The sequence below is a fragment of the Tyto alba genome, unplaced genomic scaffold (genome assembly GCF_018691265.1).
Source record: "Tyto alba isolate M040663 unplaced genomic scaffold, T.alba_DEE_v4.0 Super-Scaffold_13, whole genome shotgun sequence".
In the NCBI taxonomy this organism is placed as follows: Eukaryota; Metazoa; Chordata; class Aves; order Strigiformes; family Tytonidae; genus Tyto; species Tyto alba.
The window spans coordinates 27,921,023-28,065,201 of NW_024881275.1; the positions used below are offsets into that span (position 1 = coordinate 27,921,023).

General features: G+C 40.7%; 4 protein-coding genes and 1 long non-coding RNA gene across 12 annotated transcripts in view; 2 read left to right on the top strand and 3 right to left on the bottom strand.

The window, feature by feature from the left end:
- Nucleotides 1-18,636: 18,636 nt before the first annotated feature.
- Nucleotides 18,637-35,106, top strand: NUDT12 (nudix hydrolase 12). 6 transcript variants are annotated; one of them, XM_042787742.1, is made up of 7 exons: nt 18,637-20,585; nt 21,628-21,846; nt 25,032-25,627; nt 26,546-26,713; nt 28,514-28,627; nt 30,159-30,358; nt 31,655-35,106. In XM_042787742.1, exons 2-7 carry the CDS (start codon nt 21,641-21,643, stop codon nt 31,763-31,765), a joined length of 1,395 nt encoding a protein of 464 aa, XP_042643676.1. In that variant the 5' UTR covers nt 18,637-20,585; nt 21,628-21,640; the 3' UTR covers nt 31,766-35,106. The 6 variants fall into 6 exon arrangements, with proteins under 6 accessions (XP_042643676.1, XP_042643673.1, XP_042643678.1 ...); XM_042787739.1 differs by lacking the exon at nt 18,637-20,585 and adding an exon at nt 20,811-20,902; XM_042787744.1 differs by lacking the exon at nt 18,637-20,585 and adding an exon at nt 20,811-20,902 and having other exon boundaries at nt 28,514-28,567.
- A 110-nt stretch (nt 35,107-35,216) lies between these two features.
- On the top strand, nt 35,217-75,046 carry LOC104364059. 3 transcript variants are annotated; one of them, XM_032987842.2, is made up of 13 exons: nt 35,217-35,538; nt 39,282-39,392; nt 40,414-42,885; nt 45,407-45,589; nt 48,918-49,085; nt 50,807-50,908; nt 54,441-54,551; nt 56,213-56,391; nt 67,606-67,763; nt 69,023-69,065; nt 71,811-71,997; nt 73,905-74,040; nt 74,778-75,046. In XM_032987842.2, coding segments are annotated over exons 1-13 (3,951 nt in total). In that variant the 5' UTR covers nt 35,217-35,537; the 3' UTR covers nt 74,878-75,046. The 3 variants fall into 3 exon arrangements, with proteins under 3 accessions (XP_032843733.1, XP_009968924.2, XP_032843734.1); XM_009970622.3 differs by having other exon boundaries at nt 39,301-39,392; XM_032987843.2 differs by lacking the exons at nt 69,023-69,065; nt 73,905-74,040; nt 74,778-75,046 and having other exon boundaries at nt 71,811-71,944.
- Nucleotides 70,147-77,091, bottom strand: LOC116960454. The gene is made up of 3 exons (XR_004406410.2): nt 75,153-77,091; nt 70,508-70,512; nt 70,147-70,157 (listed from the first exon to the last, which is right to left on the bottom strand). It is a non-coding gene; the product is annotated as an uncharacterized LOC116960454 (long non-coding RNA).
- Nucleotides 77,092-79,577: 2,486 nt separating this feature from the next.
- Nucleotides 79,578-87,729, bottom strand: LOC116964997 (sperm-associated antigen 4 protein-like). Its single transcript, XM_042787863.1, has 12 exons — nt 87,420-87,729; nt 86,837-86,916; nt 85,144-85,219; nt 84,726-84,793; nt 83,841-83,902; nt 83,598-83,638; nt 83,363-83,468; nt 82,849-82,936; nt 82,203-82,303; nt 81,802-81,969; nt 81,374-81,463; nt 79,578-80,502 (listed from the first exon to the last, which is right to left on the bottom strand). The coding sequence occupies exons 1-12, from the start codon at nt 87,503-87,505 to the stop codon at nt 80,353-80,355; spliced, it is 1,116 nt and encodes a 371-aa protein (XP_042643797.1). The 5' UTR covers nt 87,506-87,729; the 3' UTR covers nt 79,578-80,352.
- A 52,317-nt stretch (nt 87,730-140,046) lies between these two features.
- MACIR (macrophage immunometabolism regulator) overlaps nt 140,047-144,179 on the bottom strand; it is a 14,255-nt gene continuing 10,122 nt past the window's right edge. Inside the window, exon 2 of the mRNA XM_042788074.1 lies at nt 140,047-143,850. Within this exon, the coding sequence (XP_042644008.1) occupies nt 143,206-143,829 (624 nt within the window). The 5' untranslated portion in view covers nt 143,830-143,850 and the 3' untranslated portion in view covers nt 140,047-143,205. The remainder of the gene's footprint in view (nt 143,851-144,179) is intronic.

The window sequence follows — 144,179 nt, forward strand, 5'->3', positions numbered from 1 at the left end:
ATTATTTCCACTGATTCGTATACACTATTTGTTGCTGTGACTCCTTTGACACAAACGGTACTAATATGCAAATCATTTATGTATCCCAAACATCACTTCAATACATATTGCAACATGCATATAAGCATAGTAGTATCACACGTATTTTATCATTACATTACACCACCAGTTCTACACGAGCTAGTTCAAGTACTAGCGGTCTAACTGGAGCCATGCTTAAAACCAGCCAGTTTAATCTAGCTCTCAGCTGGGTTTTGCTGCTGCAATTAAGAGTTTACTAGTATAGCAATAGCTATTTTAAAAGCTCAGGAATACCGAGAAGGCAGTAAAGGCACACCCTTTTCCTGGTCAAATACACCACTAAAGAAATGGGTAAAAACCAAGCAACTTAGCAAAAAAAAAAAAACTTAGCATCCAAAAGCAACAGTATTTCTGTTAAAATCTTGAAATTCCTTAAATACAACATCAATTTTTTCAGCTATTTAGTTAAATCAACTGAAATAACATAAAACACAGCATATCACACTTTCTCACTTGCTATATTTCATTTAAGAGTATCTCAGTATCTTTTTTTTTAAGTAAAACATTTGTACATTTTTGCTTTAACTTACATTTCTGCCTTTTAAATTCAGTTTCAACTCAGTCAAGAAACTGATGCATATAGATTTAACTATACAGAAAAGATGCTTTAACTGCAGTGCAAATTCAATACCAAAAATCCAAAGAAAACAGCCCTGCTTGAAATGTGTACAAAGCAATTAATTATATTGATTTGAAAAGAGTTGTGCTTTAATTTAATACATAGATTATTATAGGCCAGAATTGATAAAGTCCTATACTTCACTGGGTAAATTTTACTGAAAAAATTATCATCTGTAAGACACTTACTCAACATCTCTTTTTTTCTTCTCTAAATGACACAACCATTAGGAGCACCTTAAACTCTTACTGCTATTAATCTGTCACCTACCAAAAACTTGTGAGACAATTTGAATTCAAAGCAGAATATTAAGGATCAGCTAACACCTTATGAAAACCTTGAAAGATTGCAATTTAGACACAATATTTTTATACTGCATCTTTTCTCTAGGTTTCTTCAACCTTCGTCCTTTTAATAGATAAGTCGGAGTCAAGACAGACTTGGTCTATACTGCTGATGACATTGGGAAGTGATATGATTAGGCAGACCAGAAACAACAGGACCTAACTCACTTCTTACAGTGAAACCACACTCATAAAAATTTATTTATTTACATACACTGACTCTGCACCTATGCCATAAGAGGGCCTGTAACTTCTGAACATAACACTCTAAACTCCATTTGTCTTACCTCTGAATTTTTTACAAATTTCAATAATTTTGTCTTTTAAGAAGCACAGTGGGAACACTTCACCAACAAACAGCAGGCTTCTACATAAACCTCAGAACAATACTCGAGAGGTGTGCCTGGGACATCACCAGCTATAACCAGTCTTGTGACCTCCACACCTGGAACCTGCCATTCCTACTGCTGGAATGATTTTTAGGCTAACCAACAAGAGAAACACAAGCACCCTGAGCCTCAACAATGTAATCTCAACCTGTGCAGCTCCTTGTGAGATGCTGACCATTGGCAAAAATTAAAGCCACCATAATTAGCAGTAAATTGCACCCAGGGTTAATTAAGTAAAAAGTTAATAAACAAGCTTAGCAATTTGTTCTGTAATTAAATGCATAAATGTAATTTAGCTCAACAATATGAGAAGCCAAAACATTGTCTTTAAGATAAACTCTCTCAGTAATGTTTTTTTAAATGCTCTTTAAAACATCAACAGATTCATGAGCTTTGACAAAGAGCATTCTGTTAGCAAAGATACAACAAATCTGTAATAATGGCATCAGAATTACCATAAACTATGATGTTGGCATATCTGAAATTTTATAAACGTATTCACTTTATCAATTTTTACTTTCACACATTTTCTCTATTTATACTTATATAAACTGTATACAATCATTCATAATTCCATCTAAAAGCAAACACAGAATAAGATTGCCATTTTATACAACAAAATACAATCCTGTGTATGAAAATAAGTTCGTAAAACCTTGTGTGTCACTTTTTCAGCTGGTGAAACCTCTTGAAACAAGGCTGTGACCAACAGCTCATTATTAATTACCCCAAGATTCCACTGATTTTGTAGTATTTAACTCACTTTTTGCTGAAGAGCTGACACTACAAATACTGGCTGACTACACATTATCAGAAACACCAATCTTGCTAGCACTGCCACCTGCCGTTGATGTTAATTTTGTTTTCTGCTCAGTAGTTTTAAAACATCAATTTTCCACAGCTAATTTCACCTACTCTATACAAAAGTGTCATGATTTAAATCAAGCTGGCAGCCAAACACCGTGAAGCATCTCACTCCCCCTCCCACTCTCAGGGGATGAAGAGAGAAATGAAGGGGTAAAGGGAGACTTTTAGGTTGAGATAAAAAGTTTAATAATTGAAATAGAATAAAACAACAGGAGAAAGTGCAAACGGCTAATGCACAATGATGCTGCTCATCACCTGCTGACTAGTACCCCACACACTCCTGTCAACAATCCTGAAAACTGCAATCCGAGAAGCAGAGAGTCTTCTCCTTCCTGGATGCCCCTTCATTATATACTGAGCATCACGGTTCATGATATGGAATATTTCATTGGACAATTTGGGTGGAGTGCTCTGGTCATGCTCCCTCCAAGCTTCTTGTGCACCTGCGCATGGACAGGACATGGGGAGTTGGAGTCCTTGATCTCTTAGCAACAGTTGGAAACATCACTGTGTTATCAGCATTCTTCTCATACCAAATATCATGCTGAATCCAAAGCACAACACTATTCTAGGTACTAAGAAGAAAAATTAAATTTATCCCAGCCCAAACCAGGCCAGTATCCACCCTTTATTCCATACAATTTACGTTATGTTTAGTTCCATGTTTCCCAATACATTCCAATTAATCACCATCCCTTTCCCTAGTCTTAGATGTATACACACAGATATCATTCCCTTAGTCTATGGGTGTCATGGTTTGAGCTCAGAAGGCAACTGAGCGCCACGCAGCTGCTCACTCCCCCTTCCTCCCCAGTGCTGGGAAGGAGAAAATGAAGTAAAAGTATCAGTAATCAGGATAAGGACAGGGAGGGGTGACTCACTCATTATGGTCATAGGCAAAAGACAAACTCATTAGGGGAGGAAAAAGAGAACATAAATTTAATACAGACACTAACAACAACAATTAACAGATAGAGTAGGACAGTGAGAAGCATTGCCACATGTTGAAAACACCTTCCCCACACCCCTCCCTTCTTCCTGGGCTCAGTGTTGCTCCCAATTTTTCTAGCTCCTCACCCTAGTAGTGCAGGGGGCAGGGAATAAGGGGTGCAGTCAGTGCTGCTGCTTCTTCCACCTCAGGGTGAGGGGAACTTCTGGCATTCTCCCCACTCTCTAGCATGGTTCCCCTCTCACAGTAGACAGTCCTTCACAAACTTTTTCCAACTGGAGTCCCTCCCAGGGGCTGCAGCCCTTCCTGAGCTGCTCCAGTGTGGGACACCCCTGTGTGTTGCAATCCTCCTAGTGCCAAATTACAACAGTGGAGGCTGATTCTTCCCACAGGATCCCAGACTTCATTGGGTGCAATCACCTGCTCTGATGTGGGCTCCTCTCCAGGCTGAGGTCAACATCTGCTCCACCACAGACCTCCATGGGTGGCAGGGGAGGCCAGCCCCTGCCATCTCTCTATGTGCTGCTGGGGTGGCTGTGCACCAGTCCACCTCCCCCTCTTTCCTCCTCTGTTCTTCCACTGACCTGAGTGTTCACGTAAATGTTGCAACTCCTCCTCATACCTCCAACTCCTCCTCCCAAGTCCTCTTCTTAAGTACATTATCACAGAGGTGCAGATAATTGGCTCAGCTTTGGTGCAGAGCTGAGACTGATTTGGAGCCGGGGAGCTTCAAGAAGCTTCTCACGGGGGCTGTCACTGTAGCCGCCTCCCCACTACCAAAAACCCCCACCATTCACACAAACCCAGCACAACAGGCCATCTCTTCAAAACGTATAGTGAGTTCATTTAGTCCATAACTTCAGGTTCCATCTGTCATGACAGTCTTTTAAAGCAGGAGGGATGATGCAGAGTTGGCTCAGTCAGTGGATCGGATAATGTTCAACATGACAGGAGGATGGCATTTAGTCTCTGCTACATTTGGAGCTCATAACTTATGTATCTGGAATGGTCCATGCTCACAGTCTGAAGGCTGAAGATGTCAATTGTGAGGAAGTTGCTGGGCACCAATTTCTGGAATCAGTCCTGACTTGATCAAAGTTCATTTTTTTTATTATTATTATTATTAATATGATGCCATTGGTAGCATATGTATCAGCCATAGTGATGATGATATGCAATAACAGTGTTATTTGGCAATTAACATCAAACAATTCAATTCATCAGCTATTTTCACCTAAAATCAAATCCCCTTGAGGCACACATCAGACTTCCTCATCCTTCTGCATTACCCACCAAGTGCATCCAGATCCTTGGGAAAAAGTAATCCCACACATGGGTTTACCTTTACCCAAAGCAGGAATAACCCAGACTATCTGCCCCAGCATATTTGTAATACGCACTACAGGCACCTTATCTCCATCTCCGGTATGTAAAATGTTTGACTGGGCAGGGCCAGCCTGGTTACCAGATTCTCTAGTATTGGCTAACCAGGTAGCTTTTGATAAATGCATGTCCCAATGTTTTGAAAGTTCCATCACCCATTTCTCTCAGCATAGTTTTTAGCAACCCATTGTACCACCCAATTTTCTCAGAGGCTGGCACATAATAGGGGACGTGATTTACCTACTCAATGCCATGTTCTTTGGCCCAAGTGTCATTTGTTACCATCCATGAGTTGGTGTAGAGATAGACCACTGGCCACCTTTATCACCCAGCAGTATCTAAAGCTGGATGGATTTCACCTCTGCAGACTGACTCAATTCACCTTCTCCCTCAGCAGCTTCTGAGACATGTCATGAGGTGCTCCACACAGCAGTTTTCCACCTTCATCATTTCCCTACAATGCAACAGGACTTGTCGGCAGAGCATACTGCTTCTCATTATCTGGTAGTTTAGTATATGGTGGGGCCTCTTCAGCACATATCACCTCTTCCTCTGGTGACCTTCTGAAATCTTTGCCTTATGAGCAATTTGTGGTCACTTCCAATATCCCTGAGAAGCTAGGGCTGCCTATCTGAGTCCACTATGTGATCAGTGTGACCCATTTACTCCACATGGCATGGTTGCATGGTGTTATAGAGGGGACCCTCCCTTTGAACATCCAGCCCAGCACTGGCAGCTGAGGTGCCAGGAGGAGCTGTGTTTTAGTACCAATCACTTCCAAAGCATCTCCAGTTCCTTCATATGCTGCCAATACCTCTTTTTCAATTGGAGTATAGTGGACTTCAGATCCTCTATATCCCCAGCTCCAAAGCCCCAACAGTCAACTCAGGGTCTCCCCTAGTCCTCTCTGACAGACACATGAGGTAGGGCCATTCTCCCTGGCTGCAGTGTAGAGCATATTTTTAATATCTTGTCCTGCTCAAACCAGCCCAAGGGCTACTACATGAACTATTTCCTATTTAATTTGTTTAAAGGCTTGTCATTGCTCAGGGGCCCATGAAAAATCATTCCTTTTCTGGGTCACTTGATAGAGAGGGCTTACAATCTGACTGTAATTTGGAATATGCATTCTTCAGAAACCCACAACAACTAAGAAAGCTTGTGTTTCCTTTTTGCTAGTCAGTGGGGACATAGCTGTTATTTTATTAATCACATGCATCAGAATCTCACAATGTTCATCCTGCCATCTTGTTCCTAAAAACTGAATCTCCTGTGCAGGGCCGCTGACCTTACCAGACTACAGCAAAACAAGCTCTCAGAAGGATTTTGACTATTTTCTCCCTTTTCTCAAAAACTTCTTTTGATGTATTACCCCATACAATGATGTCATCAATGTATTGCAGGTGTTCTGGGGCTTCACATTGTTCCAGTGCAGTCTGGATCAGTCCATGGCAAATGGTGTGGCTGTGTTTCCACCCCTGGGGCAATTTCAGGTGTACTGGACACCCCTCCAGGTGAAAGCAAACTGTGGCCTGCACTCTGCTGCCAAATGGATTAAGAAGAACGCTTTAGCAATATCAACTGTGGAACACCACTTGGCTGTCTGACTCCAGTTTGTATTGAAGCTCTATCATGTCCAAGCGTAGCAGCACTCAGCAGTGGTGTGACTTCATTCCGGCCATGATAGTCTACTGTCAATCTCCATTCTCCATTAGACTTTCACACTGGTCATATGGGACTGTTAAAGAGTGAGTGAGTCTTGCTGATCACTCCTTGACTCTCTAGTTGATGAATCAGTTTATGGACAGGAATTACAGAGTCTCGGTGCAATCTTGCCATCAGTGCACTGTCGTAGTAGTGATTAGCACCTCTTGTTCTTCAACCCCCAGCAACCCCACAACAGAAGGGTCCTTTGAGAGACCAGGCAAAGTAGACAGCTGTGTGATATCTTCTGTCTCCAAGGCAGCTACACTGAAAGCCCACCGGTACCCTTTTGGGTCCCTGAAATACCCTCTCCTGAGATAATCTATATCAAGAATACATGGAGCTTCTGGGCCAGTCACAATGTGGTGCTTTTGCCACTCATTCCCAAATAGGTTCACCTCCGTCTCCAACACAGTCAGCTGCTGAGAACCCCCTGTTGTTGGAGAATGGCTCAGAGACAAGGGTCCTGAGCCCACCAAGCAATTGTATGATCAGAGCCTGCTCTAGCTGCTGATGCTGGGCCTCACTAGGGTTTGCCTGCAGCTGCTCGCAGCTGCTGATACAGGAGGAATGTCAAGTGTTCTTCTTCTATGCAGGTCCCTGTTCGGGCGCCAACTTGCGGAGCCGCGGACGAACGACACGCCGAGACGGGTTCAACGTGGAAGATAGAGCATCAATCAACGTGTGTGTTTATTGGTCCATGGTACATATATTTATACAGACAATGATAATTATTATGCCTACTAGTCACTAGCTGATTGGCTTAAGCTCTAAAGGTCGTATTCGCACGGTCCACCTACTTGCAGTTAGCTTACAGCACAAGCTTCTCATAACACTAAGTTTCTCATGCTACTATTTCTGATTCCTCTTGACTTGTTTTCGATACACGACAGTACCATAACACAATGTTTCTCAGACCACCGTTACCATAACACTAGGTTTCTCAGACCACTATTCCTAATTCCCCTTAACCTGTTTTCGACACACCACGGTACACAGGGCTGAAGCGTCCTTGACATTCCTCCTGTATCAGCAGCTGTGAGCAGCTGCAGGCAAACCCTAGTGAGGCCCAGCATCAGCAGCTAGAGCAGGCTCTGATCATACAATTGCTCGGTGGGCTCAGGACCCTTGTCTCTGAGCCATTCTCCAACAATTCCCCCTTTTTCTTTTTGTATGAGCAGAGCCTGCGCTAACGTTCGTTCAAAGATTTTCTTAATACATGACAAGGCACAACTTAGGCATGCAGGCTTACAATCTATTGGCTAAAGGCACAGGACCCTTGTCTCTGAGCCATTCTCCAACACCCTGTCACTCTTGAAAAGCAAATGGTTCTACCCCTTTAAAATTTGATGGCATTAGGGTGCACTGAGCACCAGTGTCCACTAAAGCTTTATACTCCTGGGGGTCAGATGTGCCAGGCCATCAAATTCACACAGTCCAGAAAACTCAGTTGTCCCTGTCCTCCACCTGGCTGGAGGCAGGGTGCCCCTAGTGTTGGTCATAGTATTCATTATTGACAAAGGGGTTAGTGTGGTACACGCAGTTCTCAGTCTCATATCGTACTTACTTCTCATGAATACGAATCAGAAGTTCTTCTCATAGGATTGGGAGCAAAGCCAACACTTCTGCTCTGTTTGGTCAACTGATTACTGGAAACTGGAGCAACATTCCTCCCGAAAGAAGCCCTATCTGTAGTTGGTCTTCCTTCCAACTCATGTACCCGCTCTCCTAGGTGATAGGTAGGTTTTCAGTCCCATTTTCTCATGTCTTCTCCATGGTTACACAGGCAATACCACAGTTTCCCTCATGGTGTATACTGTTTCTGCATAAGGAAACACTTGCTCCTGATAGCTGAGATCCTAGCCCATGCAGGCGGGGAGCAGGACATATCCTCTTTGAATTGCTCAAATTCTCAATATAGTTTCTTGGCTAGTATGTCTGGCAACCATCTCCGCAGCTGTGATGAGGGAGAGAGAGACTTTCTCCATATTGTCACATTCAGCAAGCCATTTCATCCTCTGTTGATCCTTTTTGATCTTTCCAGTCCATTACTGCTCATACATTGGCATGTGACAGTGGTGTACTCCATATAAACTTCTGCCACATGGGCCAGGTGCATTAGACTTCATCTGTATCTGTGAGTATCTGCACATCATCTGGGTCATAATAAATCATCTTGCACACAGCTAATTCCCTCCAGTATTGAATACCTCTCTCCATGGTAGCCCACTTACTTGGATGATATATAACATCTTCCTTGAGGGGGTACCTTTCCTTCGGGCTTGACCGAAGTCTCTTCCAGGGGCTGAGAGTTTCTTTCTTCCAATTGTCTTATCAATGTCTCCTTTCCTAGACAGGGATCCCAGCTCCGTGGCTTCCCTACCCTCCAATTCCACACTACTGGCCCCGCTATCTGTCCTGGGTTTGAGTGAGTGGTGAGGTTTTTTGATAGTAGATGAGGGGCTACAGCGATGGCTCCTGTGAGAAGCTTCTCAAAGCTCCCCTGGCTCCAAGTCAGATCCACCTTTACATGAAGGCTGAGCCAATCGGCTGCACTTCTGCAGTAATGTATTTAAGAAGGGGACCTGGGAGGAGGAGTTGGTAGTTATGAGGAAGAGTTGCGACAACTATGTGAACACCAAGGTCAGTGGAAGAACAGAAGAGGAAAGGGGGCAAGGAGAGGTATGCTGGAGCAGAGACACCCCTATATCCTATGGTGAGATGGCCCCCCCAATGCCCATGGTGGTCTGCGGTGGAGCAGATTCTGACATACAGTCTGTAGGGGAGCCCCACGCTATTTAAGGTGACAGTGCCCAAAGGAGGTCAGGATTCTGTGGGAAGAAGCAGCCCCCACTTGTAATTTGGCACTAGGAGGATTGCAACATGCAGTGACATCCCATACCAAAGCAGATTGGGAAGGGCTGCAGCCCATGAGAGGGACTCCAGTTGGAGAAACTTGGTGTCCCATGCTGGAGCAGCTAGGAAAACACTGCAGACTGTGGGAGGGACTTAAGTTGGAGAGTAGCTGTGGAGGACTGTCTCCTGCGAGAAAGGTTAGAATTTCCAGAATTTACCCCCTGACAAGATGGAGGAAGCAAGAGCACTGACTACACCCCTTGTTCCCTGCTCCCTGCACTGCTGAGGGGAGGAGGTAGATAAACTGAAAGCAAAGCTGAGCCCCAGAAGAAGGGAGGGGTTGTGGGAAGGTGTTTTTAAGATGTAGCAATGCTTCTCACTGTCCTTCTCTGTCTGTTAAGTGTTGTTGTTGTTAGTGTCTGTATTAAATTTATGTTCTTTTTCCTCCCCTAATGAGTCTGTTTTTTGCCCATGACCATAATCACCCCTCCCTGTCCTTATCTGGATTCCTGATGCTTTTCCTTCATTTTCTCCTTCCCAGCCCTGGGGAGGAAGGAAGGAGCGAGCAGCTGTGTGGTGCTTAGTTGCCCTCTGAGCTGAAACCACGACATTATCCCAGCATCAGAGCAGCCAGTTAACAATGCTCACCTGGATGGCAGCTGAAATCCTTTCCCATGTCTCACAGCTCTCTTATTGTTACAGATTCTGTTGGCAGCAGCTGCATAATTATCTTCTTGTTGTGCTTTTTTAAGCACACAGAATAATCACAATAAAGAAGCAAGACCTTCTGTCTACTTTGGAGGTGTTTTAATAGGTTTTACCAGAATAAAAATTAAAGACTAAGTTAACTAACTACAAATGTATTAAAATAGTAAGTCATTTTTTTAAAACCCGACAAACCTAGCACAGAAATTCAAGACATGTTACAGAAATAGGTTATACCATTCTTTAGAAAGTAAACCTAATAAACGTGTTGTGGGATTTTATTATTTCTTAAATTAGGCCTTCAGCTTTACAGTATCAATAGAATGCTGAGAGTTTAATCTGAGAGGGACATTATCCAATGAAACAAAGACTATTACATGTTTCCTTTGCAACTGTCTTTGGAGCTGCCCTAAGTTTCTGTATAGACAAAAATGCAGAGAAATTAAAGAATAGTTTTATTTCTGAAATTCAGACTTGGCACATGTACATTCTGTAGTTTTATATATGCTTATATACGTGTATGTGATTTTTTTTCTATATCTATTTATATATTCATTTATATATTTGATGACTATACACATATTTAAACATATAATATGGTCCTAAATCTATTACTAAATTTCAGGGGTAGTAGTTTAGCCATGCTACCTCAACAGTTAGTTTGTACTGCTGCTCAGAATAATGAGCTGAAATGGAAATCTTGCTTGTCAAGCACCTGGTCTTGAAGGCTGAATTCCAAGAAAAAGTTCATCACTGAAATTGGTGAAAAGAAAAAAGCCAGACTGTGGGATAAAAAGCAACTGGCTATCTTTTGGGGCAGATTTGAGGAATCAGACTGAGGATTTGTTTCTACTCTTTATGGTAGTTCTTTCATCTGGTTACTATGCTGACTATAAAGAATCCTTTAGGTATACTACTTCCTTTATACAGACCAGGAATTGTAGCAAGACAGCAGAGAGGCTGGGCTGACAGAGCAAGAACATTGGCAGTGTTAAGACACTATAGGAATACAAAGAGCATTTGTTAAGAAAAGAGTAGAATAAGCAGTCAATACAGGGATGACAACATTTAGGTTCAACAATTTCTTACGGAGAATACAACAGAGATGTACTATGAGTGACATGAAGTAAGTAAATGAGAAACAACTGTTCACTGTCTTCCAATACAGAAAAAAAAAAAAAAAAAAAGTGAGTACAATGCAGCAGGTCCAAAGCAAAAACAACACAAAAAATAATGTTTTTTCCAAATAGTTTGCAGGTTAAGCTGTGGAGCTCCTTGCTATAGAATGCTGCAGATGCTAGGAGTTAATAATTTAGGAAAAAAAAAAAAAATTAAAGCTTTCTGTTAGAAAAAGTCATTGAGTGTTAATAACTACCAATGTCACCATTGGGGTATTCTGTAAGTTACTGAAAGCAGCTCTGACAAAGAGTTTTTGCATTCTTTAATATCCTGGCATATGTTTTCAATCACTACCAATGAAGTGACAGACATTTTGGACTAAACAAACTGAGCAAGCACCAGCCTGAACACAAGAAAAGCCAAACTATCTGAGAACAGTAATAGAAGAGGAAATTGCAACAGGTAAGAAGTAGGAATTTGGATAACTATGTTGAAGACTTAACTGTGATTGAGTGGGAAAAAATTATGGAAAGAAGCTGGGGTAAGATGAAGAATAGTGAGAAAGAGGAAATGAGTATAATAAGCAAGAAATCTATGGTAGGAATCAAGACTGCAGATGTATGTATATCCAGGAGATGGCCAAAGGGTTTAAGCTGGCAGGTACAAAATGAAGTTCCACGATGGCTACAGTAAGAGTATGTGAAAGGCAAGTGTCAGCTTGTTTAAGGGTATCTGGTCAAGGACCTTTTTCAGTGCAGCAGTTGAGAAAAGGAGGAAGCCATAAACAAGAACATACAGACACACAAACCTGACAGACAAGACAAGTGATAAGGGAAGCGGTGATGAGAAACAAACCTGGTCAGTCACACTGACTGATAAGGGCATGTGAGAGCATGGGAATGTTTATTCCAGCAAGGTCATCTTGATTGCAAACCAAGGAAACTAAGGGAAAAGGGGGAAGCCAGAAACCAAAATATACGAAGACACACCTGACAAAACAAACATGGAGACAATTACAAGAAACAAACCTTGCTGATCACACTAGCTGATGGGCTATCAAGAAACTACAGCTGCCACTTTGAGGAAGATCCAGCTGGGCTTTGCAACTGGTAAGTCTGCAAACCCAGGGGTCCTGGACTCCGAGGGGTGCAGGAATCGATAGAGCTGTACAGACCTATTGGAGGATTGTTCAGGGGAAGGTGGAGAGGGGAGGAACAAAGAGGGGGCAGACAGAAAGGGGTACAAAAGGACCCAATCACATATAAAACAGGGCCAGTCAGTACATTTGCGTGGCTGAGCCCTGTACCTGATTGCTGCGGTCTGTCTGTCCTATCTTCTTACATCTGATTATCAAAACCTTTAACTACTTGTCTGCGTGAATCTCACTGTCTGGTGCATTAGCATGCCGCAAGAACCAAGTGCCAGATACTCAGGAGATCCGTGTATGTGTGAGTGGAATTTGGTGCCAGCCACCAGAGTCAGACCAGGATTTGGATGTCCCTCACCTGTTGTGTCAAGAGACTGGAGTAGGGGGATCCCAGCATGAGCTACTGGAGCAGGAAAGGGTCTCTAACCTTTGGCTATGGGGCAGGAATAGTGTGTGTCCCAAAATGAGCTGCTGGGGGGCACCAGCATGAGAGGCTGAGTGCCAGTGGCTGGAGCAGAACAGCCTGTGTGCTTGGTGCTGGTTGCTGGGGGAAGGAAGGGTGTAATATCCTCCCTAAACCCGGTATGCATGGAGTGTTCATGTGCAATCTTCAGGCTAAGCCAGCCAGCGCACGGGAGACCCTGGGTCGAGGCAGGGGTCTCAGGCAGGCCGAGGGCCTGTCCTGGTGTGCCCAGGGGGACCCGCAAGTGTGGGGTGCTGTGAGGCAAGTGTGCGAGTACTGTGTGTTTGCAGCGAGCAACTGAGCTGGACCAGCTAGCAAGTCAGGCACCTTTGGGGCAGACAAGGGGCCCAAGATTGTGACAAGGGTGCTGGGCAGGCAGAGGGAGTGTCCCAGTACTCAGGGGATCCATGAATATACATGTGTGTGAAGCTGGAGAGTGTCCTGTGTGTGCTGCACTAGTGACCTAGTACCTCTGTCAGCCCAGGAGAAGAGGGGGCTGGGGTCCCTGCCTTTGTGGTTGTGTGAGTCCTCCACGGGGGTGCTGTTAGAGGCAGCACCTCCGCTGTGGCAGTGACCAGCTGTGTCAATGTCCTCCGCATGTGTGTTACTGTGTCTGTGTGTGTCACAGATACATGCTCAGCTTCACTTCTGGTGGAGCCTGCAAACAGGAAAACATGACCCTCAGCCTGGGCAGAGACCCTGGGTCCCCAGCCTGGGCTCCAGCAGCTGGGCAGAAGAGGGCCTGACCTGGAGATGGCAGCCACACTTCCTACATCACTTAACAGCTGTATCAGCTCTCCCAAAATTGTGTTAAATTTCCCTGTTTACAGGGAGTACTCAGTGACAAAATCCTGGTTCTTTTCTTTGATACCAGTCCATTCAGCGATGTCCTCCACCTACATCATTAGTTGAGTCAGCAAAAATCTTTCTGGTGGATCTTAAGATGCCAACACTACTGCTGAAAATACAAACAGTATTTTCTACTCCTCCAAAGAATGAGTAAGTTGAACTTCATGAGTTTCACATACAGATACAAAAACCCGAACAAAAAGAAACCGAAACCCTGTAAGAAGATTTTCAATATTGCAAAGTAAAACACTAAAATTAGCAAGTGTTATAATGCCACTTTAAGTCATCATATGGATGATGACAGAACTCCCACATGATCACATACTGTTTTTTTGTGGTAGTATCTTTTTTTACAGTGCATACACATTTTCTGTGTTCCAGGAACAAAATGAGGTTTTCTTTTGAAAAGAGAAAATAATTTGCATGCTACCTGCCTCACTTATTTTGGAATAGATTACAAATATGATCAAGGCAAAGAATCAAAGCAAAGAAAGAATAGTTTTATGAAAGCTGTTTTAGAGACCTCAAGTTCAATCTTTATCCCTGTATTGGCTCCACCATTTCCCATAGATACCTAGAAAGTCTGTTTTCCCCCAAAATAAAACTAGTTTCCTAGTTTTAAATCCTCTATAACTTAAAAAGAGTCATACTTTGAATTCAAAACATGCTTCGTGATAGTAATTATCATGGAAAAAATAAAATCTGTTTGCAGATATCAGTTAATTTCAGTTAAAAAAACTCCAAAAACTATTAGATTTTTTTAATACTAACTCTGGGACTCAGCTAGTAGTCTACCGAATGCAGAGAGTAACAGTTCTTTCAACTCAAAATTGCTGCAAATATTATTTCACTAACCATGTGGAAGCATTTGTAAAACAGACACTGACAGATTATTAAAACCACTCTTCTAAATCTACACTTATTAAACAATTCAAACACTAATTTAGACACCATGTAAGAAATTAAATTACCCTTCCTAGTACTCAGGAAGGCATGCTGCCACATTCATGAGCAATCAATTAAATACAAGTTCTCAAAAAACAGAATCAAATTAGAATCGGGAGAAAACTGTAAACACAAGATTAATTTGGAGAAAACTAAAAAATCTCCATCAGCCACAAAGCACACATAATAATCTTACCCATACCCTACCCCTCATCCCTGCCCTTGAGATATTACTTTTCTCTGTAACCTTACCACAGTCTATCAGGTTCTGATGAGTCCAGCAGATGATTATATGGTAAATGTTCTTGTTGCCTCTTTGCATTATGCTTTGGGTTGGATCTTTCAACAGATACATTTTTATTGCCTTCACCTTTCTCCCATGAATCAAGATTAAGCAAGTTAAGCAAGGTGCAGGAGAGAAAAATGGGGTAATGGTGAGCCATTTAATCTTATTGATGATGCACCTGGTACCTTTCAGAGCAGTGATCCCTTCGAAAAGCCACTTCCTGAAAAGCTAACACCTCCCCAGCTGACAGTCCTGATGATCATGATCCTGCCTTCCAGTCCTCCACATCATGCATACTATCCCTGCAAATGTAACTCACGCACATTTACTAAGTTTCTGCACTCATCACAATACCCCCCACAACCCACCATTCCATTAATCGTTTGGGGAAAATTTGCTTCACTAACCATCACATCACAAACCATCCACTTTTCAGGAACCCATTCAGAGCAGACCGGTACTGCTGCACTCCTTTTTCCTTGTCAGGCACAGCATATGTTGCAGTACATTCCATGGCTGAATGAAACTTCCTGTTAAGACAGTTTAGCCTACTGAATGCATTTTGTGTTGAAAGAAAGCTCTAACACTCCCCATTCTGTAGACTGCCAGCTGAGAGGCCCAGAGTTAGTATTAAGAACACCTGACAGTATTTGGGTTTTTTTTTAACTGAAATTAACCAATACCTGCAAAATGATTATTACTTTTTTTTTTTTTTTCCCCAGAATAATTGCCACCTTACAGCTCTGCTACAGCTCTTTCCTACAACTGAAAACTCCCATCAAACTGCTTCCATCTCTTCAGCACCAAGAGACTTATATTTATATCAATGGACCCTACATCAGGCTCTTAAGCATTTGCCCAATTGGTTCTCAGGAAGGACTGCTTGGAAATGAATCAGGGACATGCTTGGGGAAAAAAAAAAAATAGTTAGATTGTCCCAAAGTCCTGGTTGGAGACACCAAAGGAGACTATTATGGAATGCTGCAGTGCCAATTCAAGAAACCTTGTCGGGTAACTTCTACAAAGAAGTGCTAAAAGCTTGATCTATTATAATGCATTGTACATAAACTGTTTGGCAACACCTTCCTTCCACACCACATCTACTGTCTTGTTTCACTTCCAATGAACAACTTAAAAACCAGAGCTGCCTTCTGACTTTCACCTAGCACAGTGACTCTTGGAAAAACAGAGCCTTTGTAAATGTGTTGCAGTTAAGAAGTAAGAATGAAGTACAAGCCCAAGTGAAGAACTACCAAATCTTCTATGATATTGCTACTGCTTTACTGAGTCTGAAAGACACTAAATTATTCTTGTGTGTAATCTAGCCCAACCCTAAAACAGAATCAATACAGATTCTTGCTCTGAAGAGTCTAAAAATATAAACATGAGATTTTACATTATTTTTAAAAAATCTAAATAACTACGCTAGCAATTTTCCCTAGCCCAGAAAGAACTGATAGTTACTGGAGTCTTTTCTAGACACCCATATCAGCTCAGTTTACTAATTCAAACAAAAAGCCTTGAAAGGTAACTCTCACCAGAGCTAAAATGCCTGATAATATAGGCTTGAAAAACAGATACCTCATTTCTACATAATTTCCTTTATTCTAAAGTTAGTCCCAGAAAAAAAAAACAAACAAACAAACAAACAAAAACAAACAAACAAAAAACCAACCAAACAAACAAAAACCTTTTTCCCTCTCTAGAATTGCATTATTGGCCCCTTCCTTTATAGATGTTAGCTGCCCAGGCAGAGCTGATATTGGAGTAAGGCTTGTTACAAGGTCAGCAAGCCCAGAATGCATTAGGCTTGAAAAGGCAACCCCATCTACTGAAGTCACACCACAGGAGTAAGTCACACTCTCTTCACTTTTGCGTACTCTTGGTTTCCACACAGATTGTGGCTTCTACAGATGCAGTATCTTCATAATGCCATCTGCATGGAGGGAAGTAGTAAGTCTCTCAGATGGACAAGTCTCCAAAATGTCATTTAATAAAAGATATTTGGGGACAACACATTACACATCTCAGAACCATCTTTCCCTGGGACCATAATCCTGCAAGCATTACAGTGTCAGGCATCTAAATTCTAAGGGTTAACAGCCAAGCATTTAAATATCTGCATCTTACAGCAAGGTCTGATTGCACTCGCCCACCACAGAAAAATAGTTATTGCTTGTAGATGACGTGTGACAGTATTGCTACAATTTACAAATACCCTAATGAAATAGCTTGAATTTTAGAATATTATTTTAATTTTTGGTTATATGGGTGATATATAGTAGCTATGAGAACACAGGATATGTTAAGGTATTAGGAATGTGCAACTAGCACTGTGTTTGCCTTGATTACTATGGAAACAGTCATGAACTCTGAATCAAAACAATGGATACCAGAAGAAACTGACCTTGGTTTGGGAGATCAGCCAAAGGATTAAATGAGCATGCACAACGATGGAGTTCAACCAGTGGACACAGTGAGGAAGACTATCAACAACCACCAGAGGACCCCCGTCCAACATAACCACGCATGTGTTAGGGACATTAGCACATGATAATGGTTTCCAGGAAATAACATGAATGTGCTAATCACTACCCTCCCCTCTTTGATTTTAATATTAAGAATTACAATCAGTGAGGTTAACCAATGATTACTTAGAAGTATGGATAAGGTGAGGTAATTGATAGAGCCAATCATTATAAAGGTCAAATTAAGAAGCGAGCATTCTATGCATTTTTGAGCCTTATGTAACGATGACTGCTAAAAAAAGCGTATAAATATGTTTTGCTTTGTACCTGTTGGTGAACAAATCTTTGGTGAAGCTATCCCCCGTGTTCCCCAGTGCTGGAATAAAGTCCCTGCTTATCTACTTTGTGTAGATGTTTTCTTCGCAATTGTGATTGCTAACAGTATGAATGAATCCCCCAAAAATGTATTCCAAATTCAGTAGTCCATATTCCCATTTATTTTTCAGTTATCTTCTAACTACTAATTTGGGAGAGGCACACAGCCTTTAAGAGTCTCATACTGTAAAATCCCAGAGATGATGCTTCTAAGAATGTTCAGCGGGGGAGGGTCACTATTCATACATTCAGATGTTACTTTTATTTACATATACCACATCCACTTCAGAGGAAGTTCAGAGTATTCTCTTCAAGTTTCTTCCTTTTAAACTTTTTTTTTTTTTTTTTAAACTCTTTAGGCATTTGGAGTCCCTGAACAGCTACATGCTTTGGGAGAACCTAAACTTACGGTAGTTTCTGGCTCAGAGGTCTCCTTCTGCAACTTCTCCATAGTAATACTAAAAGCCTATTTTCACAAATGCTGTGTATTGCTAAGCTTTTGCAAGTAGGGTTATGAAAACACTAAGGATCAACACTTCTCTTCAGACTGCTTCTCTTCATTTGTACTATCATTTTGTCATCTTTTAGCCTAAAAGGCGTAGTGTTGTCTCACTTGCAGACACTCCAACTCTATTTTGCCTGCACACTACAATGCTCCCAATGGAACTTCAGTACTCTTTACAGTACATGTAATTTTTTTCTAGAGGCTGCAACACAAAATGAATAGGGTACCAGAGGATTCAGATATTATTTTTTGTTTGATGTCTGCAGTAATAACCAAGCATTTTGAAAAGATTATCATTAGTCACTATCAATACAGAGCCACTAGAATCTCTCTCACAATCAGAGTAAATTAGTGGCACAGCATCCATTTCCATTCTCACATGGACAACCTCACTCAAACTCTAGAAGCCTTACAAATACACCTTTAGAACAATGGCTCCCACTACTAAAGAGCTAAGAGAATCAGTTAAGTCAAAGCCCATACTGGCCAGTATTTATTTATTACAAAATTCAAGAAGGGACAGCCAAGTCTAGCACCACTTTGATCTTCTCAGTAAGCTTTACATAGATGTTGAATAGGAAGCAAAGGAAAAAACAGCTTCTAAAGCAAGCTACCACTGCTTATTTTAATTCTAAAGAATCATTAACTTGCTCTTAGAAAATTCAGCTCAGTGATTAAAGTATCCAGCACAATAACTAAAGCTGTTAGCAGAACTAAAACATTTTAAAACTCATGAGTTGATATGTTATGATCACTTTAAATTCCCATTCAGTTTTTTTATTATAGTTACCAGTATTTAAAACAAGGGGTACTGTTATTTTTCCAATGATGCACTGGGAGATGGCGTAAATTCCACTTAAGCCCTTACAATCATGCAAGTTGGAGACTGTTGACATGATGTCACGACACAGGTAACGTACACTGCGGTTGTCCTTCAAACAGGGTTTGTTACCTACTGTGCAAAAAAAACAATCTTACAGAGTCCAGATAACTGTTTATTCCATGTTTGTACAAAACCAGGTTCTAGGTGGTAATTCCACACAGCTAGCACATTACACAAATGAACTACACCCTGTTTATCTTGTTAAATGATTAGCAAAAACCTATCTAAGTTTACACTCATTGGTCTGTAATTACCATTGCATCTGCTCTCGGTTAGTTATATTTAAATTAGCCTTGCTTGCTGTGTAAATCAGCACACACATGATCCTTACGGGTGTTGGGGTAAAGTTTTTCAGTCTTGAATGGAGTCAGTTGTCACAATCCCCCCCTGCCGCTTTTACCTCTCTCACAGTTACCACAGGTTTTTGCTGACTTCATGGTTCTTGGGCAATCATCCAGTCCCTGGCACCTTCTGGGGCTGGATGTTCCCCTCTTATTAGTCTCTCAACTCCTCTTCAATGGTATAATCATTAGGAAGGCCTGCATCTGATCAGGCTTACACAAGAGTCAATGAGATTAGTGGTCCTTGTACTTGATAAGAAACATTTGTATGGCCTACACTCCCATCAGCAAGAAAAAACTGCATCCTTTAATCATTTATTTCTCAACATCCATGCTCAGCCTTCTGAAATACTGTGATTCAAAAATTACAGTGCCCTTGAGTAATAGGATAGTACATGCAAGCAGCACAGGTACAACATAGCACAATCCCTGTTATTTTAAATGTTGTCAATTGTGTGTTACACAAACTTGGAAAAGGCACAGGGTGGGGAGAGTGGCACACAAAAACTCTGAAATCTCAAGTATGATGTCGAAAAAAAAAAGCGTCTTTCAGAGCCTACACTTTAGAGAGTCACCAGCTATGGTCTGACCATACTAATAGTTTACGCAGAACACCCATTAAGGGCGATCTGGTGAGGAACCACCTGTCTGGTGTGGACTTCTGGGTGAACAGATGTTGAAATTACAAGCAAATCAAACGTAAAAAGACAAATTAATGTATATTAATATACCAGTACCGCCTTGATTTCCCAAAGCTTTTCTTAGACTAACAGCACACTTTTACTATCTTCTGGCCTGTGTAATTATTCCATCTTCCCTGCTAACTCATCTCCCTTGACATGACATCTCACTTTTCTCACAAGTACTCGCATCTCCTATTGCTACTTGGCCTTGCCTTCTACTAGATTGGTGAAGCAAAGCTAAAAAGGTTTGCTTTCTATACCTAGAAGCTTCCCGCCTGGAAGACAAAATGGCCGGTTGCCCTTTGACCTGTCCAGCCAGTTGGCACAACTGGCATCAGCACCCGGGCAACGGTGGCCGATTCCCACCAGCGGCAGCTCGCTGCTCCTCCCTCGCCGCGGCCCCGCCCGCCTCCGCCGTCCCCTCGGCCCCGGGAGGAGGACGGCACCGAAGGCCGAAGGCCGGCGGCCGCTGCAAAGCCCGGCCGCTGCAGTACTGCCGAGCGCCAGGGCGGATCTCCCGGCCGGCCGGCCGCGGCTCACCGCACGTCCCCCGCCACCACCCGCGCAGCCCCGGGACGCGCCCCCCGCAGCTGCGGAAGAGCAGCACCGCCCCAACCGCTCCCGGTAACGGTAGCCGCCTGCGGGTGCCGGGAGCGACGTCACCGCCCAAGCTCGCGGCCCGCGCGCGGCGTTCCTCAGCGCCCCCCCCCTCCCCCGCCATCGCTGCTCTCCGCACGCCGCAGCCAGGCCGCCCTCGCCGCGCCTCGCCTCGGTGTCAGGCGGCGGCAAACCCCCGCCCCTTGCAAAAACGGCGCAAAGAGGAGGGGGTAGGGCGGGGCGGTTGCGCCCGAGCGGCATCCGCCTTGGCGCACCGCGGTCGGGGGCGGAGCCAAGCGGTCAGGCGACCAGAAGGGCCGTGACAGAGGTCCTCGAGGTTTTAGGTCCGGTGCAGAAAATGGCGTGTGTCTGCGTGTGTCTTTGAGAGGTGGTCGTGGAGCGGGTCCTATGGAATATAAGCTTTTGTTGTTTTGCGAGGGTACCGGGTGCCAAAGGCGGCCCCGGCGGTCTTGCCCCGGGGGGGGAGGGGTGGGCGGCCACCGTAGGCGTAGCAGACGCTAAAGTAGTATGTTGCTGCTTTGAGGTGTCCCTCAGCCTGTAAACGGACTTTCCCTTTTGCATTATTTTTCATTGTTTCCAAAGCATCCGAGACTTATCTTGGACTGGGGGGGTGTGGGGGGGTGCGTGTGGGGGTGGGTGTGTGTGGGGGGGGTGTGTCTGTGTGGGGGTGTGTCTGTGTGTGTCTCTGTGTGTCTCTGTGTGTGTCTGTGTCAGTGTGTCTGTGTGTGTGTCTGTGTGTTTTCAATTAGGAAACCGGAACATGTTTTTCACATTCAAAGAAGCTTCATTTTCATAGCAAAATCTTTCTCTCCTTAATTCTTCTGAAAGCTAGTTTTGACTTTTAGGGTAAAATTTCACTGTATTTGGATATGTGTTTAACTAAAGTTTGGTTAGGAATAACAATGACATGCTAATTAGAAGAATTTGACTGTTTTGTCCATACTTTTGGTGGTAATGTTGGTTATCTGTCTAGTGTTAAAATTAGTTTACTTAAGTACTTTTACTAATGGTGGATATGTTTTCAGGCATTTTTGTTTTCTTTTTTTAGCTTAGTTGACAAAATGGCAGACTCTGAAAAGAACCTCCATAAGGACATCATTTCTCAGCTGCATAATTTTGCTGCTGTTGGAGATGCAGACAAGATAAAAGCATTGCTCAGTCATTCTCCATCACTTATCAATGCAGCTGCAGATAACGGCTGGACAGCCCTGATGTATGGTGCCAGAAATGGACACCTTGAGGTTGTCCAGATTCTTCTTGAAAAAGGGTAAGCTGTTTAGGAGATCCCATTTAGTAGCTCTGACCTGAATCCCTTTCTACCCATTTCAACTTGGTCTCAGAAAAGTGAATCTACCTTGATATGTAATGGCAGAATTTTCAGAGTTAAAATTCAGGAAAGTGGAAAGCAGTGACTAGTGGAATTCCTCAGGGATCAGTATTGGAACCAGTGATGTTTAACATTTTTGTTGGTAACATGGACAGTGGGGTTGAGTGCACCCTCAGCAAGTTTTCCAACAACACCAAGCTATGCAGTCAGCACGGTGGTGGGAACGGATGCCATGCAGAGGGACCGTGACAGGCTCCAGATGTGGCCTGTGCAGACCTCATGAAGTTCAACAAGGACAAGGCAATCCCAAGTACAAATACAGGCTGGGTGATGAGTCAATTGAGAGCAGCCCTTCAGAGAAGGACTTGGGGGTACTAGTGAATGGAAGATTGAATATGAGCCAGTAATGTGCATTGCAGCCCAGAAAGCCAATGATGTATTGGTCTGCATCAAAAGAAGCATGACCTGCAGGTCGAGGGAGGTGATTCTCCCCCTCCCTCTACTCTGCTGTCATGAGATCCTACCTGTAGTACAGTGTTCAGCTCTGAGGCCCCTAAGATAAGGACATGGACATGATGGAACAGGTCCAGAGGAAGGCTGAACACCTGCCTTATGAGGGGTTGTTCAGTCTAGAGAAGAGAAGGCTCCAGGGTGACCTTATAGCAGCCTTCCAGTGGTTAAAGGGGCCCTACAAGAAAGATGCGGAGGGAGTCTCTTTCAGGGAGTGTAGTGATAGGACGAGGGGTAATGGTTTTAAACTGAAAGGTGGTAGATTTAGATTAGCCATAAGGAAGAAGTTCTTTACTGGGAGAGTTCTGAGACACTGAACAGATTTCCCCCTCACTGGAAGTGTTCAGGGCCAGGTTGGATGAGGCTTTGACCAACCTGATCTAGTGGAAGGTGTCCCTGCCCGTGGCAGGGGAGGTTGGAACTTTAAGGTCCCTTCCAACCCAAACCATTATGTGAAAATATACTCTATGTCTGTTTATAACTGGACTCTACTAATGCATCATGCTTTCCATATTTGTTAAGCAACTCATTAAAAGTTACGATCATCTCTAAAATTACTCATTTACTCTTCAAGGGTATATTGTCATTCGTCCCAGAGACTAACAGTATAGAACAGAGTTTGTATCACATTCCAGCCACTGTACTGAGTATAAATTTGGTGTATTTGTTCCACTTAGACTTTTTCTCTAAACTTAATTTGTAATCGACTTGCACCTGCATTACAATGCAGAATGCTTACTGACATACTGGCTGCTATGTGGGACGTGACAGACACACCTTTACTAAAGTGACTGATTAATTTAATTTGTCTCATTTTTTAGACAATTTACTTCCTCCTTCTTTGAGTTGTCACGTTATTTTCTTTAGTCATTATGATGCCAAGCATGTTCATTCTGTGTCAAAAACTTGCTATCATATTTGTTGTCTATCTTCAAGTCAACTGTTGTAGTTCTAGTTTTTCAAGACAACCAGAAAAGCAAAAATGCTTCAATCTTCTCCTTGAGACCCCAAACAAGATTCTTCTGAAGCCTGAATAAAGTTGGGATCCAAATATTTCCAATGGAAAACATTTTGGAATGAAGGGTGAGAGTCAAGTGTTGCAGTTCAACTGAACTCTACATTAATACACAGATGATTGAAATCATCAGTATATTGAGGAATCTTTTGAGATTTTGGGGCGTTTACCAGTTTGGTAAATAGGGTAACAGTTTTTTAAGTTATGCTTACTGTAAAAAAAGAGCAAATACCTGCTTGTAAATGCACTTTTCAGGACTGTTCTCTTAGGGAATTTAATGTAGTTCCTGAAGTGATGCTGTGGCCTCATTGATCTCATTTTAGTTAATGCTTAGTCATAATAACCATTTGGAGAAATACAATCACTGGATATATAAACATGTATGTCTATGTAGGTAATATTAAATAACATTCCAGAGACTAATCCTGGAAAGCTAGTCACTTTTTAATGTTCATTCATGTTTGAGAAAAGCTACAGGAAATGTTTGTAGGCTGGAAAAAAAGATCTTAGTGACCTGAGCAGTTCAGGCCACTGTTGTGGACACTGAATAACAGCCTGATCATAGTCTGCACATACTTGAGCAGATAGAAGGGGGAGGACAAAATCAGAATAAAATTCAGTGGCTGAGAAATAAAAAATTAAGTAGAAAATTAGGCAAGATTTCACCTAAAGGAGGCTTACTCTTTAAAGATAAATGGGCAACAGTGGTTTCTTTAGCACCAAAATCTTGTCATTTACGTTTTGAATACTTTTCTACAGAGGTTAATATAAAACTCAGGTCAAAACAGTCTTGCCTGTGATACAGCTACCTGTGTACCAGCATCACGATTATGCTGGCATCTTTTGGGTCTAAAAAATGATGAAATGATGAGTGTGGCCCCACATCTATTGGATAATTTGTAATTAATAGTTACATTTCTGGTTTATTTATCCACATGAGTTAAAATTGACAAAAAAAAGTGCATTATTTTATATGTATCATGAGGCGATGTTTCCTCACCTATGTTATTTTGTAGACATTTTTGTGACAAAGAGATCCCTACAGGGACCTGCACCATGGTTATAAGCATGCTACTTCTCTCACTAAGCAGAGGCTCTATTCTTGATTCTTATTTAAGTGTAAATACCTTATCGTAAATGTTTTGATGCTGCTTTTGGTAGCTTCCAGAAAGTAATGCTAGTTAAACTGCTTTTTTTTATTACTGATTATTCAGAAGAAACCTGGAGCCTGGCTTTCAAAGTTCTATCTGTTAATCATCTTCAGCTTTTTTTTTTATTCTTTTGGCATAATACAATGTGTGGGATTTAATTCATTCGTTGCTGTTGTAGTACTGCATGAACTTTGGTAAGTGATCATCTGGAGTGGATCGACAAAAATGTGGAATCTGGCCTTGGCAAAAGAAAATGAAGTATGATTACTTTTCACTACCATAATGCTAAGTGCTTAGGCTAGAGAGTGCCCCAGTATAGACAAAGTGTCTAAAAGTTTTTGCACCTTAATAGTATCAGATGTATATGCTGTAAGTGAGAATAATACATCACCAAGACTCTTCCTAAACATATTTACTCTGGTAACCACTGTTCTTTTCTGTTTCTTTAGATGTGACAGGTCCATCATCAATAAATCAAGGCAGACAGCTCTGGACATCGCTAAATTTTGGGGGTACAAGCACATAGCTGATTTGTTGGCTAATGTGAAGGGTGGGCATATGCCTAATTTTCTGTCAAATGAAGTGAAAAAATATGAAAATTATTTTGGCTTGACACTTCTGGACAGAAGGAGTGATAAAAGAACAGATTCCAGGTGGCTAAGCAAAAAACAAAGCCATCCAACTACAGTATACATCCTCTTCTCAAATCTAAGTCCTTTGGTTACTTTGGATGGGCGAAAAGAGAGCTCCCAGGAGCCACAGGTAAAGCTTTGCAGGCTGTACCACAAGGATGTAGAGCAGTACATGAACCAAACTGAAGAAGGCACCTTGATTTTTCTTGGAATTGAACTTCAGTTCCAGATAGACTTGCTGGCTGCTTGCAATGGAAGAGTTCTGCAAGAAGATGAAGAGGATGAGTTAGTTGCTTGGTTTGCTCTTAGCATAGATTCTGCTTCTGCTGAGAAATTTAAACAGAAGCATGAGAACTGTTACTTTCTTCACCCACCAACACCAGCGCTACTGCAGCTACCAGAAAAAGAAGCTGGTAAGGTGCTTAAAATGCAGCAGTTATCAAACATCTAATCAGCAAAAAATGCTTTGGGCTTTACTGAGGTATGATGCATGGACAAACTACTGCAAAGGAATTGGGCGTTAGCAGTGGCTTTAAAAAGATTTTAATTTCAAAAGCCTGGCAGTGGTTTTATAAAGAATTTTGTATGTAAGAAAATGTGCAGTTGCAAAGGACTAACATCTGCAATGACAAGTATTAGACTGTAAAATCTATTGATTATCATGGTTTTATAAATGGTACTGTTTAAATATTAATGCATGAGCATTACTCTTCTAAGCCAAAGAAAAATACCTGTCATTACTGAGTTTTCATTACAATAAATTAAACTGTACTTAATAAGAGTGTGTTGGATACTCTTCCGAGAAGGAAGCAGTATGAGCAAGTGTTGGAAAGTCAGGATCCCAGAGTGAATGAATGACAGTATGGACATGTTAACAACTGCTGCTCTAACAATTTCACTTTTACAGAAGGATAAAGGGCAAGCTTGACTTGCACCTGAAGTTTGAATGGAACAATGCATTATTATGCTAGTAGCCCTAACATGGTCATGTGGAAAAGATGTGATATAGAATTATGGCACTTTGCCCAGACAAAGTAACTGTGGTGAGAAACAGTATATCGATCTCGATTAATCTGTTTCTGAATGCATAAATTGGTCTGTAGCTACACATACTGTGCTCTATTGCATGTGCTGTGCTACAAAGAAAAACATCTGAATAATTTAATATTGCTCAACTTCTCTTGTAGTACATTAAAAATAGGTTAGGTCTTACCTTAACATAGTCTTACCTTGATTTTCATGTTAAACTTTACTACTTGCTTTTTCTATACCATTAAAAGCTTACATGAATTAGTATTTATTTGGTGTATTTTCAATGTATTATTTTAAAGGAGTAGTAGCCCAGGCTAGATCTGTTCTAGCATGGCACAGCCGCTACCGTTTCTGCCCAACATGTGGGAGTGCAACCAAGATTGAAGAAGGGGGTTACAAGAAAACTTGCTTAAAAGAAGATTGTCCCAGTCTCCAAGGTGTTCACAATACATCGTATCCAAGAGTTGGTGAGAATATTGTAGGATAAACTTTGTCAAAAGTGGCATGTTTGTGTTATTACATACATGTAAATCAATTTCTTATTTCAACTGCTTGCTTCTGTCCCAGGTCTTACATACTTGTCTCTCCCCAGAGTAAGTGTGTCTCAGCTCTGTTTAGGATTAAGTAGTCCTGGCTTCTTTTTGTTGCAGTAGTCAGTGACAAAGAATTGCACTGGCAATGCCAATCTTCATTGCAATGCAATATCAATTAGAAGTTCCAACAACATAAATGAAGTATTATCAATACAGTCACATTTTACTTTTTTTTCCTGCTTATTACTTTCTCACCTTCTGTAAGGCATCTGAGCTTGAAATAGCTCTGTATCAAATTTGGCCCCTGTCAGATTTCTGATACAGTGCTCATTTTCCTGTAGTACCACTTTGACTGTATTAGTCATCTTCACTGGCTTTCACTATTCAGTCAGTCACAAACTGCCAGATCTATTTCTACCCAGGTTATAAGCTTGTGTAGACAGTCTTTTATAGCTCCTTTTGTTCATCTGTTGAAAAGGAGGTGTACTACGTTACTGATGGGGAAACAATGAACAAAAAAATACTTACCCCTTTTTTTCTTGGGTAATTTGGTGGCCCTTTGATCACCTTTCCTCCCCCTACCCTGTCCTCTCTTATGCAGTTGTACTTACGGATGTTTTATGTGTGTTTTACTTATGAATTTGATGTTCTCTTACATGCTCTAGATATATCTTTGTAGTAATCAAAGCAATTCTGCCATGTTATTTCATCTTATGAACTACATTGAAGCTTGCTAAAATACTGGTGGCTGTTTCTTTACAGTCTTTAGCACAAAAAACTTAGAGAAGGAATGGGATTATATAGGAAAGACTGATGAACCAGCATTTTCTACTGATGCCTTTCTCTGAAAAATGTTTACAGACAGTAACACTGCATATTCTACACTGTGCCATGGGGCAGATACCTTTGAGCAGGACAACAGTCTTTGAAATTATAGTTTATAGTGGTTGCCTTTTCATACAGAGAAAATACTAGTGTTCTGAACCAAAATAAAACCCATGAAGAACAACAGCAAGAGAAAAAAATATATAAAGGCAGAGGTAGATAGAAAAAAATTAAAACAAAACATTGGGATACTTAAGAGCTAGATAGCAATAAAAAGGGGAGAAAGATCATAGATGAACAGCATGCAGAAAGGCATGACAAAAAGAATGAAACCGATAGGAGAAAATATTAAGCAAAAGAGAAAATTATATATAAAATTACCAAAGCGCAACATCAGATGAGAGATTGATAGCAAACAGCAAAGTTAAAAGTGGAAAGCTTAGTCAGTATTTACATTGTAATTAGAGTATCTGGCCCTTCTTTGGTATTTTAGTCAAAAGTACATTCTTCAGACCTGTGTTTGTAGAGGAGGTGATGGTGAATTGGTGTTGCTGCAGAAGTTATTGCTGCCTGCTGGGTGCATGGCTAGGTTAATATTGCTGATACGTTTAACAGATTTTGTGCTTTGGCTGCAGGCAACTTATGTCCTGCATTTCAAGCCTTGGCTAGTAAACTGCTTCTGCTAAGCATGTATGTTGCAAAACAAAATAAACAGATATCTTGTATAGTTTAAAAAACCCAAAGTGAAATAAAATAACAACTTGCTCTGCACATCTTCACAATTCTAATTTCAGTCACTTAAAGCTATCTTACTTGTGTTCACGTGCACTGGTATCAAATAGGCTGAAATTTATCACTGCTTTTAAGTCCCTCAAATACTGAAATATATTCCTTTCATGTCCCTTACAGATCCTGTTGTGATAATGCAAGTCATCCATCCAGATGGGAACCACTGCCTTTTAGGTAGGCAGAAGAGGTTTCCCCCAGGAATGTTTACCTGTCTTGCTGGATTTGTAGAACCTGGTGTGTAATTTCATTTTCCCTTACCAAATGGTTTTTCTCACATACCAGTATTGTACATTGAAAATAATATAGAAGTATGTTTGATGTTATGTCAAGTAACTGGTTTTGCTTCTTGCTAGATAAACTGTTGTAATAAGTATACCTGTTCTGTACTTTATAGCAGCTGTTCTATTAAAAAAGGAAAAAGTGACTTGAGTAAGTATGATTTTAAAATAGTTTTCTCATCATGCACTCTTAAATCACATATTTAAGTGAAAAAATATTTTAAAACACATATAAGGTCCTTTCTTTGGTGATACTTAGCAAGGGATTTTAGCATAGGAAAAATAAGAGTTAAAGCATAACTAAAGTTAACATAAAGGTAAGCATATGCTTACATGCTTAGGGCCTATTTGGTTATATGGGAGAGAAGCAGAAATTATATAATTTCAAAATAAAAGTAAAGAGATATTTTGCTATCTGGGTTCAGCAATAGTAGTTGGAATTAGTTACAATATTTAGTATCTGCAGAACAATTTGTAAAACATTCTTATATCGGCAATACATCTTAATCACCAATGAAACTATAGTGTATGACTGTATTCAGTAACTGCAGGTGAAATAAGGTGAGAGAATGGATAAGTTTATTTAGGTATCATTTGAAAAAAGTAAAGATGTTTATTTCTTCACTTGTTTCTTTATTCTACTGGCCTTATTACTTTCTGATACTGAATTCAGGCATATAAACTGAAATTTAAGAGCAGCTGATCTTATCATCAGCTTCTAATCAGCTTAACATAGCTCAACTAAAAGTTCTATTTCTGATGCTTGGATTGTCTGCTTCAATTAACCTGTAATCAGTGGTTACAACACAGTACAGGTATGCATACGTAATTAAGCCTATGACCATCAACACTCCACATAGACATCTAGCAGTTTTCAGTGAATATGGAAGTAAAGCTTTTTATTGCAGTATAAGTTTGAAGAATTGTCTGTATGTGTTAAGGCAATGGAAAATGCATGAATAAATACAAGAATTCACAAAGTGAGTAATACAATGCAGAAATGTGTGCAAATCTTCTTAAGTCTCTATTTTCTATTTTAATTTTAAATACTGATTTTCAAGTTGCATTACATGCTGTTACAATCTTACTGAAAATCTAGCAGATTAACACAGTGCTATTTATAAATTAACATACTATCATTTGAAAAGTAATTAAAGGAGCAATGTATTGCCTACTCTCTTCTTGACATTTTAGGTGTGCTAATATTAGTTTACATGTATGATAAATTATCAGTTCAGGAAATAAATGTTTTGATGGAGAGATAATCATACTTCATTTTAAAAGTTCCATTTTGCTTTGGTAGCTAGTTTTGCCTTATTAGACTTCTGCATCTTGTGCTTACTGTCTGCACTCTGGTCTGTGAACTAGATCTCTATAGTTAATTGTCTTGGGCGGTTTCAAATCTTCTGAGTCAGTTCAAAGCACAGGATATAATCACTGCTTGGAGTATTTTCATCAGCTGCTTGTTCTTTTTCCTTTTTGATTAGGTGAAACAATAGAAGATGCTGTTAGAAGGGAAGTAGAAGAAGAGGCTGGAGTCAAAGTTGGCCATGTTCAGTATGTCTCTTGTCAGCCATGGCCAATGCCCTCCTCCCTAATGATTGGCTGCTTAGCTGTTGCAATGTCTACAGAAATTAAAGTTGACAAGAATGAAATAGAGGAAGCCCATTGGTTCAGTAGAGAAGAGGTAAAGTTCAATTTAATTTCCTTCTTGTATTGATTCGTCTGTGACTGTATTGGTTCTGGCATACGATAGATACTTTCTTTTTTCAGCAAGTTGGATGAGCATGTATAGTATCCATTTTATCGTACTACAGTAGCATTATATTGGAATTGTAGATTACACACAACCAGAGAAAGTCAGGTATTTGTGGTAATTTCTGAGTCACTTGCAAGCCTGTTTTATGATGTTTTTGCCAGTTAGCTTTTCACCTTTTCCTTTTGGGAGATAACCAAGTTATTGTTATGTTAACCCACTTTCTTAGCAAGCCTGTGCTTTTCCTTTTGGCAGAAGTAGTATTCAGTAGCATTCATCATGAGTTTCTCCAAAGAAGCATGCTACCAGATTTGCTGGGAGCAGGGAGTTTTAGGTAAAAAGTATAGGACTTCATTAGTTTGAACACGTTTTTCCATACAGTACTATTTTAATACTCTGGTACTGAATGGAGTTTACTATGGATTAATATGATATTCTACACTTTCCTGAATATTTAAAGTATAGTCAAATAAAAGAGGAAAAAATGACTTTCACAGAAAGAGAGATTTAAGTTTATGAGTGGAAAAGGGAAAGATTGCTTACACAACAGAGCCTTCACAGGTGTTTCCACACTCTATTTATGAGCTAAACTTTTAATAACATTGTATTTCTGCGTAGCAGTTGTGTTTTGACTCTGCAAGTCAACTTGAAGGCAGAGTTAGTCACCTACAATCTCAGTGTATTCCTGACAACCCTGAAAGCATTCTTCTAAATGAATATCAGCTCTAAATACATCTGGCCACATGCAGATTGCTCTAGAGTTGGAAATAAGTGTACTTCAGAAATGTGGTAAACTAAAAGTGTACTTCTCAGTTGCTTGCAACTGCTTGAGAAAGCCAACAAAACACATTTCCTCCTGCACTTTATGTGGATTTAATAAAAAAAGAATGATTTATGGAACAGTGTAGAGCACCATCTGGTGGTCCTTACTGTGAAGAAGCTTCACAAAAGCTTAGATACTATATTAACAGTCTCTACAGTTGTATTAGAAAGACAGTCTCCTTTGAGGCACTTTTATGCTCAAAAATGTCAGAATTCACAAAGAATCCTGTGTGGCTTTTTCTCTGCATCTTGTGGAGAGTCAGATAGTGGCTTTTTAATAGCTACAGTAATGATAGACTGGTGGATCATCATAGTAAGATAATTCCTGCATTAATACAATGTTAGATTCCATATAGTTTATAATACTACCTTCTAAAAAAAACCAAAAATCTGTCTTTATTACAGGTCGTGGAAGTTCTCATTAAAGGAAACCAGCATTCTTTCTTCTTACCACCAAGTCAAGCTATTGCGCACCAGTTGATAAAACATTGGATTGGAATGAACGCTAATCTTTAATTCAAATAATTGATTTCTTTAAGTTAAATTACTACTTACAGTGAATACTAAAGCGGGAATAAATTAGAAGGAGCTGTTCATTTAGTAAATATGCAACCGCATGAAGTTTTGAGTCTTTCCTTTGGTTTCTGAGCTAAACAATGCACACCTTTGTAAGTTTTTTCAGATCTAAGTTAGAACTGGACCGGTGATTATCCCAAGCAATCAAGCAGCAAATAGGTAAAATTGGTACCTTGTCATGCAAAGGCTGCTTTTGTATTTCAGAATCAAATTATTATGCTTTTTACTATTAAGCTTTTAATGTTTGATTTGATCTTTCCTGTCCCCTACTGGAAGGAGTCACAGCATTACAAAAGAGGCCTGACCTTGCCTACTGTTTGAACTCTGTTCATACTTCCTCCTATTTTATCTGAATTGTTTCTTTCTCATTTTTTCCTATCTCCAGTCTTTAAATTCTGCCTGGCACAGTGCTGAAAGTCCTATCACCAGTGGTTATTTTTAAGCTAATAGCATACTTAAATGGTGAATATGTAGTACTCTGTATCTTTTACATTAATACTCTAAGCAGAGTATTTACTCATCCAGTCTGATTTGGCCTGCACTTACCCAATTGTACATCAGCCTGAATTTAAAGGTATAACACCATAGTTTGCTTATGAAAAAGGTATTGGAGAACCATCACCCAGAACCTAAATATTAAATATTTTTGTGAGTTACTTCATTTTCCAATAGTTAGATATAGAACTGTAGAGTAATGGAGGAGAAAGGTAGATTAATTAAAGCAGACATAGTATCTCAAAATTTGTACCAAGTTCTTCTAAGAATTTTACATTAACCCCAGCTGTAAGACTTGAAAAGCAATACAGGAATTAAAATACTTACTTATGTATATTTAATGCTACAGTTTGGATTTGTGCCTTAATTTGTTGCATTATTGAAAAGAATGTTAACTTCGTATTCTTTCAAAATGGAAGGTTATAGAAGTATACTGTTTTTATAATTATTGTAATTATGTAATGGTTCAGTAGTCTGTGATTACGCAGTCATTGCAGTAATATAAAAAGGAATGCAGATGACCCAAAGGAAATACAATGATAGTTATAAATATTAACTTATTATCATATAGTGATTTGTTTATTCATAGTAATTTGAATATTTTGAATCAGTGAATGATGTTGGATTTATTTCAAAATTATCTGCAAACTGGAATTAGTAAAAATGCTTTACAAATCCTAATAGTTCTATTTTTTTTTTCCATCCAGTATCATACTATGCTCAACAGCTTATTTTTTTTTAAGGCAGTGCATATCAAAATTGAAAGCAAGAAACAATTCTGACAGACATGGAACTGCTGACAAATCATTACATTGCTTCATTTTCTCCCTTGTTTCAGCTATACCTACAAATGAAGACAATCAGGTTATCTACTGAGCCATCTGTAAATGAGAAAGAAGCAATACACTTCCTTAAAAATTGCTTTTACAGAGAAGGGGAAATATGAAAATCTGTCATGAACTACAGTTACCAGCAGGACCATGCGTTATCAGTGGAATTAAATGTTTAAAAAAATTGTGGGACAGAAGGAAGCCTAGTTGGTGGTTGTTCATACAAGTAAAGGAGAACATCAGACAGTGTGCAGTGGTGGAAGCTAAGCAATGGAAGGAATTTTTAACTAGTATTAGAGTGATTACACGTTAAGAAAGATGAACAAGGAAGGAACGAGGAACAGAGGAAAGAAGGAGGATAAAGCAAAGAGCAAATATAGGTAGCATAAAGGTAAATAATATGTCACACTGGAGTAACTAAAAATACATGTATAAGACGCATCCTAATATTCACTTTTCATGTAGGAACTTATGGAAGGTTGCTACAGAGCTGTGTTTGTAACTGTGAAACTCAGAAGAAAGTATCCATAAACAATACTGATACTCAGAATCAGACTATTTTTTTAGTTGAGAATATGTATAAATAATATATATCTGCAATTACAATGCTAATAAATAATCTTTAAAATTTAATTTTACTGCATGAAAAAAGCAGAAAAAGAATAGTTTGAAAAACAAAACAATGCTTCAATAATATCTCAGTTTAAGAGTAACATTTTAATGATCTTTAAGTTTTAATACCTTCTGGTCTTGCAACAATTTTTAATACAGATGTATTTTCAAAAGCTAAACCAACAGTCCTTTTTAAGCCTTCTTTTCTTCTTTCCCTCCTCAACAGATGAACCATTCACAGAGAAGATGACAAATATCACTTAAGAAAACTAATTTGATAATTTTAATCTCTTATTTAAAGTGAAACTTTTCCTGGCTTTTTGTTGGTTAATTTTACTTGTTTGTAGGTCATAGGATTGAGTTTTAGTTTGAAAATATTTATGCATAGAAATTTTCTAAAGGGTAGTTACTGTTTACAGATTACATATAAAATACTTAACTGAAGAGCTGAATGCTGTAGTTATTTAGCAACTAGAGCAATTTAGGAAAGTGCCAAATTAAATTCAGCAATAATTAAATGCAGGGTGTAACGGTTCTGACTGGAATATGGTCAGGGCAAGACCTCCATAAGATTTGAGTCATTTGCCTATGCAAAAGGCTGCAGCTTTGCAAGCAAACTATTTCTTGCCAGTAAGTTATTGCAGTACATTAAGAAAATGGTATTTCTTAAAGCACTAAAAATACAGAGGTTTTGTTCATGTTGTGTGACAATGATCTCGCTCTCTTCTCCCTTGCCTCTACAATAGTACCAGAGCGAAAAAATACTCCTTATATGCAGATGTACAGGGCAGAAGATTCTGGAGATGCTGTTTCTCCCAATTTGCCTGCACACTAATGACAGTTAACTTCTATTCAGTATATAATTTGTAAATATTCTGTATTTCATCTATTTTTGAAAATATAATAATTTACAAATAATAGAAATAGTAATTTGATAAAGTGGAAAAAAAATAGATGGTGTTGAAACACAAAACAAAGTTGATACCACTGTTAGCTGTTACTAAGGTGTAAAGTCATGATATAATGATACCTCGTGTAAGATCATGTAATTACAATACAGATCGTGAGATTTTTACAAAATTTGCATTGGTCCCTGAAAGTACACCTCTTTTATCTCATTTTTCATATTGGATAGGTGTAAACACATGAAAGATAAAGTCATTCCAGTGATAGCACGAACATTATATTTTGTGTTTTGTATAGGAATATTGCTAAACTGGTAAACAATCATCTGGAATTCTACAACAGGTGAAGGAAAAAGAGGTGGAAGTCAATGGGCTCATTAAAGGTAGACCAGTCATGATGCTTCATGGAATTAGATATACTAATCAGATTCCGAGCTTAGGAAACATAAATAGAAAAAGAAGTGGAGCAAGATTGTGAACAGTGTTGCTTCCTCTTTTACCTTTAATTTTAATTAGGTAGTCCGACAGATTAAGACTTTTCAGACAAAGCTGACATTTTGTAAAGCCCTAGTAAGGAGCTGCTGTTTTTCTTACCTGCTGTAACTATTGGGAGTTAAATAACTAGTAATCCTTTATTGCTTTAAGGGATTGGAAGGATATGTGCATACAGCATATCATTGCTGACTGGCATTGACAGTACAGAAGTGGATAAGTCCAAAGGTAAAAAAAAAAAAAAAGTGAACTTGTTATCCTATTAAACCTTAGCAAGACAGCCAGCCCATCCTTCATGAGCTTAGAAAAGCAAACTATTCACAGAGTCCATAATAGCAAGCAAATATCTGAGTAAAATGAATACTGGCTCAGTGTAACAGTAAGTATAATGATCTTTTTTTCTTCTCTTTTTTTAAATTGAAATGACACCCTGCCAGGTAGTAGTCTGTGGATACTAAGTATTGTAACTCATCGTAGCCTTTATAAAGTATATAATTTCTGCAGGTTTTTTACACAGTAAATAGAGCTTACAGAGTTTCAGTTACAGTTCAGTATATAGTTTAGTTTTCTGAATAAATAAGAATGATAGTTTCCTAAATAGAAGGGATTTTTTAGATGAGTTTTTGATTGTGAGTAAATAAGAATGTTTCCTAAATGATAGGGATTTCTAAAATGGATTTTTGATTCCTAAGACCGTATCTGCCATCTTATTTTAGCATAAAGGGACTTAAAGTGTTGTAATATATACTTTTAGAAATGAAAGCCTACCTGAATGAGCTTCAGTTTGTTATTTGTGTTGTCTTTCTGGAACTAGTATTTCAGATGTGGAATATGAGGAATACTGTGATAAGACTACAGGATTAAGAAGGACTGTTATATATTGTTGAGTAGAGAAGTTTACAAACTCAGTTTATAGCACTTCAGTAAGTCTGGATAGTAGGGCTTTTTCTCCTACCATTTCATCATCCTGCATACTAAACTACCTTTGGTAAAGCACTTATTTTTAAGTAAAGAAGCACTCTAACAGTGGAGCTCTTCCAGGTCAATGAAGAAATGTAGACATCCTCTCAATACACCTGATAAAACTTAGAAAGAGCCTATGCAATATTAAAAATCCCATTTTTTGTCATTCTAAACTCAAATTACTCCTTATTTGTGCAGTATAAATTGCTCTTCTGGAGAAAGTGACCCTGGAAACTTTACAGCAGAAAATATCGTATCTAGGTTTCTCCATTTTAGATTCCAGAAATCAACTCTGAGATGTTAGGATAGGGGAAGGTTTGCCCTTATTGCATTCTATGAGAAATTAAAGATTTTTCTTATTTATGTTTTGCAGTCACAGACAATCTAAAAATAAAATGCTACCTCATTTTCAAATAAAATTGTTATAGTGTACAACTACTGCGTTTGTTTCTTTTGGTGAGCTAAGTTTCAAGTATAATCAAAGATTTTGGATTTTCATTATTTCTATTTTGATGGAAGCTCAAAAGGTTGAATAATTCAGCTGGACAAAGGACTGTAGTACTTCACTGACAATAACATCTTTGAGTATAGAAATTATATTTCATTATTGGAAATGGTCATGTGAGATTTCTACTAATTTCAGGACCAATTGCCACATCATATCTGAAGGTTATTTCACTTAACCTGCTGTCATGTTTGTTACTGACAAAGCATGAATTACATGCCAAAAAATAAAAGTGGCTAAAATGCAAGATAGCACACTAAATATCAGAATGACAAACTCACTGACAAGAAAAGGGCTAATCCAGCTAGCATTCAGATTAGCAGTTTTTCCTTTGGCCTCTAAAACAGGAATAGCAGAGGTTCAACAATGTGAACAGCAGTTGCAATTCATGGGGTTTTTTTAAACATCTTTTCAGAACTTTTGGTGAAGACAAAATTATTTTATTCAATATAACAGGTACAGTGCTCAATAAAGTATGTTCTCTACGCTAATTTTAAAAAATGTTTTTACATATACAATAATAAATATATGAACATCTACTGCGTTAAACTGATACAACTGGAAAAAACTGCTCCATGAGTTGAAATATTCATTATATAGTACTTGTGTTAAAATCATCATGTGATCTCTGTATGGACCATTTACAGAACTGACTATCTGTTGGTTATCCATTAGAGAATTCTTGGTTCTACCACTAGAGGAAAGATGGGGAGGGACTCTTTATCAGGGAGTGTAGTGATAGGATGAGGGGTAGTGGTTTTAAACTGAAAGAGGGTAGATTCAGATTAGATGTAAGGAAGAAATTTTTCACTGTGAGGGTGGTGAGACACCTAGGTCTTACGTTTCTTCTTTGACCACATAGCAAAATCTGTAATCCTACCGCTGTGCACAAATTTGACCTGTGGTTATCTCTACTGATGGTTTCATGGCTGTATGCTCAGATAAATTTTAGAAGGTATTAGATAATTTCCCACAGTCCTAGCATGTAGAGAACCAGTGCTACCTGCCTTCAGTACTTTGAGATTATCCCATGCCACTAAACACTATCTAAATAGTAGTAAACCTAGTGACCATCTCAGACATATTTATTCTGCAAATTTATTTTGCAATTTATTCTGCAAAGTCATATGATGTTTTGCTATGACAAAACCTGGCTGAAACATACAGCTGTGAGGATAAACTTAAATGAATATGATTTTCATTTGAATTGATCCAGAGTACTTTCTATTTCCTTAATATTCCAGCATCCTTTTTGCAGTTTTCTTTCTGGTACTGTTCAATGTTATTCTTAATTTTCTACTCCTCCATCCACCTTGAACCATGGTAACCTTATCCCCAAAGCCATCATAATTCAAATCCACAGCTAACTGATTACAGTCATGCCTATTATTCTTCCCTAAAAAAAGTCTTTAAACGCTTTATGTACTAAACATATTCCTGGCCTGTAAGGTGCATTTGACATTCAGTAAAATTCAGGTTTTCTTTAGAGCAATCTGTAGTGATTTGTCGTGGTTTGAGCCCAGAGGGCTGGTTCACTCACCCTTTCCCTCTGTCAAGAATGGGAAGGATAAAATGAAGCATAATGACACGGGTACTCACCTATTACTGTCACCGGCAAAAGGCAGACTTATTAGGGGAAGAAAAGAAAACATCACTTTAATTCAAATGATAACAAAGACAACACTTAACAGACAAGGTGGGACAGTGAGAAGCACCACCACATCCAAAAACACCTTCCCCCCACCCCTTCCTTCTTCCCAGGCTCAGCTCTGCTCCCAGTGTCTCTACCTTCTCCCCCTCAGTGACACAGGGAGCAGGGGATGGGGGTTATCATCAGCTCACTGCTCCTTCCTTCTCAGGAAGCGGGGGAAAGCCACACATTCTTCCCCGACTCTGCGTGGCTCCTCTGTCACTGGAGATTTTAATTAAACTTTTTCATTAAACTTTTAATTTTCTTGATTTTGTGAAAAGAATAATATTTTTAAATTAATTATTAGAAATTTTCCACTGACATTTAATTTTGAGTGGAGTAGGTCTTCAATACTAAACCAGCATTAACAGTTAATCTTACATTTAACAAGCTTCACTATGAGATGAAAAAAAATGTCTAAGTTTTCTTCTTCTCATGAACAAATGCAAGGGACAACCCAAACTGTGAGGTGCAGATTGGTCCTGGTTTGCTCTACATGCAGTTCAGTTAGGCACTCCGTCCCAGCTGAGGCCTTTTATTCTCTTGTATTGAGTCTGAATTTTTCTCAAGAGAAAAAACAATTAAGTATTTCATTATGTATATAAATAAGATTGAATTTAAAATTAATGCCTAAAACAAAATATTAATCTCTAAAAATCAGAATTGGATAAAATAATAGGCTGGTAAAGGTCAGCCACCGCCCAAATCTCCCATAGTCTTCAGAGACTATTGGTTCAGGCCTCATAGCTGAGATTAGGCAGACCTTGATTTTAAGCTGTTGTTTGGAAACCTGTGAAAATGGGGTCCCAGACAACCAAGAGAAGAGAATAGATTCATTGCTGCTCTGGCACTTTTCTATTTTTCATCATAACCAGTCAGTTCTTACGGAAGAGAAAAGGCAAATTAGAGAGTCTGAGAGAGTTAGAGATCAAAATTATTCCAGATAAACTTTCTCATTATCCAGTGTTTTCCCTCCCACACAGAAGAGTGGAACTCAGATGCCCTCAGTTGTTAGGAATGAGTAGAAAAAGAAGAAGAAGCTGCAAGAGCAGAAAGAGTTCCGATTCCAGAGAATGTAAGTTTACAGAAATGTTTAATTTGAAGTAAAAACATCAGAATCATAGGTGGTTATTCTCAATTTACTCGTCAAGACAGAAATGCATCTTTGTGCCCAAGTCTGTTTGTCAGATTGGAAATATTTACACTTAAGTGTGGGTACATACAGGCAATGTATTGATGAGACTAGTTATTTTATTTTAGTTGAGCTGCTACATAGCTATTTCTGGCAAAGTCTTTCCAAAGATGTTGATGTTTAATTGCCTCAAATTTTTGGCATTCTTACTGTACACTTCTCAATGTTGTCTAACAGTTTGTTAACTAATCCTACTTAGATAGATGTCAATGCGCATGACCTATTCCAAAAAAAAGCCCAAGCAAGGAAGAATTTTATGTAATTGTATGAATGGCATGAAATCTCACCCAGTACAGCTCCCTCCAGGAAACAGTATTTTCTTCTGCTTCAGACAGGGAACTGTGGCTCATATTCTCCTGGCAGTGTGCCACTGATCTGCTGTGTTGATTGTGGCAATATTCATTATCCCTTTGTTTGCTTATCTGTAAAAGGATTGTAAAAGTCAAGTTCCATGTAATTTACCCGAAATTGCAAACATGAAATGGGATATTGATTGTTCCAGTGTGTTCACAGGAATGAAGCAAAAACTGAGAGGAATAATGTAAGTAAAAAGGGTAGATTTTTCTATGTGCAAATAGAATACTTTATTCCCTAATAACTGTAAAACTTTCTGAGGAAAAAAAAGAAAGTGTTAATATGGTAATAAATTTCTTACAATCAGAGTGAGGTAACATGGCCTACCCTGTATATCTGACTTTACATATCAGATAATTAAGTCAAAATAAGTTAATATTGAAATTAAAAAAAAAAAAAAAAAAAAAGTTATGGAAAATACACTACACCTTGAAGATAAAATAGGCATTTTCTGTGAAAACTGTCTCAAAGCTAATCATACATTCGTGACGTTGCTTACCAAACCATGGGAAAAATGTTTTTTTTTTTTCTTTTTTTTACCTTTAATTAGATGAACAATTGTCACCCATTTGTAAATGCCAGCAAAATGTAGGAAACCTTGAAAATAAAGCAGATGAGTCTCTGGCTCATTTCACTGAGCCAGTGGATAAAAAGGGTACTGAAGAAGATGGAAAAGATCATGAAAACAAGAATCAGAGTAGCTCAGATGCATCTGAAGATAGATACCTTGATAATGTATCAGACAGAGGAAAAGAAGGAAAGAAGGAAAAGAACTACCCTCCGCAAATGTTTGCTTCTCAGAAAGATGAAATCCTAGCTACAGTAACTTTTGGTGAATCAGAAGGCTCATCCACAGGAAAAATTGCACTGTGGGGCAAGCCAGACTCTGTAGAGTCCATTAGCTTGGCTACTGGAAAAATTACTGCAGAAGTAAAATATGGTTCTTTTAATGTGAAAGTAGAAATTAAGAATGTTTCTTTGTCTGATTCTGGAACAAAACTTGTAGCTGAAAAAAGGAAAAGTTCAAAGAACAATAAACATTGTCATGAAAGACAATACCATAAAATCCAGTGTTCAAAGTGTTCAAAGTACCAGTGTCCTTCAACTAATCATTCAGCAGGACACAATGGGAATTACAAGGGTTCCTCTAAACGTAAAATTCAAGCTGCCATCAACAAAAATGCCTCCTTGAAAATGAACATTGAAGCAAATGAAATTAAAGTGGAATATTGCAGCAGAAAGAAAAATCTAAAAGTTAACGTTAAATCTGCTGAGCAGGCACAGAACAAAACCTGGAACAAGAAACATGAAGATACGTATTGGAGTGAAACGGACTATTCTGTAACAGAGGCACCATATAATACAGATTGTGAGTCATCTTTTAGCTGTCATGAAAAAGTAGACAATACATTCCCAAATGGATGTACACTTCTTCCTCCACCTAAAGAATTTGCTGACTGTGACAAAATGCATTTAGATACAATTGCAGAGGGGGTATCTTTGTACCCTGTTAATGACAGAAAGGAATCTGACAGCCTCTCTACAGCCTTGAGAATCTGGGGGGAAGAAAATTATTTATGTAAACATACCAAAAAGGACTATAAAGACCACAGCAATGAAAAAGATTTTTCAAAAGATAAAATACTTCTCTCAAATACAGAGAGTACAAATTGTCTTATAGCTAGTAATAGCTTGAATAACCCAAACACTGGGAATGAGCATATCAGTAAGAACAATGTATTAGGTCAAGAAAGAAATAACTGTGACAAATGCAGAGATACAGGGCAAAAACCAGCAAGAAGAAAGTCTTTCCCAGATACTACCCTTGATGTACCATCACCAGTTCACTCTAGAAAGGACTCTGGCTTTTATTCATTGCCATCCTTAAAAGTATTGCTTAAGGAGACCAAAGCAGGAGATGTCTATAACAGGAACTCACTTGTTCATACCAACTATACAGAACTTCGTAAGTGTCCTGACTTGACCTCGTCACTGAGACATTTGAGAGGTCTTAAGTCTTCATATCAGTGTGCTTTCACATCATTTGATCATAATATTACCATTTATCCATCTGAGCCTGAAGAAAGCACATCCTTACTGAATGACTGTGCAGACTATGTGGGGCAAGGTGAAGAAACAGAAGAAACATTAATGGAGAGTCTTCATTCTAGTGGTACTTTAAATGAGAAAAAAGAAAATGAGCATGAGGACCCTCTGAAAAACCTAGCCATATGGGAGGAAGACTTCAAGTCTACTGAAGATGCTTTAGGTGAAGGGACACCAGAGTACAACCATCTAGAAAAGCAGATTGAATTGCAGAACAATGCTCAGCTGGTAGAGGTCTCTTCACATTCTAGAAGCCCTTTGGGTGAACTTACGAATGACAAGGAAAGTACTAATAATGCATCTACAGAAAGCAACCCAAACCAACTTTCAGCTTCTCAGCAAAAGGTTCACCCACCCCCTGCAGAGCCTGAGGTAACAAAGAAAAGGAGAGGGTCAGTAATCACTGTGATAACTGGAGAACTAGAACGAAGACTCATCCAAGGTGACACTAAATTGATACCTGATTCTTTCAGCTCTGCAGTAAGAGAAGAGCCTAAACTTCCCTGTAGTATCCAAGAAAAATCCGTGCTGTCATCCTTGCTATTAGATCCTGAGGAGCATGACATAAATAATGAATCAGAAAGCTTTTCTGTGATACAAGACATGTCTGGGAATGTCCTTGTTGAATCTGATTGCCATAATGATTCAGCACAGGCTGTCATATTATCTAACTCTTCAGCATATACAAAAAAGAAAGAGAATTTCACAGAACAGGTAGATGCCATGGAAAGACCGAAGAACTTCTGCAGTAAGCAGTCAACTGATGATAACTTAAGGAGAGACCCTGAAGTACATCAACTACCTCAGTTAGCCAAATCCAACTCTGATGAATTTGAGAAAAAGATTGAAATGAAAGAAGATTTTCATCATAATGCAGATATCCCCCCATCATCAGTAAAACAGATTAGTCAGAAAGGTAGGTATTATAAGACTTCTGGAGTTAATATCACTTATACATCTTTTGCATAGGTGGTTTAGCGCTTTGGTGACATCTTTTTTAAGAAAATGAAAGTATATTATAACTTTACAAAGAGATTATATTCCTATGCTTGGCCATTTAATTATAATATGTAGTTATTGTGTTGAGGATCCTAGGACCCTTCCTGCAGAGCCAGGTAACTTAAATTATTTTTAAAAAATAAAGAAAATTTTAATAAAGCTTTGCTAAGAAGTGTGTTGCCTACACTGAACAGTCACTCCACCCTATACATCTAGTATAAGAAGCAAACACCAAAACAGAAAGGGGTTTTTGCAATTGCCATGCGGCATGAACTCAGAGCTCGAGTCAGTGTTTAAAACCACATAAATCTTTTTCTGGAATCCATATGATCTAAGCAAATACTTAATTCTAAGTACATCCCAGTCCTAATTATGGCTGAGCCGTTACATGTCATGAAATGACCATACTGAATCATTTAACCTTCTTTCTCTTTATGTAGTTAAGAAAACTGCATAAGAAAAAGAATTCCTTTTAATAGATAATCTTTTACAAAATTTCTGGTCTACCCTTCTGTAATCCATCTTCCCATATCCTTAACTGGTCATTTAAAAGGAGTATTTTGAATCATAAAAATGTAAAACCATACTGGGACACTGCACACTACAGTGTAAGCTTTTTACATTGTGAATATGTACACACACATGTGTGTGTCTGTGTGTTTTTGAAATATCACTCTATGGATTTTCATTTTCATTTTTTAATATTAATCAAATTATATGCAAATATAACTCAGATTGTCCTCTCCAGAAGAGAATGTTTCCAGCAGGTTTGTAGGTTAGGAGTTTTATACTGTTGAAAAATACATGGAAAAATGTCATCAGGAATCTTAGTAAAAAGCATCAGAAAGTTTTTAATAATCATTCTAGTTTACAATATCTGCAGAAAATACTGATCTGTCCTCTGAAGTTGTCTTGTTTGGCACTGGTAATGGAAATCTCAAAAACACCTGAAGTATATATAGACTACATGGATATACTGTATAGACTACGTAGATATACTGTATAGGTGGATATTGCTATATACATCAATATCTAAAATACTGAAATAAATTGATAACTCATTAAGTGGAAATCTGTTTAGAACAAGATATAGAAAGAAGACACTGAAGGAAGCCTGCATGCTCAAAAATCTTGACTTCCCATACATTAGACTTCAGTGGTTAAGCACACAGCACAGAAGTGAGGTGTAGCTATTTATTGCATTTTGATTTTATTCTCTCCACTTCCCTTTTGCCCCTTGCTAAGAAGTATCTATGTGCATTCTTTCTCTAACCTATCACCTCACCTGGTCTGTAACTTTGGCCCTCTTTTGGTCTATGGTCATATTCTGATTTTCCATCTGTGTTATTCTTAGCAGTGCTGTAGAGGTCCTACCTTAAAGGAGTAAATGTGTACATCCAGAAAGAAGTATAAACTTTTAAAGTTTTGAAACTCATTAATATGAACCAAAGTCCATTTGTAAAGTGGGAATACCAACCTGGTTAGTCAAGACATTGACCACAAGGGGCAATGTGGGATTTCCTGTGCTCAGTAATTCACTGATGTTGGAAAGGAAATGTGTCATTTTTCAACAAGGAGTGAGAGCATCTAGAACAGAGGAGAAAAACAAGTGCAGATGTTGTAAACAGGATTGTGTAGAGGAATCCAGACAATCTGGAAATCTTCTGGTGTTGGAGGACCTTACTAGCAGAGGCGCATGGACTCCTGCAAAGGGCACTAGAATGGCACTACAAAAAATTGGTTTCCTGACTCTCAGCAATAGTCAACTGCCCTGAAAAAGGGGGTCAGTGACACAGATCTGTGATGGAGATCTGACTGGAGCCAGAAAGAGGCTACTGAGCCAAGAGAGCACTTCCACGATCCTCTGTGGTGCCTGTTGAGGCTGGGCTCACTTTCTCCCTATCTGCCCTTGCCAGTGGGTACAGTTGCATTTTCAGAATGGAATCTATCACAAAGTCTGTTTTCCAATTGTTGTTTTAGCTGAAATAGTAATACAACAAATACATTTATACTGCCCTACCTAGAAAGAAACCAGAAGTAGAAAGGTATATGCTCCTTTTATCTGCTTGTGCATCTTGCAAGATTTTTAATGTTTAAACAGCACTTTATATATCTACATAATGACCACTTCAAAAATGTATGAGCACTTGTAAATAAAAATCCATGAGCAATTTACATGTTTCTGCATTAAAATAGTGCTATCTAGGTATCTAACTACAGATACAACTACTACAAGGTAATCATATGTACTTTTCTCTGCATAAACACCTCATTTTGTATAAAATACATATTTTATGAATATTTGCAGTATTATTTAGTATTTTAATTTCTATGTTTGGTTAGGTTATTCTCCTATATAGAATGTGGAAATTTAGAACAGTATAATTGCTTAAGTTGTCTTACGCATTCCTTACAAAAAATGTCTGGTTATAATTTAGAATTGAAATCAGAAATGAATAAAACCAGAAAGCTACCTTTGATGAGAGACACCAGAGCGAGTGATAGTTCCCAGGAAGAAGCAATAGACCAATGGGCCAGGAGACGAAGACAGTTCAAAGACAGCAAAAAATGCAGTTCAACTGGAGGAAGCTCCATAAACAGCACAATTACTGAGGGATCAAGTGAGTACTTTAGTCTTACAATTGTATTCTTTCTCCTTCATATGATTGACACTCTGACTGTTTTTAACTAAGGAAACTCAAAACGCGAATCTCTGTCTTAGTCATTATCATGAACAAGCATATTTTATTCAACTGAACTATCCCTCACTTAGAGGGATACACAGTGAAAGTCTGGAGAAGTGTCACTTTCTGTGCCACTGCCTGGCTTCCGCTTCTCAATGAGTTGGTCCTGAACTGCAGCTAACGCACTGACTTCCACTGCCAGGGTGACCAATGACTTGCTGGAAAGCCTTTCAGCCTCCTTGAGCTTGCAGATACACAGAGTTAGTATCCTCTCTTCTTCATAACCAAGCGAACAATCTCACTGGGAAACAGTCGACTGTACTTTCCTTGTCCATATGCAATTAATGTTAAGACAAGCTCTAGGCACAGACAAACAGGTAATGCTTATGACAGCAGCTTTGAGGGTGTAACAAGCATTATAATTCTGATGCCAGCTTTGCTTATGTCAAAGCCACAGTGAGCTGGGAGTCCTTCTCACTAAGATAACCACCCGCTCTACCTTTCATCTTCAAGCTTGTTGCCTAGATTGTCCTTCACAGTTCCTCCAGTTACTGAAACAGTCTCATTAAGAAATTGCCACCTCACCATATGCTTGAGCCTGTACCAAACTCATCATCTTAAATCACATGGGAAGGAATTTTAAAGGTGAACTGCTTAATGAATTTACGTTTCATGCATATGGAGTCCCCAAGCAAGGATTGTATAGTCTAGGAGAGAACATACGTGTTACTTCTCACCGTCTTTGCCTCCTGTTTTGCTATTTTAGTAATATAAGAAGTACTTTGTACAGATGAAGAAACGTGCACTTCCATGTGGAAATATTTTGTGCTATAATGGTTACTTTTGGTGAGGGAAGTTTTATTTGTAGATGTATAACCTCCTTTTTGAAGTAGGTTAAATGCAAACCTATAGGAGACTGACAGCTGTAAGACTTCAGTGCAGGTCCAATAGAAGATAAACTGTAAATATGTTCTGTCCTGTGCTGAAGAGGTAAGTCCTACATCAGCAAGGCAACAATTCACTACCTAAACATGTCAGTTGCCAGCTGGGATACCAAAAGGGTTCAGAGATATGTGACCTACAGTGGACCTATGCCTTTTTGCAGCAGTAACTGGATGGCAAGTGAGATACCCTAATGCATCTAATATGGTACTAGCCATCCATGTTCAGATAATTGAGTCAATTTTAAAGTTTTTAATGACTGTTATCAAAGCAGCAGGGATGACATTTCATGTTGAAATGAAAAAGCTGTTCATTGTTAGCCATTTCCATTCTTTGCCCATAAGACAGATTCAAGTGTATGGCAAGGAGATTAGACAGTTACCATGTTACCAGAGATCAGAAAACCTATCAGGAGGTAGATATACCCAGGTAAACTGTTAATTGATTTCAGCAGTAGTGTATGTTGAATATAAAGCTGGACCATAAATTTTACTAGATCGGGCACATGCTGATTTAATAGAGAAGATATATATTAAAAAAATCAAACAAAAAAACCCAAAACAAACTAAGCAACCAAGCCAAAATACAAGACTAAGTTGCAAGATCTAGAATTGCTTTCCCTGAGAGAAAGTTTTTGGTAGCATATAGCATGAACCTGAAGTGCTCTCCAGGTGAGTGAGCAGACAATTCTGTCACAAATCTTAGTATCTAATAATTTTGGATAGTATGCTACAGGCCTGAGACTTCTGTCCCTTTTGCTTTGGTAGCTAGGCTGTTTGCAGACTTGAGACAACTCTAATCAGTATCTGGAAGGAGGAGCTCCTAACAATTCCTGATGATCATAAACTGCTAGGTATGACATCCGTACTGAAAGCTCAGGGAGGGAAGAGGTGAAAAGACATTCAAGAAATGTCTTGTTTGGTGCTTGTCTAGGTTTTCTTAATTTATAAATCCATGGTAGCAAGCTAAGATGTGCTTTAAATATAGCCTAGTAGTATTTATTTATTTGCTTATTTTTGTTAATTTACTAGCAGCTTTTTATACAGTTAACCATGTCATCTTTTTATACAGTTAATCATGCCATCCCATACTTTCTGCATAATAAGGGAGAAGCCAGTGGATGTGGAGTATTTGTCTACATAGACACAGTTAAGCAAACCATCAAAGTGAAAATAAGTTGCTGTTTACATGTATTCAGGAAGTAACTTGCTTAACAAAACTAAATAAAGGTTAATTTTTATCTTTTCTGTTTTGAAATTGAAAATCATTCTGCATAATTGCCACATCAAACACAGGATAAACAAAGCAAACACATCCTTTTGCCAACTGCATTAAATCTAGCTGCATTATACCAGTCATTTTGTACCGAAAGGAACATGATCTTTTTTTCCTCTCAGACAATTTATACTAAAGCATTTTTCAGTCTGCCTGTTAGCACAGTCTCTGATGGTCTATACTTTTATATACCTTTCACCATCTAGTTTTAGCTTGGAAGATCGAGCTCCCAGTCTGCTTGGGAAGTTGTCATACTACTGCATAGCCTTTTTCTCCACAGTCAAACTGCTGTTTAGAGACTGCCTGTCACACAGCTAGCTGCCTGTGATCCTGTCTCCTTGTGAGCCTGAGCATTTTTGCTTTTTCCTTTAGCAGAGAACTAGAGCTCTCCTCCATCTCCATGTTAATCTGAATGACATGTTTTGACCCATTGGACTCATTGAAAGACACTATGAATGCAAATTAATATAAAATATGAATCTGAAAATCCTGGTGATAACCTATGTAACATCATACAAATATTCAACAGCCTAGAAGGCGGAAGTTTTATATTAAAAAGCAACAAACAAAAGAAAACAAAAAACTATTACCTCCTTTTAAAATAAAACTAAACACACACATCTGGAAGAGCTAAGATTAAGCAAACAGCAAATATGCTCATCATTACCTGAGTCATCTCAGTTACTTTTCAGCTTCTCTTTTGTCTTCCCATATGCACTGAACTCATACTAAATGTATAGAAAAACTTGTTTGGTCTCCTAATCAAATGGACTGCATAAGAAAACAATTGGTTAAAACCTGTCTTCTCTTAAAGAGGTGCAACTCCTGTTTTGACCATTTGCATTAAGACTTCATTTGGCATTTGAGTTCAATATGCAGTAGCATCCAATATTGTGATTTGGAGATCTCTGCAGACTGTACCTTTAAAAGCAGAAAAAATGCAGAACTAAGCTTGTGGCAGTTCTTCCATGCTGACTGGATGAGGTCTGTTATTCTTCATGCATTTTCCTTGCTGACATTCCTTTTACTTGCTTTATCCTCATGACAGTAAATTCAGAGGATGCTCGGTCAGTAGATCTGGGACTACATTCTGAAAATGAGGACAGAGGTTTTTATACAGAAAACTTCCATTCTGCTTCCTGGGTTTTCAGAGGAGATGATGTCTCTCCGGATAATAGTCCTAGATGTCTCAGCAAAAGGCCTAGACCAGTGGCAAGTAAGTTATCTAAAGTGGCAGGTAATAAATGTCATAAAACTGTATTTATTTTGGGTACTCTGAGGATTCCAGGGGATCAACATTTTGGAGAAGATTCTGAAGACAGGAAAAAGAGCAACAGAAGTAGCTAAAATGTTATAAAAAAACATAAATAAGTACTTTTTATTTAGCTACTGTCTTGCAAAATCTCATAATTACTTGACAAAATTGATGCTGGTAAAAGGTTATAATTAAAGCTCATCTCTTGCTGCATGATAAACAATGTAATTTCATAACTTCACCAAGTATGGCAAAATCATAGAGAGGTATATAGGGACATAAAGTATTATAATAGTCATAAAACCTGTTCTCCATCAAACTTTCAAATATAGTAGATCCAGAAAGAAAAGAATCAAGTTTGTTATGGGTATGAAGGGTTGTTCTCTTTGTAGTTTAAACCCTGTCATGCAAACAGATATAGTGAATAACTTTTTCAGGGAGATAGGAGGTTTTCCTTTACTTTTCAAATGTTAAGCTATTGAAAGGTAACACAGTTCAAAGAACTAAGATAATCTAAAACACCCCTGTACCTTTCCAGGAGATAGTTCTTTGCTAGAGCTCATAAATTATTCACAATACGAGAGAAAACAGATGTCCTCTATGAATCTCCAGATATGAAAAATACCTCATAAAATATATGAGAATATTCTGGAGAGCCATTTTGATTGCCTCTTCTCCCAGGGGAGAGCTCAAAAGTTCAGCAAGATAGTTAAAATATATATTGACATGCTCTTTTAAACAGGTAACATCAATTGGCCTGCTAGTAAAGTAACCTTTAAAACAATTTCTATCTTCCAAATAGTACACAATTTGAAGAAAAAACAGCTGTCATAAATTATTATTAATTTTACCTCCATTAAACAAATACAGTAAGACGGTCAAATGATCAAAAGCAGACACTCTGAGAATTCAAATTTAGACTGAATCCTTCACAAGTACAAGATTTACTAATAAGCCAGACCATTTGAGACACAATAATAGTATTATACACTGAGAAAAAGTTGGAAGTAGGCAATTAGACCCTGATCTTCCTTTTTAATGAGGATGATCCCTTTACATCTTAAATTCTGCTGACTTTAAAGACATTTCACATGAGTACAGCCACTGGTGTCAGGAGATACCAGTGCTCTGGGGGGTTTGGACTAGAGGACTGAAAGGCAGTGGGAGCAGGGAGCGGACAGGGAAGTGTAGGCTAAAGGAAAACAAAAAATTGATACCCAAAAGATAGAGACCTTCTAAAATATTAAAAGAATGAAACTACAAGAAATAGACTCATTTGAGAATTTAGAGTGTATTTTGTATTTTCAGCTTAGGGATCTGACAGAGAGCAGGAGTGCTTTTCTCTCTCAGAATGCCATCAGTAGAGGGAATATCTGAATGTTTTTCCACCCCTTCATTACAAAGTCCAGGCACTTAAACTGCAGATGAAAGTACACTTCATTGATGCTGTCTGTCTTTGGCCTAACATGAATGACATTTAATCAGCCATGGTGTGACGAGGGTACACACTGGCAGAGGAGCAGCACCAAACTTCTAGGAGTGATACTGAAAGCATCCCAGCCATTTGCAGGATCAGTAACTGTCAGTGCCTATAGATTAAAAGTTTTAAAAACAGGCTGCTGCTTGTTGAATTGAACTTGACTTGTGAAGCAAAAGGGATGTCTTTTTTTCCTATTTTGTAGTTCGTGAAAGAACAGTGAAGATCGCTAAAGGAACTGGCAATTACCCTTGGGGTTTCAGGATCCAGTTCTCAAAGCCTATCCTTGTGACTGAAGTTGACACAAGTAAGTTCTCTTTGTACTAATTCTCCCATTAAAATGTAAAAAAATAAATATATACTATTTAGTAATACTGTATAATATGATCTACATAATATAGAACATCTGTTTTATAATAATATATAATGTAGATGTACATAAATAATTTCCATAACTAGTGGGTGTAAGGTGTTTAATAACATGTCCTTGAACTGTTCATGATAAACTATCTTAGGACCCCCGTATGCCTGTGGGGAAACCAGACTCCACTGCTCTGTGTCCTTCCATGCCAGTTGGTACCTTATGCAAGTGTCTGCATTTAGCCTCTCTCCAGATTTAAAGTCCAGAACTTGTGGGGACTGACACCTGGTAATGACAACAGGCTTTAAGAATGAATCGGAGGATGCAGTGATCCTCATAACAATATTTCCAGAACTCAGGTCCTGGGGGCACTTGTGCTTGGATGAGTTGCCATTGAGCCATCTATAAATCTTAACAGGTTTGCTGTTAACTTCTGCAGGGTAGTCTGATGATTGTGAGGAACACCAGAAGAAACTGGCAAAACTGAATGAGTGAGCAAAAAGTGGCAGATGTGTTTCGACAAAGATAATGTGTAAGATAATGCTTCTAGAGAGAAATTATCTATACCATGCCTACATGATGAGTAACATGGCATTGGCAGTTACACTCAGCAGTGAGATCTGGGGAGTCACCACTTAAAAGTCTCTGAAACCACTGGCCTAGCAATATGGCTAAAAGCTGGGTCCATTGGTACCAGCAGTAAGAATGAGACACGGGGAGTCAGAGTCATTTTGCTGATACTTAAAACCTTGGTTTGCCCAAATCTAGTTCTGCTCTCTGCATCTCAGGATGGACACAGGAGAATTAGGGAGGGGGCAGAAGGCGCAGGAGACCGTGATAGATTTCTATTACCAAAGGCAGATATAATGAAAACTATCATCCTAGTCCAAGAATGCTAGTGTGTGCCCTCTAACGTGGCATCTAATAGTTCCATCAGTTTACCAGCCTGACGTATTATATTGTCCAGCTTCCTGACAACACTGGGAAAGCCTGTGAATCCATTAGCTGAACCCATCATTTTAAAAACTGCCTGCTGAGCTACTAAATAGGGTCGTCGTTAAACTCCACTAGGAAAGATCAGAAAAGTCAGAAATCTGAGCCACGGAGCAACATGTGCAGAAAAAAAAATTGCATATCTGAAAAGGTCAACACTTTACTAACACTTTACAACTCTAAGACTTCTATTATAAACCCATGCATCCCCTTAACATCTGAACAGTTAGATTTATACTTCAGTCACACTTTTTGCATGATGCTGCTGTTCAGTTCTAAAAGTCATTCTACCTTGTTGCCTCAGAGCAAATGTTCTACTTATTAAATACTAAAAATAAAGCCTTCAGTCCAGAAGAGGAACTCAGGCAAAGGATAGACCTAATCAGAAGAAATAAGGGAAAGTATTGGAAGTGGTTGCTTTAGTTTCTATATGGCTATGCCTATTGTTTTTCAAAGGACCTTGTAATCTTATACGGTAAAGCACATGAAAATAAACATAATTTTGAAACCAGATCCTGGAGATCATTCTGTATTTATACATGTCTGAATACAATCAGGAATTTCCAATATTTACTGAAGTTTTACCAATAATGTAAATCTAAAACCCCTTTGTCTACAGAATACTATACAAAGCACCTAGTAAGATTAAATTGTGACTGAAGTGGCTATGTAATGTTCTTCATCCTGCAACAGCTACCTAATTTTAGTCCTGAATATATTTTTTTATAATCCTTGAGACTGGATAATCTTCACAGCACAATTTATGTGAAAAGTGAATTACTGTGAATATAAGAAAGTAATTTTTAATTTAATAACTTGTTCTGCTCATCTTATCAGAATGTTACTTTTGACTGCATGGTTAAAGATCACTATTGTTCGTTGCTTATTATTTTACGAAAACAAAATTACTGGGCTCCGCCATCATTTGTCTTAATAGCACAACTGTGACAATGTGTCTGTGCCTGGGCATCTAGCTTTTGTTATCAGATTACTGGGAATTTCAGTATCTATTGATACAAAGTTATCTCTTGCAAAGAAATGTGTTTCTTCTCTCTAGCAAAGTTTTAGATGATTTCCCAGTTGTAAACGTACAGCTTTCCTTAGAATGTGGGAAAGTGTTTTACCTAAATATAAATAAATCATAGGTCATGTACACATTAGCCCTAATACCTATTCAATTTAACCCTGTAACCCACTAATTAAAATTAAGTATAGATACTCACATTGTATATCACTCCTCTTAAATTTATTTGTATGTTTTCTTTTCAAATGCAGTTGCTTTAAAATAGCCAAAAAAAAAAAAAAAAGGAAAAAAGTGTATTCTTTTTTACAGACAAACTTCTAATAAAATTCTGTTTTCTCAAGATATGACTCATTTCATTAAAACAGACATTAAAATTGCATTTGTATCCCTTTTTGCTTGCACACTGAGACATTGTTTTAATAATATTTTAAAGACCACTTATAATCATGAAGTCTTATATGAGATCCTCAAGACCAGGAGATCTCAAAATGTGCTGGCATTTGCAAATTTGGAAATGATTTGTAATACACATGAGGGTGCAACATGGCTCTTCTGTGCCTGTTTATTATTAAGCTTTTACTAATTTCTTCCCTACAACTTCTAAGTAGCCTCAAAAATGCACTGAATAACCACATTTACTGCATAATAAGGTACAAAATCTTTCAAAATATACATTATATATATGGACATGGAACAATATTTTCCAAAAACTATTTTTTCACAGTACATTAGGAATGCTTAATTATAAAAGAGAAGAAAAAAACTGACTGAGAAATTTGTAACTGGGATTTAAGTAACTGTGTATTAGTGCCCATATTTATCAGTTCCCTAAATTGCTTCCGTTCCTGGCTGGCTTGTGTCTGAGCCCTATTTTATTAGAAGTGCATGTGCTTTGCAACAATTAACAAATAAACAGAAGGTTGATATATTAACAAATCTCATTCTGTCACTCCTTCACTGACTCTTTGTTAACTTACTATGTTATTTCCACCTAAATTCAAAACCCACAAAGTACTATAGCCAAGTTCTGTTAACCAGCAAGAGAAACATCAGCACAGAAAATATTCTTTTGGCCTTAAATCCAAAACTCACCAGAATAATAGATTTTTTTTCTACTGTCTTTACTGAACATTGCACCACATCTTTGTTTGCACTTTAGGCCAAAACACTCAGATACTAAAATGTCTATTTTCATCTTAAAGCATTTAAGTCCTAATGGCATTTTTAATGAAATTTCTCCACTGCCAGTGATTATCTAGTGTTGAGCCAGTACCCAAATCCTGAAGTTTCATCTACAGATGACTAAGAAGTTGCTCAGAAAAACTTGCTCCACCTCCAAGTTGTTGTCACGAAGGCTCCAAAGCATAATCTTTGACTGGCTAGACAGATATCTGTTTTGCTAGAAAAACTTGATCATATACTTCATATCCTAACTCTAAATAAATTGATTTTTTATCGCAGACAGTGCAGCTGAAGAAGCAGGGCTTCAGGTTGGGGATATTCTTATAGCTGTGAATGGAACTGATGTCACCAGCATGCCACATTCAGAAGCTGCTAATCTGGCAAGGAAAGGTAAATTTGAGATCACAGTACATTATACAGGTGGGTCAGAATTGCTGTACAATGCTCCAGATACATCCAGACAAGTTGGGTGATGGATGCAACAATAATCTTAATTAACAGTTTAATGTATTAATATTTAATACAGTAGTATTGCCTAAGTCACTTTTTTTATCTAGACCTTGCTAGGAAAACAGAACAAAAATGGACATATAAAATATTCCCCAGAGAGCACATGTGACAGTAATGTTTTTGGCTCTCCTGCCTTAAAGAAAGTGACTGAGAAAGTCTTGAAAGTGACTGCAGCAACACCAATACCTTATTTATGCTTTATGCTTCCTCCAGGAGAGACTTCACAGCTTCGTTCATTGGACCGAATAGTTATTTCTGTGTTACAAAGACCTGAACTCTAGTCAGGAGATCAGAGGGGTTATTTCATGAAGCATCCTTTCGCAGCACCACAGAAACAAGGAGTTAGTGATATTAATCATACATATTATTCCTAGAATTGTGATGACTAAAAGCAGGTCCAAATGACCAAGGATATCCATGTTTGCATGCTAAAAATTAATCTACTGCCATTCTTTTATTTATCCCAGGTATGGTTTTGACAAGGGCTCACAGGAAATTCAATAAATTAAAATGCTTTTACAAAACAGTGACAAATTTAACTTCACACATGCAGAGTTCTTTAATTATAGAGGTGCCATTCACAATGTTATATTTAAGAGTAGATATATCTTTCATTACTGGGTATTTCTAACTCCTCAGAGAACACCCCGGCCTAAGTTTTGGCACACAGACAGCATTCCCAAAGTCAAATGTCCCCAAAAGAGAAATCCAGCAAATATTCTGCAAACAGAAATGTGTCATAGTCACATTTCTCAATCCTCTTTAAGTCATTGCCGCCTGCTTTGAAGTAGTATCCAGTATAATCAGAACTTTAGGGCTTTAGGGTAAAAGCCATAGATATATTGATAGCATCAGCAAATATTATGAAATTGTACCTCATTGTTGATAACAATAACACATGTTTAGACAATCTTACAACCTAACACCTCCTTTGAGCACTTACCTTTTGCAAATTATAAGTATACACTTTAGCACAGATTAGCCTCCAACAGCAAGCCTCCTCAGTGAGGGGCACAGATAGCAGAAAAGTTTAGTAGACTCCAAGACATGAAAAAGAAAGAATTCTCAAGAGCATATGTAAGATAACAGAGATTGGAGGTGCCCCTCAGATCATTCTCAGCAATTTTTGTATAAGCCCCAATTTATGTACACCCATGTGAGCAAAGAAATCTAACTATATCTCTAAACTGATAAAATATGCAAGCACTTAAGATGCCGCTTGCAAAAGTAGGTCACAAAAATTGTTTTAAGAGATGCCAGATAGCTGATAGCCAGATAGCTGGCTCCATTACTAGTCCACAACACAAAACCCGTTTAATTCTTGAATTTCTGATAAAAGAAGGCCAAATATTGCTTGATTTAATTAATAATTTCCTAGGTTGCTTTGCTCCTTACTTCTTCTAGAAGCTACTCTGGGGGTAGAAGGTCATGGGACAGAATACTGCCTTCCTGCTCCATATTGTATAAGGGTATTCAAAAATATTAACAGACTGGATTATAGGTTTGACCTATGTTTTCATATTCTTCATGCAATATTTTAGGTCCTGATATCCTTACTATGGTGGTGGGATCAGATATCAGCCGTTATCCTAACACCCCCAGACCTACCTGCCGAGGATATTTGCATAAACGAACACAGTCAGCAATATTGAAGGGCTGGAGAAAGAGATGGTTTGTGCTGAAGCATAATGGCTACCTACACTATTACAAGCACAAGAAGGTAAGGAGAGAGGCTGGTGAGGAAGCAAGCCATGTCCTAAACTACAAAGTGCAGCAGTATTGTACTCAAATTTACAGATCATTATCTTGGCTTATAGTATTTACAGAATAGCACCAGCACTAAAGATGTTTTTGTATGTAGTATATAGAGGAGGCTTGTTGAGTAGTTTTGCCTTTCTATGTCCTAGTCACAGACAATAGACACCATCAGGATTTTATGGATTCACATTTAATCTCTTAGTTCTGATCTATGAATTGAATAGACACTAGGAGGCTTTGGATGAAATGGTTTCAGATCTGTAGGAGCTCTGTATTCCACCTAGCATTATATGTATTTTCTTAAACAGGCATGATCATGAGATTTCTTTGTGTGTGTGAATAAGCTATAGACCTGCACAGAGGGGTATTGAGAAGCCTGAGTTTATTCAGAGTAGCATTACTCAGCACATTATTCTCTTTCATGTGACCAGCAACCTGTAAAATACTTAGTATTTCTAAGTAGTATTTAAGACTTCAACTTCATCTAACAATAGACATGCAAAAAAGGAGTAAAACAGGTGCTTCAGGAAGAGAAATATTTTCTTGGCTTTATCATGAGTTTCCATTTTGATATGGTATAATTTACAACCCTCTAGTTGTATAGTGAGTCTTAATGGCCTTAAATCAGTGACTTCACAGTTAACTCAGCTACAAATACTTGCATATTCTACACAGTTATTCACCACTAAATAAATTAATAAATAAAGATATTAAAATTTAAAAAAAAAAAAAAAAAGAAAACAAAGAAAGGGTGTTTTCTCTTAAAGTGGTTAGCTCCAGGTATGAAGTACATAGGCAGCAGGCACAGCTCATGGCCCTGGCCACAGTGGAGCCAGTGAACATACCTGCCTACAGTAACATTTTACTGTAGTCTGTGAGGCAGGTCAGTGGTGCTGAGTGTAATTACAAGTTACTAATTCCTTCCCCTGTGTAGCTTCATGATGAAGTTATTTGTTGAGAAAGTTATGCTATAAAATCAGAATGATTTCAAAGACTGTGTTCTCTTCAGGGCTTTTTGTGGTAAAACATTTTACAGCTTGTAAAAAGATTCAAGGTCATCCACTTAGTATTCATTTTAACCTAATTTCAAGAAAACTTAGTGAAGCTGAGAAAATTTGCCTTGGTGAGGGATTTATCACTGTGGGAAGCCCATGCAGTTTCCAGGGAATCTCCTGGCTAATCTAGGAAATACATCCACGGAAGTATCAGCTGATTATACAAGTAGGTGGAAACAGTTTTGTGTCCAACACACAATTTGAACACATACCAGTGAAATATATCCATGTTCATCCTTAATTGAAAACTACATGAGAACCTGAGCATGGCACCAAGTCCTTGACCTCTACATATTTTTTATCTTTGTTAACACGGTCACACACATTTTGGTCCACTCAGCATATGAAGGATGTAGACTCAGAAGTACACAGGTATGTATGTAGTCATATAATCACAGTTTAGCAGAAAACATTAATATATTCTAAATAACAAGACGGTGTTAAGGAAGTTCAACCAACAGAAGACAACAGGGAAGCTAATACTTCACTCCTGATCCTGAATCTACCTTTATATTGTTTTTTTTCTACTATTTCAGTTCTCTCTATGTCACACATCAATCTCTTATCTATGCATTTCATTTTTTGTTCATACATATTAACCTCTTTGGTCAGCTTACATGAATTCTAGAGCCACTCCAGTAAAATCTTCACTTGATTTTTTTTTCCTTTTCAGTAAAAACTAGAAACCAAATTATTTTTGCCTGAAATATGCTACTGCAATGCTTCCCAGGGGCTGTACTTTGAAGACTGAAAGGGTTAGTCTTTCTCTATAGTTCAAGATCTCTGATATCCCCCACAATTCATTCTGGTCTCTCCTCCTGGTGATCCTAAACATAGCTTTTCATGGACAATCCTATTAAGATGAAGAAAAGAATTCACATGAGGCTCTGCAGTTTCATGTCCATACTGAAATTAATCAAGCTTTCAACACTTTAGCTTCTGGAGCAAAACCAAACACTTCTATGTGAAAAAGACATTTTGTGAAAAGTAATTAAAAATTATAGAAGAAGCTTGCTCTTCTACAATTGTCTACCTACCTGACATTTTCAGAAGAAAATCTGGTAGGTTTATTTCTCTGCATATGCCATGATACGCATACTAACCATCTTATCAAGGTTATGCTGTAGAACCACTGGCAATACAACAAAGCAGCCTGACTTTCCATTGTCTTTATTTCAACACTACCTATTCTGGTCTCAAAACAAAAACAAATAAACAAACAAATCACACAGTAAAAAGGATACAAACATATATCAAACCTCTGAACTGTAAAAAAAAAAAAAAATCTAGTTATGTCTTTTAGACACTCTCCACTTTCCAATCAAGTACCTCTGAAGACAAAAAGTGTTAGATAAATTGGACTAAGGATTAGAAGGTGCCCCATAATCTTTCATTCATTAATATTAAGTTAAATTTTCTTTTATTTCTTTCAACTAGCAAGTTTCTTTTTAAGTTTAGCTTTTCTTTCCCAGCTAGCTTTGTCTTATTTACTGCACTGAAAAAATAACTAGTTCAAGCATATCAACCTTATGCTTTCATAGTAGGTTCTTTAGCCACCAAAAGCATGCATTTGCTTTTGCTTAAAAAGAGTAGATAAATATAAAACACTACATAAACATTTTATAGTAATAATTATTGCTTGTTTTCTTGCATTATCCAAGACTAGTGGCATTCAACCACTTTTTAAATTATTTCCCACCATTTTTTTTGCCAGCTGTCTCTCTATCGCTGGATGCTAAGAATACACTGAAATATTGCAGTACTATTTTAGAAACTGAAAGCACAAGGACCTTCTTCACTGCCTTGTGTGCTTACAGAGGACTCTGAAGAATCAGTTAGTAAGACAGAAGGAAAGATACTTAAATACAAATATGCTTCTTCACTACTGAGAGATCCAATGCCCAAATGAAGTAAGAGGGAGCTCAGCTGACCTTGTTTGCAGTTCTTTCTTTTGGTATGATTTCTGTCAGGGCATAAGAAGAACAACACATACAGATGCTGCTCATCCCACTTTCTTTTCTAAGGGAATTACAAATAATGTTCTTAGTTTAACACAGCATTTATGTAACACGTCAGCTGCATGATTAATTTGGAAACATTATGTTCCAGGCCTTGCCTTACTCAGAAGGAAAAATTTTTCCACTTAGTGGATATAAGTTGTCTTACTCATCTTGAATTTTCCTTTCCCACCCACATTAAAAAATAGATTGGCGTTTCTAGAGCGTACCACATATTGACTTACTTACCCATGTAATTGGTGCTGTTTCAGACTCATCTCTATCCAATCACATATTGGTGAAATGGTAGCTGTTGCAACAGATTCAGTCATTTACATGCAGTATCATTTTGTTTTCCCTCAAACAGATGCTGCCACTGACCTTGACTCTACAATCCATATAAGTAACTAAAACATATTTTTTCACCTCAGTGAACATAGCTATGTTTGCCACCTCATAGCAGAAATATTGGGCGCATTGGGTTAGAACCTTGTTTTGTGTAAATTACTGAGATCAGTGGAGATACAATGATTTATAATATTTTTGCCTATACTTAGCAACAGTGGAGTTCCATTATACACTATACAGTTCTGATCCCCTATTGTCCAGACCACAGGATCTTCTCAAATGTGCTATTTCCTTCTTTGAGAATGTGCCCAGTTTTTCTCCTAAGAGAAGTATATTTGGACATTGTGAAGAGGCAGACTGACAGTGATGTACACTTAAGACTTACCTTTAGAAGGCAAGTATAAGCAATCAAATTTCTTGTGCTTGAACTTAAACATTTGCTCAGGGAAAACTGAAATTACTTCATCATAGTGAAGCATTGATCCTTTCTTTACAGAAAGCAGTGTCTGCTCCTCTAAAACCAGCATTTGCTGGTCAGTACAGTAAAGTGACTGCAAAGTCACCACAAAATGTCTGTGGTGAAGTTTTCAGTGTAGGACCAGTAAGATAACAAAAGCAATCTAGCCACAGCAATAGAACATCACCTCAAAAGGTTAAGTAAGATCACACAGACCTCTGAGCTGCCATCACCAAGTCACTTTTAGAATCTGGCAACTAACTTGGAAACTTTATGCTGCAGCCTTCAGGGTGAAAAAAGGCTGGTCTTGCAAACCCATTAAAAAGAAGGAATATAATTCCTGTGACCTAGGAACAAATGGGCCAATAAGGAATTTAAAGGCTATGGAGCATGCATTCCTCCATTATGAGGACATTCCTGCTAGAGAGCTAACGGTGTTCTAGGCTCAGTAGGAAAGCACAAGGATAAAGAAAGCATTAAAGCCAAAAACATGGTTCCCCAAATTCCTTATTACAAAAATCCATCATGTAAGTAGCTCAGCTAAGTAAATGCTAGGATTTACAAATCCACTAAAAATGCCTGCCATAACCAGATTTTCCTAGTTTCAATTCATTGGTGCTCTCTTGCTGTGTAAGACTGGTCAAAAAAAAACATGTATAACAAGTGATTTTTAAGGGTCAAAGAAAAGAAAGAAAGAAAAAAAAAAGCTAGAGTTCATAAAATTAAAAGAATTAACAAAAGATCATGTTTGTCACAATGTTCTAGCTCCTCTCTGGTTTGTGTCTGGCTGTGTTCCTAAGAATTATATTCTGTCCCTTTGCCATAAACAGACGCTGGGAAAGAGGACAGTGAGACAGATGACAAATCTAGTACCTGAAAAGTAAAATATGAAGTAAATGTCACTGAGGTTATGGTCTAGGAAAAGCTATAAAGATGACTGGCTCCAAACAAGAAAGTGTTATCAATGCAATCATTCTGATTGATTGTAATCAATCAAAAAACCTTGCATATTTCCTTTCCAGAAATCAGAGACTGATATATTCTAGTCAAATTATAACCAAAATCAGGAATAAAAACTCTTTAACGCTGGGTTTAGCAGTAACAAGCAGGCATTACTTTATTCAGCCGGGAACATGAGGGAATCATTCCACCTAACATGTCCACCATACATTACAATAGCCAAAGCGTATATCACTCTCTTACATACATATTCACCAAATTTCCTAAAACTCATGATCATATTTACATAGATATTGTGTATGTGGTTTAAGTCTCTGAGGGGCTTCCATGGGGGTCATTGGTGGTCTCTAGCAGTCTCTGGTAGTCTTTGGGGAGGAGCCTTTCTTGAACTTTGTCTGCACTTTGGAATCAGCCTTTTTTTGGTTTATGTCTTCACTTTCTTATCTCTTGTCTAGCTTCAGCCAGTTCATTATTTTTCAGAGGGCCTTAATCTTCAAGGACAAGGGCTTTTGACTAGGGGTCTCCCAATTTATGCATGGATCCTCTCCATTTAAACATTCCCCAGGAGGTGTTTATCATGCTTGCCTAGCTCAAGGACCTCTGTGCAATGGACAACATGTTGCAGGTGTTCAATTGATTGCTTAAGTTCTTATGCTACCCTAAGCAATTTTTTTTTGCTTGACCCATTTTCCAACAAAAGGAGTTCTGTCTGTATTTCATTTGTCATTTATTCAATTTCTCTCTCCAACTCCCTCAGCTGAGAATGATGTGGAACAACAACAATTAGGAATAAACTTGTAAAGAGTGTGAGTGCTACCAACATTTTGTATGGACTCAAAGTAGGAAAGTCAAAACAAGAAACTGTAATAGGAAGGAAGTAGGAGCAGTTAAGTTGGAAGGAGTAGCTAAGTTGGAAATTGCTGTCCTGATGATAGAAAAGAGCATGCTCTAGAGATCCAGATGTAGCAAGAGGCTGAGCTGTGAATAAAGAGCAAATTCACCTTCATATGTATCCCAAGCTTCAGAGAAACGGCCTTCATGATAGTTCATGGTTGTAATGCTCTGAACCACGCAACACATACTCTTGAGGACTTTCACTGAAAACAGTGGCAGCAGTGAAGAGGAGGACTGGGGTTTTTGTTATTGTCAATTGTGATTGTATTTAATAATGTCAGTTTAAAAAAGGATTGTGATTTGCATTTCTTAGGTTCACAAGTTTAATGCCTCTAGGAAGCCCTCAAGCTTGTGAGTGACTAAGGCAAAGTTCCTCAAAGCTGAGGCAAAGGCAGTAAGAACAGATGTGCATTTCTTAACATCCAAAAGCAATTAGACCCCAGCCTGATAAACAGCTATTGCATCAACTGAATGATGAGATGTTAGGTCATATTCCTGTTTGCATTATGAAACCAGTACATTTCAATAGCTCAACAGAATCTTGTCTTCTCTATTTATTACACTTCAATGCAGCCAGCACACTGGCAGTTAAGTAGTGCTCACATAATTATACACTGCTATTTACATTCAAAGAGGTCTATAACCTTCACTTTTTTCTCAACAGCAGAATGCTTTCTTCATTGAATATTCTTTAATTAGAGTATGTTTGTGTTTATAGATATTTCCATTCTCACCCTCTGCCTTATTCAGAACACCTGGGAACTGTATTACAATTTGCTATTTCTTTTTATTCCAAATAAGATTCAACAGCAACATTTACACACCCAGTATAACCAGTTGGATACCAGTCTTCCATTACCCCTTATTCACATCAAGACACATCACTTTGCACCCAGGCCTCACAGAATGAGTGAAAGACGTCCCTAAACACAGAAAGGAAATTTAAATGCAGAATTAAATATTCCTTTTTCTTTCAACAATTGTATTCTCTGTATATGGAAACAGGGCATTTTACAGAAAGTATATTTACAAACATTTTGTAACTCAGAGACTACGGTACATGCTTCTGATTGCTTGCATACCCTTAAGATTGTTCTAGTAGAATACAAAAGAGGAAAAAATAAAAATGCTTTTAAATTATTTTAATTTCTGTGGTATATACAGAGTCCAATTATTATACCAGGAAAGAAATCCCCCGCCTGCCATGCATTGACCCTTCACATCATTTCATTCTATGACAAACACTCAGTCCTTTGTTCTCTTAAGCAAGCCTATGGGTTCATCACTAAGCCTAAGCACTTTATATAAAAGGCTTAGCTATAAATAGATTTAAGTCTGAGCCATTGCTCATAAAGATACTGCTTCTATTTGTTCTTCATTCTTGCTTGGAGCTTTATCATCATAGTCTGGAAGCTGGTATACAATCTGATTTCTTCTCTATGTCTTCCATGATTCCAATGGCTCCAAGATATATTTTTCAATTTACATTTAAGGAGCTGCTGCATCCAAGGAGTCCAATACTTCCACTTTATTATTTCTATTAGTAAATGAGAAATAACACTGGTTGATGTGATACACAAGTTAATTTTGGCCTACTAACAGGTAGCATACCATGACCCAGAGAAAGAGTCATAATCAGATATATTATTTGACCTGATTCAAGTTGTTAAAAATTTTAACCCAATCAATAGTTCTTCCTGTGAGGCTTGGTCCTTTAAAGTTCATTTCCTTTTGTGCTATTAATTTCAGTGAATTATTCAACCTCAACCAAAAAAAAAGCAACTGGAATGTGAAGATTAATCCTATCACAAGACCACCTGATTGTACTTTGTCTGACATCCAATACAGTTAGGTGTATGATAATTAAGCTCTTCAAATCTAATTATCAAATCCATAATTCAAAGCTCCTAAAGAGGAACTTTTACATCTCTTTTCCCTGTTGTCTTGCTCTTTAGTATGTTTCTACTCTCTCTAGTTTAGATGTAAATTGTTTAAAGCAAAACAAAACAAAAACCTAAATAATCTCAGCTATACTGGCAAAAAATGCCATACAGTTGTGGAGTCTAGAGCTCTCTGTTCACTGTCATATGCAAGTCCTTTCCTCAACAGGAAAGGAGTAAGATGTAAGGGGAAAAGATGTAAAGCCTTAGTCTCTCCTCTGCACTAATGTGCCCAGCTCAAAAAAATGCAAACAGGCCTTAACTATAATTTCCTAAATATCCAAACAATGAGCCTACCACAAAGCACAGTGATTTATTAAAAAAAAAAAAAAAAAAAAAAAAAAGAGATAGCGAGGGGAAGATTTTAGAGTTACTACTAAGAAAGCAACAACAGCAGTCAGTGAAAAGATGGTCAGAGAAAACCAGAAAATAACAGGTGGTAAAAACGCTGCCAGCCTGAGTGCCAGGGTGGGTTGTGGCCATGTCAGCTGTAATAATGAAAGTTAGGTAAATCAGAAATAAGAAGCAAAAAAAGTTCATTTTCCCGCGTAGTTTAAGAACACAAGGTTATATCCAGGAAGACATTTCTGAAAGACAGTCAAAAATTTGGTCATGCCACCGCTGACCTGAAACCAGTCTGAACCAGTGACCAAGGGGTAACTGCCTTAACCTTTCCACTGCCAGTCTCCTAACTAGCCAGTCTTTCATTTGTGCTTTCTAGCACTGCTCAATTTTCACACTGAGTTTTAGATTTTTTCTATTATTTCTTCTAAGATTTGGTCTTCTTTTCTGTAAAGTTACTTTTATTCCACCTTCCTAGTACTTGCAGTCTCTTGTGTAGCTTAATTTTAATCTCTTTTCATAGTTATTCCTGTTGATCATTTTGATTTCTTTCACTGCAAATAGAATGAAATGTTCATATATCTTTTCATATTCTCCTTTCTAATAGACAAAGAAGCTTAACTAGAATAGCAAATATAACTCTGCTCAAAATTCTTTGAACACAGTGAATCATTCAGGAAATCCTGTAAATGTCATTTATTTTCTGGAAATATTTACACCAAATTAAATAAGGCTTATTTGTGAACTCTCCCAGGCTACATTCACCACCCATAATGACCACTTCATACAATAAAGGAAGGCGATGTCTACTTTTTCATTCTTACTTCTTCTTTATTTCAATCTCTCATAGTTACGCATTGTTTAATATTTTCATTTTTTTGCAGAAGCATTTCCCCTAAAACTCGGGCCTTCTTAAGAAAACTAGCAGCAAGGGAAGGGTTACTTCAGGTGTTTATATTCTTCTTAGAACAGCATTTACCTAAGTAGCATAGGCTTTCTACCTTCCAATCAGAGGATTCTACCCATGTTGGATACTGCAGACTGACAAGAATCTGTGAAATAGCTGAGAGCAACCTCAAGAGAACAAAATATCTTTTTTACTTAAGTGCAGAATGGAACAGTAGTAGCTAAAATCTGAACTAGTTCATTTAAAATCTGTATGATTCTGTATCATCAACACAAGCAGCACCTCATAGTTAGATTAGATTCCATAGTGGCATATCATCTGTAGGTTACTCTCCAGTCACAGACATAAGAAATTACTTTTATAATTATTTTTTTAGCAATATACCTTTGACAGTTTTTGTAACAAAGGGATATTTGTCAAAGGAATGTTGTCAAGATATATTCATGAAAACCACATGAGTGAAAAGAAATATCCCTTACATCTGTCTTATCAGAATTAGGGGAGCATGGCTTCCTATTAGTCAATGAAGGATACTTGGTCTCACTTTGAATGCCTCATATTCATCTTATTCCTTTCATAGGTGTATTCATTTGAAATGGAGTAGACATAAATCATTCTTGATACCACAGAGCTCTATCTGCATTCATTCTAGACAGCACAGAAAATATTTAGAAAAGGAGTTTATAGGGATGTGCAATTACAGTGGTCACACAGCCACTTCAGTATCTGCAGTGTCTGTTGCCTTCAGGCTAGGACAGTCAGGAGAACCAACGCCATGGACAGGATCCTGCTGAATAGCACTTCATCAACCTAGCACTTATTATTCTTTACACTAGGAATGAGATTTGGAGCCTAAATACATATTTTGGTTATGTTCTTTTTGCAATGTAGTTCTGTGTCTGAAGGCATTGCAAGTAGAGTAGGTCACACAGCACTGATAACTTTCAGGATTGACTTCATCTTCTGTACTGACTCTAAAAAAAAAAAAAAAAAAAAAAAAGAGAGCGAAAAAAAGAAAAAAAAGAAGAAAGCAGAAGAATCCAGGAAATGCATTAATGAATGTCTATTTACACTGGCTTTCAGTATTAGGGGTTATTTTATTCCTACAGAAAGTTCATGTATAACAAAGGTTTAATTACATATGCCAATGAGTATATAAGCAATTATTTAGCTATCTAACAGCCATAGGTGCATGTTTTGTTTGTGGAAGAATATATATATGTTTATTTTTAGGATAATAAAAAAATGATATGGGGCATTTACAATTCAGCTTCTACTGACAGCATTTAATTAACTCCCAATAATCAACTGATTTTATTCTAAGAGATTCCACCATTTTACAAATGGCTCTAATGCTCTTCCTGTGTCCCAGCATTAACTCATGTTTTCTGTTTTATTGCTGCCAAATTTAATGCAATTGTTATAGCTCCAGTCATAGGCCTTCAAAGCAAGATGGCTAAGAATACTGTTTAAAACACAGCTCGAGTTCACTGTTCAGATGTGTGCACCTTTGTTTTGAGTTAAGACATATACCTGAGGAGAGCTGGATTGGAAAAGCAGAGGGAGAAACTGTATCACTTACCTTATTACATTCAGGAGCTTAATGGCTTCTTACAACTAACCACAGAGAAAGACACTGACAATGCCCTTCAATCTAAGAGCTTTTACTCAATCAGGAACAATGTAGTACTAAAGGTTTTGAAATGCTTTCCATTGAAAGTTGTCTGAAATTAATGGGAAGGGTTATGAACATAACGATATTTGGGGCAACTTTCTAAAGGAACTGAAATCCAGCCTTTTAAATTATGCTCCCTATTTTCTGAATGTAAGCCATTGTTCCCTCTATGCACATACAGGATAAGGTCTTCAACATAAACGCAGACTGCAAGCAGCATTGATTGGTAAAGACACTCGTGATCCTAGATTCTTCAGCGCACTTTGAAAATCCCACTCCCACTCAGCTGCACCCTTAAAAGCTGAAATATTTACAAATACCTAGCAAGGTTTCCACATGCAGATATGAATTCTGACAAACCAAAAAATATTAAGAGAGCAAAATTAGAGATGCAAATTTAGAGAGTGTTTGATTAGTTTATCTTTTGTGACTGCACTGTATTTTCTGGGGCTACTGATCATTAAACCATAAGACGGTTCAAAAGCATAAGAGCTTACCACCAGCTTTTACACCTTTGATTACTTCCTGAGTTTATCCTCCTCTCACAGAGGTTGGTTTCATATTAGTTCTGAACTTTGGCACTCTTTTTCTCTAATTGCAGGATGAAGGGAAGTGCAGACCCCTGGAAGTAACAAAGCTGGAAGGAGCAGAAATTGGTGTTGACACCAGTCTGGGTAAACCATTTGTTTTTAAATGCATACCTCAAAGTGGAAACAGGATTTTCTACTTCTGTGCAACTTCCAACCAAGAAATGAAGAGGTAAGTGATCTTGCATTTTACAGGTCAGCTGTGTTATTCTAGTTTGGGGAGAGGGAGTCTGAATTTTTGGAGGACATTCACAATACTTACTTTGATCAGTAGAAAAAAAAAAAAATACAATCTGTCATCTACGTATGGGAAAATGGTGTTTCTAATTTTCATTTGCAGAAGTTTCAAAAATTATTTTTCAACTTCATAGGGTTTTTTATGAGAATTTGTTTTTTTTTTGTAAAGTCTTTAATGTTTATGCTTTGCTCAAGATCCCCCTGAATTCTTGATTTATCTCTAGGAAAAAGTCTTAACCCATATTTTCATGCCTTCTCCCCACTGTTATATCAAACAGTAGTGTAAATCTTCCTGTGGATATATACTTGCTTATTGGTCATTTCACATGAATGATCTCTCTTCTGCCCAACAAGAACAGTGCTGGTAATAAATACAATCCCATCTTCCATTTCCTTTTCTATCATTCTGTCATATCATCATTTTGGTATTTTAAAATACCAGTATGCCACAAGAGCATACTCGTTGTGATAAAAGGCAATGAGTTTGGGTTTGACTGAGTGTTAGACTTCAAAAATATTCTTCTTGCATTTCCCAAAGACTATAACTGACGAAACAAAGAGACTAAAATCACCCAAAACACAAATTTTTAGGCTTTAATTTCAAAATATACTAAAATCTAATCTTATCTACCTTTTTTGTGTGTGTGAATTATCAAAAATATAAAGCTATGAAGTAGGGTGACATTTGGTATTCATCCACCCATCTTTGTATAACCTCTTACTACTTAACATAGCACCAACCATTGTAATATCAGAGCATTTTCCACTTCAAATTCTATACCATCCGTACTGCAAAAAACTTTGCTAACCAATAACTTACTTTATTCTGTAGTCTCCAATTTCAGGATTCTTTATGTTTCCCACAAATTCCTTATCTACTTTGTAGAAAGACGTGAGAAGAGTGATCATTTAACCTGACAAGTTGAATTATATTCAAAACATTTAGATTGCCTTGTTTGCAATATTGCCTTAATTTATTACAATGTGTTACACAGCAAACTTTGAGACTTATTTTTCTGTTAGCAATGTTTATTTAGTCTTAATCCACTATCCTACCTTGAGGCCTTGAATGTGTCCTGAAAAATGCATATCCCTTTAGATGCTGTCTATATCAGCAAGAGTTAAAAGAGACAGTGAAGCACATTTATTCTGCTCTGCCAAACTAAGCTATTCTCATTTTTTGTCATATTATAGGTGGCTGGAGGCTATGGATAAAGCAGTGCATCCTGTTCATCAGGTAATGCTTTATTTATATGAAAAATATGTGTATAGCAGATTGTGCAGAAGACTAAGAGACAGTAGATGTATTTGTATATGGTCAAGTGCAGACAGCAACGTGGAAGCTGCATGTTTGTTCGAGACTGCTGGGATATGGTGGAGTGAATCAAAATACTCTCCATATATCAGCCACTTTAAACTGGTTCAGAAACATAACCTAAACTGAGGGTAGCAGAAAGGGGAGAGATGCCTCACAACCATATGTTCTGTCCAGGGTAATACTGTTTGGAGTAAAGGGAGAGAAGGGCCATACATTCTTAAGTATTCTTTGCAAGTCTGTCCTGGTTGCAAAGCTATCTGATTTTTCCAAGAGAATATTAGAAAGGTGTGGGGGGAAGAGGGGTTGATGAGTTCTTTTCTATATTTTCAGAGGTGAAGAAAGATAAGTTAGCTGATGAACTTTGACTTATATCCCTGTCTCTTTACAAAGCTATACTCTGTTGTCCCCTGTAGCTGGGAGAAACATAGCCATAATTGATCTTGAGCTGCTACAGAGAGACCTTGCTCAGCCCAACATAACTTAGTATGAATATTCCCTGACTGAACCCTGAACTGGGAGCTGCAAAGCTAGTTTTAGTACTTCCAGGGTTGGAAGCACAGGGGTCAAAGCCACTTTAACTGGCCCTTTCCTGACCCCATGATTCTTATGCATTCATTCCTCCTATAGGCGGACCACATTTATGAAAATATGCTGTCGATCTGTAAAATCTTTTTTTAAAAATGTTTATCTACTGAACCAGGTTGATTTTTAGCAGAAAAAAATGTGAGGCTCAAATGCAGAGTAAATATCAAAGTCTACCTTCTTTGCAGATTAAATAAAATCATCAATAAAAAAATAAGAAAATTACAAGATACAAATTAAAATCTGCATTAATGCAATTAAAAAAAAAAAAAAAAAAGAAATTTACTTTCCTCTTTCTCTCAACTCAGGGCACATGAGTGACTTCTTCAGCAGTGTACTTTAGTGATGGGTTTCCAAACAGTCAAAGGAGGTGTTTATTGTTACTTTCTTCCCTTTTCCACTGAAATAACATTAATCAAACATATGTTTCTTTTGGCTTCAGCTTTTAGATAAGATTATAAGTGCAAAGCCAGATTCATTTTCAAGTATATTCTACCTGGCAGTGTTTCTTAAAACAATACAAAGGAATCCACATACTTGAAAACAGAAAAAAATAAATCAAACTATTTAAAGTGAGTGCCCTAGACAAAACAAAAAGTAACCTGAGCCAAAAAGGATGATGAAGGCGCACATACACAAAAGAAAATACATCAACAGAGTCAATCTTGAGTGTGACATGAAAAAATAACTTGTTGGATAAAAAGTTCCAACATTGTACAGAAAGATCTCTCATGCATTCACCCATTAACAACACAGTAAGTTGGCTCCTTCTGTGCTACTATACCTTTTTTTTGACTGCTTTATCTTTTTTAGTTTTGTCTTTGAGCAAACAATATGCTTTTCTGAAATAAATGTTTGATTTAATATGTCACTTCCGTTGTCTAACACTGTATCTGTTCCTTCTTTCTAACTGGACTTTCAATGCAGTTGAATAGAAAAAGCTTATATTTTCCTTCTTTTTTACTTGCTATACTATTTGTTACTGACTTTTTGCAATAGCTAGTGTGTTACAGTAGAGCTCACAACACAATGATTTAACAGACCAATATACTGACACTGTGTCATCTTAATGAACCTAGAAAGATAACTCTTTTATGAGTGCATTTAGTATTACTGAAGTCCTCTTCTGCGCTTTGCTGCAGTAAGTCTCAGCAGGTTTCCCATTCATAACAAAGAATACAGCTAACCATATTGTGCTAGGTCTTTTTTCCATCGCTGCCTTGTCAAGGATACTAAAGAAATATCATAATAGCTTTATAAATGCAAAAGAAAACCCTTGTGGAAACAAACAGGATGCTATTGATATTGCACACATTCTCCCCATGGATTTCAAATGACAGTGCACTGGTTGATGTAGAGTTTGAAATATGTATTGCAGATAAGCAAAATAGACCAGGAGAGGCTGAGTTCCTAACACCACTCAGATTTAAAGGAGAAGAAGAAATGCTTTAATCTCACATTAGACAACTTAGTCTTATTAAACAACAGTTTATTTTCTCCTGATTTTCTTTTTGGATTCTCTTATCATACAAATAGCCTATACAATGGCAGTGTTTCATGGATTAAGCTTTTACTTCAGCTGTAAATGACAATAGGATACTTTTAATAATAAAAAAGACTCTGCTTTCCAGAAAGGGATGGGAAGGCATCTGTAAACATTCTGTGTGTGGTAGTGCTTCCATCCAAGTCTGAGTGCTGTATTCTGTCGTCAGACACCACCACATTTTCTCTGGAACCCAAAGGGTAAATGTGAACCTTGCCTTGTCAGATAACATTCCGTAAAGACTGCTGAAATCAGACAATCAGCAACACAATTTTTTTTAAAAAATGCTTCTTCATACAGCTTTGAAATAATACTGTTTCTACCAGCAAAACTTGTACTGAAAAACAAAATAGATTCAGAAAATACAAGGTATTATTTTAAGAAGAAAGTAGAAGACGGTCACTATTAGCCATGAAATATAGGTTTTTCTAATTTCATTTTCAGTGTTGACCTTTCAAATTATTTTCGCACCAAAAGCTAATTTCCTAGCAAGGGACTAATTTCTTACCAGAATTTTTCATTACATGCTTAATTTGCAGAACCATGTGTGGGTAGATGTCACTCTGCATAACACTACACTCCCACCTTTGGCTATCAAAAACCCAGAGTGCCTGGGGCTTCTCCACCAGCTGGACAGAAGCAAAGACATCTGGATTCAGCACTACTGCATTCTGAAGGATGGCTGTTTGTACTTTTATGCCACTCTCCGGTCTACACCTGCACAAGGTAGGGACAGCTGCTGGATTTTAATTGATTGTTAAAGCAGAAATGTTTCATTGCTGTTTCCAGATAGAACTTGTACCATTAATGAGTTTCTTATCAGCAAACTCACTCTATTCTGTGAAGGTGAGTGAAGGAAGATCAGACTCAAGTCTCTTTTCATAAAATAGCCACCTCATTCCCCCCCATCTTCTTTCCCTTTCCTCCCATGGTCTGAATTTTTCTTTCTGGAATGGAGCTAGTCAGGATCTGTGCACACTGCCTCAGGAGCAAGTATCAGCTACAAGATCCACCGTTCCAAAGCACTCTACAGTGGCTTGAGTCAGTCCCACTGATGTCAGTCTGCTAAAAGCTGTCAACTCCCATGTGTTAGGTAGCATCCTTCAAGGGAGGGACAACATAAACTTAGACTGGTTTCTCTGCCACTACCAGGTTTTCACATGGCTTTGGCAAAGCTGGTTCACCCAACAGGCAGAACATTGCTACTCCAGCAGAGATTGATGCTCCAGAGTATGGCCACAGTCATTTGCACCTAAAGCTACAATCTAGCAGCTCTCCCCATACCAGAAGAGGGTGTCTGGCCACTCTGAAAGCAGCAACTTGATGTTACCAGGGTGAATTGCAAGCAGAGGATCTGAGTTTCAGGCACTGAGGAGAGTCTGCAAGCACAACTCTATGAAAGTCGGTATTTAAAAAAATGAAGAGGTGCCCTAGGGAGAAGGGATGAGTCAGGACCTGCAGATGCACTCTCCCTGTGCTAAGGAAGCTGACAGTCAGAAGAATCAGAAAGAAAATGCTGTAGTACTTTTGCTTACTAGCCAGCTTTTAAATCAAAAGAAAAAACTTTTCTTAAGGTTTATGCTATTTGCCACATGATTGAGCAAGAGGCGTTCCACTTCATAGTCTATACAATTTACATAGCACTTTTCATCTGCCAAAAATCATACATATGATTTTCTCTCTACATGAAACTGAAGCTAAGGCTTGCCCAGAGCTAAGTAATGAAATGGTGGAAAGGCAAAAATTAAGTTTTTTAAGTGTTACTGACACCCAAGCCTATGCTCCTACTGCTAAATAAGACATTTTGGTGGTTAAATATCCTACTACATGCAAATTCTTATATACAATAGTGTTTTGTTATTGTAACTATTGTTCTTTCCAATTTCACTACAGATTCTCACCCCCCTATATCATTTTCAGTGCTATAGCATTAATTTGATGCTCGTCACTAAATGTGAGATCCCCCCAAAAATACAGACCCTGAAGACAGGAACATTCAGCTGCAGTTAATAGCTCCACAGGTCTTTTTGGCTATTCACCACATATGTATAAAGTTAACATATACATCATTGCAGTGAACTAAGGTCTGGGGAAAATAAATAAATAAATATATATTTACTTTTTATTATTATTAAAAATAAAACCAGCTAAAATTATAATGTCTTGAAGACCAATTTCTGTTTAATGCCTTTCCTTCACAGCTGGCTAGTGTGCCCTGCAATGATGTTCCAGTTGCTAATGGTGACAAGGGAATCAATGCTGATTCCAGGGTTTTTTTAATGTTGTTCATATCCATTTAGTTTTTAAAAGAAAGAAAAAGAATATCAAAAACCACAAAAATATTTTGCCACATCTTACTTAATGAAAAGCTAAACAGAACTATACTAGTGATCATTTGCTGGACAAGAAGCATGTTTTACACTATTTTAAAATCTATTTTCAGAAAAAAAAAAACACTGACCTTTCACATTGTAAAATATTTACATGTAAATTCTGTACAACTCTGTTGAAACACCCAACAGAAGACACCTGAAAATCCAACTTGCAAGAATTATTGTTATGCTTGTAATTGGCAGTAATTTCACAAATGGTACCTGCAATATAAACGATGCATGCTATTTTATTCTGTCCAGGTGGCCTTTACCTCCAGGGGTATATTGTGAGTGAACAGTCTCTGGGCTCCAAGAGATCTGTAATTGAACTCAAACCTCCATCTGAAGAATTTAAAACTTTCTACTTATGTGCAGATAATGTAAATGAAAACAAAAGGTAAACCAAATTTTTTTTTTTCAGTTTTATTTGCCAGAGTTTATGAGAGCAGGAACACAGTAGCTTGGGAAGATTTAGTGACAACTTTTCATTCAGTTTTCACTTGTTCCCCCAGATTTCCCTTTAACTGTAGCTTTAGTCAAACTGCAGTACAATATGCTGGCACATGTGAGTCATCAGTTCTGCTACTGTCAATGCTGGAACTGGCAAGGCTGGTTTGCAGAGGTTCAGAAAGAAACCTGGATAAAGTGCCTTTCACAATGATATGTGGATGATTACACTACACAGAAAAGTTATGGTACTTCTCATTAGAGACAATGGAAAGAATATCTTAATTCCTAAGAATGATTTACTTCCAACAATGACCGTTAGAATTAAAAAAGAAAATTGGCCTGTGAAATCATGTTCTGAAGGTGAATTCCCCTCATCATAATCCAGCCAAATTCCACTGCTGTCAGTGAGAGTTCTTCTTGTCTAAAGTCTACTAATTACATGATTTATGTTTTAATTTAATGAACAAAGGACAAATCTTTACAGTACGTTGGAAATTGGTGTTAAGATTTGCTGTTATAGTCAACTCCTCCATCTCCTGCATCTCTCCAATCCACTTACTGTAAGCACGCATAGTAACAGCTATACAAACACCATTTATAAAAGGTGTATTTCAAAGAATGTAAAAATGCATGCATAACACTTGAGCAGGGACAAGTTGTTTGTTAGTCTTTCATTTCTTCTAGGTGGATTACAGCTTTGAAAGCTTCAATTAATAAATGGTTACCCCTACACCAGGCAATCCAAGATTTCATGAACAGACCACTGGAGGAGACAAGGATGTGAGAAGAAAACTCATTTTTTCCTTCAATTTCTGTCTTCCTTTAAAATCTCCATGCTATGTCTGATGATTGATCTCAAAAAATGCTCTAGCAGCAGATAATCTTTAGCATTGCTCTACATTCACAACTTTTGTAAACATTAGTAATAAACATAAAGCAATGTTGTCTTCTTTGTGGCAGTCTTTATTTTGTGTTTCTAATTCAATTCAGACCATGCATAAAGTCTGCTTCACAGCAGTGAACTGACATCAACGTTTATCTGATGCAGACAAAAGATACTCCCTAATATTTTATATCTGCACCCTTTTTGGGGGGAAATACATCCTTGGCAAAGACTTCTGCTTTTCCATCAAGAAGTTTCATATGTGGGTTTGCCTTTAAGTTTCTAGATGGTGCAGGGCTTGAGGCTGGGACAGACTGGGCTGACTGAAAGGTTAGCAGCTACGTATTATTACAGCAAGACTGGGGTAATGGAATTAATTAGTATGATTTGGACTAATAATTTTATTCTTGTACATTCTATCTTTACATAAATTTTAATTTTACAGTGGTTTTGTTTTGGCTATCTACCATCACAGTACAGCAGGTTTGTGGAGAAAAATCTATTCAAGCATCGAAGACACTGTTTACTACAAAGTTAGCAGTAGGAGACAGCACCATAAATCTTCATCAGGGATATCAGGGTTAGACATCTGTGGTTATTACAGCTGGTCATGTATACAGTGTTTGACATTATTCTCTAGCATTAAAATAATTCCTCCCATGATTAAATCTGGGTATTCAGTTTCTAACCTTCCCAAAACACTAGCTCAAGTAAAATAACAAAGAATAGTTCCATGTATTTATTGAAGCCACATGCTAACTAAATATCTCATCCTAAGAAATTTACAATTTAATGCTGCAGCAAAGTACAGAAAGGAAAAAAATATGCACCCAATACAGACAAGAAAAAAATGACAGTTTGTGAGATTTTATTACAAAGCCTGTGATACTTGGTCTTCTTAACATGGTCCTTAGACCCTGAAGATTATTTGAACACACCAGAACCTCAGCTACTTGCTTGCTTTCATTATTAGACTGGAAAATATCAATTGCAATGCCAGAAAACTCTAAAAAACAAGTGGCACTCCCCAGCCCCTACAAATGTTTTTTTTTTAGGAGACCAATTCATTAACTTTAGATGCTTGAAGCAATAGTACTTCAAAGAAGGATGTTAAACAGTTCAAATGGTTTGCTACAATGATTTGAGTGATTTAATTAAAAAATAAGAATGGTTAGTTGAAGAGTGTAAGAAATTTTCTGAAAACAGGCACCCAACCCCAAATATGTTAATACACTTGCTTTGTATAAATCTCTGCTCTGAGATAAAATGTATAACCTTATTTGAAAACAAGCAGTTATTACAGACATATTCTACATTTACTGCTAGTATTTTGAAATATCCATGTTCAGGAATTAAATTAAAATTTCTGCTAGAACTCTGAGAACAAGTAATAAAGTAGGTATAAATTACTTCATTTTCTTACTCTTTTTCATATTGGAGAAAATAAAACATAGGGGTCAAGTACGTATGCTGTTGACTTGAGACTGTTACAATTACCCTAGCGAAATAGCTTGAATCTTAGAATATGATTTTGATTTTTGGTTTTATGGGTGATATAGAGTTATAGCAGCTATGAGAACATAGGGTATGTCGAGGTCCTTAGAAACAAGTAACTGGTATTGTGTTTGCCTCAATTACTGTGGAAATCATAATGGACTCTGAATGAAAACAATGGGTACCAGAAGAAACTGGCCTTGGTTTGGAAGATCAGCCAGAGGTTGAAATGGATGCGTGCAAGGATGGAGTTCAGTCAGCGGACACAGGACACAGTGAAGGAGACTATCGACGACCACCAGAGGACGCCTGTCCAAAAATTAACCATGCATGCATTAGAGACATTTGCATATGATAATTATTTCCAGGAAATAACATGAATATGCTAATCACTGCCCTTCCCTCTTTGATTTGAATATCAAGGATTACAATCAGTACAGTTAACCGATGATTACTTTAGAATAGAAATCTGGATAATTGATAAAACCAATCATCATAAAGGTCAAATTAAGAAGCGAGCATTCTATGCATTTTTATGTAAAAGAACTTATGTAACCATGAATCTGCTGAAAAATTGTATAAATATGTTTTGCTTTGTATCTGTTGGAGAACATGTCTTTGGCGGAGTTATCCCCCGCGTTCCCCAGCGCTGGAATAAAGAAGTGCCTGCTTATCTACTTCCTGTAGATGAGTTTTCTTTACAATTGTGATTGCTAACAGTAGGGCAGGGCCAAGTGCCCTGCCACTCATGGAGATCCATGGTGAAGAAGAGACACACCTGCTGTCTGTGGAGGAGGTGGCTCCGACCAAAGAAGGCTGGCACTCTGTGGGAAGAAGCCCCCACTGTTGTGGTTTGACACTGGGAGGTTTGCAACACGTGGGAGTGAGCTACTTCAGAGCAGCATGGGAACGTCTGCGGCCCATGGGAAAGAGTCACGTTAGAGAAAGTTCATGGAGGACTGTCTCCCATGAGAGGCACTCCACACTAGAGCAGGGTAAGAATGCAGGGAGTTCCACCAGAACCTTGAGGAGGAAGAAGTGGTAGGACTGACCGAATCCCCATATTCCCTGCCTCCCCTGCAGGAAGACACATAATGGCATATGTGGCACAAAGAACTGACAGCAATGAAAGATTTAGTAACCTCAATAGCAAGGTGCAAAATGAAATTACCTGTTCGGTGGGAGTAAAGATTACAAGGTACAGTCTTTTCTCTTATTGTCTCACTATATTTTCATCTTTATAAATTTGAGTGATTTTTCCCCCATAATTACAATAACTTCCAAAATATATTAGTGTTACAGTAGCAATTTATGCTTATTCAATATTGTAAACAACAATTATGAAAACTTAAAAGGTATGTAATTCCTTACATTTTATGCAAGTCAAAAATGTATCAAAAATTACATAAGTGTACACCTCTAGAAAATAGAATCAAATCTTGTTTCTGTTGTAAAACTGTGTATTTACACAATAGACTTCTTGAGGCTCTTTTCTTAACTGGGTAATATATCAACAGAGTTAATTGAAATCTTCCTGTTTGATGCACTTGGTTTGTCTTTCTCTTCTATGATTTTCTACTTCCAAACTTAAATAAAATACTAAGGCATAGTAAACTTACCATTTCTCAAATGTCCATAAACTTTGAGAAATTACAAATAATTCTTTAAAGAAAAGCTATCAGTCTTTGGAATTACATAGTTTTTAACCCCGAAAAAGTGAGGAGGAGCCAAAGGCAAGCTTGCTATATTTCTCTGAGCCAAGGCTGATTCCTTTCTGTACATTTGAGTAGCCTATCGAATGTTCTCATTTTGCTATGAAATGGCTATGGTCTCCAAGGAGGTAAGATGTCATCCAGTCATTTTTATAGCACACTTCATCTCTTCTCATTATTACCAGGACCAAAAGCACTTTGAAAAATATATTGAGGTTTTTCCTCTGCATTGTCCTGGTTTGGGCTGGAAGAGAGTTAATGTTTCTTTTTGGTAACTAGAATAGTGCTGTGTTTTAGATTCGGCTTCGGGTTTGGTGTGAGAACAGCGCTGGTAGCACACAGCTGTTTCCAGCTGGTACTGAGACTCCAAGGACTCCCCAACTCTCCCTGTTCTGCCCGTGCGCCAGGGCACAGGGAGCAGGGAGGGAGCACGGCCCGAGCACCAGACCCAACTTGGGCAATGCAATATTCCATACCATGGACCGCCACGCTCACTGTAGAGAGGAGGGGTGGTTGGGAAGGGGCTCTCTCTCGCTCGCTCCCGGGATTGCGATTGCGGGATCTTGGTATCTCGGGGTCGCTGGCCGGGAACGGGCTGGGGAGCGGTCAGCGGGTGGTGAGCAATTGCGTTGTGCATTGCCTGTCTATGTATTTCTTTTTTTTTTTTTTTTTTTCCCTACTATCATCCCTCTTCCCGTTTTCTTGCCCTTACTAAACTGATCCTACCTCAGCCTGCAAGTCTCTCTTCACCCCTCCAATTCCCTCCCCCGTCCCCAGGCGGGGAGAGGGAAGGGTGGGTGACCAGCTGCGGTGGTTGGCTGACGACCAGGCTCAAACCACGACAACCTACATACCCGGGTGCACAGGCCACCTGGGGGGGCTGTGCCACCTCTGCCAAGGCACTGCGTCCCTGGGGTGATTCCACCAGCACCGAGCAGCACCCCTCGTGCCTGGCAGGAGGAGACTTTAGTGGGACAACACACGGAGAGAAGAAACGGTAATACCAACACTACTAACAGAAGAACACATAAAGCCAGTGGTGCGCAATGCAATTGCTCACCACCCGGAACCTGACGCTCAGCCCCCTTCCCAGCCGCAATCCCTCCTCCCCCAGTCCCCGGCCAGCTCCCCCAGTTACATACTGAGCGGGACGTCCTGTGGTATGGAATATCCCCTTGGCTACTTTGGGGCAGCGACCCTGGCTGTGCCCCCTGCCAGCCTCTTGCCAAAATTAACCCTATCCCAGCCGCACCCGGGACGAGCCTCTCTCTGGGGAAAAGAGCACCAGGGGAGCCTTCGACCAGATACCTCAGGAAACCATTTTTGACTGTTAAATCCTTGCCTGACTTTGGAGCAAGCGGCCTCTAGCTGTAGAAGAAGAGAAGCCGAACGGTGTTTGGAAGAAATCAGTGCAGATTTTATTTGACCGGGCTACGCATTCGTACTGTCGCCAAGGGACTACAAATAGCTCTCACTCTATTTAGGCACAACACAGCTGGAAGCCTGGCGGTCCACCGGGCCCTAACCCCTTCCGCTGTGCTGCCTGGAGTCTTCTGCGTGGTCCCGCAGCTCTTACAAAAGCCCCATTCTGACGTTACCCCAGGCCAGAGATTAGGCTACACAAACTGAGGACGCACACATCCTCCTCCTGGATTTCTGCCAATCCCACGGCTAGTAAACTCCCTCTCTCAGGAACGAGGAAAGCAAGCCCCCAAAACGTTTCTATTCTTCCAAGCGCCCCCGTGGCTCTGGCTGCTCCTCGCGGGAGGGTCCTACGTGGGGCTGCCACACCGGTGGGCACGGACCAGATGCCTGGCGGCCGCCGTCCTGAGCCAGTGTCACAGCCGGATCCAGCCGCCCCAGGAACAGACAACACTGGCCCCCCACGCCAGGCACGGCCAGTCCGAGCAGCTGCTTGTGCCTCTGAACCAAGCAGGGGGATTCCTCCTGGTTGAGCAAGGAATTCCTGGGGGTGATATTGGCCACACACCCCCCTCCCTCCCCAGCCCAGGCCTCCACACGTGTCCCAGGTCCGCCCAGGCTCCCCGCTGTGCCTAGGCCCCATGTGGCCTTGGAGGGGGCCTGTGAACGGACACGGCTCTGCTCCAGACCCGCAGCCGCGTTCCTATGCTCGGGGGGGGGATCTGCTGCCCTTCTTCGGTTTTGATTTTCACTTGAGGTTTCCTCGTGCCTGGCCGACGGCTTCCGCTCCCGTTATCCTTCCACGAACCTGCACGCGGTAAATGCAGGCGTGGTCCGACTCCCCCCAGTTGCTATTTATGAGAAGTCGGATGAACCGAAAGGCACCGTGAGGCTTGTTCTGCAAAGGAAACGCAGCAAAAAGAGACGTGTCACTGCTGGAGCGCACGGAGCGACAGGAGGCCCCGCGCGTCTTCCTCTGCCAGCGTGGCCCTTGCTCCGGGAGGCACAGCTCCCGTACGGCCGAGGGGACAGCTTCTCTCTCCTTCCCTTCTCCCACCCAGCACCCCCGTGCCTGTGCAGGGAAACACCCGGCCTCAGAGAGCGGGCCGGGCCGCCGGGGAAACGTGAGGCTTGCTGGCTGCGGGAGGAAATGGAGCCTGGGGAGGGTGCTGCTGCTGGCGCAAGGTGCGGGGTGCCCTCCCTGCCACCGCCTGCCCGGCTGGGCTCGGTCCCCGTGCCACCAGCCCTTCCCCTCCCTTCCCTTCCCTTCCCATCCTTCCCTTCGCTGCGGCCCCTGTGCTGGCAGAGTGGCCAGGGAGCGCTCCTGCGCGTGGGCCGTGGCAGCACCCCGCAGCTCCTCCACCTGCCGCCCCAGCAGAGCCCAGGCCCGGGGATGCCAGCCACCCTGCAACGGGCTGCGGGGCATCTCCGTGGGGCTGCCCACAGGTGGGCTGTCGCCACCCGACGCTTGCGCTTCAGGGCAGCGCGCAGCACCCGTGGGGCGGCAGGGCCGTGGCTGGCTCTGCCAGAAGCAGCCGGCGTAGGCGGGGAGCTCTGGGGACCCGCACGCCCGTGGGGCCGACGGAGCTGGGTCTCGCTCGGCTTTGGCCGCCTTTGTTGGGCGCTGCTCGGCCCTCCGAAGCCTGCCGCGTCTCTCTCAGCCAAGGATGGGCCCCCGCCCCAGGAGGGACCGGCCACCCTCCTGCCACTGACTTGCTGGCAAGCCTGCGTTTCTGCCCTGGCCCCTTGCCCACACGCACTTCCCGTACCTGCAGAAGGAACGTCTGGGTCGGCTCTTTCTCCACGTCGTAGGTGAACGACCCGAGCAGAGTTTCTTCTTCGCCTCCCTCGCCCACTCCCTTGGAGACAAAGCACAGGGGAGCAGGTCAGGCTCAAGTCAGCCACGAGAGAGCACGCGTGCCGGATCCGTGCCCGTGAGCCGGCCCCTCTGCCGGGGCTCCAGCGCAGTCTGGCGCGGGATGCGGTGGAGCTGAGCTGCTGGGCCAAAAGGCACGGAGCAACTCTTAAGACGGGATGACGCCACCCTGCGCGTCCCCTGAGGTGTCCCCTCAGGGCACAGCCGTGTTCGGGAGAGACCAGCGCGTGAGTGTCGGCAGCTGCGCAGAGACTGGCGAGTCCCCCTTACAGGTTTTCCCTGGCCCCAGGTCCCCGCCCCGCGTGCCTGGCAGAGACTTACAGAGACGGTGAAATCTCGGGGGGCGCTGCCGATGTCCCCAAGCGCAGAGGACTTCTTTAGGGGGTGCTGCACACTGATGGCGGTTGGTTGGACTTGTGCGGGCAACCTAACGATCGCCCAGCTCCGAGACGCTTGGAAAGGCCAGCAGTACCCCGGGGAAACGTCCGGCTGAAAGCAGAGGGGAGAGGGGACTCGCTGAATTCCCCCGGACGGACAATAGCTGTCCCGAGACAGCTGATCCCCTGCCCCTGAGTCAGGTCTATGCAGAAAGACCTCTCCTTGCCCAGCAGCAATGCATCCTCCCCTACCCGCGCCTCGCCCCATCTACAAAGGGCCCATCGGAGCTGGGGGAGGCAACCGGAGGAGAGGAGAGCCAGCGCGGCTGATTTCTGCTAGCGTACCTGCACAAAAGTATCCAGGGGTTTCAGCCCGCAAAGGAACCAGAACACTCCGCAGAGGCTCGCAGAGCTCCTGGGCAATCTCTGCAGGTCGATGGTGAACCCTGAAGGGAGAAGAGCGCAGCCCACTCTGACTGAGGCCCCGGGCTCAGAGGGACAAGTGGCCGCAGGGTATTTCTTCGGGCTGCCTGCCAGTCCTGCGCACAGCCCCGTGCCCGCGGATGCGACGCAGACAAGGAGGGGATCCCCGAGCCCAGTGCCAGCGTCATTTGCAGCTGCACAGAGAGACAGTCTGCGGGCGCGGGGAGCCCGCAAGCCCCCGGGGGAAGGGCAGGGGCCCAAGCCAAGGCCCCGCTGCATGGGGAGCCAAGGACGACCCGACCGACCGCTTTTCGGCCCCCGGGAAAGCTCAGCGGAGAGGGAGGGCACAGAAACGGTGGCAGGGGCACGCCGGGGCGCCTGCGAGGGGCGCGAGGGCAGGACTGGGCTGAGCCCAAGGGACCCGCTCTGCCGCAGGCACGCTGTTTGGCGGCCTGTGGCTTCATCTCCTCTCCCCCTGCCTCGGAGAGCGCAGTGAGCGGTGCGGCCTCCTTTCGGGAGTGCCAAGCCGGAGACCAGCACCACCAGACCTGCCTGCCCGCATCCATACCTGCGCTGCTTTTCACAGCCCAGGCCAACTTCGGGACGTCCTCTTCCAGAAGCATCGCAGACGTTGCCGTTCTCGCGTCCTGAAGTTCCTGGGAAACACAGGAGACGACCACATCAGCAGGCCAGTCCATGGCCACGGCCACGGCGCGGGCGTGGGTCTGGCCCGCGCGGCCTCGGCCACCCCCAACGCTGCCCAGCTGAGCCTGGAGACGGGCTCAGCCCTGCCAGAACCAGATGCTCCTGGGAAGGCACTTGTGTGTCACTGCTCTCCGGGGCCAGCCCGCAACTACCGGGGGCCCCGGTACTCCGGGAGAAGGATTTCGTCAGTCCTTCACAGCCAGCCGTCGCCCAGTTAAACTTGGCCAAAGGGGCTTTGGAGCAGAGCAGCTCAACCCGAAACCCCTGCGGAGGGATGCCTGGGTGGAGCGAGCAGGAAAACCCCACCAGCAGCCGGGGAAAAGCACCCTTGGCAGGCCCTGCTCATCCCAGCCCTCCTTCCCAAAGCGCAGGATCACCTTCTTCATACGGCTCATCTCGGCAGCCAGGCGCGCCACCTCCTCCCTCAGCTCTCGCACCTCCCGGGCCTCTGTCTCCAGCAGAGCGAGGGAGTTCCTGCAGACGCTGGGGAAGCAGCTCTCGTCAGGGAGCAAAAGGCTCAAGCCCCGGCTGCTACGCACGCGAGTGCCAACAGCACAAGGCCGGCTCCCACCACCCCACCAAAGGAGCTGCAGGCCAGGAGAGGGCTCTTACCACACGGACTTCAGCTCACCCACGGGCTGCTCCGGCAGCACCTGAAAGGGAAAGGCTCTCCCTTTGAGTCCCAGAGCTGCAGGGCAGTCCTAGAGGCGGTGGCTCTAGGAAGGCACAGCCGAAGCTGCTGCCGATTTGCTGGCTCTGGAGACGGAGGACTCGGCGATTGACACAACCGCCGCCAGCAGCGCTCCGCTGCAGGACGGTCCTGTCCCACAGCAACAGTCGCGGACAGTCACTGACCTGTGGCACCTCCTTGGCCAGCAGAATCCACACGGGCAGCACGGTTCCGCAGCAGGCACCACCTGTAATTCGCAGCACCCAGAGCCAGTCATTTTACCAGTGTTTCGGAGGAGTCCCGTGGTCACGCTGTCTCCTCCCCCACCAGGGCGGCAAGAGGTTCGCCGAGAGGCTGACGCCCTGCTGCGGTGAGCACCAGCACCGGGCTCCAGGGGCTGCGAGAGAGCCACCTCTCCATCCCTCCCCCTGCACGGCACCGCCAAGGAACTTCACTTCAGCTGGGCTCCGCTTCCCAAGCGACGCCCGGCTCTGGCCCTGGCTGGCAGCGCCTCCGCTTCCTCCAGCACCCCTCCGAGCAGGGGGCTGCAGGAGCAGCCGCAGCACAGCCGCCCAGGAGCTGTGCCTGTCCCCGGCACGCACTTGCAGCCTGGCTCTCGCTGCCATGACGGTGAAAGAAAGACCTTCTCCAACCTCCCCTTCGCCGCTGCGCGGGCTGTTCTCTCCCACTGCCTCTGCCCGTCCGCCTCTCTCACACGCACGCCCCCACCCCACCAGCCGCGTTGGAAGTGCCGACAGCCTCCCCTCGCAGCCTTGCTGGCTACGCCAGGGATTCCCTCGGGCCCGCGCAGGTTCTGCACAGCCTGTCCACAAAGGAAAGCTGCGCGAGAGGAGGGACCTCCATCCCAAAGGGTCCTACGGGCTGCGCTGCCGGAGGCCGCGTGCGTCCGCAGTGGCCCTTGGCCCGGCTGGGATCTGCGTGTAGGGAGCTCCCTGAGCTGCAGCAGCGGGAACGTGGAAGGTCCCCACGGGCGTTCCGACGCCTCTCCCTCACGCTGAAGCCTGCACCCTGCGCCTGTGTGCTACCGTGAGCAGCGGGCAAGTACCCACCGATGGCGGCTATGAGGACGGAGCACAGGATCAGCAGCAGCCTGCTCCTCTTCTCGCTGATCTCTTGCCTGGAAGAGAGGGAGTCCTGGCGTTACCGGTGCTCAGGGACTGGGGCAGACTCCTCGGGGGGGGGGGGGCACTTCCCACGGCAGAGCCTTCTCCCACAGAGGCTCGGCCCCAGCCCTGAGCACTCCGCTGTGCCCAAGGCGCCTCCCTGGCAGCCGAGGCTTTGGGCACGGACACGCGTGCCGAGTGGGGCTGCCGAGGGGCGTTTTGCTCTCCTTGCTTTCCAAGCAGCTGCCCCAGCCCCGGCATGCTGCCGGCGGGAGCCACGCTCTCCTGGGCCGGAGCACTGCCAGCCCCCCCCGACCCACCGGTACCCCGCTCCGTGTCCACGCCAGACACGCGCTGCACTCACAGGGTGGAGATGCCAGTGCCGAGGTATCTCTGGGGGGACACCTGCGCCGGACTGCTGGAAATGGTCAAGACCAAGCCTGCCAGAGAAACCAGAGAAGCGCCTGAGGACCCTTCCTGGGGCCGCACGCTGGGACGCCTGTCGCAGCCTGCGGGGAGGCGGGCGCTGGTCCCACGCACTCCCTCCCCAGGGCCAGGGCTCTGCCCCGCAGAGAGGACAGCTGGGTGCGCCCTGGGAGCCAAGGGCCCGGCAGGGTCCCCTCGCAGGCGCGGCACTCTTGCATTCCAGGGGACATTTTGTAAGAGTCAGGAATCCCCCGGAGTTCTAGCTAGTCCTCAGAGACACGGTGGCTAGGGGCAGACGGACTTGCCTCCCCCTCGAGAGGTCTGTTATTGACAGAGGGGGTCATCCTGCACAGCCCACCCTGCCACCTAGCCCAAGATACCGTTGGGCTAAATCAAGGCGATGCTGCACCAAACAGGAGATCACAGATTACGTTAACAGCAGAAGGCGGATGTCAACGGAAGCAAATTAAACCTTCGAAAGCCATTTCAACCCCACGAAAGCTCTGTCGACAGTATTCGGTGGTGGCTATTAAACCCTGCTAGTGTGGAGAGGGCGGAACAGCCCACAGGACACGAGAGAGAGAGAGAGAGAGAGTAAGACAGGAAAAGAGAAGGGAGTGCCGCAGCACCACCCCGGGCTCCAGCGACACCTCTGCTCCCGCTCCAGCGCCTGCTCCCCTTCTTCCCGGCAGCGAGCGCACGGCGAGACCCGGCGCCCCGCTCCTTAAGCACTGCGGCGCATTTGCAGGCGAGGCGGGGGGGCGGGTCCTTGTGGGCTCGTTTCCGTGCGAGGCGGAGAAAAGGGCGGTGCTCGGGCCCTGGCCCCGCCTCTCGGCCGCGCCGGCCACGCCCCCTCGGGGCCCTCGGTGGCTCGCAAACACCTCGTCGGCGCCTGGAACTCCTGCTCTTCTGCGCAGGCGCCGCTCTGCGGGTGCTCGCGAAGCCCCTTCCTCACATACACTGAGCCGCCCTGCCCGGCCACACGAGCCCGCGCGCGCTCCGACCCGCCCCCCGCGTCCGGCGAGAGCTGCGCGCCTGCTGCCCGCCCCGCCCCGCCCCGCCCCGAGCTCTGCGGCGTTAACGCTTTCGGGCTCCCCCAGGAGGGCGGCGCGAGGCTTTGGCCTCCGGGCTGCCAGCAGCTGGGTGTAGCCCACGGCTGCCCCACGGTCCCGCGAGGCCGCGGAGAGGGTGGCCAGCTGCGTGGCGGTGCCGTAGCCGAGAGGGCCCCGGGCCTTCCTGGGAGCACGGTGACGCTGGCTCCGCAGGGCTGTCGGGCCGGGCCCCGAGCACGGGCTGACAGGCAGCCTCTGCTCCTCACCCCTCGCTGGCTCCTTCCACCCCAGGCCCCCCGCGTAGCCGGGGGAGGATCTCGGGCATCTTTCCTGAGAAAGCTGCCTGCCCTGCGCCCAGGTGCCAATAACGGGCTGGGAGCGCTCGCCCTCCCCTGCTGAGTCAAGCTCCTGCCAAAAACCTCTGGGGCGGAGCCATGCCCGGAGCAGGGCAGCCGGCAGTCCTCTCTCCCCTGCCGCCGTGCCAGCACCATCTCCCCTGGCTGCGGCGCAGAGGAGCTCTGGGGGTGCGTGCCGGAGGACTTTGCGGAGGAGTTTCGAAGCAGTGTTGAGCTTCCTTACTCTCTTTGGCTGGAGAGCTGTCCCTGCAGCTCGCAGGCCCTTGCTGGGCCGCGGCCCGCTCCGCCGGCGAGTGGGTGACCCTGCGGGGGAGGAAAAAGACGGGGCTTTCTTCTTGTGCGCCGTCTCCACGCCGTGAGATCCGAGGCAGGCGGCAGCTGCCGGCGCAGAGGCCCTGGCCAGAAGACAGGTCCCCAGAACCACCGCCGCCCCCGGGGCCGCTCCCCCCAGCAGAGAGCCGGCAAGGAGAGGGCCGAGCTCTCCCCCGGCTCTGCCAGAGGCTGCCCAGAGCCACCCGCACGGTGCCTGCGGCCGGCACCCGGCGCCGGCTTGTGCGGGAGAGCAGCAGGGATATCCCCGGTGCCCGGGCCAGGACCCCGAGGCAGCGCCAGCAGCAGCGCTCCGGGGCTCGGCCCCGGGGGGCCAGAGGGGCTTTCGGCCAGTTTGCCGAGCCCCGCGGCTGCTGCTCTGCTTCTAGCCCTTGCCAGCTTCCCCGCCGCATCCCCACCGGCCCCGCGTTAGGCTCTGCCTGTGTGCTGCCCCGCAGCTGAGGGCCCCAGAAGGAGCAAAGCCCGCGCCTACGTACGCATTCTCCGCCTCGCTGCCAGCTCTCCTCCGTGAACGGGCTCTCGGTGCCCCTTGTGGTTTTGGGGGAGCCTTCCTCTGCCTCATGTTGGGCAGTAAGCAAGCTCCCCTGCAGTATTACAGCCCCTCCTCCTTCAGCCCCAGGAGATTGGGCTGCCCAAGGCACGGCCACTCGGGCAAAAGCTCCACGCGACCCCTGGCAGATGCGCTCCCGCCACGGGCACACAGCCACCAGGACGGAGCGAGCTGCCGCCAGCCGGGCAATCGTGGCCCCGAGTGCCATAGAACTGAGCAAGGCCCTGACATCACAGAGGCCTGGGCCCGCGTGGTGTGAGGTCGTGGCTGGGACCTCACAGACGGGGCCAGCAGCGGGCAGGAGATGGGGAGGGAGGGACGCTGCAGATTTCCTGGCACAGCCCATTTCATTGTTCTCATGTTTGATTTTCATGCTAGAAGGTTTCCTCGTGCCTGGCCGATGGCATTGACTCCCGATATCCTTCCACGAACCTGCACGCGGTAAATGCAGGTGTAGCCTGACTTTCCCCAGTTGTTCCTCAGGAGAAGTCGGATTGACAGAAAGGCGCCGTGAGGCGTATTCTGCGAAGAAAACGCAACGAAAAGAGACGTGTCACTGGTCATGGCTGGGACCTCACAGACGGGGCCAGCAGCGGGCAGGAGATGGGGAGGGAGGGACGCTGCAGATTTCCTGGCACGGCTCCTGTTGCGTGCCTTGCATGATTTTCTCTCTTCCCTTCCCCTGTTAAAGTGTTTCTATCCTCATGCACAAGTTTTCCCCTCTTATCTTCTAGTCATGGGCTCCGAGCAGAGCCCCTGGAGACCCGGATGCTCTGGGAAGTCTAAGGGACATTTCTGGTGGAGCGGTGAGCTGCCAAGAGGGACATTAGTCTGTGCTCAGCACCAACGGGCAGCCCCTTGGGTTCTGAGCTGGACTGGGGGCCCAGGGAGTCGTAAAGGTTCTGTGATCCCGTCTGGTTAAATTAAGGTGAAACGACACCAAAGGATCGGTTCAAATGTTTTACTTGTGGTAGAAACAACGTCGGCTTGGGAAAGGATGGTAAGCAACGTGGCCTCCTCCTGATAAATCCATGAGAAAGAAAAAACGGAAAGAAAAGCAAAGGAGAGAGAGAAAGGGAGTCAGAGTATCTGGATCACCACCCCAGGTTCCAGCATTGTCTCAGGTTCAGTAACCTTGGGGGGTCGGTGCACACCCAGCAAAGTTTTCTGTGTCCTTTTAAGTTCATCGTGTCAGCTGATGAGCAGACGAGACAGAGAGGCAGGTGTTCTGTGAACTCGTTGCCGTGAGAGACCAGGAGAAGGTGGAGCATGGGTTCTGCGTGTGCACTGAGGGGGAATGGGGTGCACCAACCCCCTCGTCCTATGGAGTCAGTGGTCGGGCTCCCCCCTCCCACCTTTACTTCTTCCGCACTTTTTGCTTCTTGGACAGTTACCCAGCCTTTCTCTTAGTGATCTTTTTAGCACTTCTTCAAGGGCACGGTCATAAATTAAAGCGTAGGCATCAACCCGACACCTGGTTCCACTCGGTCTCTGTCTCACCCCTCTGAAGCTGATCGAAGGGATTCGGCAATACACCTCAAGGTAGTGCAGATGCGCACCCTTCGATACGCTCTGCGCTTCCCCGGGCAGTGTTCCTTAGACTACTTACAAGGGCCACAACTTGTCAAAGTTTGTTTGAGGCATCACCTCCTTCGGTACCTTACCCCTTGCTAGAGGTGAGCCGTTGGTAGCGCGGAAGGGGCCCCGCAGAGAGCTGCTGGCGGCGCTGCCCGGAGGGGAGGGAGAAGCCCAAGGAGGCAGCTGGTAGGCACCAGCTATCACTCACCTCCCCAAGAGATCCTGCCAGAGTGCTCACGCCCCCACAGCTACTCCCCCTTCCCCCTCCCTGCCGTGGCGAGCACCAACACCAGGCTCCAGGGCCTGGGGGAAGACCCCTCCACCCGCCCCCCTGCACGGTGCCCCTGAGCAGCCCTGCTTCAGCTGGGCTCTACTTCCCAAGTGATGGGCAGGCCTGGCGCTGGCTGCCCCCCCCACACCCGGGTCCTGGTTTGGGCTGGAAGAGAGTTAATGTTTCTTTTTGGTAACTAGAGCAGTGCTGTGTTTTAGATTCGGCTTCGGTGTGAGAAGAACGCTGGTAGCACACGGCTGTTTCCAGCTGGTACTGAGACTCCAAGGACTCCCCAACTCTCCCTGTTCTGCCCGTGCGCCAGGGCACAGGGAGCAGGGAGGGAGCACGGCCCGAGCACCAGACCCAACTTGGGCAATGCAATATTCCATACCATGGACCGCCACGCTCACTGTAGAGAGGAGGGGTGGTCGGGAAGGGGCTCTCTCTCGCTCGCTCCCGGGATTGCGATTGCGGGATCTTGGTATCTCGGGGTCGCTGGCCGGGAACGGGCTGGGGAGCGGTCAGCGGGTGGTGAGAAATTGTGTTGTGCATTGCCCGTTTGTATTTTCTATTACTGTCATTGGTTTCATTTAATTACCCTTATTAAACTGTTTCTATCTCAACCTGTGAGTCTCCCTTTACCCCTCCAATTCCCTTCCCCATTCTCAGGTTGGGGGGCAGGGTGGGTGAGTGGCTGCGGCGTGATTGGCTGCCGACCAGGCTCAAACCACAACATGTATCTATCAATAGCATGAAAACTGTCAGCAGAGGAATTAGCAAGATCTCAATCCTAGTTGCCATAGCTGATTTTACTGTTATTTTTAATGTGTATTCACACCACTTCTTGGACAATATATAAAGTATAACATAAAGTTCACTTAGGTTACCACACATATGACTACAGGACAAATGTTAGTTATGGTTATAAAGTCAGCCATGCCTTTTTAAAAAAAAAAAAAAAAAGGGTGGGATTGTTAACTCTACAGCCTTTCCATAACACAGCCAGATGATATGTGTTATAACGAAACACTAATGAGTCTCTTGTCTCTAGTGAATGGTCATTTTTTCAGTCATGTAATAATGTCTCCTGAAGGTAGAGTAACAAAAAGATATCCAGATTGCTCACTTTACCCTTCACCATCATGAGCAGCTAATCCAAATACATTTTATACTAGAAGAAATGTTATTATAAAGCACCAAGTGCAGAGAAAAACAATGAAGAAGTTTTGGGTGAGGCTTTTGAGGAAGAAAGTGAACAAAAGTGGATCTTTTTGGTTGGGAAAGGGTAATGCACTGGATAAGGTGATTTGATGGAGAAATTGCTGTTGTTCAATAGCAAAACAAAAATCCCTTTCACTTATCCCAGGGCAAACTTAGCACCTAAAACATCTGCTAAAGTTAGTAGATGGCAGATGTGGAAATAATTTCTAATTCTTTTAACAAGGAGGAGTTTTATTACACAAGTAACCTTACAACATGCACTATTTCAGTACCATGAAGTTTATGTTTACTTATTTGTGATCTTTAAATGATAATGTTTTAAGGCCAAATAAATAAACAAAATGCCTTTCTTCACAAGGTAGGGCAAAGCCACAAGCAGAATTGCCCATTCATGCTCTTCCTGGATACCATTGCACCACAGCAAAAAGCACACTGGAATGTCAGAATGTTACTGAAGAACTACTTTTCCTCCAGTTTTCTTAACATAATACATGCAGTCTGAGGGCTGAGATGTGAAGTCTGCAGACTGCTGCAACTCCAATCCCACCAGTCAAATAGATGGTCTCATTCTCCTCAGTTTAATGTTGAACATATAATTAGAAATTAGGATCATGCCTATGGAGCCTAACACTTTACAGAATCATATCTGCATCAGCAGTTTGCATCCTATTGAATACATTTGTGACTTTGAGACATAAAGCAAGATCATGCCTTTCAAGCTAGACTAAAGCACACTTAATTAGGGGTTCAAACAAAAAGTAAAAAGCTGTGGGTTTAAAATCGGTTGACTTGAGTCTGGATGCTAACTAATTGAACAGTTTTCTCAATATAATTTAATCTGTGATTTATAAAAGGTATTTTAAGAAGACCTCATGTTTACTAATTTTTCAGTATGAGAGTTCTCAGATTTCTCAGACATAAGACATACCTTATAAATAATCTCTATAACATTAAAAGCAAAAACAGAAGCACTTGGTTGTTTTTTAAAAACAAACAAACAAAAAAAAAAAAAAAAAACAATAAAATAAATAAGTGAAGCACTTCTGGTGATACCCAGAGCAACAACAGAAAACGTGAACTTGTGAGAACATCAATGTTAAGTTTGATAAACAAAAATGTTCAAGGACATAGCAGTCTTGCATCTCAATGTTGTAATTTGTTGTTGATGCATCCTATCTCCAGTTGCAGCAATGAACTGTAAAAATGGTGGCAGTTTAGCTAATTTTAGCCCCACCTGCTTGTTGCCATTCTCACTTGAGGAATAGATATATGTTAAAATACATGTTAAATGGCTCATGATCCAGAAGAATTATGTGATAATTCCTCAATTTCTGTAATTCAAAGTCAGCTGGAATAGTTTAAATGACTGCTGACAGCTTTACCTTTATCTTCACATGAAAAAATGTTGGGAGAACAGTGAGAAAAATATGATCAAAGGAAAAACTCCTCCTTCATCCTGACTCATGGTTTAAGCCCAGAGGACAACTGAGCACCACACAGCCATTTACTCACCCCTTCCCACAGCACTGGGCAGGAGAAAATGAAGCAAAAGGCTCAGGAATCAAGATAAGGACAGGGAAGGGTGACTCACCCAATTAGAGTCACAGGCAAAAGACAAACTCATTACGAGAAAATAATAATGAACATCATTTTAATTCAAACACTTAATGAAAACAACACTTAACAGACAAGGTGGCACAATAGGAGCATTATCACATCTTAAAAACCCCTTCCCCTACCTCTCCCTCCTTCCAGGGCTCAGTTCTGCTCCCGATGTCTCTACCTTCTCCCCCTCAGTGACACAGGGAGCAGGGGATGGGGGTTACAGTCAGCTTGCTGCTCCTTCCTTCTCAGGAAGCAAGGCAGAAAGCCACACATTCTTCCCCTACTCCACATGGCTCCCCTCTCACTGGAGATGGTCGTCCATGAACCTTCTGCAGTGTGAGTCCTTTCCATGGGATGCAGCCGTTCCCACGCTGCTCCATTGTGGGTGACCCCCACGTGTTGCAGTCCTCCCAGCGCCAAACCACAACAGTGGTGGCCACTTCTCCCCTCAGAGTCACGGCTTATTTTAAGTGCAGTTACCTGTCCTGGAGTGGTCTTCTCCACAGGCTTCAGGTCAGCCCCTGCTCCACTGCAGACCTCCATGAACGGCAGGGGGGCTGTTCTGCCATTTCACCATGGGATACTGGGGGCCTCTCTGCTCTGGTACACCTCCTCTGTCTTCCTCCACCTTCCTTCCACTGACCTCGGTGTGTGCATAGGTGTCCTCCTCACAACTCCAACTCCACCTCCCAGGTTCCCCTTCTTAAATATGTTATCACAGAGGTGCAACCACCATTTCTAATTGGTTCAGCCTTGGGCAGAGGTGGGTCTGATTTGCAGTCTGGGGAGCTTTCCAGAAGCTTCTCACAGGGACCCCCACTGTAGCCACCTCCCCTGCTACCAAAAACCCCACCACACAAACATAGCACACTAAGAAATGGAAGTCTATCTCGGCTTTCCCATGGGACTACAAAGAAATATACACTTTGCTTGAAATAAAATGAAATAGAATACTACTTTTTCCAGTTTTCGAGTTATTTCAGTAATGTCAACAGAATGCTATTTTCTTTATACCTACAACACTTCAAGAAAGTACGTTGGCAATATTTCTGAAGAATCATGAAAAGAAAGCCCCCCAAAATTAGACACATCTTAAATAATATAATTTAAAACAAACAAACAAGCAAACAAAAAAACAGAACAGAATTCTAAGTTAGCCACCAAAGAAATAGTAGTCAGCCATGACATCTCCAAATCCAAATTTTTCCAAAGGTTGAGTGAGTTTAGATTTAAAACTTAATTTAAAGTTCCCCTTTGGAACCTAATTTTTAGTCCCATTTTAGCTTTTGTTGCAATACCTTCTAAGCCAAACATGGAAACTGGTGTAAGTTGCTTCATTCCCGTCTCGTGTCAGCAAGGGATCAGAACAGCTGTGCAATCACGGAATGCCAGTATCTCATCATGGCTCATTTGTTTGCATTGAAGACTTTATATTTGTTGCTAGATATACCTGCATTCAAGGTTTCCCTTTCACTGCCAGGAAAAAGATAATGATATTGAAACCAGAACTCTTCCATTAGCAGAGTATGGTATTCCACTGAGAAGAAATTGGGTCACATCCTTACAGCATGATTTATTCAGATGGTTTGCTGCACTCCAAATGGAGCTCATTTTCTCCCTTGTTCAGCAGCAAATTTCTACCAGGTTCTGCAGAAGGAAAACCACAGGAGGTCACCAAGGCATTTTCCACAAAGGACTGAGTTATTTAGCAGGAATCACTTTGAGACCACAAAAACATTTTTGCAAAGTGCACAATAGCCTTTTGTAGCATGACTCTGAAGGATAAAGGTGTTTGAGTTAGTTTTTCACCTTCTTTCTCCCAGAGCCTGGAATCTCATTTACTGGAAGCTGGAAGTAATTTTAGTGGAAAATATTATTTAATTTTCCAGAGTTAATACACCTTTCAAATATAGCAATGATGAGATACACATTAGCCAAAGCTAAAACATTGAAGCACTCTACGACAGAAACCTGACTACCTACTACCCAGACTTTGCTGACACATGAACATTTATGCCTATTCCCTCCATTGGCATTACATGCATTCAGAAGATGACACACTAATTTTATCTGAGCAGATGGAAATTATTTCAGCAGTATGTAGAATTTTACATCTCTCAAATGATCTCAGGATGACCTTCTCAAGGGCAATTTATGCCAGCCAAGCCAGATACTTCATAACAAAAAAAAAAAAAAAATCATGCTGACAGAGCCAGGAAATACTTTCATTTTTCTGGGGAAAAAAAAAAAAAAAAATGTTGCATTCACCTAAAGGTTTCATCATTTAGGATAAGGTAGCCTGTTAATGAATACACACAGGAAAAAAAGACCCAAAGAGATTTCTTAGTACACTAGGACAGTCAGAGGTTTTGAAAATTATATTTGGTGGGGTTTTTTGCTTGTATATTATATTATTATATTATATTAATTGTATTTATTATATTATATTATATTTATTACATTTATTATATTATGTCAGTTGTAGCAATGTATAATATCGTACCTATTTTTATAATTTATAATTTAGTATTTTCTTAATTTTACATTGCTGAGAACAGCTGTTTTCTAGCACCAGATATAATGTCTTCTTTTCATTACAATAAAATGCAGCCACTGTAATTTACAAAAAAATGTTTCAAAACCTGATTCAAAATAATCTATTTTCTATAAAAAAAAAAATAGTACAGCTTTTTACACTTTAAAAATAATGAAATCTTTCAAGTATAAATGAATTTCTACATTTCTAAATGAAAATTATCTGAAACAAACATTTCAAAAAGGAATCTGCAAGAAATTTTGAACATGATTTTCCTTGTCCCATCTAGGAATGGAAAATAAAATTTGAAATGTGATTAATGATAAGTAAATTTATTAATTTTGAGTAAATACTAAGGGATATACAACCAATTAGTGCTTTGCAATTTTTTTTTTTAATCTTCTCTTGAATATAGGCTAGGTTTTTTCTCTAAATAGATCCAAATTCTGAAATAGGAAGACATGCAACTTTTTTAGCAACACTATGAAGTCTTTAGCCAAATATTCTTTCTTTAAAAGCTAACCTCATATGATAAAATTCAGAACACAATAAACCACTATAATTCTACAGGTACCAAATAGCTGCTGGAGCTGTAGCTGCCCTCAGGACTTTCTCAGGTGTACTACGCAGATTCAACAAATTCAGTTCACTATTTTGATCTTCATTTTCACAAATAAAAAGTAAGTTTTCCTGACATGGAACAAGGACAACTGTTCACTGCTCTCCAGTTGTCACAGCAGTGGTTATGCTAAAATAATATGACAGATAATTGTACTCAGACCCAATATTAACCAGTTATTTTATTACTTGTCAGCTGCCATGGGACCATTCTTACAATTAAGATGTTCTTCTCTACACAAGGAGAAATAAGAAAATTAACTTTTAGGAAGAAAGACAATTTCCCATGGCAGCCATTAAAGAGTCCACAGGCAACTACTTCTCACAGGGTTGCACCTCCCTGTCAATGAAGTGTGATTCCCCTTTCTGAACATCTGGAGTCCTTTTGCCAAAAGACCAGTGGATGCACTGCTCTGGCATCCTCTTCCTCAAACTCCTCACTAGAGTAGAAGGCCAGATGAGTCAATATGCTATACAGGGAAAACAACATGCTCAGCCTGTTTTGGACTCTCAGCTGACATGAACCAAATTAATTCTTCTCAGTGGAAACAAATTATAACCACGGAGGGTCTGGATATTTTGGTCTAGGACCCATGAGAAGCCAGAGGCCAGGTTTTTAATGCTTTCATAGAACTGCATTTCATATGGAAAGAGTTATTATTTGCCAGCAATCAGCAAGCATAGCCAATAATTTTCCTATAAGGAAATCTGGCATCGTGTTGGTCAAATCACACAGAGCAAAAAGACCATTTGCTGGTGGCCCCATGATCTGGACACTGAAAAAATGCTCATAAAACAGGTAAACCTTATATAAGTAAATGTAAGGGAAAGAATGTTGTTTTCACAAAACAAGCCTGACAAGAATGATGTGATTCACAACCACTTCAGTCCCCAGCCTATGGCTGGAAGATAAGTGGCCTTTTTGTCACCTGAGATGACCCAGTACTTGGAAGTGGTTTTAGGTGGATGGAGATTCAGAAAGGCTTGGGGAACCTGAACTTTTGAACTTTTCATCTTGGTAGGCTTGCCTGATGAGCTCATGCATATTACCTTCTCCGCCCCGGAGAGAGCCGAGGCTCGCTTCCGTGAACACGGGAGGTACGAACACAGACGTGAAGGGCTGGGTGGGGAAGTCTGTGCACCCTGCAGTACTCAGCCGGTGAGGAATCCGAGGAGGGAACCTGCGCTCGGGAGGCAGGGATGCAAACCATCGCACCATGGCTGCTCGGCGCGCCCACCCGGGGGGCGCCCGGTCTTGCCAGGGCGTAATGAAAAGTGCGTCACAGCGCATCCTCTCGCGGCCGTCGATCATCAGCAATTCAGCATGTCTCACAGTAAATGTCCTGAAACTGCTTCTCCAAATACGCAATTGCTGTTACCGCTGCAAAAATGCTTTTGAAACACAAAAGGAACAATTAATTGGAGATGGGGTAGTATATAACCATTAATTGGAGATGAGGTAGTATATTTATGAAGTAAAAAGCATGGATCTGGAAGGGTGTATCTCTTAAGTTTGTATCTATAGCACTCAAGGGAGCAGACAGCAGAGCTAGTAATAACACTACTGGAAATAGCAGTGCAGCCGGTGCAAGGCTATACAACTGCTGGAAGCAAGGTCCAGTGTGCCTCTGTACAGCACCACATAAAAGAGCCAGCACACCATCTTGTTTCTGTGTAGGCTAGAGATAACACAAGTAGTGGTTCACAAACTAATTCGAAAAACAACCTAGATTTCACCAACAAGATAGACCTCACTGTAGGGAAATAGCAAAGCAGTCTGATGGGGTAAAGGATCAAAGCAGTAAGAGCCACCAGAAGACAAGTATTCAAGCTTAGTCTGCAAGAACTCAAGAATGGGCCCCAGCTGAAACTATATTAATTATAATCTGCTGTCAAGAAGACAGCATGAAAACTGAAATGAATATACTGGCTAAAAGTCACAGGGCAAAAAGTAGAATAAAAAAAAAATAAAATAGTCACCACTAACTAAATAGCAGTAGCACATACAGTTACTGGATACACAAATATGCAATGAGAAAGAAGTATTCTCACAGTGTGGTTACAGCAGGGGTAGGAAATTCTGCCCTAGTCTGACTTTCAATATTACCAGACACAAGCAAGCTGGCATTTATTTGCACAGGTTGGAAATCAGAACAATTATCCATAATCCCTACAAAACCAAATTACAGCCTGCTACAGCTTTGTGACTGTAAATAACTCTGCTAGAAAAACAAAAGTATAGGTATTTATCATAGAATGGTTTGGGTTGAAGGGGACCTTAAAGATCATCTAGTTCCAACCTCCCTGCCATGGGCAGGGACATCTTCCGGTAAATCAGGTTGCTCTAAGCCCCATCCAACCTGACCTTAAACATTTCCAGGAAGGAGGCATCCACAATTTATCTGGGCAACCTGTTCCGGTGTCTCACTGTTGGAAAATGGGTGAAGAAAATAATTTTGTTTAGGGTAGCATAAGAACTTAAGCAATCAGTTGAACACCTGCAACATGTTGTCCATTGCACAGAGGTCCTTGAGCTAGGCAAGCATGATAAACACCTCCTGGGGAATGTTTAAATGGAGAGGATCCATGCATAAATTGGGAGACTCCTAGTCAAAAACCCTTGTCCTTGAAGATTAAGGCCCTCTGAAAAATAATGAACTAGGTGAAGCTAGGCAAGAGATAGGAAAGTGAAGACATAAACCAAAAAAAGGCTGATTCCAAAGTGCAGACAAAATTAAAGAAAGGCTCCTCCCCAAAGACCACCAGAGACTGCTAGAGACCAACAATGACCCCCATGGAAGCCCCTCAGAGACCTAAACCACATGCGTAATATCTATGTAAACATGATAATGAGTTTTAGGAAATTTGGTGAATATGTATGTAAGAGTGATACAAACTTTGGTTACTGTAACATGGTGGACATGTTAGGTGGAATGATTCCCTCATGTTCCCGGCCAAATAAATTAATGCCTGCTCGTTACTGCTAAACTCAGCATTAAGGAGTTTTCATTCCCGATTTCAGTGACATCATCACCCTCACAGTAAAGATTTCTTCCTTATATCTAATCTAAATCTACCCTCTTTCAGTTTACAGTCATCACCTTTCATCCTATCGCTACACTCCCTGATATAGTCCCTCCACATCTTTCCTGTAGCACCCTTTAAGTGCTGGAAGACTGTTATAAGTTCTCCCTGGAGCTTTCCCTTCTCCAGGCTGAACAACTCCAACTCTCTCAGCCTGTCTTCATAAAGGAGGTGCTTCAGGCCCCTGATCATCTTTGTGGCTCTCCTCTGGACACACTCAAGCAGGCCTGTGTCTTTCTTATACTGGGGGCTCTAGAGCTGGACACAATACTCCAGGTGGGGTCTCATGAGAGTGGAGTAGAGGGGGAGAATCACTTCCCTCAACCTGCTGCTTACACTTCTCTTGTTGCTGCCCAGGATATGTTTATGCAACAGTCACTCTTTCCCATGCATTCAGAGTACATTCGCTGCTGCAAAGGCTGCTTGTTTGCAGTTATTCTGTTAGACCATTAGATTACTGACAATTTTATCTGGATTGCAAGCCAAGTACAGCATAACCCCAACAGTATCATTAAGTAGTAATAACAGAGTGGACAAATATAGCCATATCATTTTAAAAGTTATTCTAGGGTCCATCTGTGAGAAGAAATATAGGCTGTCAATACAACAGGAAAGTGAAAGGAAGCACTGTCTCTTTAACATGAAAGCAATGGGTGGATATGTCGGAATTCTACCCACAGCGGGGCAGAATATATTTTATTTCAAAAACATCCTTTATTTCACAGTGTCTTGTAAGTTGTTTTGCTTGAGGTTTGACCAAAGCTATTTAAATTACTCATAGTCAACATTATACATGCACATGTGTACAGACACTCCTGAATGATTGTACTACTGTCACCACCTTCAGTTTTAATCTTATTCAGGTCACCCTACAGCCTGTAGGACTGTGCTGTTGTTTACTCTCTAGTAGTTCAGACATTATTTTCTCTGGAGATAGCTGTCCAGAAAGAGCCTTTCGACACAGTGGAAACTCTCTACCAAGAAATCTCCAAGGGAACAGTTTGAAAATCTCCATACTGGCTGCTGAGATTATAAAATATATAATAATAATAGGACACTAGACACGTCCTAATTGAAAGTGTGAATTTGTTTGTTTTCAGTTTATTTGCTCATTTGTTTGCTTAGAGTGCCAAACTGACATTCTGACAAAAAAAGTGAACCCAGAAATTTCGGTTCAGAGATCTGCAGCTTGATAGAGGGAATTGCACATGGAGAGCTTTTCTGCTCCTGCCCCTTTGCAGCTTCAGCCTAATTGCCGTATCGTTGGAAGAACAAAGACTCAGCAGCAGTATCTCTACATATTCACAGTGTGCAACTGCTTGCCCTTAACATCTTGTAAATGGCACTGCAATGAAAAATAAAGCTCTCACATTGTAGGAGGCAAGATTGCCATGTAAAATCAGGAGGGTAGTGGGGTTGGTCACTGAAGTAGTATTCAGCAGTGACAACTGATAGTGTTATTAGTAAAGATCGGAGGAAAAGAAATTTTAAAGCATTTCACATCAGGAAGGACCTGCTAGAGATGCTGCAACTTTTAATACATGCTAGTGGTCACCTCACCATATCATAAAAGATGTCCTAAAACCCTAAAGGGGCTGTCAAACTACACTTACAGGCTGATGGAAGAATTAATTTCTTTTCTAAAATTACTTATTGCTGCTATTCAACAGAATTTATAATTTAAGCATTTATTTAAGATTTGAAAGCTTTCAAAAATCTTTGAAAGCAAAGAAAAGCTTTGAAAGCTAAGTAAATTTAGAGTGGGAGAACACAGCGTGATTTCACTCATCAGCTGTGAAACAATCTTACTAAAAGCCCATGCCTCCAGGCATCTTTTTCTCAGGGCCAGTATTCATGATAGTGGTCATACAGTATCTGATCCCACTATATTCACCCAAACCACAGTTTCTGTCTGCACTAGTATCTGAGATACTTTTTTGTTTTACCTGGCAAAGAGACTCACTACTTTTGCTAGTTCTTTCCACGCCATGTGACATTTCTTCCAATTAGTTACTCTTTCTCCTGCAAAGGAGAACTAGAAAGCATTAAGCACTAAATCACAACTTAAAATAATTTATTCTTATACAAATAAAAGCACTCATAAGTATATCCACAGGATATTTTTTTCTGGAGGTTCCAACCAGCAGCAATTTAACATTTTTCTCTTAAGCATGTAGGAAAATTATTCATCTCAGAGATGAAAAAGCTTTTAAGTCAAATGTGGGGCATGTACAATGAATGTCAGAGAGTAAGCAGTTCATGAAAATGCTTATGTGTTAGTAACTTAAATGCATTCAGACTGTAGGACAGCAACAAATAACTTCATACAATATGCAAAAGCAGCAATATTCAGCTACATGTTAAAAACAAAAATCATGGTTTCCAAAAATTGAACAGTTCTAAGAGGCCAGTCACAAAAGCATTTATATAATGTCTGAACACATACTGTGCATATAAACCGCCCCCCCCACACACAACTTTGAGAGCGAAATCTAAAGGTAGGCTTTATCACAACAGCATGTGAGTTTCAAAGAGTACAAAGGATTTGCTAGGGAGTATGCGAAGAGGCAAAGGTATCTTAAAGTTGCAGTAAGAAGTCTTTCAACAAGAGTCAGCTTAAAGTTCTCAGCCTTCTGGCCCCAGCAGCAGCACGTCCTCCACCTCTGCCCTTGGTGTCCCAGGATGGGAACAACAAAATGCCCTGGCCCCATGTGCTGAAAGAGCAAGCAAGAAAGCGTACAGCGGAAGCAATCATTAGTGTGTGAGGCACGCTGAATTGCTGATGATCGACGGCCGCGAGAGGATGCGCTGTGACGCACTTTCCATTACGCCCTGGCAAGACCGGGCGCCCCCCGGGTGGGCGCGCCGAGCAGCCATGGTGCGATGGTTTGCATCCCTGCCTCCCGAGCGCAGGTTCCCTCCTCGGATTCCTCACCGGCTGAGTACTGCAGGGTGCACAGACTTCCCCACCCAGCCCTTCACGTCTGTGTTCGTACCTCCCGTGTTCACGGAAGCGAGCCTCGGCTCTCTCCGGGGCGGAGAAGGTAATATGCATGAGCTCATCAGGCAAGCCTACCAAGATGAAAAGTTCAAAAGTTCAGGTTCCCCAAGCCTTTCTGAATCTCCATCCACCTAAAACCACTTCCAAGTACTGGGTCATCTCAGGTGACAAAAAGGCCACTTATCTTCTAGCCGTAGGCTGGGGACTGAAGTGGTTGTGAATCACATCATTCTTGTCAGGCTTGTTTTGTGAAAACAATGCTCTTTCCCTTACAAGTGAATTTATGTAACAACTTCACTAGAGCCAGCCTTAGACCAATACATTCCTCCCTGATCTCTTTTAATCAAATGGCCACTGGTGACAATGAAATGAATGCTGTGAATATGTGTATGACAGCTGCTGAGTTAGCCAACTGACTGAACTGTCAGAATTAAAAGCATAAAATATTGACTGGAACTATAATAGCTTTGTATCACTGGTGGATCAAGGGCAGAAAAGGCACTGTGGCACTGCCACAGCCTTCAGTAACATGCATTTGATTCACAGACCCAGGTTAACGTGTTTTCCATGCCATGTTACCTCAGTGTTATAAATTAAGACCACAATGGATCATAATCCAATTATAATTTTATTAATTATAGCAAGTAGAATATGAGCAAAGACAGCGCTGGACGGCAGGGGAGTCTGCGCTCCGCCAACTGCCGTACTGATCAGTTCAAACAGTTCCTTTTTATACATTTTTACATTCGTGGTTGTCTTTGATCAGTACCCCCTTCTGCTTGCACAAGTATCTGGTTTGTGTAAGCAATTGCGGTTATCTTATCTCACGCAGTCATCTTGTCTCACAGGTTATCTTGTCTCACACAAGCGGTGTCTGGCAGCTATTTGCATAAGCAGTTTTTTTGTCTTTTGCCGCCTAACCTTTACATTGAGCTTAACATAAATTTCAATAAACAATACCCTTAGTTCATAGTTTCTTACAATCCCCCCCTTTTTCTTTTATCCTATTATTGTTTATTAGATGCTACTTTCATTTTCGTCACTGCAAGCAAACCTTTTTCCACAATTCCAACATTTATCATAACACTCTCAAGATAATACCTTACAATTACAATCATAGTTTTCACGTGGCATAACACATTCACAACAATCTTTTCCACCAGGAAGCTCCTAATAGATCATCCCACCATTCTGAGTCTAACATTGAGGGTGTTTTCAGAGCACCATAGGTAAAACAGCTCTTATTCTATCTGCTATGTGCAGTTGTCGCCTTAATGTTTTTGCCGTGTGTTATTTATTCCTTGCTTTGTTCAGTTAATCCAACAAGTTGTGACCAACATGCAATTTGCTACTACTGTTTCACCTGTTGGTGTTAAGCAAATTCGAGCTGTGTGCCGAACTGCACAGTCAACCGTACTATCAGACACTCTGTAAACAATAATCAACAATTTATTAGCAAACAAGAACCTGAAATAATTAACTGTATAACAATCCAGCAAAGTCCCACGCAACACAATCAGAAAGAGAAAAAGTAAGAACCAAAGATATCAGCACTGTCCTTTGGATGTTGTCCTTCGATGTCTTGTTACCCTTACTCACGGGGCGATAGCGATAGAAAGATAGAAAGAGTCCAAGAACAACTGTCACACGCCGCGCGGTAACTCCTCTGATCAACAACATTTTCTTCTTTGAACTATAAGTCTGTTTCCATCACCTCATCAAGGTTTCGAGGGCGTCTTAGTTGTCTTCGTGATCTTGGAGGATTGGGGGGAGGAGGTGATCTCCGACACCAGCCACGAGACATTCCCTCGCATACCGCGATGGCAACGACAGTCACCACCAATATAATGAAAAATCCCAACAGCAGGCCGGCGCACACGGGATCGTCCCCTACTCCCATCTTCCCAAGATTGCAATCCAGCGGGATCAGTAAGATTAGTGGGATAGTCCAGCCCCAGGCTAGCGGCTTGACCGAGGAAGGTCCAAGTGCGCAATGAGCGGAAGTTTCTCTTCCACCCAGAATGCCTGTGCTGCCTAGATCTGGGCGGGCCTGGCAGTTGTTTTTGCCATCCGGGTATAGCCGAACTTTCGAGACCCTCCAGCAACACATGCGCTTTGGACTGGGGGCGTGGAAATCCATTTTCCTGCTGCGTATGTGGACCCTGACTCCTGATCCCTACAGACCAGGCAGGTTCACCACTTGCGCTCTCACTCTTGTACCTCCGATACCGCGAAAACAATGGAGCGTGCTTATGCATGGGCAGCAATTTATTGTGCAGCCTTGATGTTGGTAGCCCTCACTTTGTTTGCCTTTTTACTACATATCTTTTGCCCTTGTAAATGTTCCTCTTTCAAGTACGCATGTAGTTGTATCTGCTTATGTAAACCACCATCTCCTTTGGTTAACCATGTCGAAAATTCTGTTATAGGTCTTTTCGGCGGTTTTGGTACTGGCTGTTTTACTTCTGTCACATCTTTTACTTGGATTCTCTTCTTCCCACTAAAAATATCTCCATCCACCCTTCTGTCTTTGGGAAAGCAAAGCCACTCTGATGTTGGACATAACAGTAAAGCACTTGCTGCACAAATTTGCCACTATTAAAGCAAACCATACCAGGATGATTAGCAGAGGTCCGGTATAACATATGCTCCCACCTCTCATGCCTATGGGGTTGCAGCCCACAGCTGAGAAAAAGGTCTTCTTGGTGGCGAGCACAGAGGTTAACCCGGTCTTGCCCTCTACTATTTAACGAATCCATGTGTTAAGAGTTAGTCAATTCAAGTGCAGCTCCTTTGTAGCCACTTCCTTTGTTTCTAAGCAAAGCAAAATTTTTGGCACTTCCTGATAGTGTCCTCCCATCAACTCTCAGGGACATCACAAATTCTGGGGACTAACCTCTTTTTCCCTGTAAATCAAGGTTACAGTTCATGCCCCTTCCCTATACAGTTATAAGACAATTTTCTCCATCTGCAAGAAATACCACATCCGGTAACACGTTTCACATTCACACAAAACCCATGCTTCATGACATCCATACATACACTCGAGACAAGGTATTACCCAATTAGGTTGATTTTCTAGCAATGCCTAATTGAATCCAAAATGCTCATAATCTGTTACCAAAAGCCACTCTGTAACATGTCTGTCAGTTAATGCTCGGTAAACGCCAGCTTTTCCCTGACAGTTTTTTTGTTTGGTTTTGTCTGTTTTTTTTTTTTTTTTTTTTTTTTTTTGTTTTTGTTTCCTTATACAGCAAGTAAGTAAATGAATAAGTAAATTTTCACAGTGTTACCTCTGAACCCAGTCAAAAACCCAGTCAAACCACTGGTTAAGAGTCATTCAATCCCCTCCTGATGAATTTACTTAGTCCTTTGAGGGTGACTTGTAGTTGGTCAGTTGATGGTACCACAGTCCACTCCTGAGGCTTTTCCACCGGTCCTTTTCCTCAGGAGGCAAGAGTCCACCCCTTTTCTTTTGTTCGGATCGCTGTCTCGGTGGTCAGCAGCACCTGAAATGGACCTTCCCACTCGGGAGTTAATGATTAATCTTTCCACACTTTTATCAATACCCAATCACCTGGTTTTACATTGTGGATATTTAAAAGCCAATGGTGGTATTTGAGGCAGAAGTCCTTTCTTTCTTAGTTTCATTAAAGTGTTACCAATTCTTATTACATACTTTCTTACATACTGATCTCCTACTTCAGGGATGACAATATCCCTGTCATTACTCATACATAGTAATCCAAACATCATTTCATAGGGAGAAATTCCCAGGTCTGTTCGTGGCTGAGTATTGATCCTTAATAAGGCCAACGGCAGGCATTTAATCCAAGACATCTGAGTCTCAATCATTAACTTAGTCAAGGTTTGTTTTGAAGTTTGATTCATTCTTTCTCCTCTTCCAGAACTCCGAGGATGCCATGGGGTGTGCCATGCCCATTCGATCCCTAAGGCTTCAGATAGCTGTTGTATATAATTTTTAAAATGAAATGTGTTCCTCCGCCCAAGTCTATTCTTTCTATTAATCCATATCTGGGGATAATGTTTTCCAGTAACACCTTGGATACCATGCTTGCCATTGCCCTTGGTGTGGGGGATTGCTTCCACCCAATGAGTTAAGTGAGCCACTAATACCAACAAATACTTCCACCTTTGTATTTAAGGTAGCTCTGTTAAGTCTACCTGGAGGCTTTGTATGGCTAGCTCCTATTCCCCAGCCACCTTTTTATTTTTTTTTTTTTTTTTATATCATTACCTTTTTGTTCACTTTTTAACAAATCAAACATCGATCAACTAGTTGTTTAGCCACCATATATATATTCCTATACACCCATATTGTCTAAGAAAATGATCACAAAGTGATTGTGTTCCCCAATGTATTTTCTAATGTATTAATGACAGAATTTCTCATGATCTGAATTTCTCATGATCTTGTTTTGTTTAACATCTGCCTTCCATCTGCTAAAGTCCATTTTCCTTCTGAATCTTTTCCCCCCTTATTTTTAAGTATATCCTTTTCTTGTTCTGTGAAATTTGGGGCTAAATTCTCATAATCCCCTGGTATTATTACCAATAAAACTACCAGTGATGATTCTGTAGCTGCTTCTCTGGCTACTTAATCTGCTAAATTATTCCCCCTTATTTCCATTGATGCTCCCCTCTGATGTCCTTTCACATGCACAATTGCAATTTCTGTGGGGAGCTTCAGGGCTTCTAAAACTTCTCTGATCAGCCGCTCGTGTACTAGCTCCTTCCCTTTTGTATTTATAAGCCCTCTTTCTTCCCATATTTTTCCAAATGTGTGGACCACTCCAAATGCATACTTTGAGTCTGTGTACACTGTCCCTTCCTTATCTCTCAAATATACCAATGTCTGTTTTAGGGCATAGAGTTCACAGACTTGTGCTGACCACCCAGCAGGTAATTTCCCCTTTTCAAACACTTCCATCTTCTGCCTCTCGATAATTACATAACCCAATATTTTTCCTTCTAGGCATCGAGAGGACCCATCAATAAATAGTTTTTCTCTATAGGGCAAAGGTTTATTTAACAGATCTTCTCTTATTTTCGTTTGATAACTTATAAAATCCAAACAGTTATGCTCTGGTTCCTAAATATCCTCCCCGATTCTCCTCCCATAATTCTAGTAATTTAACCACTAGTTTTCCTTCACCCAGCACCACACCTATTCCTAATTGCACTTGTAAATCTCTACCTAGCAAATTACATCCTACCCCTGGCATTAACAACAAATCATTAACAGCATATTGATCTTCCCCTTGTATTAACACATTCTTTATAACTGGGACCAAAAACCCCTTCACCTTTAGCCCCTACAGCCCAAGTTGTATCTTTTACATAATCTTCCTCCTGGGGTCTTAATTTCAAATTTATCAAGGGCTCTTCTGTTGGTATATCCCCCAGGAGGTAGAGTCCCTGACACCCCTAGTGATTACCACCCTCATCCTGTTGGGTTACTTCAAACACCAACAGGTCCCGTATTCTCTGGGGGCATTCTTGTTTATAATGCCCCCCCTTCCCACAATGAAAACATTCCCTTGTGATTTCCCTAGCCAGTGGTGCCTCTTGGTTCCGCCTTCCCTTTCATTCCCTTGCCTGTTTCAAATTTGTGATTTCCCGTCTGAGATTCCTTGTGTTTGTTTCTAACAGCTTTTTGTGCAGTTATCATAATTTTAGCTTTAGTTTTAGCCTTTTCTTCATCCTTCCTAATATCTACTTTCTGTGCTTCTCTCAGGAGTTCCTCCAGACACTTATTATAATGACCTAGAGTCACTCATATCTCTCCTCTGCTCTTGTTCATTCTGATTCCACTGCAGAGGGGTTACAGGGAGTTTCCTTTCCCCGGGTATCCCCTGCTGATTTTCTCTCTCCCATATCCACATTCCAACCGTTCTGATCATCTGTCTTTCTTCAGGAGAGAAAAAAATTCCCGTAATCGACTGCATCTCCTCCCATGTATATATATATACTGGGTCCCAAAAATTGATCAGTCTTCTCTGACAGCCCCACAGGGTCCTCTAATAACCTCCTAAATTCATTCTTATACGCCCTCACTTTTACATTAGTGAGCGGCACATCCACAAATCCCATCCCCCCTTGAATTCCTGCCGCTGGGACTTCCCGGCAAGGGATTAACCCTAGCCGCCCCGTGCTCCCTTAAACGATTTCCCTTAAATCATGTACGAGCCGATATTTCCCATTTGGTTTCTTTACAGGCAGAATGGGGGTGTTAAAGGGTGACATACAAGGCTCTAAGATTCCTTGTGCTAATAATCGATCAATTTCTGGTTTTAATCCTCTCCGTCCGTCTAGGAAAATGGGATATTGCTTTACCCTCACAGGTATGTGGGGTTCAGAAACTTGGATTTTAATCGGTGGGATTTCCAGTCTACTAATTGTGTCCGGAGAGTTCCAGACATCGGGGTTAATTTGTTTTTGCTCATCCACGGTCAAAGGATAAGTAGACACTGTTAGCTCTTGATTTTTCACTTTAATTTCTAATTGTAATTCAACAATTAATCTCGTCCTAGCAGATTAAATTCTGCTTCAGGGACGAGCAAGAGTTCACACATTCCAAATTTATTTTCAGTTTCGAATACCACATTTTTGATTTTGTTTACTTTAAATGGTTCTCCTTTTGCCCCAATTACTTGTACTTTTTTTCCGAGGAAATTTTACATCCCTCAGGTATTTGTTTAATAGTCGATTTTTCAGCCCCAGTGTCTACTAAAAAGGTGAACTCTTGTTTATGAGGACCTATTTTTAATTTTATCAAGGGCTCATGATGACTCCGGTCCCCTAAGATATAGAGCCCCTGGCTCTCCTATTCCGTTTTCAATATTTCCTCATCCCTGATCCTTTCTCTGCAATTCTTCTTTATATGTCCCTTCTTTCCACAATAAAAACAACATCTCTGTTCCTTCTTTACTACTACGTTCCCTTGTTTCATTCCAGCAGATCTGTGTTCACCAGTTCGTCCTTTACGATCCTCTCTGACCGCTGCTACCATCATTTTTACTTGTCGCTTGCTACTCTCTTCCTCTCGCCTTACATAGACTTTCTGAGCTTCTCTCAATAATTCATCCAACCCTCTATTCTGCCAGTCTTCTAACTTTTCAATCTTCTTTCTGATATCTTCCCATGATTTTGCCACAAACTGAGTTTTGAGGAGTGCTTGCCCTAAAGGGTCATCTGGATTTACCCCAGAATACAGCTGGAGGGCTTTCCTCAGTTGTTCCAGCCACTCAGTAGGGCTCTCATCTTTCTTTTGCATTTCATTAAATGCTTTATTAATATTCTGGCCACAGGGTACTGCTTCTCTAATTCCCTGAATTACTATAGTTCTCAGGTCCTGCATATGAGTTCTATGCACCGGATCCTGATTATCTCTATTAGGTCTTTGGAGTGGCCATTTAATATCCGCTTGAGGTCCCTGGGCATGTTGAGCATCCCACAGTCTCATTCCTGCTCGTCTAATCATATCTCTTTCCTCGGTAGTAAATAATTGACCAAGGATAGATTGCATCTCATCCCAAGTATAAAGGTTTGGTCCAAAAAATTGATTTAATCTGCCACTCCGAGTGGGTCCTCAATTAAGTTTCCCATCTCGGTTCTTTTAAAATCTCATAGGTCAGCCGAGTTTAGGGGTACGGAAATATATCCGATCACGGGTTGAGGTCCCCCCATGGGTATTTCCCTTAGGGGGTACATCTGAGCTGCCCCTTTTTGGCTTCTAGTTACACGTCTAGGAGGAGGGGGAGACTCTTGTTCCGACTCCGGTGGGGGAGTGGGCGCTCTGGGGACCTCTGGAGGGGCTGTGGGAGCAGGAGGGGAAATGTAAGGAGGGGGGGTTAGAAGGGTTTCGTCTAACCCTTCCTTCTTTTTCTTTTGTTTAGTTTATTTCATTCAGCGGGTAAAGTCTAGCTCCCAGTCTTTTTAGCCACACTCCCGCATACTGACTTTCTTCCGGGTTAAGGGGTTTTTTATTATTAACCCAGAGATTTAATTGTTGCATTTATCCAATCTTCTTCTGACCCGCAGACTGGCCAAAAGACATTTTTAGAAATCTTCCCTCCCCATATCTTAGTACAATATTCTATCATTTTCTGCTTATCTTTCCCTAGTGTTCCAGGGAAATATCTCCAATTGTCTAAGACATATGCCAGAGGGGTATTCTTAGGTACAGTGGGTACCCTTCCCATGGGAGTCGAAGGCTTGCTGCCCTTCGCCCCCATCTTCTGGATTATCCACAAACACACACTCACTTGCTCCCCTTGTTCCTGGCCCAGTCCCTCGCGGGAAATGGGAAACGCAGTACTTAAGGGTCCGCACTCGCTTGGTTCAGTATATCGAACCTCTCATTCGTTATAATCCAGGAAACCCAATCCCGCCCGAACGGTAAACCCGCGAACAAATTCGCAATATACTTACGCATCCTGCGTCTTCGTCCGGACTCCCGTGCACAGAATTTTTATGGGATTTTACCGGTTTCTCCTTTGCTCATTATTCTAGAATTTAGGTTCGTCGGTAAGGATGGGGTGGGCTATCAATCGCGGGGCCGCGGATTGCCGCGGGGCGCCTCCCCGGAGGACAGAAGCCCACCGTTCCTTATCCGAGTCACGGCACCATGAAATTGTTATAAATTGAGACCACAATGGATCATAATCCAATTATAATTTTATTAATTATAGCAAGTAGAATATGAGCAAAGACAGCGCTGGACGGCAGGGGAGTCTGCGCTCCGCCAACTGCCGTACTGATCAGTTCAAACAGTTCCTTTTTATACATTTTTACATTCGTGGTTGTCTTTGATCAGTACCCCCTTCTGCTTGCACAAGTATCTGGTTTGTGTAAGCAATTGCGGTTATCTTATCTCACGCAGTCATCTTGTCTCACAGGTTATCTTGTCTCACACAAGCGGTGTCTGGCAGCTATTTGCATAAGCAGTTTTTTTGTCTTTTGCCGCCTAACCTTTACATTGAGCTTAACATAAATTTCAATAAACAATACCCTTAGTTCATAGTTTCTTACACTCAGCATACAACAAAGATCAAGTAGAAAAGGGAGAGGACAGACAGACAACCAAATCAAGGAAATGAGACAACAGGTGAGTCAAATAAATCAGAACAGCTCCTTGGAATAAATTAATTTTAAGAGTTTAGGTGATGACTGGGACATATGGCAGGTACAGGGATTTATCCAGTGCAAAGAGACTGCATAAGAGAAAGTACCAGCCAGACACCACAGGAAAACAAAGATGGACAGAAAAATGGAAAGGCAGGAACAGATGAGGGAGGAGAAACAAAAGAAAAGTAAATGGAGAATTTATGGAGTGCAGGGAAGCATAGTACAAGGGAAGTATGACACCAGTGAAGACAGACACAAAGGTGGTGGTGTAGGCCAAGCTGCAGAATTTAAGTCCTTTAGCAAAGCTGCTGCTTCATGTGGGCTGAGGCAGCAAGGTTTACAGGACTGCAAAGTAAGCAAATAGTATATTATAACTATTGCATACACAGCAAAGACATCTTTAATTGTTTGAGGTAGTGATGGGGGAGGGGAACATTCTGTTTTGTGAGATTCTCCTTGCTTGAGACACACTGTCATCTTTGTGTAGCGGTGGATACCACTAAAACTTGAAGAAACTGGTAACCTAAAAGTCTCTTCAACACTTCCTCTGTCCAGCAGCTCTGAAAAGATGTCCATTAAACCTGTAACCTATTCAACTTAAATAGTTTAGCTCACTTAAGTAGTGCTTCACAGACTAAATGTTTGAATTCTTATTTCAGCTTCTAGATGACCTTGGAGTGTCAGTGTGAATACATGAAGATGACATCAAGCTACATGATGCAGAACAAAGTGTTGCAGCAAGCCATTGTCAAGATGCCTGGTAAAAGCATATGACCTGCTCTACAGAGCTGCATTATTCACAGCTATTCTTATCTTCAAATCATGTCTGTGTACACTCTTGGTTTGCCTTCACTGCCAGTAGCTATCATCAGGAAAAGCTTAACTGTGATACCTCAGATCTACAGATTACCTCTGGTGCTACCTCATTCCCTTGAGGTCACTCAAAACAAAGATTTTGTGTTGTGTTTTGTGTCTCTCTCCTTGCAGGTGAAACACAAAATTAATCTCTTTTAAACAAGTAAGCAGAAAGGGGTGTAAAATGTTAAAGGATTTCTACACCTGTCATGTCACCAGAAAGCTCTTCTTGCACCCTGTAGAATTTTATACTAAATGCATTTCACCAAAGCCAATGCAGTTGCTGTACCTATTCCTATACCTATATGGCTATATAAGTATCTACCTATGCAGATACCTATTCTTAAAGGCAGCAGAAAATAGTAGATCTGAACTTCACCTTGGAGCCAAAACAAAGCAAGTGAAATTCCACAAGAAAGCCATGATATGCACTCTAGTGACAGGCAACATTTCACTTTCCGTCTTGTAACCAGAGAAGATAGCCTGCAGTGAGGAAACACTCCTTAGTCAACCTTCTTTGAAAGAAGTCAGCACCAAAATCCCAAATGTCAAAGCACAGAGACTTTGATGGGTTCTGCAAGGGTAACATCAGAGACAGGAAAACTAGGCCAAAATCACCTGTCATTCATGTACAATTCAAAGTGCAGACAGCATTCCCTATCTGCTCAAAGTTTCTTGACCTTGATGATACATGCATCCGACCTTGTAATACAGGGCTACAGTGAAAAGCTTGAGTGCAGATTTCACTTACCAGTCTGGCAGCCACAGAATAGAATGATAAGAAATATTGAAAAAAATCTGTGTAATTACAGCCCAAACATAAGCCTCTTCCACAGTGTGTTGAAATCATCCCTGTTTTCCATGCCCTTTTCAAAGGCCATACTCCTTCCCTGCATATTTAATGTTATAACTAGCTTAGCTGAAGTGTCTCACCTTAGATTTGGATTTATAGCCATTAGTAGAGATATGAGAGACTAGTACGTTTCTCCTGTCAATATTCTTTGAAAAAGAAATCCAAAATTTTCTTTCCACTGAAGCAAGAAATAACAATCTAGTTCAAGGCAGTATACATTGTATACATGAACCAGAAACATGTGATGGATTTTAATGGTCTCCAAATCAGACACAATATATGTTTACATTGACATAATTTTAATACATTTGGATTTAAAGTTTCAGACAGAATTTCCTTTCCAACTTTTTCTTCCTTCCAATGCACACATAATTTAAATAAATTTATCTTAATTATTTTCATGTTGATTTTTCTTTTTAGATGGGTGAGGCTAGCAGCATGGAAGGAAACAAAATTGAGACTGGAAAAAATTACACACCTCTTGTTTCAAAAAAGTTCTTCAATTAACATAGCTCCTTATCACACCAAAACACATTTATGCAACAACTTCATCAGTGATAACAGCAGAGGTCTTGAAGGAGTAGTGCTTGTTCGTTAACAGTTCTTGCAGAATCATAGGACAAACATAACAGACTGTGTTCTTCTGGGTTCTGCTGAGCTGATGATCAATACTTTTCTCATATTTGCATTCTTGCCAAACAAGAAATGGCTATTGTAAAGATATCTGTGGTAGACACTTAGAGCCAGGTTTTCAGGAGTGCTGAATATTTACCCCAGCAGGAATTAAAAGGACCTGCAGGTACTTGTCATCTCTAAAAAGCAAAGCTGCAAATTTCAGTCGATTTTCTCACTGTGCTATTGTAACAAGCTAAAGTAGAACACAATTTCTACCTCCATTGTCAGCAACCCTTTATTATTTTGTGTTATTTTCAGTCTTGGAATTACATATCTTTTTTTCCAAAAAGCTGAATTTTACTGCAGTTAACATAGAGAACATATATGCATATAATATGTTTATGCATTTATTAAAATATACAGAAAATAATTAAAATATCAGAAAAATAACAATAGATATTAGCAACCATTGCTGGAGTATAAATATGCTGGAGTATAAATATGCTTTATGAAAAACTTAATTATCATATACCCAAAGCTTTATTTATTCTCAGGGAATATAGGAAACTGATAATGAGATAAACACAGATCCTGATGAGAGATAAACTGGCTATTTTGAAATACAGCACTTGTCTCTGCAGGTATGTATTCTGAATAGTGACTGAGATATGCTACTGTTAGTTAGTATAGCCTGTTTATCAGAGCACTTGTAACTGTGAAGTGTTGCTCTGTATGGAGAGATACCAGTAAAAATTTAAAGAAGAAATTAATTCAAATGCTGCCTTACTCATGACTAAAAGATCAAGAGATACTAAAATGCAATGAGAGTTCCTTGCAAACATTACCAAGCCTTGGTGCATGAGATGGGTATCAGCTGCCTGTGCAGACAATAAGCAGCAGAATTGAAGCCAAGATTCCGAAAGTGGAACAAGATGTTAAACTCAGTGGTAAATCTTCTTCCATTTTTGACCAAGAGAAAAAAAACTTCAGTTATGAAGATCACAATTCTGCACCTAGTAGCACCTCACACTTACCAATCTGTTGTGTATTTTGAGATCAGTTATGTATTGCAGGTCAGATAAAGCGTTCCATTCCTCTCTGCAGAACTTCTATTTTGTCATTTTTCAGTTCATTGTTATGATTAAATGAGGAAAAATCTGATATGTGCAAGAGATCTGTGAAATCTATATAATTAATTAATTGAATAGCTGTAGATAGAGTTGATGACCACTAGCAGAATAGACAGGAATTAAATCCAGGTGTGAACAGATTACATCCCGATGAAACCTAAGTTCTGTTTAGATATATCTTTAGGCTCTGTAACTATTATTTGCAGAATGCATTTAAAATACATCATTCACAATGTGTTCACATTTAATTCTTAAATACTTCATGAAAACATTCAACTCAGGAGACCAGACAGGTCATAAGTGTCCTTTCCATGCAGGCTACTGTTGTGTATTAAACCCAGCTAGATAGTGGCCTTTGCAAAATCCTTCACTATTGCTAGGTCTTCTGAAATCAAAGTGAAGTGAAATCAGTTTTTTCATGGATGTTGCTTTTTATCTTCATGGCTGCTGTTGATGGTGCTCATGGAAAGATGCATAAAAAGACAGACTGAACAATCCTGACCCCAAAGAACTAGCTTCTCCAGAATAAGCTGTTTTGAAATGCAGCATCACCTTCCTTGAAGAAGAAAGGGATTATTATAGCATCTTGCCAGTCCATCCTAGTAACAAGCTAAACTAGTTTCTGTTCATCTGTGCTGGTCAGTAAGGGAGGAATAGAGTCCAGAGTCTTTATGTTGACAAACTGTTGACTAGAGAGGTCACAGTACACCTGGCAATCCACAAAGGGAAACAAAGACAGTTCCTTTACCCCTTTAATATGGCAACACAGATTTTACAAAAAGACTATGTACCAGTAGAAGAGTTGCACCCAGAGAATGTGACTTTTCCTGATAAAAAGTGGTTTTCTTCTAAGTCCTTTATCTCGCTGGTATGAACACATTCTGTTATAGGGAAATTAAACAAAATCTTTTGCAATTTTAATATCCATTTTTTAGAAAAACACTTTTCAGAACACAGAATATTTGTAATGTCCCAATTCTTGTGTTTTACATCTTTCTATGATGATTTATGTATTGCCCATTAAAGTTAGCAGCCAAGCATCTCATGCTATGTTCTGAAATAGAGGGACAATACTACAGGTATTTTAGTAAACACTCTGTGTTAATACATTTTTAAGTATTATGGAGAATATTTTAAAATAAAAGCCACAACTGCTGTACTCAATTCTCTAGGAGAGTCCATATCTGCAAATAAGTTCTCAGCTACAGAAGTGAAAAAATCTTTACAAATGTCAGTGGTTAACTCTATGTTTGTTACAACTAGATTTAGGATAAATGCTGCAGTGAAACAATGTATATAACTGTTAGAGTTAAACAAACAATAATTTATTATTTAATGGCAAGTCTCAACACACTAACAGCAGGAGTAACAGGCAAATAAAGACCTTTAAAATGCCAAGGAACATTGTAGAAAAGGAAAGTGTCCAGAGAAAGAGATCAAATCCCAGGGAAGAGATATCTCTTCCTCCATTTGCATTTTAATTCTAAGGGTTCAACAGGGAAGAATGTTAGTTTAAACCAGAATCCTCATTCCTTTTAATAGCAAAACAAACAAACAAAAAAAAAAAAAATCAAAAAGTCAAAGAGACATGAAAAGAAGGGGAAAAAAAAAAAAAAAGCTTTTTTAAGAAAAGAACACCCTGGACTGTTGAGAGGAAAATTGAGAGCCTTGCAGGCTAGCTGAATCAACTGAGCAACTGAGGATGATTTTTTTGTCTTAAATTATAAATACATTTCAGTTCTGTAAATTGAGAATTTAACCTTTCTTGATTTTTGTCAGAAGAAACTTCTTGACATCTTGAGCTAATATTTAGAGTAAATTTAAGGGACTCCAAAGGACACAAACAAAATTTTTAAAAGAGGGTAACTGCTGTTACAGAAAAACATTGTAAGAAAAGAGGGTACAACTCCCATAGGTAGCACCTTACTGTAGGTTAAATACAATTTCTTGTCACCATACATTTATGTGGAGATTCTTGGGCACATCTTCAAAACTATGTAAAGGGAAATTAACCAAATGGAAAGAATGAATCACTTCATTTATTCAAAAGCATCAGAGAACAGTTTCCTTTTGATATTGTTTATAGACTCAATAGAGAATTAAACATCTCCTGATCATATACTTTTTAAAAGATAAAATTTTAGCTGTAAGTCTCCAAACATATAAACCATGAGAATTCTTCAGAGAGTATCTGTGGATTTGGCACCACAGGAATTTCAAATTCCATGCTGTATCTATGTTGTAGAAGTTAGGGCAGAAAACAAGATACCTCTGTGCTTGTTTTATTTATGCACTTTTTAGAAAAATTAGTACTATAATTTGCCCATCCAACATCAAACCCCAACATTTTAATACACATTAAGAACTCAGTAAGTGACAAACCTCCAGAAGTAGTTGCCTGTACAGAATTAGTATTCCCAAAATTGTCAGTATAGTGCAAGGAGATGTTCAACAGTTGCATCAATTACTTGGAAGCAAAAAAATTGCAACGCGTAGATAATACAAAGACTGGCAGAGTTATACATATTGGTGTACACAAACAATAGAACTTCAGTAGAGCCAAATCTAGGACAACTCAGAATGGTGACAACACCAGGATCACAGTGGACAAGAAACTGTACATATACTCCCAGGTGCAAACTGAGACAGACAAAAAAAAAAAAAAAAAAAAAAAGGTGGAAAAAAAAGTTGGGTAGTGCACAGTTGGGTAGTATACACAAAGGAACACATAGGTATTTTGTATTGTGCTTTGTTGAGATCAACAGCCAAGTAGTGCATTCAATCCTTGCTCCACTATCTTATGCATTAGCAGATATACTCAGCTAGAAGGGGAACTAATTCAATGATCATAATTCAATAATAATAAGGTGCTTTATTGTTATGACAGTGGCCTGGAGTGAACCAATTTTTCAATGTGACTCTTTTCCTGATTATCAGGAACAACTACATCCTGATGAAAAAAACCTCAACTTTCAGGCTCAACCCTGAGGTGTTTATTAACCAGGGAAGATGCAATTATTAACAATTTAACAGGAAACTTGGGTTATAATTATTCAGAGAAGTCTTGTAATTACAACTTTGGAGACATAATTGGCTTAAAAATAATGGTGATATTTTAGCTGGAAGAAATGCTAAGTTGAAGTAGCCAAATTAGTTGTGGTCTTACAGGTGATTCATTGTGAGAGAAGGAGTAAATTTGAATATACCATTTTATGCAATGTACCCATAAAGGCGCTATAACACTGTGAGTGAACAATTATACAGCAGTCTCAAGCAGTAATTGATCACAGAAATAATCTAAAAACTCAGTGTGCTGTGGGAGAGTGACATCTATTACAAAATTAAATCTTTTTTTTTGGCTGTTTTTATTTCGACTCAATTTTTACCGTACTGAGGATATTAATTCTGTTCATGCATGTATCTCGTTCATTAAAAAAGATCAAAACAGATGTGCCACAACTGAAATGAGAAATCATTATTAGGAAGCTGTTGAAAACAAAAATTCTCATTTCTGATATCCAGACCAAAAGCTTTAGGCCCTTCCAACAATTTTTCTTCATATCTAATCAATCAAAATAAACTTGATCTTACTTGTATGTTTCCTTAATGCTTCTGATTTCTAGATTGAACAGGTGGAAGAAAAAGTCGAGCATCCACTTCTGATATCTGAATCAAAAAGTCAATTTCCTACTTGCCAGCCAGGCCACAGCATCTATCTTCCCCATCCCTCCATACTTTTGAGAACAGAAAATCATTTGTGGCAGGAATTCTTCAGCCTTCACTAAATATGCCATATTTAACTCCAAATTCCAAGGAAAAACATTTCAGCTCATGACCAATAGTCAGTCTAACAATCCCACCTCATTATCTTGTTCCCAAGTCATATCTGAATTTTCACTGTATTTTAGTTATTCTCAAGTCACAAACAATGTGATTTTAAACTGCCTCATATTTAACTGATAGAAATGTTTAAAGAAGAAAGAGGAATAACTGCATTCTGTCATGAATTTCATGTTGAGGTAACACAGGAACAAAACACTACTGTAACATATAATCAACTTAAACTGCATTCAGCTGCCTTACCATGCAGCTGCTAGTTCTACAGGGCACTGACTGGTTTAGCTGTGTGCACATGCACAGAAATTGTGAAACTAAATCAACACCAATACAGTTTCATGCTGTACAACACCTTCAATGAGCATGTTTAGACTCTGGAAGTGAAGACAGAAAATATCAGACTAGAGTATTTGAACTCATTTCACATGACAGGGCCTGAAAACTCCTACTCTGTAAAAATACATTTCAGCTTCTGCTCCAAAATACAGAAAAAGAAAAACATCTAAGGACAGAAATGTTGATCTTTTACCACTTCGGTTTATTCCAGTTATTTTTAAAAATGCTTCTAATAATCTTGAAATTAATTAGCTGTATGTGTGAAAACACAGACCAGTCACAGAAAATTCATATTTGGTTATTAAAAATTAATATATATCACTGTACCACTTCCTTTCCCTTTGCTTTATTTCAGTTTTCTCTTCTGACTAATCAACCCATAATAATACTTAGCATATACTTTATGCTATCACACAGATCATACTGAGTAATATGATTAAATAAACAAATTCTCTATCTTACAGACTTATTTCCAGTTAACATCCTTCTAAAATCATGGTGCTTATTTTGATGAGGCAAATTACAACTTGTATCGGTTTATTTCATTATAATAAAGTGCCAAAAGAAAAACTTAATACTCATCACTATTATATTGGGTTTAATTGGCATTATTATGCCCCTTCTTTCCTAAGTCATAGGGTTTTGTACCAATGCATGCTGTTCTTTAACATTTACAACAACTTCGCACCAGGTATTTGTTATACAGTATTGTTTATATTACCGTAGCACTTCGGAGCCGTAGTAATGCATAAGAAATATACTGTTCCTCTCCAGTCATTCTTAAGCTAAGCAAAACATAGCTTGCCTCTATAATCTTTCTTCATAAGTTAACAGTTCAACAATTCAACAATTTCTTTTTTCTAAGAACTCTAATAGTTCTTCATTTCCCTACACATGAAACTTGGATGCATGCTACATACAAGATGGATTGGTTTAGTTTCATGGTTATACTACATTGTTTTAACTCAACTTAATTCAGTTGAGGACTATATTTCTCTGTTAATAATCATACATTTGAATATATGATTTTGATATATAGCTCTGTCTTCTTTTGAAGCATGAGTCCTATGAGGGTCATTCCACAAAGAGACCTGACATGGTGTTGTGGTTTGACCTCAGCCAGCAACTAAGCCCCTCACAGCTGCTCACTCACTCCCCCTGCAGAGGGATGGGGAAGAGGATCAGAAGAGTAAAAATGAGAAAACTCATGGGTTGAGGTAAAGACAGTTTAAAAGGTAAAGCAAAAGCTGCACGCACAAAGCAAAACAAGGAATTCATTCACTACTCCCCATCGGCAAGCAGGTGCTCAGCCATTTTCAGAACAGTAGGGCTCCACCATGTGTAATGAATTATTGAGAAAAATACCATCACTCCAAACATCCCCCACTTCCTTCTTCTTTCCCCAGCTTTATACACTGAGCATGATGTCATATGGTATGAAATATCCCTCTGGTCAGTTGGGGTCAGCTGTCCTGGCTGTGTCCCCTCCCAACTCCTTGTGCTCCCCCAGCCTACTCGCTGGTCGGGTAGTGTGAGAAGCAGAAAAAGCCTTGGCTCTGTGTAAACACTGCTTAGCAATAACTAAAACATCCTTGTGTCATCAACACTGTTTCCAGAACAAATCCAAAAGGTAGCCTTATACTACCTACCGTGAAGAAAATTAACTCTATCCCAGATAAAACCCGCTCACATGGTTTGTTAATAAAGCTAAATATCACTACAAGAAACACTTATGACTGCGCGGTTTTTAAAAATAGATTCCCAGCATTGCATTTTATTCTGCCATATAGACATTGGTTTTTTTAGAGAAAACAAATGCAGAAACCAAAATCCCTTTCATTCAGTGAGTGCAGGTGTGGAACGGTATACCTTACCACACTCACTGCCAACTCATTGCTTTTGTAAAACACTATTCTGCTTAAATCTGTTAATATTTACCCAATTAGAAATTCCTAGTACAGAAAAAACATCATGAGTTTACTTTCAAAAAATAAAGTTCACTTTCTAGGGGAAAGGAGATTTCTTATAAAGTTCTCTAAATCCTAATAGGGATTGTTACTGGCATTAAACAAAAAACATTTCAGAGTTATTTACCCCGCTCCCCTCAACTGGTGTAATTTTTTTCAAGCTTATTTCACCATTGCACACCTCCTGTCTGTAGTTATTCTGCACTTTATCTTCAGAGTTCAAGAATAAAACATAATCTTTCCATATTAGTACTAATAATTAATGAAAGAATATCATCAAAGTAGAAGACAGGCTGCATCTGGAAAAACCCAGAACCAGCACTACATGAGAATGGATACTATGATTTTAGCCAAATAAGTATAAAACAAGTAATACAGATCAACTTTTGAGAAAGTGGCCTAGCTGAAACAAGAAAGTTCTGACTAAGCTCTCTTACGGAGGGAGTATTCATTTTTTCCCTCAACAAAAAGAAAACATTTTGTAAGGAAAATTGAAACTTGAATAAAGCAACCTAGATAAGACACCAAGAGAACTCTCTCCCTTTGAATTATCAAGATTTTTCATTCTTACCACCCATACTAATATCATCAGGTACCCAGAAAATATATGATTTAAATAATATTAAATAGTTATAAAATAAAACAAAAATTACACTCTTTTTTTTTCAGCTGCTTCCAGTTCTCTGCCCTCCAGACATAAGTTTATTTTCACCCAAGAAATCAAGGGAATAACTTCTTCAATTTTCAGTTCAGTTCTACTAGAAATTCTAAGGAAGAGAAAATTTTCCTCAATCTATGAGGCATGGTTCCCTTTTTCTGTGCCAGAGAGATTTCATCCTACCCTCACCATCAAAAATGAGAATGCTATAGTTCTTACATAAGAAAAATGTCAAAAAACATACATAATCTCAGCCCAGGTATCACTTATAAAAGTGGATTAACTAATTGCACTAGCTAAGAGCTACAGACAGCAACAACAACAAAAATTAGCACAAATGAGATTAAACTAACTGGTATGATTATTTTTTTTTTTTTTCACTGCAATTATTATCTCTAAGGGTCACAATACCTAGAAGCTTGAAACAGAAGAGAACCTGTACAAACATGTCAAAAGTGATAAGCCCTTTAACCAAAACACAGGTTATAACTTAAGTGAAAAAGAACAAAAAATAAAGTAGCAATAAAGTCATGGAGTATGCTGGCAGATTACAAGATAAGTGAATTGCCTCTAGCCACCCTTGTATGTACTAGATTAGTAATAAATAATTAACTACATGTGACCTCATTCAAGCCCAGAAAAATAGTCTAGCTGTGTTAACCAGCTACCTTAGCAGGACTTGTTATTTCGAGCGTAGAACTGGAGTAGCATGGTTAGGTTGCCCCCACACTTGAGGTAGATATCATAGCAACCTCTCCATCACGCTTCTGTTTCACACTCCTCTTGCAAAGAAGTGGTAAGATTTCTGCAAGACTGTACAGGAGACAAGGCCATAGATAGAAAAAGAATGCAGTTTTGCAGGATACAGTGCTGGGTTTCTGTGGCACGGTTTGTTTGGCAGCAGGGGAGGGGGCTACAGCGGTGGCCCCTGTGAGAAGCTTCTCGAAAGCTCTCCTGGCTCTAAGTTAGACCCGCCTCTGGCCAGGGCTGAAACAATCAGCTGCGCCTCAGAGATACTTAAGAAGGGAAACCTGAGCTATGGCTGGCACTTGTGAGTAGGATGAATGCTGAGGTCAGCAGAAGGAAGGAGAGGGACATGGGGAGGTGCTCTGGAGCAGAGTGCTGTGTCCTGTGGTGAGACGGCAGGGCTGCCCACCCTGGCACACACAGAACGCCATGGTGGAGTAGAGGTGGACCTAAAGCCTGAGGAGAAAGCCACTCCAGGACAGGCGGCTGTGCTTAAAGTAGGCCGGGACCCTGAGGGGAGAAGCGGCCCCTGCAGTTGTGGTTCAGTGCTGGGAGGACTGCAACACACAGGGGTCACCCACTCCAGAACAGCATGGTAAGAGCTGCGGCCCGTGGGGAGGACTTGCATACCAGAGGAGGCTTATGGAGAACTGTCTGCAGCGAGGAGAGAAGGTTTGTGGAGAACTGTCCATAGTGAGAGGAGAGCTACCTGGAGCAGGGGAGGAATGTGCAGCCTTCACCCCCTGTCCCGAGAAGGAAGGAGTAGAGAGGTGGCTGTATCCCCCATGCCCTGTCCCCTGCACCACAGTGGGAGGAGGTAGAGAGATGGGAGCAGAGCTGAAGGGGTGGGGGAGATAGGTATTTTTGGATGTGGTTGGGCTTCTTTCTCACTGTCCCCACTTTGGCTGTTAAGTGTTGTCTTTGTTAGCATTTGAATTAAAGTGATGTATTCTTTTCTGTTCCCCTAATGAGTCTTGTCTTTTGCCTGTGACCATAGTGGGTGAGCCACTCCTCCCTGTCCTTATGTGGATTCTTTGAGCCATTCCTGTTCCATATTCTCCTTCAAGGAGTGAGCGGAGGACTGCAGTGGTCAGCTGCCCTCTGGGCCTAAACCACAACAGATCTCTCAAAATCATGGCTGGTTAGATCTAGAAATCCAGTCAGTCACATTCACAATCAAACCACGTTTTTGGGGAAGTACCAAAGAGAAGTTATGATTACCTTTCTTCATTGTGAGCCTTTTTATCTGTTGTGCTGACATCTAATTGTTCTAAGTATAATTTTAAAAATTGTCTCAGCTGTTTCTCACTGATTTAGGATACACATGGAAACACCACTTAAGAGCAACAGCTGTTTTTTGTGCCTTAATAATCCTAACAAAGCGATTCAGTAGCTTGACAAAGCAAAAGGAACTTTCAAAACAAGATATTTTTTTTGGCCTGTATTATTGCAAACAACAGGGAGGGATGGTAGCATCTAATAGAGAGAAGTTTCATATCATCAAAGCAAGGAAATTATCCAACAAAATGTCAATTAACAGAAATCATGCCTGCATTGGCCTACATTTTTGTAGCTATCTCTAGGCATTCCTTGCTCTTAGTATGAAATTACTTTACAAAATCACTGGAACAAATGAACGTGCAATCTAAAATAGGAAATGTTGTCATAACTATGTCTTCTCATAAGATATCCTATACAAAAACCCTAAGGTGCTTTTTTATGTTAATTAATCTTCAGTTCGGCAGAGTGCTACATTAAGTATGACACTAGTTCTTCAATTTATTTATTTTATAAAATTATCAATGTCCTTTAAATATAGCACTGAGAATCGAGATCTGTCATGAAGAGTTTAAAATTCAGGCTTTGATCCTGACAGATGACCTATATATGCAGACTCTGTCTCTCTTAAGGAACTTGTTAGTGGGTAAATATGCAGCACTTCTTCCTCCATTTTTGTAAGAAATCACTTTCAGCAATGTTTTCATTTAAAACTGTTTGGTAAATTCAGACTGAACTTGTAAAATGATTTCAATAATGCCTAAAGGCAATTAACACCTTGGTTCAGATCTTTCAAAAATATTTTTTATGTCTCTAATTTCTCTTCAGAAATATGTCCTTTATTTTATAAACATCAACAATCATTCCTAAAAGCAAGAGAAATAACATCTCCAGTGAGTGGGTTTGGGGTCATCTGAATGGTTCCAAAACTTAAGGAGGATTCAGGACTCCAGCTCTGCTCTGAAAGAAGCAAAGTTTTTCAACTTAAGTCAATTACATTTTTCAGACATTAATGCCTAAAATCACCTAATTTTCACCCATGCTTTACATTTGGACCTGCTGGCTCCAGCAGGAACAGCAGGTATTCATATCTTTAATAAAAGATCACTTACATCCAGGAGTAATGGCTAAATTCACATACATTTATAATGCTGGTGCTTAGTTTCAAAAAGCTTTGTTTTTCATATGATATGAGGAAAATGACTAAAAGCAAGGCAATTATTTCACTAATTATTTAAAGAAACCATGGTGACATTTAGTTTTCACACAAGTAGAACAAATTGCAATATCCTCTGAAACCAAGCAGGTTGGTTGCTAAGGCTGCACTGAAAATAATAGGCCTTTTCAAGTTTCCTCTAAACTTATTTTCATCAAAGAACAAAAAAAAAATGCTGACTTGGCAATAAAATAATATCAAATAGCATAATAAAATCGTATCAAATAGCATATTTCTATCAGTTTCACAGTAAAAAAATATTTTCTGTTTTTTTGTGAAAAATTGTCCTCAGCGAGTACAATTTTTATGAAAAGGATCAGAAATAGACGTACCATTTTTAAGGAGAAGTCTCTTGCAAATATGCTTTAAAATGAATAGTAGCTGGATGTCAAATAGAAAAAATTAAAAGCAATCTCATTGCATTGATTGTAGTCCTCTCTTATTTTTTTGCAATGAACAGCTGAAATACTGTTTTCTTTCCATAGCTGATAGTGTAAAAATCTATGAAATTGCTATGTTTTATTCTCTTTTTGCAAATGCTGTTTTTTTTTTTTTTGCTTTGGATTCCTATGAAATCAGTCTGTGAATGATAATAAGAAGCAGGGTGATGGAGCTCAACATTTTCCAGCTAATTTTATCCTGCCTAAAGCATTTCTGCTGTCAGCAGAAGTAAAATTTACTGCCACAGAAAAGCATGGAAAAGTCAAATACGCTCTTCTAAAATTCAACATAACTTGCACATAAATGAGGTCACACCTATGAAGGCCTCTCTCTATTTGTTAAAGTAGGGATCAAACACCCAACACGCATCACCACAAAAACCAGGATGGAAATGGAGTGCTGCTTGTCATCCTTCTGTTCAGCAAGAAAAACAGAAGAAAGAAAGGAAGAAAGAAAGAAAAAAATCTCTGACTTAATAAAAAATCTCCGACTTAATAAAAATTCTTATATCCAGCATCCACAAATAATGCTAGCTACCCTAGCAACTGCCACATCATGTGGGGCACTACCACCAGGCTCCACAGCTTATTACAGAAACTTCCTGGTTTTTGGTCTTGAGCAATAGTTCACGTTCACAGAACACAGACACAATATACATCAGCAGTTTAATACTCATGCAAGGTGTGCATTTATATATCCAAGTAATGCTTCGTATACTTTCTAATTTTACTATTTAGTTCTGAAAACTTATTTGAGAGTTGACTGCATAATGTGTCAGCTCCAAATGAGATTAAGTTAGTGCTCTGTTGATGCAGAGAAAAATAGAACTAATTGAGACCATTAGGGTAATGGGAAAGCAAGAATTCCAAATAAACTATGGCAATAATATGTACAGGGCTATTCCAGAGTACAAATATATGGGCATGCCAATTGGTCCAAAAGAATTTATCCATAAATCCATTTTTCCCCAGATAGTTCTGTTTAATTACTGTGAGCAATAAAGATTTTACAGTACAAAATCAGTAACAGTTTTTCCACTAAATTCTAGAAACCACTCCCTTTTAGTAACAGCAAAATTGTAAATAAACTTACTGCATAGGATTCTTTACTTATATGTCAACAGCTAGGATATACAAACATAACTTTAAGTCTGTCTTCTCCACTGCTGCCCAATACAACAAAATTTTTAAGACACTTAACCACATTAAGCAAGACAACTTTGAAAAATATGCTTTTACTTATCTCCGTTCATCCATTTATGTATTTGTCTTAGTTTTCATTTGATACACATTTACTGAAAGTACTTTGAAGTCATTGTCTTGTATTCCAGAGATCCATTCAACAACTTTTTATAGCATATATATTGCTGATCAGAGTATGAAGTGTCAATCTTCCCTTGATCTAGATATAACCTGATTGCAAAAGCTAGTGGAATCAAAAGCAGAGAAACTGAATTGCCCCTAAAATTAATTTACAGTTGGCACTAAACTTGAAACATTTATCAACCTGCTAGCAGTAGACTGTATGTCCAGAATCTACACTGCAATTAAAGAAAATGGTGATAAACCCCTATAATGAATTCACAAAACAATGAATACTTAATCTAAAGATGGACTTAAATAAATACAAAATATATCACAACTTCATTTGGCTTTTTATTCAGTGCAATCACATGCTTCAGTATTAATGCATTTTTTCCCTTGTGTGTTAAGGATAACATAATTTATTTCATGATGTGGGAGAAAACACAGAGTCCAACACTAACCAAAATCCACTAGCATCTTTGCCACATTCTGTGCTGGTTTGGGCTGGAAGAGAGTTAATGTTCCTTTTTGGTAACTAGAATAGTGCTGTGCTTTAGATTCGGCTTCGGGTTTGGTGTGAGAAGAGCGCTGGTAGCACACGGCTGTTTCCAGCTGGTACTGAGACTCCAAGGACTCCCCAACTCTCCCTGTTCTGCCCGTGCGCCAGGGCACAGGGAGCAGGGAGGGAGCACGGCCTGAGCACCAGACCCAACTTGGGCAATGCAATATTCCATACCTTGGACCGCCACGCTCACTGTAGAGAGGAGGGGTGGTCGGGAAGGGGCTCTCTCTCGCTCGCTCCCGGGATTGCGATTGCGGGATCTTGGTATCTCGGGGTCGCTGGCCGGGAACGGGCTGGGTATCGGTCAGCGGGTGGTGAGCAATTACGCTGTACATTGCCCGTTTGCATTTTTTATTACTGTCATTGTTTTCATTTAATTACCCTTATTAAACTGTTTCTATCTCAACCTGTGATTCTCCCTTTACCCCTCCAATTCCCTTCCCCATTCTCAGGTTGGGGGGCAGGGTGGGTGAGCAGCTGTGGTGTGATTGGCTGCCGACCAGGCTCAAATCATGACACATGCTTAACAAGCTTTTCTGACCTTGTCTCATAAACTCTTTCCAAATTCTTTCTTCAATGGTTAAATATCAAAGTGAAAATAGCACTAAAGCAGAAGAAAGACCACCTGGCAAAATAAGTTACTAAATTCTGTCATGATCTCTCACTCTAAAAATATGTGCTTGTGCACACACACACACCTCCAAAGCAAGTGCTCTCTTAACACAGTCATTTCCTTTTCCACATCATAAATAAACAGATAATTCCAGCATTTCAACACTGGAGCAAAGTATCTGAGTGTGTGAACCAAGATGTGGAGTCACAGCAGCACTTGGTGGGGGTGTCAGCCAGAAAAGGAGACCCTTGTTCCCACAGTGCTGCTAGCTGCTGTAGGAGCCTGCATGAGCTGCCTGACTCCCCAAGAGGCATTTGGATGACACAGAGACACTTGCAGAGTAAGCAGTATAGCATGACATGGCAAAATAAAACAATTTTTGACACCGGACCAGCTGAATTACATTCCTCTTTCTCCCTGGTAGTCCCACACAGCAAGGATTAAGTAATAAAAGCATAATGTACTAAAGACAAAGTTTTTAAGGATATCAAAGCTAAGAGTCAAATGATAAATGCATCAGAACTGCAGCTTGGCAATGCAGCAGACAGATGCAGTGTCTGACCATGTTTTTCAGAATTTGGAGTTCCTGACAATAGCTACTGTTGCGGTGACACGGACAGCTGGGCTGACCTGATAACATGCTGCTGCTGAAAGCCCCCACTGCCCCTTCCCAGCTCCCAGTAACCTTCATCTTTTTTTACTAACTCTGGCTCCAGTTGGACTCTACTGTTAGCTGATTTAAGCCACTGAAATAGCAGAAAATGTGCTATTTTTATCCCTGGATCTTTGTGTCGTTCTAGCAAGATAAAGCAGCTCATAGGTGATTGAGGAGTGTGACAGCTAACACAAAGTGAGTAATGGGAACATAATGGAAGTGGCAATGAATTAAAATTTTAATTCATGAGATATACTAATACAAAACAAATAACAAAACTCTGAATTTTCATGGGTTTTATAGCATACAACATCATAACTTTTGTATTCTAACATTTTTTTTTAAGCAGATGTTTCCTAAAAGAAAACCTTTTTGAATTATTACAGTCAGCAAATCAGGTGCTGGCTTTCATTTATAGGAGTTTAAATTAGCACAGAATACACCATGAAGCTGTATTGCACACAAGAAATGTTCTTTAAAATATAGCTGCCTCCCCACAGTAAGCAGAATGTGAGCCTGGAAGTAATTATTACATGAGGATTAGCCAGAAGAGACTATCTTAGGTCTCAAACTTCATCTTAAACTCTACACTGTAATAGTAGTTTTCATATAATAGGAACAGAGACATTTTGAACATGCGTGATATGGAGATGTTCTTCTAGACATTTAGTATGCAGAGTGCACTACCATATAGCAAGCTCTTGGCTACATCCTGCTCTATATAAACACAATGATTCAAAGAAATCTATTTAAGTAAACTGGACCATGTGAACCCACTGTCCAGCCTATGGCTGCAGCTTGGGACTTGAGAAGAAACTTTTAATGTCCAATGTCTTGCTCAGGAAAATTTAAACTGTAACACTCTGCACTGCTATCTAAGGAAGCCCTGGCAGCTACAAGTTTTAAAATTTTTATTATAAAAAGCAAATTCCTGTTTTAATCAATAAAAACAGAGGTTTCAACTGAAAAAGGCACTTAAAAATCTAAGCTTTAGTAGACCTAGTGACAGTGAAGTGAAATGAGAAGGCACAAGGGCCCAGTGGCAAAGGATGTACTTCACCTAAACATTCAGCTCAATCAGAAGTTATGGATCTGATACAGATACTACTGGATAATATATTACAATCAGACTAGACACTATAGTTGTCTCTTACAGTCTAAAATATTTCGGTCTGAGAATTGGGAAATGGCAAGTATGTTATTTTAAAGTGCACTTTCTAGACTTTCTCAGAGCAATGACACTGTAATACAAGACGTCAGTAATTTCTCACATCTTCATAAAAGCCTTCTCCTTTTTAGGATTATCAAACTGATTTCCAGGTTTTCCTTATTCTTTATGTATTGAGACAAACCAAAAAAACCCATGATATTTACTTTCCTAAACCGAAGCATAGACTTTGCTTTCAATCAGATATGTAAAAAAACCTCTGCTTACACTTAGCAGCCAAGACACATACATGGATAGCTACCAAAAAAATCATATTTATTTCTAATAAGTACAGCTGAGAGTGGCCAAATTTAGCTCAAAGTTTCTGTCCTGGTTTGAGCCTGGTTAGCAGCCAACCGCCACAGAGCCACTCTCTCTCCCTTCTCTTCCAGCAATAAGAAGGGACAGAGAGCCAGGCTTGGGGTTCAAGTTAGGACTGGGATGGGGAAAAATTCCTCTTTATGATCACGAGCAAAAGGCAGACTCGTTAGGGGAAGAAAAACAAGAATATACATTTATTACAGACACTAACAACACATAACAAAGTAGGATAATGAGAAGCATTGCCACATCTTGAGAACACCTTCCCCCCACCCCTCCCTTCTTCCTGGGCTCAGCTCTGCTCCCGGTATCTCTACCTCATCCCCCCAGTGGCGCAGGGGCAGGGAATGGGGAGTGCAGTCAGTGCAGCCACTTCTTCCATCTTTGATGGGGGGAGCTTCTGGAACTTGTTCCCCCTGCTCCATCGTGGCCCCCCTCTCACCGGACACAGTCCTCAACAAACTTTCTCCAACATGAGTCCCTCCCATGGGCCGCAGCGTTTCCTTACACTGCTCCATCATGGGTCACTAACTTCCTCCGACTGGATTCCCTCCCACGGCTGCAGCCCTTCCCGAGCTGCTCCGGTGTGGGACTCGCCCACATGCTGCAATCCTACCAGTGCTGAATTACAGCAGCGGGGCTGCCTTTTCCCACAAGACCCCGGCCTTCTTTGGGCACAGCACCTTGATTATACCAAGCAGAAGCCCCGCACAGGCCATAAATCAATGTCTGCTCCACCGTAGATCTTCATGGGTGGCAGGGGGGGGGGCCCTGCCGTCTCACCACAGGATACAGGGGGGTCTCTGCTCCAGCACACCTCCCCCCTCCTTTCTTCCTCCGTTCCTCCACTGACCTTGGTGTTCATGCAGCTGCAGCAACTCCTCCTCACAAGTCCCACTGCTCGTCACCACGTCCCTTCTTAAATACGTTATCGCAGAGGCGCAGCTGAATGACTCAATTTTCCAAACAGAGGTGGAGCTGACTTGGAGCTGGGGGAGCTTCGAGAAGCTTCTCACAGGGGGCTGTCCCGATAGCCCCCTCCGCTGCCACCAAAAAAACTCCACCACTCACTCAACCCAGGACAGTTTCCAATCATTATTACTTTGGACTGGTAACAGAACCAGATGAGTTGTAGTAGAAGAGAGAAACAATCTAATCAGGAAAGGAAGAAGGAAAAGAATACAGATATTCAATCTTCACTAAAATAGTTTCACCAACCCAAAGTGCAAGCCAATAGAAAATACATTTCAACCCACAGACATATCTTTAAATACAGTCAAGAATATTATAAAATGTTATAAATCATGGATCTACTTTCAACAGCGATGTTTGAATTAAAATGTTTCATCCAATAATAATTATTAATTGAGCTCTCAAGATTATTTCCTCCATCTTTATCCATTACCAGAGTCCAAGGCAGTAAGTACAAATAAGAGATTAAAATAATTCAGGTTGTTCAGTCTGACATGAGACATAAGGTACAGAGCAAGGAGTTTTATTTGTCATTTTTCTTTATAACCTCCAAAGGATTTTGAACCTGCCAATAATAATTACCCTCTTTCTCATAATTTGTTATAATAATATTATAAATATCCCTGAGGGTGACAATCAGGCTTCCCAGTATGTGAGAACTGCCAAAATATAGATCCTCTAGGCCACTGATTACTTAAAGGTGTCTTATACCAAAGTTTACTTGTGTTTTTTAAAAATGCCTGCAAACAAATGGGGCTTCCTTTCATATTCTCAGACAAAGAAAGATTACTGTTCTGCATTTTGTCCTGAGGACATCCACCAAAACCCAAACAGCTTCCAAAACTTTCCTCACTTTCCAAGATCCACTTCTGCCTCCCATGCATGGACAACTAATTGCTCCAACCCTGTGGCAGCTCACATGCTTTAATAAACTTAGGTGCAAAGCCTCATCAAAAGCTTTCTGAAAAGCCACTAGACGCCTTTATCTGTATCCTTTCTGACCCACTCAGGGTACATCCACAGTTTAGTCAGACAGGATTTCCTTTCAGAGAAGCCATGCTGTCCAAACAGACAATGCTTAGATGTGTGCTCAGGTCCCTCAAGTGAACGCCACTCCATCTGGGTGGCTTATTTCTACTGCATTTCCATGTGGTTCAACACTTGCATGGGTTTCCTTTAATCAAGCTGGCTCCTCTGTCTTCTGTTTCCAAGAGAATGCTGGAGATAGATTAATCAAGTGACAGTCAGAAGCCAGCATGTAATATAGACTAAATCTTCAAGTGCACTGGCTGCAGACAGATATTTCTGCACCACCTACTTGTGTTTTAACAGCTGTTGTTTGATCTGCACACTTCTTCAACACATTCCTAATTAAGAGGTCAAAGGGACACTGCAAGACAACGTAGCCTGGCACTACCTCAGCTATGATGGACAGCCACCTGTGTATCTCTGCTCTGAACACAGTAACTTGTGCGTGGCTGGAACATGTTTTTTTAGAAGGGATTCTACCTCCATCTAAAAATGGGTCAATTCCCTTAGTAATCTGGTTGGGCAGCTGATTGACTCAGTGATTTAAGGAAAAAAAAAAATAATTTTCAATAAAATTTCCTTGGGCTGAGCTTACATGCAGTTTTTATCCCATTTCTGAACTGAAGAGCCTTTTACATGCCCTCAATTTTCAATTATTTATAAACAAATCATTCTTCATTGCTTTGATAACCTGTTTTTTGACCCCTGTGTTACAAAGAATTTCTTGTGTGCTTGAGACTTTCCTCAATATCTTCAGCAGTAAAAACTGACACAAAGAATTTACTGAGCTTCTCTGTCACAGTTGCATCACCCAAGTACCCCTTTGACACCTTTTTCTCACGTGGTCTCACTGGTTTCCTAGATGACTTTCTGCTTTCAATGCATTTAGGGAACTTTTCACTACTACCTTTAGTTTCCCTAGCAAAGTGTTTTTTGAAACCATCTTACACTCCTGTTTCCAGTTGATCAGTCCATCATATATTGGCTGCCTTGTCCTCTGCATTTAAGCAGGCTTCTCATTTCTTAACATCAACCTTTCCTCTACAATAGCTACCCAAGTCTTCTAATGAGTCAGACATTGTTTTATTGAATCACTTTGCTTGTAGGCTTCTTGCTTTTTGGACTGCCTCATTTTTACATAATTAAAACACATGATGGATTTACGCGGAGAAATTCTGCATGTGTGATTTATTTGACCTCTTTTCTCCTATTACAGTTATAAACCTAACTGTATTGTGATTTTTCCTACAGAGGTAACCCAGTAATATATCTTGAGGTAAATCTTCAGTGTCACCCGGGACTAAGTACAGAAGAGCATCTTCCCATAAATTGTCCAAGAACATTTCTTCAAGAAAGCAGTTACCTACTAAGTCCAAACAAAATCTCACTATATTTAGCTCACATTCTAATACAGATTTTTTTTTATTTTCATCTATAGCATTTAGTTATGGTTCATTTTAACTAATGGTGATCACAGAACTAAAAAAAGGCAGTGTTTTGGTTTTCCAACTTCAAAATTAGGCTTGCATTTGATAGTGGGCATTTAATCTTTCAGACAGTTTATAGCATCCTGGTGATGTCATCTTATCTGGATGATTAAGGACAGATTTAGTCTTCCAATCAGAGAAAACAGTCTGTCTCAACAGGAGCTTTAATAGGAATGATTACTTACTGTGTTGAAATTGCCCCAGTGAAGAGCATTGTGGACTTTCCCTCTAAAGGAAATTTAAGCTCCTGTTGATTCATCAGTCAGGATTACTACCATCTCACCCCAGATCAGGATTAAATATGGACTTCCCAGATCAAAGATACAAGAAAACTTCTCATTTGTGCAAGCAGAATACTGCAGATACCTATTATTTTTGGTTTGTTTTTCTAAGTTGTCTTTAAAAGATACCTTGGTGTCGTGGTTTGAGCCTAGTCAGCAGCCAACCACCATGCAGCCACACTCTCGCCCTTCACTTCTGGCAATGAGAAGGGACAAATGTGCCAGGCTTGGGGTTCGAGATAGGACTGGGATGGGGAAAAAATCCCCCTTTATGGGCACAAGCAAAAGGCAGACTCATTAGGGGAAGAAAAAAAGAACATAGGTTTATTACAGACACTAACAACGCTTAACAGAGTAGGACAGTAAGAAGCATTGCCACATCTTGCAAACACCTTCCCCCCACCCCTCCCTTCTTCCTGGGCTCAGTTCTGCTCCCGATATCCCTACCTCCTCCCCTCAGCGTTGCAGGGGGCAGGGAATGGGGGGGTGCAGTCAGTGCAGCCACTTCTTCCATCTTCAGTGGGGGGAGCTTCTGGAACTTGTTCCCCCTGCTCCATCATGGCCACCCTCTCACAGGACACAGTCCTCAACAAACTTTCCCTGATGTGAGTCCCTCCCATGGGCTGCAGCATTTCCTTACACTGCTCCGCCATGGGTCACTAACTTTCTCCAACTGGATTCCCTCCCACGGCTGCAGCCCTTCCCGAGCTGCTCCGGCGTGGGACTCCCCCGCATGCTGTAATCCTCCCAGCACTGAATTACAGCAGCTGGGCTACCTTTTCCCATGAGACCCCGGCCTTCTTCAGGCACAGAACCTTGATCATCCAGGTGAAAAACAGAGGCCATAAATCAGTGTCTGCTCCACTGTAGATCTTCATGGGTGGCAGGGGGGGCCGCCCTGCCGTCTCACCACAGGATACAGGGGGGTCTCTGCTCCAGCACACCTCCCCCCTCCTTTATTCCTCCGTTCCTCCACTGACCTTGGTGTTCACGCAGCTGCAGCAACTCCTCCTCACAAGTCCCACTGCCCGTCACCACGTCCCTTCTTAAATACGTTATTGCAGAGGCTCAGCTGATTGGCTCAGTTTGGTGCAGAGATGGAGCTGACTTGGAGCTGGGGGAGCTTCGAGAAGCTTCTCACAGGGGGCGACCCCTATAGCCCCCTCCCCTGCCACCAAAAAAACCCACCACTCACTTAGACCCAGGACACTTGGGTATGTTCTGTGTTTCCAATTACTGCCTGAAATCTTCTATCTCTCCTCTGGGTAATCAAATATACAATTAATGCTTTTCTTTTTTTTTTTTTTTTTTTTTCCTGGCAGGATTTTTGTAAATTAGTATTAAGCATTAACTGCTGTCAGAGTAACGTTTCTACCTTCTTTTCAGGGATCATTGTCAAATGAAAATTAAAAGCCACCAGCACATTCCCCCTGCCTCCAGTTATCTCCCCATAGATAGGTAAATCTCAACTGAGAATATTTTTCAAACACATAAGACAAGTAAGATTTTTCCTCTTGAAAATTGCCTATTTGAGACAACCTTTTAATTACAAAAATGTTTTTTCATCACATTAAAATTTAATCCCATTGTTTTTTCATTCCATTAAAATCTTGAATATTCATTGTGCAAAGTTACATTCCAAGGTAAAGCATCCTAAAATTCATACCTCTGAGCAGTTGTTACAAAATCCATAATTCACTGCAAAAATTCTTCACTTTTTATGTTCCTTTCTCTTCACAGTTGGCCATTTAGCCTTTGAAGATGTTTTAAAGAGGGTTGTTTTTACTTTACACTTATGGCTGCTGAAATACCCCAGGTACCATCAGACTACCTTTAGATGCAAGCATGTGGAAAGTGATCTCATTGATGATTCCATTTTTTATGAAGGAAATGTTGAAGGTGCAGAAACAGGCCATCCTTATGTACTGAAAGACAAGCTGGCAGGGAGGAAGACTGGCCTGGCTGAACAGAGAACTTCGGCTGGAACTCAGAAAAAAAAAGAGTTTATGACCTTGGAAGAAGGGCAGGCAACTCAGGAGGACTACAAGGATATTGTGAGGTTATGCAAGGAGAAAATTATAAGGGCCAAATCCCAGCTAGAACTTAATCTGGCTACTGCAATACAAAAAAAAAAAATTCTGAAAATACATTCACAACAAAAGGAGGGCTAAAAAGAATCACCATCCTTTATTGGATGAAGGGGGAAACAGAGTCACAAAGGCTGAAGAAAAGGCTGAGCTAATTAGTGTCTTCTTTGCATCAGTCTTTAATAGTAAGACCAGTTGTTCTTTGGATACACAGCCCCCTGATCTGTAAAACAGGGATGGGGAGCAGAATTAAGTCCCCATAATCCATGGGGAAACGGTTAGCGACCTGCTACACCACTTAAACATATACAAGTCTATATGGCCTGATGCAATCCACCCAAGGTTACTGAAGGAGCTGGCAGAAATGCTCATCAAACCACTTTCCATCATTTATCAGTCCTGGCAAACTGGAAGGAGGATCCAGGGGACTACAGGCCTGCTACCCTGACCTCATTGCCAGGGAAGGTTATGGAGCAGATCATTCTGAGTGTCATCATGAAGCACATACAGGACAACCAGGCAACCAGGTCCAGTCAGCATGGGTTTGTGAAAGGCAGATCCTGCTTGACTGACCTGATCATCTTCTATGACAAGGTGACCCACTTAGTGGATGAGGGTAAGGAAGCAGATGTTGTCTACCTGGACTTTAGTAAAGCCTTTGACACCATCTCTCAAAGCATTCACCTGGAGAAACTGGTTGCTCATGGCTTATATGGGTGTACTCTTCACTGGATAAAAAAGCTGGCTGGCTGGCTGGTCCCAAAGGGTTGTGGTGCATGGAGTTAAATCCAGTTGGTGGCCAGTCACAAGTGGTGTCCCCCAGGGCTCAGTATTGAGGCCAGTTCTGTTTAATATCTTTATCAATGATCTGGATTAGGGGATTGAGTGCACGCTCAGTAAATTTGCAGATATGACCAAATTAGGTGGGAGTGTTGATCTGCTTGAGGGTCCCCTCTCACAGGAGACAGTGCTCCACAAACTTTCTCCAACATAAGTCCTTCCCATGGGCTGCAGCGTTTCCCTCACTGCTCTGGCATGGGACACCAATTCTCTCCAACTGGATTCCCTCCCACGGCTGCAGCCCTTCCTGAGCTACTCCGGCGTGGGACACCCCCGCATGCTGCAATCCTTCCAGCGCTGAGTTACAGCAGCTGGGGCTGCTTCTTCCCACTGGCTTTGGGTGCAACCTCCTTAATTGGTCATATGAGGCCCCTCACAAGCCATAAATCAATGTCTGCTCCACCGTAGATCTCCATGAGTGGCAGGGGGCCCGCCCTGCCGTCTCACCACAGGATACAGGGGGGTCTCTGCTCCGGCACACCTCCCCCCTCCTTTATTCCTCCGTTCCTCCACTGACCTTGGTGTTCATGCAGCTGCAGCAACTCCTCCTCACAAGTCCCACTGCCCGTCACCACGTCCCTTCTTAAATACGTTATCGCAGAGGCTCAGCTGATTGGCTCAGTTTGGTGCAGAGATGGGTCTGACTTGGAGCTGGGGGAGCTTCGAGAAGCTTCTCACAGGGGGCCACCGCTGTAGCCCCCTCCCCTGCTACCAAAAAACTCCACCATTCACTGAAACAGGACACTTAATGGTCCCTCTGGAATTTTATCCATCTGCAGACTATAGTTCACACTGTGAAGCTCTACACTGAACTATTTCTGGCCTGAAATACACTTCTAAAAGCATCTCAGTACCTAACACTTTTCTTCAACATTTTTTGAGTTTCTGAAAAATAGGTTAATATAAAGCACTACAGCAAATCATGGCTTGCTCCATTTTTCATAGGGTTCAAGCTGTTAAGGCTGTTCTCAAAGTTCTTGCATATTTTAGCACCTGTGTCTCCTTCACCTTCACAAAAAGAACAGGTCAGCAGGAGATTCAGCAGGGAAGTCTAGCAAAATGGGAAAATTAAATGGGGCAATAATCCTACCAAACATCAAGGTTGGTGTTTGTACCAGAATACATAAAGAGTCTTGAAGTGGTTTTGTTTTGTTTTGTTTTGTTTTGTTTTGTTTTTAAATTGAATATAATAATAAATGAACATAACAGACAAAAGTTTTCCTCTTACTCAGGCAGCTTCTTACACTTTGCTTTGTCAAAGAACTAGGAAATTGTACAATCTACCTATTGTCACTGTGTAGAGCTCCAAAATATCACAGAAACACCACAGGACTTTAATTCAGACCATAAAAAACATTAAGATCATTATTTTAACCTGTCAGCTTAAAGATGATTATTTTAACCTATATTATTTTAACCCTTCTTGCAAATTTCAACCAAGCTTAGAGGTATGAAAGTGTGCAAAAACAGCCTCAACCTCTTTTCTGCCTTCACTATAGCTCAGCTCTGATTACAGCATTTTGCTAGAACGTCCCATCACCCTGCTTAATCATCCAGACATACAGACAATTGCTTTCTAGAGATTTGACACCAGCACACCATCTCCTTCCATGTCTTTGTTTTGACTATGAAAACATATACTATTTCACTCTTCCTACCCTTGTAGCACTACCCCTCTGAGGTTTTCCATTTATTTCTCCAGCCTTTCCCGATATATTCTGGTGAATTCTTTCTGCTCTCCCACACTTCACAGGAATAAAAGCACTGTGCAAAGCTCTCCTTCTCTGTTCTCCCCCTCTTTTCACTCCAGGCTAATTCTTTGATAGATAAGATCAAGCATATGCAAGTTTAGACAACTGTCTCCTAAAAATGGATGGAATGTGGTCAGTTAATATGTCTTCCCTTTAGTTTTCAGTGCAATTCAGCTGATTCTGGATTTTTTCCCAGACTGACAACCTTCTTTCCTCAGTTCTTCTCCCATGGCCTTGATAGTTCCTCTGCAGGTTTGCCCTGGTAGTCTCTACCACCAAACTACTAACGCTAAGAGTAAATTGACAATGTAAAACCGACTGGGTACTGAAACATTAGGGTAATGTTCCCTCCTTCAAGCCATCCCACAAAAATGTACAAGATTAGGTTTAGCACTTAGACCACTGCAGCAACAGCACTGAATCTTAACTACTGCCCTCCAGAAGCAGCCAAATGCAGTTCAGGGGCAACTTCTGAGAGAGTAGTGTCATTAGCAATGATCTTTGCATTATAGAGGAGGAAAGAAAAGTGGTTGAATGAAGATTGATGGAAATCATCACTGTGATGCAAGGGGAAAAGGATAATGAATTGCCTGATAATGATTTTTGAGACATGAGATTTTATTTTTTTTTTAATGAATCTGTGATGATGCTTTGTAGGTCAGTTATCAGCATCTCATAACAGCCTGCACTCAGCTAAGCTGTACCCACAGTTAACAGTCAGAAGAAAACACCTACAAAAGCAGCTCACCTAAAGATTTTTATGCTTAGGTATCAAATATTTAACAATGAAACCTAGCTTTTATAAGATCAGAAGCAAGTACTTATAGACAACTAGGGATCCCCCTTACTCCTTCCAAAAAAGGAAGATTTCTATAGACCTGAAGATACAGCTCGGTCTTCCTCAAGTGCTTTTCTGATGGAGTAAAGAGCAAAGAGGAAAAAAAAAAAAAAAACACTAGCAAAATCACTGGGGCAAAAAAACTCATGATCTATCTGAAGGTCCTCAAGGACTTAGGAAGTTGGAATTAACCTTTGACTAAAAAATGTGGTGTAAGACAGAGCAAAACAAAACAAAACAAAAACAATAGTCCAAATATTATTGTGTTCTTCTAAGGATCCATCTATCAGACAGATTTTTGATACTCTTACAGTGTTCAGTGTAATCACTCATCACAGAAACTGATGTCCCAGTTAACAGATCAAAAGACTGAAAACCACCCATGCAAATACTCAGTCCCCAGAAAGAATTATCAGTAAAATTGTATTTGCCAAATGGTCAGACAACATGCAAAGAAATGTGTACTCCTGTCATGGCTTGAGCCTGGTCGGCAGCCAATCACCCCGCAGCCGCTCACCCACCCTGCCCCCCCACCTGAGAATGGGGAAGGGAATTGGAGGGGTAAAGGGAGACTCACAGGTTGAGATAGAAACAGTTTAATAAGGGTAATTAAATTAAACCAATGACAGTAATAGAAAATACAAACGGGCAATGCACAACACAATTTCTCACCACCCGCTGACCGCTCCCCAGCCCGTTCCCGGCCAGCGACCCCGAGATACCAAGATCCCGCAATCGCAATCCCGGGAGCGAGCGAGAGAGAGCCCCTTCCCGACCACCCCTCCTCTCTACAGTGAGCGTGGCGGTCCATGGTATGGAATATTGCATTGCCCAAGTTGGGTCTGGTGCTCGGGCCGTGCTCCCTCCCTGCTCCCTGTGCCCTGGCGCACGGGCAGAACAGGGAGAGTTGGGGAGTCCTTGGAGTCTCAGTACCAGTTGGAAACAGCCGTGTGCTACCAGCGTTCTTCTCACACCAAACCCGAAGCCGAATCCAAACCACAGCACTCTTCCAGTTCCCCAAGAGGAGTGTTAACTCTCTTCCAGCCCAAACCAGGACAACTGCTGTTGGTTGCCAAGCTTTACACTGTCTTTAAAGTTATTAGTATTGTAATAAATCTACATTTTTCCTACAACAGCTTAACATTTTTGTTACATTTCTGCAGTGTAGCTCCACTATAAAATTACTCTTCCTCAAATAATTTTTTCTTTTTTTCTGCTTGTATTGTCATTGGAGATAATTTTTTCCTGTTGCTTTTTAGCACATATTCCTCTAAGTCTAACATGAACTGACTTTAGCCAGACCACCCTCCCAAACATACAGAATGCCAAAATTTTATTATGTTCGATAATTTCTGTTTCAGATTCTTTGTTATCATTGAGAGTTCGAAACAAGTTACACTGAAAGGGTTAGAAACAACAGTTATGTTATCCACTAACAATTCTCTGCTTCATTTATATTACAGGTAATATTTCCCTTCCTACTATCACAAGCATTCATTTGGTTCATAAAATTTTACATTAGGTTAGTACTCACCTAAAGACTTTTTTTTTTTTTAACTGCATCCTGTGTTTACCAAATTAAAATATACTTTGAAACCCACTTAGTCTATTTCAGACCAGAGTCTTGTGTTCTGGCTGGCTTTTTAATTTCTTCAGAAGCAAATTATACAGCCTTACAGCACCTAGATTTACTGACACCAATCAGCTGATACTTGTGCAGATATTGTAGATTTTGGAAGTTGTTTAAAAATAAACTTTCTCCTTTCCTCTGTTCTTCCCAGCAGAAAACCAAACCAAACCAAAACAAAAAACCCACACATCCAGGAGAGCAATTTTAGAAAATTCTAAAAGCTTGTCTGTTACTTATTTTGCAATATTGTCTAGTAGTCCTAGTCTGCAATTAACAATTCCCACTACAGTAAATATATTCAGCAAGAGAGATCACCACTCAAGAGAACTGAGTATAAGTCAGAACCCAATGGATGGACAAAGAGAAGGCAGAGGAAAACAGAAGGTCAGTTAGGTACTATGTGCAGCTGTAAATACAAAAAATAAAACAGCAGGACAGGAGTAGTTACAAGTTTATACCTGAAATGTAGAAAGAAAACACTGAAATAAAGCATGGATTTCATACCGATCCTTTTTTGGTATATTGTTTTAAAAAATGCCAGCAGTGTGACTATATTTAAGATCTGCCTCCATATCCAAGTTTACACATTTGTACTTGATTCCAGATCTACTTTGGTTAAATGGAAGTTTTGTGTTACTATGCCATGTCATTTCTACCTTCACTCTTCTAATCCTCTGAAAGACAACTAAAGCCAAGATGGAAACTATTTTTGATGCTTTTTTTTTTTTTTTAATCTTTTACTTTATTACAAGAACAGCAAGAATTCACTTTGAAAGGTCCGTATTGTTCATAATTTCACTTTAGCAGTCTGAAGAACCATTTCATCTTTCATTTTAATAACTAGTTTAATGGAAGACATTATAAACAGCAAAAATAAGACAAGATCAAAAGCTTTAATTTGGCTGAGATTTTGCTTAATTTACAGGTAAAAACAGGAACTCCTCACGGATACAAAAGTTTATGATAAAGAATGTTACAAACCAAACTCACAAAACAGTGAGCTCTTGAATGAGGATATGCTATGAGAGCTGCAATTCTGTATATTAAGCAAATAATATTACATGTAAGCACCTTCATGAGCAAATGATCAAACAGATAAAGTACTAACACGTTTTTTATGTTTGAACTTGGCTAGATAGCAATCTATTAGTGTAGCTATACACTTACTGCACAGGATGACATTAGAAACATGCACAAAATATTAGTAACTCCTGAAACAATTCAATTTTCTGAAACAAAGTAACAAACCTAAGCATCTATTTCACAGAAGTCCAAGCTTCCTGCTTTAAAGATGTCTTTAAATGATCCCTGGTCTAAAGCTGTATTTTTTAAATGTCAACTTTCTCCTACACAGCAAAGACTCCACAACAATAGGTGCTTATACTACCCTTTTTATTTTTCAGCCAGAAATACAGTTTCATAGGGTATTGCAATAAGCAGTGGTGTTTATTCCTTAAACAAAACCCCCATCTCTTTGGCATCTGACCTTAATCTGTTTTTCAAACTACAGACTATATAGGAAGATTTTACTTTCAGGATCATTGCTCAATGCATTAGATTTATATAGGTGTAGTTAACTTCTAAAAATACATCTCAGTTTGTTGCAAACATTCTAATAAACCTAAAAAAAAGATAACCAAACCACCAAAATGCAGACTACTGCGTTGCCTTCATTTACAACTGTGGAGTAAAAGCCAGCATGAAAAGAACCCTTATTTTCCACAGTACACGCACTAACTAGTGCTTTCCATTAATTCTGTATGATAAACAAACAAACAAACAAACAAAATCTTAATTCTACCAGCAACAACTGATAAAATAATTTATATTTCAAAACAACGTGATCTTATTTTTAACTTCTTCTGCAGAGGTCATCAGCCAAACCCAAGTTGCACGCTGCTTCAGTAAAAGATAGCACCTAAAAAAAAAGGTCTCAAAATTATTTTTAATTTTTAAACATAAGTTACTAAAATGTTTTAAATCCATCTAGGAATACAGCTGTCAAAACTACATTTGGTGTCATGTTCAGATAAAAAATTCTTAAGTAACAGAAGTAAACTAGTGTATTCAATCTACTCTGTTGAATAATCCAGGATTATCTCTTCAATGCCGATACAGAAATACTCCACCTGCACTCCATCAGAAAAAAAATGGCCTTCCAGATCTGAAGTGTTCCGTGCTTCAAATCAACTGAATTTCCAAAGCAACGCTGAAGTTATTTGACCCCTTCTGCTAGTATAGATGATACAGAAATAATTAATTAAAAGAAAAAACATTATTGACATACCAATGCAGACATTCCAGTGTATTTACTGGAATCTTCTGTGAATCCTTCTTTGTGTGTCAAAACAATGTAAAAAATAAATCCCACTAACAAAAAAAAAATATCTTTACTCCCCAAAAGATTTGGTTTTAGTAACCCAACTGCTTATCCTGAACAAGTTTTATGGAACAGAGGAGGCAAAGTAATTAATTCCATGTCAAATCTAAATCCTGTTAAATTATTTTTTAAGTAGCAAAGGTTTGTTTTATGAACGACTCCCACCCTCATCACCAGGGCAAGTGCAGTTTGAAAATGTTTGAACTGGATTATTTAAATAGTGAGTGATCCAATTTATTTAAGCTCACTTTCCTCTCCATGATGTACAAAAAAAAAAAAAAACAAAAACAAAACACTAAATCATACATTTTACTGTAGAATATAGTAACAAAAACTAAAACCAAAAAACCTGCTATACTTGAGTGCCTATCCAAGAGCAGTTTCTAACATCAAGACAAAATTAGCAACAACTAAGCAGACATCACCAATTTTTCTGTGTTAAATTACTGTAAATACTAACTCTAACTGTACAAAAAAAAAAAAAAATCACAAACCCAAAAATCAAAAGCTTTTTTTGATAAAAGAAATATTAATCAATTGCAGTCAAATTTGCATCAGAAGCTGCTTGCTCAGGAAAGATTTCTCCCTCCAAGTATTTGTAACGTATTGCCAAGTTTCTATTTAAATAAATTACTTTCTGATAATATTTAGTCATTACAGCCATCTACAATGTGGACAGTCATGTATACAGTACAACAGTAGATTTTTGCAGCAACAGAGAAATATTCAGGAATTGATTCTAAATTCAAGATGATAGCTCATGTGTTATTTCTTGCAAACATACGGTCCCCTCTAAGGGTAAGGTGTTGGAGCTGGTATTGTAGCACTTCTGTGTCAGCAGGTTCCTTAATGCTCATTTTGTCTAAATTGAGGTAGTCCAGTGATTTTGAATGAGCCCTTTTACCTTTTAAAAGGCAAAGAGGCAGGGGACCATGAAGTGCCTTGTAAGGTTCATATGGTAAAACCTTAGTGCATTTATCCCCTGAGCTGGGCATCCGTCTCCTTCTCCTTCCATTTACCGCTGGGATCTCATATGGCTGATAGTACCTACTTCTAGTTTTGTACAAACGGGAGGAACGTGCAAGTCCTGAATCAAGCTGTTTGGAGCACAAGTTCGACCCAGATTCCCCTTTATTCTCTTCACTTTCTGTACACTTCTGGGCTAGTTTCAGCAGCTCCTCTCCAGTAGTGAAGCCGACCAGGTAGTTAGAATCCATGTGAAGGATCTGATATCCCGCAACCATCCGTCGCATTGGTGAGCAGGGGGTACTGGAACAGCGGGGTTTCTCTGCTTCCATCCTGCCCACAGGACTCACCTCTGCAAGAGGCACAGCGCGGGTGGATAGGGTAGTTCTGGACTCTCCATTTATGTCAACTTCCATTTTAAACACAACGCTATCCTCCTAAAAATAGAACAGAGCTTGATGAGAAATAGTCTTTATGCAACATGAGGAGTTGAGAGAGGATCACAGAAATGAGATTTTCTACCACCCAGAAGTCATGACCAGTACTTCTCTATTCAGCCTTGTCTTATGCTCTGCATAAGAAAATTATCACTGACATCTGCCTTTAAAAAATATCTTGGGTGTTTTTAATAAAAGATACCATAAATATACTCCTGATATTCTTAAATGTTAAAAAAATTCTCAAGTAACATTGCACACAAAAAAGAAGCATATTTCCAGTCCATTTTTTCATTCCTTTAGTCCATTTGATTCCTTCTAACCCCTTG

Excerpts from the sequence above, each read along its gene's own strand:
- NUDT12 (XM_042787742.1), top strand. The coding sequence starts at position 21,641 with ATGGCAGACTCTGAAAAGAACCTCCATAAGGACATCATTTCTCAGCTG. Across the intron at positions 25,628-26,545 it reads GCTACCAGAAAAAGAAGCTG|GAGTAGTAGCCCAGGCTAGA; the intron begins GTAAGGTGCTTA and ends ATTATTTTAAAG. Across the intron at positions 26,714-28,513 it reads TACATCGTATCCAAGAGTTG|ATCCTGTTGTGATAATGCAA; the intron begins GTGAGAATATTG and ends TGTCCCTTACAG.
- LOC104364059 (XM_032987842.2), top strand. Across the intron at positions 39,393-40,413 it reads GAGTTCCGATTCCAGAGAAT|ATGAACAATTGTCACCCATT; the intron begins GTAAGTTTACAG and ends ACCTTTAATTAG. Across the intron at positions 74,041-74,777 it reads AATGTAAATGAAAACAAAAG|GTGGATTACAGCTTTGAAAG; the intron begins GTAAACCAAATT and ends CATTTCTTCTAG.
- LOC116964997 (XM_042787863.1), bottom strand. The coding sequence starts at position 87,505 with ATGAGGCAGAGGAAGGCTCCCCCAAAACCACAAGGGGCACCGAGAGCC. Across the intron at positions 83,639-83,840 it reads TGGCCAAGGAGGTGCCACAG|GTGCTGCCGGAGCAGCCCGT; the intron begins GTCAGTGACTGT and ends TTTCCCTTTCAG. Across the intron at positions 83,469-83,597 it reads GGTGAGCTGAAGTCCGTGTG|CGTCTGCAGGAACTCCCTCG; the intron begins GTAAGAGCCCTC and ends CTGCTTCCCCAG.